A 109,095-nucleotide genomic window follows, 5' to 3' on the forward strand; every position below is an offset into this window, starting at 1 on the left:
ACACCACACTGGGTATCACATTGATCTAAGGGACCTTCCAGTATCACTATGAGAGAGAGAGTACTGTTTTTTCTTTCCTGCTCCCCACCTATTCTTTGAACACTGAATGCTGGAAAGCTTCTACAGTAGCACCAGATGGAGTCTGATTTTGTCTCTGTGAGAGTTGATGTGAACAGTGTTCTGAAGGTGTTTTCATCTTCCATGCCCCTACCGGGGCTCATTTAAACCCACAAACCCGCTCACTATTTATTTATTTCAAATATTTTTGTCCCATTGTTTGAAGCATATTCCCAGGATGGTTTAGAGATACGGTAGAACCGTTAAAAGGTAATCATAGACAAACCCCAAGAAAATAACTTAAAACCCACAAAATTATATGGCTCAACTGCTATTCTTCCTATCTGCTGCATGACCGCCTTTGTCTACTGCTAGTTAAATTCCCCCCTCCATATTCTTTCTGCATCCAAAAGGCCACGTCTCTGTACAAAAGATCCCTAAACGATTTTATTGATAATGTTTGTAAACTGAGAATCAATTGACAATTCAAAGTGGATAAACAATGTGAGATGTTGCAAAAATGGAGTTGCTCTGTCACAGAACCTTATAAGAGACTCTTCATAAAGCTCTGTCAAATATCTTTGGTGGAGCTCAGCTTTAGATCATGATGATGTGAACGCGGAGTGAGAAGAGTGGTGAGTTTCAGCTTACTTTGGGGAGGGCATCATTTTATATATTTTTTAAAAAAACAAACCTATCTCCACTGCTTTTAGGAAGAATATTGGCTAAACAGAGCACCATTGCCAATGTTTTAGAAATGCAAAATGAATGCAAATAAAATATTACACACAGTTTTAGTGAACTGTTGCTCTGCCCCACCCCCATCAGTTATTGTAGCCAGTGCAGTGTCTCCAACATAATGTAATTGCTTTACAAAAATGATAAGGATTGTTAGAACTTTTCCATACATACATAAGCCTCAGGTGGCAACCAGACAAATACAACACAATATCCAGTTTTGAAAATTAACAGGCACAAGAATGAGGGGAAGAGAGGCCACTACTACATTCCCTCATAAATCAGGACTGTGGGACTTGTACCCTCCAGATGTTCTCCAGCTGCAGTACCCGTTAACCTTAAACTGTATACCCAATGGTAGGGGATGATGGGAATTGTAGTTCATCAAAGCCTGTAAGCTTATGTGGTGTTTGTTCCTTTTTAGTATTTGCATATTTATTGTTTTAGCTTCAATATTGTCTTTTAATGATGTAAACCACTGTTGTATAATTCTTTTTAACTTTAAATATTGTCTTTCAAGGATGTAAGCTGCTTTGGGCCCTTTTCAAGGGAGAGAGAGAGAGAGAGAGAGAGAGAGATACTGAAAAGGTCCATTTGTGTCTTATGCTGAGTATACCATGTTTCCCCCAAAATAAGACAGGGTCTTATATTAATTTTTGCTACAAAAATGCATTAGAGCTTATTTTCAGGGGACTTTTTTTCATGTAGAACAATCTACATTTATTCAAATACAGTCATGTCATTTTCTTCTTGTTGCTGCACAATGGTGGAGGCTGGGGTGTCACTTAACTGAGGCTTATTTTTGGAATAGGGTAATACAGTATATTACGAGCATCCTGAAAACTCATACTAGAGTTTATTTTCAGGTTAGATCTTATTTTCAGGGAAACAGGGTAGGAGGCTCTGGGGTGCTGGGGGCCAAAATGCTTTGAAAATACATCATTTGTTTTAAGTTGGTGGGAATGAGCTGCTGGGAAGCAGAAGTGCTGGAGGGCCACATAAATTGCCCTCCAGGTGGGGAGGCCAACATGCTGCCCACCCCTGTGTTATTAGGAATGGAGCTGGGCTGAGGCAATAAATTTGGAAATGGGTGGGAAAAATTAGCGAATTTTTAATCCACGAGCAGTATAGCACAAGTACTAGTATAATGTGAAAATTCATTAAACTGTCCTGGTTAGGGTTCTTCTTCTGTTCTCCCCCCCCCCCATTCCAGTTTTCCTTTTTACAACTAAATAAGTATCCAGTTATGATCCAGAATATTTGAAATATCTTTAGATCTTTTAATTTTATATCACACTGATTTTTAGGTTCCAGAAGTCTTTCCCTTCAAGCTGTAATATGTTGCTTACATTCTGTCTTCTAATAAATGCTTTTTCTTCCTTTCCAGTTGGACAATGGATGTTATCATAGCCATTCTGACTTTGGAGCACCAGGAACATTGTGCTACACTCAAACAGGCCTCTAACAGTTTCTTGCCAAAAAGTTATTTTTCCTCCCTATATTTTCCCATTTATTTTATTTTGAATGACCAATTGTAACAATCTGTACTGTTTGCTTTTTGTTATGTGGCTGAAGTATCTGAGCGTCTTCATTTTATGTGGTTTATAATTTCTTAATCTCCATTCACGCTCCTTACTAATTCTTCTTTGATACCCACTTGATCGAAGAAACCTTTAACATCCTTCCCCAAAACCCACATTTCCGATGACTTTGTATTTTATGGTAACATGTGTTAAAGTCTACCCACAAGTTAATAATTATTTGTTAATTCAATAGATAATTATATCTCTTCTCACTGGGATTCTCTTGAAAAACTCCATTTTGTAATTTCTTGATGAGTATTTTAGCTTTCAAAAAGTGACATTTTGCTTAGGTCCATTTAACTTAGAATTTTCTTTCTATTATCATTTAACAAAGGGACATGGTGGCGCTGCGGGCTAAACCGCAGAAGCCTGTGCTGCAGGGTCAGAAGACCAAGCAGTCGTAAGATCGAATCCACGCGACGGAGTGAGCGCCCGTCGCTTGTCCCAGCTCCCGCCAACCTAACGGTTCGAAAGCATGCAAATGCAAGTAGATAAATAGGGACCACCTCGGTGGGAAGGTAACAGCGTTCTGTGTCTAAGTCGCACTGGCCATGTGACCACGGAAGATTGTCATTGGACAAAACGCTGGCTCTATGGCTTGGAAACGCGGATGAGCACCGCCCCCTAGAGTCGAACACGACTGGACAAAAATTGTCAAGGGGAACCTTTACCTTTACCTATCATTTAACAAAAGCAACCTGTGTTCATCTATTGTGCAGATTATAAGTAAATGGATGTGTGTGTGTCTGTCTGTCTGTGTGTGCACATGTACATGTGTTCGGTAGACCTTTGTTTCCTAGACAGAGACAGTCAATGGCAGTCTTTCTCAAATGAGTGCCCTTCGGGTATATGGGATGATAATACCCACTGTTATTTACTGTTTATAGTGTGGTATTGGTTTGATCTGATTTAGTATTTGTAAACTCATTGTTTAGTTTTAAATACTGTCTATTAATGATGCAAGCCACCTTGGGTCCTTGAGTCCTTTTAAAGGAGAAAGACAGGGTAAAATACTACAAACAAACATACAAATATCCTCTTGTTACATGGCCAGCGGGGACTATCAAGCTGGAGCAGGCTAGCATTTCAACAAACCCCACCCATGATGTAAATCAGTAATCTAGACACGATTCAAATGGAAGCAGCTCAGAAAGCAACTGAGAAGATTGCACTGCAAATAATTCTTAGGAAAACAAGTTGTATAAGGTCAAGCATAACTCGGAGACCATGGCTCTTTGCTTTTTCATTTCCAAGATGTGCCTTTGACTCTAACCCTAATTCATAGTACTGGGTTTATATTTACACATACAGACATATATACATGCACGTCCTACATGCCACCTTTCTCCACTTTATAGGCTAGTCAACTATAAAGAAACATACAGCTTTAATTTTATAGCTTTGCAAGACAATATTTTTTGCAAATTCTTGCAAGTAACAGACAAAATATGTTCTGGACATTCGTTCCTTTAAAAAAAAATAAAAGCAACGAGAAAGCGATTGCAAGGTCCCTTACATCTGGTGAGTCTTATCCTATTAGTTGAATGCCATAGGAGTCCTCACTGGAGAGAGAAAAACTTTGAACACCCTTTTGAGTCTGCAAATATACAGGGAGTACAAATGTCCCACCGTGTAATTTGTGCATGACTTTAACTGTAAAAATACAACCCTACAAGCCAAAGCATTAATTCAGGTGTTGAGTTTTTGTTGTATCCATGGTATGTTGCCAGGCTGGCAGCGGGTGTGTAGCTGCACCCACATCCCTCTACTGTGGTATATCTATTGTGTTCCCTCAAGCAAAATGCCCAAACCCATCAAGGGTGTGTCACCCATATATTTAGGGCTGTTATAAAGCTTTTATTTTGCAGCAGTGGGGATTAGAAACCCTGGCTTGTCCCTGTGTGATTGACAACAAAGTTGAGCACAGGATGTTTAAGGCTAAACTATTAAGGGTTGGATTTTTTAAAAAATATCTTCAGGTCATATTTTAAAAAGTAAATAAAAACACATTTTTCTTCTTTGTCGTAAAGCTCTCTAGAACCCAACCCCTTCAGAGCCCTAACAGGCCAACTGAAAACCTGCAACAACACGAAGGGTCCAGACAACAGCATTTACTCTCCTTACCTCAGCACGGGTTGTGCATTGGCAGCTTCAGTTGGAAAAACCAGACGTTTCGTGTCCAGACGGGCCGTCCCTCATCTTCCAGGAAAACTGCGCCCCAAAGAGGTAATATTAAAAAACCACTCCTTCTTCTCCAGGACCGAAACACTCTTTCATCTCAAAAGAACTGAGAAGTAGTGGCAGGCAGGTTGCGTTGCCAATGAAAATGACCGTTTTGTATTGATTCCCCCTCCCCCTGTTTACTTTGGGGATAGTCTTGTCATTATATTAATTATCAGGCTGAGAGGTTCATTAGCTTTAGAGAGCCCAGCCAATGGGAATCAGCCTCCTCCTTATGTACCTGCTGGGGTCATTTCATGTCAATAAGTCTTCTGCTGGCAGCACAGGATGGGCTGAGTGCAAAACCACAAGCTTTTGTGACTAATGTTTCGGTGGCTGGGATTTGACGAGCATGAAGGGCCCCAGAAATGGCCGTCCTCTAGCCAAACTGGATTTGCTGAAAGAAATCAATGCAAACTGTGACGCTTGAGTGGGACCAGGATGTTTGAAAGCCCAGGAGCCTTCCTCTGTTTTCTCAGGTGGAAGTGATTCAGCTTGAGCGGGCTGAGGAAGGTGCGGCCCTCAGGGTTTTCTTCTGTCCGTGGTGGCTGATAGTACTTGCTCATTAGGGCAAGGAGGACAGTTATGCCCACCTCCCCAGCTGGTGCCAAGAAAGAGTGGTAGAACCCATATTACTCACCCACCCTAGCCCAGCAGAGAAATACGGTGAGTGCAGTAAAAGTGGAAGTCTACAGGGGGAACTATCCTTCAATTCAGTTTTATTTTACATGTAAAGGGTTTGTTTCTTCAGGGCAGAAATACATTTAATACCTAGTTGGTAACTATAGCGGAAAGCTGAGTCCAGATGCCCGGAGTGTCTAAAATGCCTCACCTTTTAGACATTGGGCATTGTGTGCAACTGATTATTTATTTATTTATTTGATTTTTATCCCGCCCCTCTAGACCATGTCTACTCGGGGCGGTTCTTCTCCTTCCCCACCGTGTTGGGTTCTTTCAGAAGTCTCCTTCTTGGAGTTCTAGAGGGGGTTTAGATGTTGCCCTCTTCCTCTCATAACCCTAGTGAGTTTTCCCCACTGATTTGCCAGTCTTTCTGTCCACAAAAGCTCTGTTAAGGAGGAAAAGACTCAATATCTACCCTGCACAATGTCTTTGACATGGCTTCAAGTGGGCTGGGAGATCCTTCTCCCATTGTTGGTGCTGCTGAAGTCAGATTTAACTGGTGGTCCACTTTTTGTTCCAAATAATAAAGTGTGCACATGCTTCCAGGCTGTGGAACTCTCTTTCATGAGAGTTCAGGCTGGCACACTCCCCTATGTCCTTCTGCCAGCAGGCAATATATATAAACTGCTGCTGAGCAAGAGATAGCAAAGAGAACATTGTTCTTTCATCTTTAAAAAATTTCTTCTTAACTTATCTTATCAGTCTTTTAGTTTATGCTATTTAATAATTAATATGTTTATTTGTTTTTCAACAATGTGTCTTTTAACAATTACATTTGTTTTTATATTTGTATTCTTACATTTTATAGTTATTTTATTTTATTTATTGCACTTTTATCCTGCCCATCTATAGTGGCATTGCCCCTATTCCAGGCAGCTACATACATAAAACATAAAAATACCAAAAACAACAACAACAAACAAACAAACCATACACCAACCAAACCTCCTCAACAAAGAGAGAAATGACCCAAAAAGAAAAATACCCCAGTGAAGACAGGAGGTAGAAAACAAATTAAATGTAACAACATAATAGGGTACCATGTGGGTGAGGATATTTTGAAAAGCTACTTTGAAAAGCAGTTTTTGGGCAGATTTTCTAAACTGCTTTGCAAGCCACCTACAAGAAGGATGACTTGACTCATTTTAAATGGGTTGCTCTTGCCTGTATAACAACCACACTATATTATCTCTGTTGCTAGATGCCCACTGCCACCTAACAGTGCTAGCTTAGTTCACCTCCATGGATTGTATTGGAAAGCAAAAACAACCTCTGTGGCCCAAGCACAGCACATCGTTGCAGGCACTGTGGTTCAGAAGCACAGCTACTATTCTGATGAAATACAGGTGTTAGGGCTTCAAATCGGTTGTGTAACTCACATTACCCAGACTTTATGAAATAACAAAGGAAAAACAATCTTCTTTGCCAAGTCCTACAGTGCATGATGCTGCAATTCCTTTTTGAGGTCTACTTCCTTTCCAGGGCAAGGGTGCGGAGCGAGCATCACCAATCATTGTGTTCTCCTCTATTGACAGCCTTCTGCTAAATAGCTGTTGTTGGTGCCCTTGGTAAGAAGGCCACCAAAGTTTCTTGGCTTGTTATGGGTCAATAAGCAAAGTTTAAATATAACACCCCCTTCACAGATTGCTGCCTTGTCGTGGCGAAGGGGCTTGAGTAATTCAGAGTAGCTATGGGCTGTGCCGTGCAGGAACACCCAAGATGGACAGATCATAGAGGATAGTACTGACTAAACGCAGTCCATCTGAAGCAGGAACTGGCAAGCCACTTCAGTATCTTTGCCAAGAAAACTCCATGGACAGAAACAGAAGGCTAAAAGATATGACACTGGAAGATAAGCCCCTCAGGTCAGAAGGTGTCCAACATGCTACTGAGGAAGAGTGGAGGACACGTACAAGGAGCTCCAGAGCTAATGAAGTGGTTGGGCCAAAGCCGAAAGGACGCTCAGCTGTGGACGTGCCTGGAAGTGAAAGGAAAGTCGAATGCTGCAAAGAAAAATACTGCGTAGGAACCTGGAATGAACCTTGGGAAGCTGGATGTGGTCAAACAGGAGATGGCAAGAAGAAACATTGACATCCTGGGCGTCGGTGAACTAAAATGGATGGAAATGGGTGAATTCAATTCAGGCGATTATCATTTCTATTATTGTGGGCAAGAATCCCATAGAAGAAATGGAGTAGGCCTCATAGTCAACAAAAGAGTGGGAAAAGCTGTACTGGGATACAATCTCAAAAATGATAGAATGATTTCAATACGAATCCAAGGCAGACCTTTCAACATCACAGTAATCGAAGTTTATGCACCAACTATTGCTGGAGAGGCTGAAATGGACCAATTATATGAAGACTTACAACACCTTCTAGAACTGACACCAAAGAAAGATGTTCTTGTCATTATAGGGGACTGGAATGCTAAAGTAGGGAGTCGAGAGATAAAAGGAACAACAGGAAAGTTTGGCCTTGGAGTTCAAAATGAAGGTTAATACAGTTTTGTCAAGTGAACAAGCTGGTCATCACAAACACTCATTTCCAACAAGACAAGAGGCAACTCTACACATGGACATTACCAGATGGGTAAACCCAAAATCAGATTGATTATATTCACTGCAGCCACAGATGGAGAAGCTCTATACAGTGAGCAAAAACAAGACCTGGAGATGATTGTGGCTCTGATCAGCTTCTTATAGCAAAACTCAAACTGAAGAAAGTAGGAAAAACCACTGGGCTAGTCTGGTATAATCTAAACCAAAACCCTTATGAATACACATTGGAAGTGAAGAACAGATTTAAGGAACTAGATTTGGTGTACAGAGTGCCTGAAGAACTATGGATGGAGGCAGAAAAAAAACTTCCCAAAGAAAAGGTAATGCAAGAAAGCAAAGTGGCTGTTCAACAAGGCCTTACAAGTAGCAGAGAATAGAAGGGAAACAAAATGCAAGGGAGATAGGGAAAGTTACAGAAAATTGAATGCAGACTTCCAAAGAATAGCAAGGAAAGACAAGAGGGCCTTCTTAAATGAACAATGCAAAGATATAGAGGAAAATAATAGAAAGGGAAAAACTAGAGATCTGTTCAAGAAAATTGGAGATATTAAAGGAATCTTTTGTGCAAAGATGGACATGATAAAGGACAAAAATGGTAGGGACCTCACAGAAGCAGAAGACATCAAGAAGAGGTGGCAAGAATACACAGAGGAATTATACCAGAAAGATCCGGATGTCCCAGACAACCCAGATACTGTGGTTGCTGACCTTGAGCCAGACATCCTGGAGAGTGAAATAAAGTGGGCCTAAGAAAGCATGGCTAACAACAAGGCCAGTGGAAGTGATGGCATTCCAGTCGAACTATTTAAAATCTTAAAAAACGACACTGTTAAGTTGCTACACTCAATATGCCAGCAAGTTTGGAAAACTCAGCAGTGGCCAGAGGATTGGAAAAGATCAGTCTACATCCCAATCCCAAACATGGGCAGTGCCAAAGAATGCTCCAACTACCGTACAGTTGCAATCATTTCACACGTTAGCAAGGTTATGCTCAAAATCCTACAAGGTAGGCTTCAGCAGTATGCGGACCGAGAACTCCCAGAAATACAAGCTGGATTTCAAAGGGGCAGAGGAACTAGAGACCAAATTACTAACATGTGCTGGATTATGGAGAAAGCCAGAGAGTTCCAGAAAAACATGTACTTCTGCTTCATTGACTATGCAAAAGCCTTTGACTGTGTCGACCACAACAAACTATGGCAAGTTCTTAAAGAAATGGGACTGCCTGACCACCTTATCTATCTCCTGAGAAACTTATATTTGGGACAGGAAGCAACAGTTAGAACTAGATATGGAACAACTGATTGGTTAAAAATTGGGAAAGGAGTATGACAAGGCTGTGTATTCTCTCCCTGTTTATTTCACTTATATGCAGAATACATCATGCGAGAGGCAGGACTGGAGGAATCCCAAACCGGAATTAAGATTGCTGGAAGAAATATCAACAACCTCTCATATGCAGATGATACCACTTTGATGGCAGAAAGTGAGGAGGAATTAAAGAACCTCTTATGGAGGGTGAAAGAGGAGAAAGGGAAAGAGGAGAGTGTAAAAAATGGTCTGAAGTTCAACATCAAAAAAACTAAGATATTGGCCACTGGTCTCATCATCTCCTGGGAAATAGAAGGGGAAGATATGGAGGCAGTGACAAATTTTACTTTTTTAGGCTCCATGATCACTGCAGATGGAGACAGCAGCCACGAAATTAAAGACACCTGCTTCTTGGGAGGAAAGCAATGACAAACCTGGACAGCATCTTAAAAAGCAAAGACATCAACTTGCCAACAAAGGTACACATAGTCAAAGCTATGGTTTTCCCTGTAGTGATGTATGGAAGTGAGAGCTGGACCATAAAGAAGGTTGACTGCCGAAGAATTGATGCTTTTGAATTGTGGTGCTAGAGGAGACTCTTGAGAGTCCCCTGGACTGCAAAGAGAACAAATCTATCCATTCCAAAGGAAATCAACCCTTAGTGTTCACTGGAAGGACAGATCCTGAAGCTGAGGCTCCAGTACTTTGGCCATATCATGAGAAGAGAAGACTCCTTGGAAAAGACCCTGTTGTTGGGAAAGAGTGAAGGCAGGAGGAGAAGGGGATGACCGAGGACAGGATGGATGGACAGTGCCACCGAAGCGACCAACATGAATCTGACTCAACTCCGGGAGGCAGTGGAGGATAGGAGGGCCTGGCGTGCTCTGGTCCATGGGGTCATGAAGAGTCAGACACGACTTAACGACTAAACAGCAATAGAATAAAACACAAAATGGGAGGGGGGAATCTTAAGTAAAGCACCAATATTTGTCCAGGAATCCTCTACAGACCGGCCTCTACCTCAGACCCTTCAGCATGTACCTTCTCACACCCTTCCTGACCACAGATAAATGCTCCAGTGATGTCTTCTCCTCTCAACCACATTTAGAGCTGTGGGGTTTTTTTTCCTGTGAGGGGCTTGTTTGCAGAACAATAGACTGAAATGTTATGAAAAGCAAGCTTGCTACAAACAGCAGCAGCAGCAACAAAAGCCATAGGAAAATATCAGGCAGATACTTTTGGGCAAGTCCATTTGAGTGCTGAAATGCTTGACATGTTATATTTTCTTTTCTCCAGTATAGTTGGGACTGGACTGCATTTAACTCTCGTGAAAAGCTCAACATTTATTCCGTTGCCTTGTCAATCTTTGGGGTTTTTCACAAGCACTGCTTATGACTTCTGTAATCCTCCACTCCAGTATTTTGCACCTGGCTCTGATGAGCGGATTCCTATGTTGTAATAACATACAAACTCAAATAACTGAATTCCGTTCTAATGCATTCAAACTGCTATGATTCATAAGGAGCAGACTGCAGCTAAGGTTTAAATGAGATTTCTTATCTTTGGCTGTTTGCAAGATTAGAGGAATGTGTAATTAGACTGGTGAAAGGTCTTGGCTTCTGTGGAGGCTTCTGTGCAGCCCTTGGCTCAATCACAAGAGTTTAGTGGGGACGGCCAGCACCACTGCACCAGCTCCACTTATGAGGGTGAGTAGGTGGGTTTCTTGGGAAACCCACCCACTCACCCTCATAAGGGAAGGAATAGCCTTTTTCTTACTTTCTGTGCACCCTTCTGGAACTGTGCACTGGCAATGTTCCTTCCCTGGCCTTAAACCCATTTCTTACTTTGTATTCTAAACATCATTGTTTAACTGTTGGGTAAAATGTTCCTGTCCCTTAGCTCTACAACACTGAAATTTACTTTCCCAACTTGTAAATTACCTTATGAGTTATTGCCTGTGGAAAAAAAAAATTGGAGAAACTAGGGAACACGGAACCTGAAATCCATTTTAGAAACTTCGAGGCTTCTTTGTGAGCGCCTAGGAAAGCTGCCTGAGAAGGCAAGGGTCTGTATCAGTCAAAAACGAAGGGGAAAGTGAAAACTTCAGTTGATTTCCTGTCTAGGAGAACATCAAAGCAGTGCCAGAGAGACTAACACTGTTACTTCATCTCTTGGCATCAACAGCCAATCTGCTTCCTTCCCTGGGAGTCATGCAAATTACAGCTGTATGAATGGAGGAGGGGAAGAAAGTGCCTTTGTTTTGGTAAACTTAAAAGGGGATTCGGATGTTGATTAATACTGGTCTGGAACAGGCCTTTTAATGTAAAAATAGGATTTGAAAAACTGGTTAGTTGGAGTAGCCTAGCTGGCCTCTAACAAGAGGGAGCTTTGCTCTTGGCTCAGTCCATCTGCGATCCATGATGCTGGAAGGATACACTCTATGCAAGCCTAAGAATTACACACTGACTTCCCTTTAAGGTGTGAGTATCAGGTAAATAGGTTTAACTTTCGTCATTTTCTGTTGTGAACTCTGGAACTGCCGTAGAGACTCTGTGTATTTTACTCCAAGTACTATTTCTAAACAAAAAGGTTCTGTAACTTTTGCCTTTTGTCCTTTTCACTTCTTTTAATAAAACATAAACAGTTCTTCGAGCAATTGCAAGGATTTCTGGCTCATAGGTTTTGTGGTACTTAAACCAGGTCTTACTTTGACTAGCTACTGTAAAGTGTTAGTGCTTGTGTGGGCGTGGCAGCGGCTATCTTGCAAAGCTGCTGTGTGTTCTAAGTGTCTAGTTTTGTGACATTTTGGGTGGGGGTTGGACTCTCTGGAGGCACTTTCAGATCTGGTAGAATGCAGTGTTTGGGAGTGATAGTTTCAGGCAGGCTCCATAGTCTCCCGGTATCATGGCCCCTTAGCCCTGCCAAATCTCAGAATGGAAGCTCATTCGATTTTCTCTGCTCCTTTTGGCTCTAGCCTGAAGATGATGGTTGCAGGGTGGCCAATGGTGCTCATAGCTGGAGTCTCCTTCTGTGTTTGTACGCCTGAACTGGCCTGTTTTGTTTCTCCTTCTCTTATGCTCCCTTCTCTGCTTCATTTCTCAACCTTGTTATTTGTCTTAAATCCTGTTCAGTTCTGTCTAAACTGATCTGAATTTATAACTCTTCCCAGCCTTATTTCCTTTGGTCAGCTCTAGCTGTACTGCTGCCCGCCCCCCCCGCCCCCAGCTTGCTGTAAGACCATCTAAGACTGCTGCATTCAACCTCGTACAAGGGGATTTTTGTCCAATATCAGGATTGTGAATTGGTAATTTGAAAGCTCGATTATTGGAGGTGTGTGTGGAGTGGGGAGACAGGCCAGAACACAGGGTCATCAGTACATCAGATACCCGATTTCAAGTACCACCCTTGTGCTGGATTGCCGAGTTGAAACATCCACCCACAGATATCCTGTAAGGCCGACTTGGGCTACGTATGGGCAATCACTGACTTGACAGGTCATGGTTGGAAACTGAACCCTTGTTATGTACCACCTACGAGCTAGAGATTTCAAAGAGGAACGAGCGAGACACAGATATGCTTGTGGGACCAGCTTTGCCTTCAGGAAAGTGAGTAGTTAAGTTTCGGGTTTCATGAAAAGGCAGTAAATTCTTAATTATTTCATTTGTTGTTGTGAATCTTTAAATAGCAGGGACAGAAAGATGTACCTATGGGATTTCCTTTTCTTTGAGTCAGGTGCCAAGATGATGTGGCCAGCCTTGGGTGGCCAAGTACCTTGACATGAAGAGGTGTCAATTGTCGCCCTGCCTCAGGCAGCAAAGTGTGCTGGATTTGCCCTGAGTGTCTTTGCCAAACAACCGATAAATAATAATCTGTTGAGATTCTACTCTCAGTCTCTCTTTTCTTCACTCTGAGGATTCCACATGAAAGTACTACACTCTCAAACCCCTCTACCACAGTGGATCTAGTAAACTGACTGGATTATCAAATACTACAGTGAGTGACCCATTCCTTTTCCTCCCTAGCCACTTTTCTCTAGCAGCTTAGACTTCTGCCAGTGAATGCATCTTATAGAATCATCAGGCTAATAAAAAAGGGTAAGAAGAGAACAAAACACGCTAGATCAAATGACATGGTTTTCTTTTATTTTTTCATTTACAATTTTCAGATTTTTGTGGAAAAAAAAGTTTTGTAATTTACCATCCTTCTCCCCACCTCCCATGTCACTTTCCAAGCAGCAAAAGACCATTTCTTTCCATTGTCAAGTACAATTTCATAAGAAAGAAAAATCCTGCCAGTGAAGGTAGTTGGGGGAGGGGGGGGTGACATGATTTTCCAAGTCTCACTTCCCAAAATTCCTACTATAGAGTTTTGGCCAATCTTTCCTGTGAACAGCAGGCACTGCATAAGGAAGAATTACGAGCAAGTCCAGGAAAACTCTTCCAATGTATTACATATATTTAATCTTCACTCTGCTAGTGATGCTGAATTTTACTCCGGAAAGAATTTGATTGTTTTTTTAGACAGAGTAGCACCCTGGTGGAATATACTGGGAACATACAGAAATCTGGCAGCATGGGTTTGGAAGGCTTCACCCAAGACAGTAGTCCTCATGGTGTATGCAGTGTGCCAACATGACAAATTGTGGTCACCTTGCGATTCTTTGCAGAAGCCTAGTGGACTCATAAAGGCGCTAAACTGGCCCAAACCTTCCAGATTCTGTTAGGCTCATCACCAGAAATCTTCAAAACTCCTAACACAAATGTTGTGGATATTCTGTTACAAGATTTGGATCTGTGGAATTATGTTGTGCATAAGTTATGGGTGGAGATGGAGGTAAGCGATTCTGCCTACCTTTACTAATTTTGCAAGCGATGCTTCCAAAACTCACCCACAGAATGTTATTAAATCACGTGAGAGTTTTAAGGTGGCTGAATTTGAATCAGAGTTGCCCAAGGTTCTCTCTGGACCACCCCCAACCAAAGCTTGGGGTGGCCTGTCTGAACAATGGCCAACAAAATGGCATCCTAAAACAGCCTTCCCCAACTGGATGTCTTCCAAATACTGTATATCTGAGTACAACTTCCACCATCATCACCACAGCACTGACTCTTCTGTTGCAGGCTGACACGATTCGTAGTCCAATGTTGCAGAGTAAGAGTGTTGTAAAGGAATGAGCCCTAATCGCTTAATAGACAGTGACAGTGTTTATGAACAATCCGTGGCATGACAATCCCACCGCAGAAGAATATTTTCAGGAATTGCCCTTTATAGGTTAGAGTGTCACCCCAGGATGTACACTGGATTAGAAGTGGGGTTGTGGGAGAGAAGGCTTTGGGAAGAAGTGCTAACCAACTCCTGTTGTACATAGGACCTCAAAGGTTTTTACAGATACCTCACCACATCACCACAGAGCCCCTTCAACTGAGCTGGAAGGGTCAAGGGGGGAATGAGACGTTCTGCCCTCACAAGTGGCCAGGGGGCCCTGACCTCCTCAGGCAGGCCAGCAGTTGAAGCATGGCCAGCATGCGTGGAGTTCTGTGGTGTCTGCATTATAAATCCCTCTTAATCTTCTTTTGTCACAATGAAAATAAATATATGTATACATACAGTATTTATAAAAAACAAGATCATTAAAAAATCAACTACTCTTTAAAATTAGCATATCTTAATACCCTCTTGATAGCATAAGCACAGGTTCTAACAGTCTACAGGCCCTGATTCAGGACAACAAACAAGTTCCGCTGAAACCTGGGAGATTTCAGGATGATACTTATGAAGTGTGAGCTTTAACAGGGTCAAGCTCCTGAGGCCTTCATTAATCTGTGGGAAAAGGGCCAGAGGGGCAAAACAGGAAACAGTGCATTAAACTACAGCAAGGTACAAGAACACCAACATTTCTTTCATTCTTTCCCCCCCCCCCCCCAAATAGTGTTCCCTTATTTTTTTTTCTCCTGACATCAAATAGTCCTTGAATAAGCCAGGAATTTATCTGCACTTTTACAGAGTTCATGGCAGCAGTTCCTGGTAGAGGGAAAATATAATTGACAGTGATCAGCCTGTAGGAGAATGAAGAAAATGAAACGTGTATCTAGGGGAGGCACAAAAACAGCATATTGCCAGAGCTACTGAGCAGTGCCCACACTCAAGTAAAACAGAACCATCAGCCTGTTCAGGGCAGCTCTTGGAGTGTTCAGTTCCGGGAGGATTGAGAAATGTGGGTTTCTCTAACAAGTTCTTCATTTTCCATTAAGACATGATGTAGACCTCCAGCAGGCTAGCCACCGCATGCATCCTGTAGAAGATGCCAAAGGGCAGGCAGATGTCCACAATGGCTGCCCACATGGGATAGCCGTAGAAGCGAAGCTCTGTCGTGTTATCAAACTGCGGCCGGGCTCCAAATGCTGGCATGATCCAGAGCTGTTTAGGAAAGAGACAAAGAGAACAGTAATGTCAGCAAGAGGAAGAGGAAATGATGAGCAGCTGGTGCAAAGAGTAGTGGAAGCCTGAAAAAGTGGATAATAAATTCCCAAGGTTTTGCAAACAGAGGTCAAGGGGGAAAAATATATAACTTGAAGCTCCTTGAATGTTGAAGGTGGTGTCCTGGAACTGTAATCCAAACACCACTTCTCAAGCTCTGATAGTGTGATGATGACCTAGTAGCTACATGCATGTGGCAAATATGTCCAGAAATCTAGATGACTATATGATGATGCTAAGGTAGAGTCAAACATGGAAACAAAACAGGACTTGCCAAGTTGTCTTGTTCCAAAGACCACAACTCCAACACAATTCCCGCCCTTTCTTTGGAATGCAGTATCCAGACATACTGGACAGTAAGTTTCACACAAATCCCATCATTCTGACATCTCTCTCCACCAGTCTTTCAGGGGACTTGCCTGTTTTTAAAAATAAGCCACATATACATGGCGCTGCATTTGTACAATGGTTAAAATGTTGAAAAATTGCGTAAGGCGTGGGGTGGGATAGGGGGAAGGTAGGTTATTGACATCTGAGTGGAAGATTGTATACTTAATCAGAATGCAGTAAGGCTCATTCTACAGTGGTACAGCGCTGTTTACTTCGACAGGCAAAATTAATATATTTCCAGTCATGCACCATTTTGATGTTACAGGAGATAGAGCTGCTGATATTCTATGCCTTTTTCTGCCCATGATTTGCTAACATATGACACAGCTTTAATTAATCTGGGACTCTCTTGATGGGTTGACGTACAACTCTTGTAATCCCACAGCCAGCAGAAAATAGCTGTCCATGGAATTATGGGAGTTGTAGTTCAACACATCTAGACTTCCCTCTCTTGGAGAAAGTTGGACTAGCAGAAGAAAACAGGGGGCCTGACAACGTTATGCCATGCATTTTCCCCTCTCTCCCAACTGCTGACAACAGTCGCCAGTTGTGAAGCCAATGGAATACTCTACCTTTTGTTACCAGATAGAGGAAAGACAGAGATGGAAGACAAATAGCAACCTCATGTCTCTTATACTCGTTTTATTAAAGGCAACAAGAGGCATGGAATGGCTGTCAGCACTCCGTCTCTAGACTTGTTTCCAGTATATGAGTCCTTGGGATGCTAGGCTATTACATATTAGAAAAATAAAAGTTATAAATGTGTTGTCAACATGTCTTTAGACAAATGACCCAGTTAAGGCAGAAGCAAATAAAATAACATACTTACAATTACATTACAGAGGAGGAGGAATAATGAGCTGTCCTTTAAGAATGTTCTCCTCCAGTTCACTTTCTTGGTAATCTTTATACACTGTGTTACTTCAGGAGGGGTTTGAATAGATACATCCGGGGGTGTAACGGGTGGTGGAATGCTTCCACTCTCAGGGACACGGAGAGATACTGCATTCAGGTTGACAAAGGTGAGTCCATAGATATCCTTCTCCCGACTGTGGGCTTTGTCATCCTTATGAACAGGCTGTCGATGGAGGCCTTCAATGATAAAGATGTTCTGGAAAGTGTGTTGGGCGATCATCAGCAAAGAATAGCTCAAGTTGAGGGCATTTATAGTGTCTCGTGGTTTACTGGCTACTGTAGCTACAATAGAATAATAAGAAATGGCATATTGTCCCAAGGCTGCACCCATCAGTAAGGCCACATCCAAAGTCCTAGTTGGGTTCTTATGACGATCCATATCCCTCTTGTCAAATCTGTAAACAATTGAGCCTCCAATGGAGGCAAGGGACATGAGGCTCAAGCAAATGATGTTGAAGATGTAATACATACTGAGCACCTGATTCGTTTTTGCTTCAGATTTGTCTTTTGAATTTATCTGAACCTCATACACAATCAGGACTCCTATGCCAGTCATCAGTATCAAGAGGCCCACAATGATGCCCAAAAAATAAGTTCTTCTGAAGAGCTTGAACTTGAGATGGTGGACATAGTTGGCATGGTGATCTATAAGGCGGCCAACGTTCTTCCACATGACGTACACCATGGCAGAAGCAAATAGACTATATTCAATATTGAAGGGATATAACCAGAAATAGCCATTCTGGAAAATCTGGCAAAGATTATTGTCACAGGGACAACTGTCTGATGGGCTGCTCCTGAACCCAGCTGCATGACAAGAAGACAAAAAAAAACTTGAGTTAGTTACAGTCCAATGATAGTTTGGTTTTAATATAATATTAGGTTTGAGTAAGAAGACGACTAAGGACTTCAATATCCATGAAATGGATGTTGAATAGCATTGAAATAATAACTGATACTTCAGAATCAGTTCCATGATCCTTTTAGTGTTCCAAGGTTCAATGAACCCTTACTCGTTTACTATACCGACATGCCTATTTAACTCAAAATGGTGTGTGTGGTGTTTCCTCCTCCCACTTTGTTCTACATGATTACTTAGGACAGGGACGGATAATGTGACAGTCCTGTTGTTGTTAGACTACAACTCCCACCAGACTTAGCCAGAACAGGTAATGGTGAGTGTGGTGAGTGATGGTGGGAGATTTAGTTCAGCAGCATCTGGAAGGCCACAAGTTTGCCATCATAGATTTAGGGCTTCCTTAAATGTTAAGATCCTCTGGGAGAGACTGGGGCCTTGTCTACACACCTGTTTTGGAGCAGGCTAAACAGGGAAACCTAGGAGGCAATGCCCAAACAAGCTGGCTAAATGCCCATCTGATCACACTCTGGGGGTGGGCTTTTGACTCACATAAGCTCCTTCTCATACTCTCCCATACTCTCCTTGCAGGGATAACCTGGAGACATCCTATACTTTAAAAGAATTTGCTTGCACCCTCCCTCCTTCCCTGAGTTAGGAAAGTCTCATGTTCAAAAAATGATGGGGCCTCGTAACTCAGTGATTCCCTCTTTCTCCTTGTATAAAAAATCAGTGAAGCTCACAGCATATGTGAAGTTGTGATTTATTCTGGATCTCTTTCTAGGAACAATGATGTGCCCACATATGCATGTGTATGTGTTTTTTTTAAACATCAAAATTGACTGTTCTGGTTCTAAAAGGCTGCAATTAATCACTTAAAATACATTTGTATTCAATTGACTTTTTAAAAAGTCATAGTAAGAGGTTTCAGTTCCTGTATTTTTTCAGTTCCTGGGTTCTTTTCAGGGAGAAGGATGGGATAAAAATATTTTGAATAATTAATTAATAAATAAATAATTCTGAAGAAAGTAGTAGCTAAACCATCTCAAGTTTTCACCAAGTTTTCATCATGTTTTGGGTAAGCTAATTCTCACTATAAGAAGGTTTCCTAAGGAATTCTTGCCACATTGATTCAGAATTACATTGCTCAAAGCTCACTATGAGCCTACCCCAGCCCCCTTACCCATTCTGTGTGTATTGTTTGCATTGGGATTCTTCGACTGAGCCTTATGCACTGACTCATCCGTTACAGCTGACATCCACACTGCCAGGTTAGTGGTTAAGGTAAGCATCAAGCCACATCTGCAGAAAAGGAAAGGATAAATAAGCACAAACTCGGTTCATCCTTGGATTAAAAAACTGTTTCTGGGATAACAAACCAATAGAATCAGCCAACCTTTTAGATCTACTGTAAGGCTGAAAGTTCTGGTAAGTATGTTTTCGAATGCTAGGCTAAAAGCCAAAAGAAGTTGGCTAAGGACTAAACCAATTATCAGTTTCAATTAAAGAAAACTAATTGAATCAATGGGACTTATATAAGGGTTGACATAACAAGTCCCACTCGTTCAGCAGGTCTACTCTAGCTCGCACTAACAATTGGATTTAATTCTCCATGATTTCAATAATTTCTATGAGGCAGCTAAAGATTAACCAAATATGAAAGGCCAGAAAAAGTCAGGGTAAAGATGTGAATTGAGCAAATACTCTTCAAGGTACTTTTGTTCCACCCCCAAAGAGGCCGAATAATTCTGGTCCCTCACCCATTCCTGGACTTGGCACTCTCTCCTTTTGGAGTAGGATCCCTCTTCATTGGGATAAAGTGGGACCCCTTATTCCCAGTGCTAGGTCCCCTCCTGACCCACTCCCACAGCCTCCCTATAAAGCAGAGAGAAGCATCCTCTTCAGAATGATCAGCCAACTATGACTCTTGAGTCTTTTAGTTCTACTTAACATGGGCAGAGCAGGTTCTTCAGGAGAAGCTGGATACCAGCTCCAAAAAAGGTAAGTGTTTGGATGAAAAGCGCCAGACCCTCCACAACAGGGGAATTTGGGATGCTGTTGTCCAAAACAGTAGAATTCCCAAGTTCTCAAATATGTACCTTCCCCAAGCCCCCCAAAACACTGCAGGGCTGGTGTGCCATATTCCAAATCCCTCCTTGCCTATTATTGCTGCAACTATTCTCATGCATAGTTATGCTGAGGTCCGGAGACTCCCAGTCGCTGTTTCACATGTAAGCCTGCAATTCAACCAGTTAGCAGAGAGCACACAAGGACTCCACTTGCGGGTCTTGATACTCACCGGGTGAGATCCAGATGTACATGGACGCAGTCTTTGGCAGACACCCAGAGAAAGTAAGTCTGGAAAGGAACAAGTATGTGTAAGATGACTTTTCTACACAAGCCAGACATTCTGCATGATAAAGAAACATAGAAATGAGGCGAAGAATAAAAATAAATGGTTGAGGAGAAGCTTGTTTACGCTTCTTATTCTATTTAACTATTTCTGTTGTTTCAGGCAGTTCCATAAAGATGATCTTGATTCTGCCTGTGCTGAATCAAACTGGACCATTTTTAGTGGAAGTCAGCTTGAAAGCAGAAAGCATGTAGGTGGAATGGTTTTCGGCCAAGAGTGCACTCTCGGAAAGCAAGGTGTAGCAGAGGCTACAGGAAAACACTAGGAAGCACCATGTTGGCTGTGACTGAACCAATTGCTTCTGACTGTCAATCTGCACACCATTATGCTGAAGCTCTTGAGTTTCCTGGCCTGGATCTAAACAGTGGTAGATTTGCTTGTGCTCATTACACTGTTTTCTATTTTCCCAGGTTTGAATGCACCTTCTAACCACCACCGCTGCCACCTACAGGTTATTAGACTTCAAACATATTGCTCCCAGTCACCCACAGGCTACTGTTCTCCAGAACAATGAAACCATCAAGACTCACCTGGATGACCACAAACACAGCCTGTACAATTGGATACATGATTTTGATGACTGACAGGCAGTGGCTGAAGCTGGAATAATAGCCCGTCTTAAATACATCCATCACCAGCGTGAGGACTGCGAACAAGACCAAGCCTCCTGTTTTTGGAAAACAAATGACATTATACCTCATTACAAACAAGTACTCCAGCTGGCTAGCTTTCTATAATCTCTCATTTAGCACAGGTACAAATTGACTGATGTTTTATACTGGTCAGGAGCAAAAGACAGTGCTGGTGTCTTATACACAATGCACAGTTTTGCTAAAACTAGAACCTTTTCAGATTTTACTGCTGCATCGAGACTCATATAAGATGAAGTAAGACATATTATATATCTTTGTCTGAAGCAAATCTGAAAACCAAATCTTCCAGGGTGAGAATGCATATCTGTAAATGGAACATCCTTAAAACCACAGCTCTTCCCAGTCCCTCTTTGTATAAGCATACTGGGGGCACACAGACAGGTATTTGTTCAACTCTTGCACAAAAGACGTGTACCACACCATTTTCTCTGTGCAAAGAAAAGACACCTGGTCCTTCCCTAGCAACAGCATGATATTTCCTGACTGTTCTGATCCTTCATCGGCCCTTCGTGCAATATTGCAAAGCACAAGGAGATCAACATTGCACTGGACCCAAGACTTAATTTGATGGTTTCTTGACCAGCTGCTCCAGCTTCACTGAATACTGATCCTAACTATGACTGTTTCAAAGTGGGTATCACTTTTTGTGTTTTCTCTCCCCGGTGCTTGTAAGAGTTGCGTAACTTACAACTGCCAACTTTTTCCTCTTGTGAAATTTGGAAAACAATTGAGATGTTTAAAAACAAACAAACACAGGTAGGTCTTGCCACCTCAAAAGCTATGCATGGGACATCCTTTTCATATATTTGTCTTATGTGAATAGTCTCCACTTGGCTATATTCTGCTTTTTTTTTTTTTTGTGTTTCCACCAAGTCATTCCTGACCCCTTACCTCTGAGCCAGATAGGTCCTGCATGGTTGTCCTTGCAAGGGATGGCATTCTGCCGTCTTGAGGTATTGAAAATGTAGAAGAGCATCCAGGCAATGGTGATCAGCATCACAATGGTGAGCATGAAAAAGACATCATAGTCATGCAGGTTTATATCTTGGAATGCCCCACCACTGACCAGAGTGCAGGCCAGCAGCACCAAGTTGACAGCTAAGAGCACAGAGAAAACTCGCCCTCCTTTCTTCCAGACTTCTTTGGGGCTGTGGGACGAGGATGAGGGGAACTTGTGGTGGTGTCCGGTGGGAGATAGCGGATCGGGCCCAAAGCTACTCTTGTCCTCCTTGTGATCAGAGCCCATAATAGAATCTTCACGTCTGATCTCACTGTCTTTCCAGATAGACAATTCGGTCATGATTCAGAAGGCTGTGACAAATTTACTGTGGTGTAAAAGCGGGGAGAGAAAGAGGAGAGAGAGCAAATATACATTACTTAATGCTAGTGGTTCAGAGGCACCTAAACAGTGGAAGTTATTTAGGGTTTGATTGTAAATTGGACTTGATCAATGTTTTCCAATCAACTCTTTCAATGAAACAAACTAGAAATACTCTATTTAGTCTCTCTCTAACCTAATTTTGTTGCTGACAACAGCTGACCATGATGACCAAACCTGTAAGGCAATGTTTCCCAACTTTAGGTCCCCAGATGTTTTTGGACTGCAGCTCCCAGAAATCCTGGACAGCACAGCGAATAGCGAAGGCGTCTGGGAGTTTTAGTCCAGGTACATCTGAGGACCCAAGACTGGGAACCACTGCTTCAAGGGAAAAACACAGTTAGCTGGCTTTTCAGACCCACTTTTATGCTAACATTTTAGTAACAGAAATGTTATTTAATGTATGAATTCCATCTACCCTTTCCCCTTCTTTCTTTTTAATTCCTTGCAGTAATGTGTTTGCAAAATATCTGCTATTTGCCTGCATTCTTAAAGCTGTATCTCCCTCCTACACCATCCCAGATTTCTGATCTAAATCCCATCATTATTACTCAAAGATTAAATAGAACTGGCGTAGTCAAGGTATGGGTTGTTTATGAGCTGCCAAATCAAACATAGCCACATACCACAATTCAACAAGTGCTTAGCATGCTTCCTAGAAAAACAACCCCTTTGGAGATAAAACAATCCTTTCCAGTACCAAGATGCACTACACAAGCTTCTTAACTCATTCACTTCATCCTCTCAATATCTTAAAGTGCAACCCTATACATGCCTGTTCAAAGGTAAGCCCTACTGAACCCCACGAGACATATTTCCTGGTAAACATGTATACAATTACAGCCATACAATTCCATGCACACTTATCTGGAGATAAGCCCCACTGAATATCATTGTATATCATGGCATTTTCTTCAAACAAATGTGGCACTGCAGGGTTACAGTTGGACCTTTTTGCTAACTTTGGCAATTTAGGATCTTGACCACAGGATGCAGAGAGATGTGAAGAACGTAATCGTAGCCAAAAGCATTTCTACCCACCTGTTTTCTGCCTGCGGGTTGATGTCTCACTGCTGCCTTTGCACGAGACGCCTCTTTCTCCAGCTTACAATTGCCCAGGAATTTATATTTTTCTGGATGCGTTTGTGATTTACACAAAGACTGACAAGGTGGCTTCATAAATATCTCAGTAAGGATCATATGATCCATTTTGTGACCTGACCTGTATTTAGGGGAAGAAAGGGTGAAAGTCAGAGATGGGATCAAAGCTACTGCATGATGAGAATGGAGAAAAGATAGGGAACTGATCATAAATCATATGCAGATTTAAAGAGAAGTTCCAAAACATTTCCTTTTAATTATTAAAAGGAACCCAGAAGCAGTAATTGGCCTTGGGCTAGGAATCCACCCGTTGGCCCTGAATCGGTCAGCAAATTCTCCTTGCTGCCATGGCTCAGCCTTTAAGAGACAGATCTCAATGGGTACAACTTTAGACACCTATCCAAACCTTGCTAGTATTTGTATATTATACACATGCATCCACCTCAGACTTCCAATAAGATGAACAAGGGGGAGGTGTCCTAGAGCAAATAAAGCCTAAGTTATCTGTGGAGGCAAAAATGACAAAACTGAGGCTGTCCTAATCTGGGCACATCGTGAAAAGGCGAGATTCTCTGGAAAACACAATAATGCCAGGGAACAACAGTTGAAGGCAACAGGAAACGATAAAGATCAAATACGAGATGACCTGGCTCCCTACGGGAAGCCACAGGCTTGAATTTACAAGAGCTGAGCAGGGCTGTTGAGGACAGGAAATTTTGGAAGGCATTCACTCATAATGTTGCCATTCTGTGCACTTCTATATTGTTATTAGATGCCACCAAGAGGTGACTTGACAGCATAGAACCACAACATACAAGCGCACAGAGACTGTTTCTATAAAAACAGTGTGAAACGGGCATCCCCTTACAGGGCTGGCCTTACTAGAGCTGCTGCACGGAGGTGTGGTGAAATACTGTGTGCCTTCACCAGTGCTGGATCATTCAACTGTGCTTCTGTACATGGAAAGGGGTGGGGGAGAGAGAGCAAGATCTTGTCTTTTTGCCCTAGGCCTTCATCTGCCTGCCCGTCCTCCCAGCTGCAATGGCGACTGGGCCACTGCAGACACTAAGCGATCAGGCTTGGCAGCAATGGCTACAAAAATACAGACACACCTGTGAATTCATGTAACCTGTACAGCCCTCACAATCTGATGTCATCATGACTCCATCCTATAAAGTTTAGAGATTTGTAGTACGACACAGTACATAGAATTCTCTGCTAGAGCGCTCTAAAACACCCACCTGAAGAAGCAGACCATTTTAAGTCTCTTACCAAACTACAAAATCTAGGATTCCATAAAATATAGCAGAGCCCAAGCTCACATGGCTGAAGTGCCAGGATTGTTTAACTCCATCCCAGCTTCTCTCTTGTTTAGTATTAGCATATTGTTGCAATCTATCTCTTCCAAAGTATTTAAATGTGGTTCGTTTCTGAACGGGCGATTAAGAATTAACTCAGTAAAAGACCTGCTCTCGATTTCTTCATAGGACACAATCTGGCGGCAAACATTTTTGGACCCTCCTTTCTTTTTTTGGGGGGGGGGCGTTTGCTGGCTATGGAACTACCATGATGAGCACCTACCCATAGTACCAAATGCATCACAACACAACTGCAGCCATAGCAGGTGAAACGGTATCAAACTGCTATAACTATTTACCTTAAATACTGTTAACGAATGCAAAATCTTCCTTCACAGAAAGGCTAGGATGGAGGAGATCCACATTCAAATCCTCACCCAACCATGAACGTTCATTCAAGTCCAGCACACAAGCACATGATGACGAAAAGTTGGCAGCCAAACAAGAAAGAAAAAAAAGGGGGGGGCCTTGTTCCTGTCCTTTTAACAGCAACTTGACATGCAAACACCAGCAACTGAAGCTTTTTTATGGAATTAAGATAATTATCACCTGCTAATGCTAATTGCAAGGCCAGCCATGGTAAAAGCCACAACTTGCAGAGCAGGCTTTTAAAAGTGGAAAAAACGATTTCCATTTCTTTACAAAGAATACTTTTGGTGGGAAGCATTTGAAACACCACTGGTCGGGCAAACTATGTTCCTGTTAATTCCCAGAGCCTTTTCATCAACATTGCCGGGTTTTGAGTAACTGAGATACTGAGAAAGCCAACAAGATGTCCATTCCCTTCCATTACATTTCTGTTTCTTAAGGAAACTGCATAGGGGCTGGGCGAGGTGGAAATAACCAAGCAACTTTGATCTAGTATGCTATTGCTCCCCGCAACACCCCCCACACCACCTAAAACCCAGATCTTTAACATACACTATTGTTATGCAGAGCTGGCCAACATGACCCTAGGGTGGAACCTCTTCTATAGCGATCCCTAGTTCTTTATTTTCCGACAGGCTATTTCCATAAGCAGATCAATAAACGCTAGCTTTCCTGAGGCAATTCTTCTTAACACCTGACAAAGTCAATTCGGAGCCAGCCCCCTTCTGATGAACAGCTGAAGAAGGTAGTCTAAGAAGTAACAGATGGGGAGACCGCATTGTTTGCCACTATTAAACAGCGGGAGGGGCACTGAATCTTCCTAATTAAAAGGACAATCAGTCACTTTTGGAACAAAGTCTGAAAGGAAGCAGCTGATTTTTCTCTTCAGAGGAGAATTTATCGCGGGCTAACAGCCCGGGGAAAAAACCCCGAGACATTATTTGACCTTCATTATTTGAGCAACAGATGGCGCCAGAAGGCCACGTATTCTCATGAGATCTGGAAATACGGGACTGCTAGTCAGCTACGGTCTGAAATTCGATTTATATACTGTATGTTTACGTTTGTCCCTAATTTTTTAAAAAAGAACTTTTTATCAGAATTGTTACATGTGAGTTCAGCAAACAGATATTGGCAATTACAAAATAATCGGGCTAGAAAAAGCTTCCCAACGTTATTTTTGGAGACTGAAACTGGCTGGGGGAATTCTGGGAGTTGTAGTTCAAAATAGTACATTTTCAAGGTCTGTGCAGCACGGGATCTCAAAGGCTGGCATGCTTTCTATGGCATAGAGAAAAATAAGAATTGACTTGCAGTGAAATCACACTTGGGAATTCATGTTTCCATGGGTAAATCTGAGTTAACTGGCCACACAGAGAGGGGAGGAAATTGACTAAAATTCACTGAATGATGTTTGCAGCTTTTTAATGGAGCTCTCTTGATTTTCAGGAAGCACAGCCACAGGAGAACTACCTTAGTAAGCTGTAAACATGGGCTGAATCGCAATTTCCTCCTTTCACTTCTTAATTTTTCCTTCTTTTCTGCCTTCCTTGTCTAGGTGCCCTAGCACAACTGTGCTGGCACAAAGCTTTAAAAAAGAAAGAAAGAAAAGAAATGGCATTATTCTGCCCAGAGGGGATCACCAGAGAATGAAGTATGCACGTGATTCCATTCTTCTGCACCGGTTCAAGCAATCACACTGTCCAAACTGATGCAAACTGATGTGAAAAGAAATAGAAGCCCTAGTGCATGAAGGAAAAAACTATGGATTGGGAGAGAGTCCACGCTGATTTACACTTGCTTTTACATCATGCGGTAATGCAAATCAGAACATTCAAATCCTGTAACATTTCCCACATTCTATGTCAAAGTACTTGCACCCTTACCCTTGTGTCTCATTTTTTACTCTTCTCTCTGGGGTAATCTGCTAAAAGTCTAGGCTACTAATAGGGGCTATCCTTCTTCACAAAGTAATGCTCTTTAGCATCTTTGTAACTCTCATCCCCCCCCCCCAATTTAGATGTGCATCCAAGAGGGAGAGCCTTATACATCAGCGCTCATGCTCCTATTTTAATTTAAGCAAACATTCCCCGGCAAACAGTTTCTGAGTGGATACTGTGCGTACACTTTCCCCAGTGTAAGGACAGATCGGGCCAAAAGTGCAATTAGCTGAAACATGTCAAGGTGCTGTGGCCTCGATCCCCCCACCAGCTGAAGATGCACTGAATGCAGGGAGCTCATGTACTTAGATTTACATGTCCCTTCTCCATGCTGACAGCACATGCTGTCTTAGAAAGAGGTATGAAGCAGGCCTGGGAAACAGTGCCAATCTCACTCCCTAGTTCAGGGGTGGGTAAAATGCCCTACAGATGCTGTGGGACTTCAGCTGGTATCAGTTCTAGCTGACACAACCAATGGCGACACATCATGGGTGTGGCAGTGCAACATCTGGAGGGCTGCATGTAACTCATCCCTGTCCTAATATCTACTAGTGGCTTGAAGTCCAAGCGGGGGGGGGGGGGAAGGCTTCACCCAGTTGTTTCTGGGAGAGCACTCTCCAATACAGTCAGATCACATCTGTATCTTCAAAAAGTTCTCATGGAAAATTTTATCCAGAAAGGGGGTGTGTGGGAATCTCTTTCAAGAGCTGGTCAGCAAAAGGTTTACATTTTCCAGAAGAATATTTTGCTGTGAGATAACAGCTCAACCAAGTTCCTCATCGCTTTTCACTGCTAAGGAAGAGAGAATAGAGCTAGCAGATCCCTCTGCAAGGGGTTTGCTGAGGTAATATGCCAGGGGAAAAACAAGAACTCTTAGGACCCAGGGGAATCCACAGAAGATCCTCTCATGCATTCAATATGAGGAGTTCCTCCCCTCCCTGGTCAGGGATTCTCAAGTGTCCTAGTAACAAAGCTGCCTCCCTCTCTCTTTGGGGCAGCTGCTTTCCTAGGTCCCTCTCATTCTTCTTCGTTTTCTAGTCCTCTACTGTCCCCTCTCTTCCTTCCTAATGAAATGGCCAGGGACTAAGGCTGCAGCATGAATGACCACTACCACAGGGCGGCCAGGGATGGCTATCTGGATTTGCTAAAAGAAGCCACCAAGAAGGAACTGAACTCCCCCGATGAGGATGGCATGACCCCGACCCTATGGGCTGCCTACCATGGCAACCTGGACGCATTGAGGCTAATAGTTAGCCGAGGGTAAGTCCGCCTGAGTTTTCCCCCAAGTATGTTTTGCTTGAGTTCAGGCTTCAGTGAAGCTCCTCGCATTTCTTTCTGCTTGACAAGTCACTGACAAGCAGGGAAGGCACTAAAGATATATTATAGCCTTTATAAAGACAGAATTCAAAGCTGGGTGGACTAGTTTTCTCATACACGGGGGGGGGGACAATTGTGTTTGTTTTCTATAAACCTATGCATTTCTGAACTTACTGATGAAGGCTGCCTTTCACATGTTCAGAAACACAAAGCTTCAGTTTTGTGCAGGTCTCATATGGAAAGATAGTCAAGAGAGCATCCTACCTTTTATCAGCTTGTGTGTTTGTGTGTGGTAACCATGCCTGTGTGATCCTAGAATGGGAAACCCTGACACTGTGTCAGTCAAGTATTTGCTAAAATGAATGCTAATCTTCTATCTTTTGGTCTTTGTAGTTGTTAACCCTTTGTTGTTTATATATGGATAGAGTGTGGCAATAGTTTCAAAGGGGAAGGGTTCAGAGAGGTGTTGTATTGCCACAGGCAATATTTCCTTTGTCCCACTATTGTCTCCTGAAAAAAAAATGCAGCTTTCCCCCCAGCTTTGATGTTTGAAGAGGAATTTAGATGAATCCACTAAGCTAATATGCTGAAAAGGTCTGTCAAAAACGCTGCTTGAATTTATATGGTTATTATACCACAACCCCTGATAATGTTAATTACAGAAGGAGAAGATCTATGAGAGGAAGACAAGGTAACCAATAATTGGATTTGTTACCTGGATTCCTCTGCTTCGTGTACAGGGTCTCTGCCTCCCAAAGTCTGAATGTTACAAAAGGAAAAAACCAAGCATTTTGCAGGAGCATAACTGGCTGAGATTGAGGGTTTGTTTCTCTTGGGTTAAGACTTCCTTTCTTTATGATCATGGAAGTAGATCGACTGTGCACGAATAACTAGAAGTCTTCATTTCAGCCACTGCCAGAACAACTTTGTGAAACAGGACTGCTGTTATAACCCCTTTAAAGAGGATCCAAGATTGAGAGACAGAGACTTGTCTGACGATATATGCAGTCAGTCTGCAGAAATAGTTTGGGCTCTGCTGAAACCTATGAAGTTATATATTGAAGCCACTCTCCTTTCTGAAGTACAACAGCAACACAAGGTCTAGAGATTGTTAGTAAGGAAAGACAGGCATCTCTCAGAAGTTGTTTTAGAAAACTAGTTTCACTAATGCAGCAGACGTAGCTAAGTAAAGGACACATGATCTGGGAACCAATGCTTGGCCCTACATTGAAGCTTCTTGATATCTATGATTCAACCTACACACATTTTTACATGTTATGCTTCTCATTTTTAGTATCAAGTATGGATAGCTTCCTACTGTCATACAAACTATGCCCCCTTCTTGTTCAGCATGATTGCAAGCCATATTCAGCTCCAAGGAACTGCTCAGTGGTCTAGATATCTGGCTGCAGAGCCAGAGGTTGGGAGTTTGATTCCTCCGATGTGCTTCTTTGACAGGAGCTGGACTCAATGATCCATAGGGTCCCTTTCCAGCTCTGCAGTTCCAAGATGATGAAAAATTCGCTATCAAGTAAACTGCACATAACCTATCACAACATCGGTCATAACTCTCATCTGGGCAAATTGTTCCTATTCTTTTCTTTTTGGCTGTTTCATATCTTGCTTCTTATTCACAACTTCCCCTACTTACAAGCTACTTCCAAATAACCTTTCAGTTCAGGGGAAGCTCATCGGGTGTGGAAATAATTTTACCATAACAAATCCTTGCAGAAAATGCCCCTCTGATACTTTCAACTGGGAATAGATGGTCCCAGCAGAGAGTCTTCCTTGCCGCTCAGCAAGTGTTTAATGAACTGCAAAAAATATGTGCTTGCTGTCAGTTGGAGGGTATAGCACAGAGAAACGCTCATGCCCTTTTGGTGATGAATGTTATTAGCAAAAAGACAGATAGAGCTCAGGCTGTAAAAGGTGCCTTCATCCTTAGCGACAGTTTATTAGAGAGAAAAGGCATACACTCTGTTGTCTAATTAAAAGCAGAGCACATAATTAACAAGGAGGATGAAAGGATGAGGATTTGCTGTGTAAGAGATGGAAATTGACTGAAGCTCAGTGTTAGCGGGACACCTTATGTTATCTGTTTCCCTGCACCATTAATAGCAATAGAACTTATTAGCTGAAATCCTGTTGTATAGCTTTATGCCACATAAGGCATAAGAGCCTCGTGGCGCAGTGGTTAAAACGCCGTACTGCAGCTAAAACTGTGCTCACAACCTGGGGTTCAAATCCCAGGTAGCCGGCTCAAGGTTGACTCAGCCTTCCATCCTTCCGAGGTCGGTAAAATGAGTACCCAGCTTGCTGAGGGGGCAATGTGTAGCCTTTATAATTAAAATTGTAAACCGCCCGGAGAGTGCTTGTAGCGCTAAGGGGCGGTATATAAGTCCAATAAATAAATAAATAAATAAATAAGGCTTTTGACATCACCAGCTGCAGTTTTTTTTAATTATACATTTCCAATCCCACCACCCCAAAGGTTCTGAGGCTCCATTGGAATTCCTTTCATTGGGGACAAAAATCAATGCTGATGCCAGTAAAATCATTCAGCAGTGGCAATTTTCAGTCATTAAAGACTTTGTCCCTTGTCAATTTCCTGCTGATGAAAGAGATTTCATGGGAACCTTGGGACTTTTGGAGGAGGAATGGGAAATGTTTATTTCCAAAAACATTGCTGCAGCTGAAGAGACCATCAGCCTTACCTGGCGCAAGTGACACTGCTAGATTTCAGCCACTGTATTAGTACACAAGGCTTCTTCATACTGATGAAAGGGAAATGAGCACAGAGCCAACACTGTTGTAAATAAGGTGGCCATGTGCCCCATTTTATAGAGAACTACCCTCTGTTTGAAGGGTTTTCCAGTTCAAGTCCAGATTGAGGATGAAGAATAACAAGAAGGTCAGGCAGGATGCTTGGTGTTGATCATCAAGTAACACCTAAACAGGCACATAAGGGTGCCCAGTCAGAGACTCTCTTGAAATTTTTCAGAGAATGGTGTTCAGAGACCAACCCATACAGATCTCTGGCAGGGCACATCATCCTATAAAGGAAAATGACTGAGCGTGGAAATCCATTCCTAGTTCTTTCAAAAACCTGTTTTTGAGCCAAATAAGACTCAAAGTATCTTACTTTAAAGGAAGATTTTGTTTCCTGGTGTGATTCTCCTATTATTAGTTGTATTATCAATCAGTACTTGCATCTTGGTAGAGTTGGAGCTTCCTGTGTTCTCAGGGTCACAAACTTGGCTGTGGCCCACACCTCTCATCTACATCATAAATACAGTCTTTCCACTAGAACAAGAGTGATTATTTCTAAATCTGAAAATATAAATACATATATTATCATATGCTGCTTTGATGCTGATCAGTGTGTTCTCTCTCTCTATCTCTCTCTCTCTCTCTCTGGCAATGTATAAATGGCCACCTTTTATGTAGAGAACACTGGGCTGAGGTCATTTGGACTCCTTGCAGGACAACTACTTTTAGCATTTCTAAACAACTCCTGCAGGTTTTCTGTAGAATGAAAGGCTTCTTTCGTTCTTTTCCAGGATTAGGTAGCTGGATAGGCATTGCTGGTTGTGCCACCTGATCACAAATGGCAAGGGCGCAACTCTGGACTTCTCCAGACCCTTCTAAGAAGATGGCTTCTCTCACTGTCTATACTTTAGATATTGTGGCAAAATCCAGTCATAGAAAAGCTGCATACGGAAGAAAAAAAAACAGAAGTGTTTGGTGGGGTTTTTTTTTTTGCCTCTTCCAGACTTCTCTTCTCATAATGGGTTGTGTTGCCCATTTTGCAACCAGTATGAGACTGGGTGAGCGGGAGAAGGAGAGCCTGCCCAGAGGAGGGGAATACTTATGCAATGGCCCTTATGTGATTATGCAAGTGGATCAAATTCTGCTATGTGCCTTTGAACACAGGCCTCAATGTTCTCCCTTTGAAAGCTCAGTATCCACTGCCCACATTTAAATTTTCAACCTGCAGGTGGGCAATAATGTTGTGTGTCTATGTGTCCTTCAGCATAAATACCATGTGTGTCTCTCCTCCAGCCCAGGCAGTGGGTGAAGGCCCAGTTGCCAGGAAGAAAGAAGGATGTGGTGTCGATCTGCCCTGTTCATTACTCAGATAAAAGGGCTCTTTCATCCTTCTGGCTATGCTCTAATTAGGGAAAAGAACACAGTTAATGTGATGGCTGGGAGGCTAGCTGGCACTGGATGCCGCAGGCTCCAAGAGACAATCATTCCTCAGTGTACATTTTTGACATCCTCTTTGAGTGGAGGTGCCCACATTGGGAGGCAGGCCAGCTTACGATTAGTTGGGATCAACAACAAGCAGCTTCGTGAGAGCAGGTGGATGAGAAGTCACCTTCTGACAAAGTGGCCGGATGCTGTTTTGGAAACAGGAGTCTGATATAAAAGAGTGGTTTTACTATTCTTATTTTATTCCTGAGTAAGTGGAAGAGACTGCCTTATTTTAAAGGGTTGTGATTCCGTGGAGGTCTAAAGGAATGCAGCCAGAACAATGCAACATACTGGCTGGGGAATTCTAGGAGTTGTAGTCCAACACATCTGGAGGGCACCAGGATGGGGAACATGGAAACACGGGATTGGAGTTCAGGTTGCGGGATGGCTTAGGCCCTGGCTTTACTAATACTTCCAGCTTAGAACTTGAATTTCTGCAGCTGCCTGTTCTAGGAAGCCGCAGAACCCTGTGAGAAAAAGGGTACATACTAAATCTGTGCCCCAGGTAAAGATGAATCCGATCTAAGCAGCGTTTAAGGAGACTCTGTCATACCTAGAAAAGGGATGTATAAGGAAGATGTTGTATATCTGCAGTGAGCAAAGCTAAAGGCATGCACAAGACATGGCACTTATCCAACTTGCATATAGCTTTTGTGTTTACCTGAGTGTATCTTTCTACAGTGTCAAGTGAGAATCGCACAGGTGCATGTTGTTCTATAACACCAAGGGCCTGGAAACAGCAGCATGCAACAAAAATTGTTTCTGTTACCATAAGCGTTTTATATAAGGGTAGGACAAATGTGAAGTGTGATTTAGCAGCTATAGTGTTAACACAACCCACGAAGATCCGTTTTCAAGGAACTGACTCTACCAGGATATCACCTGGCAGCCTTGGAGAATTAAATCTCTCAGTCTCAGTTCCCGGTCTTTAAAATGGAAATCTCATGTCCGTAGAATGCAAGGGAAAAGAACACATACAGTACAGGATATGTGCCAGTTATGGCTCATTGATGAAACAGGGGAGGCAAATCACCACAACATTTCAAGGGAAGGGGACCCATCACCCTGCTCCCATTAAGAACTGCCTATGTATATACTTTTGCAATGTCTTTTGTATCCTTCATGTGAGGTGCCCTAGGCAACTACCACTGAGTACTAGCACTACCTACCTTAAATGGTTACAATATAGAAGTATGGCCTAGGGAAGGGTGAATATTTGCGCAATGGACAGATTTTGTCTAGCTTCGCTTGCATTCTGCTGCCCTTGGGCATGGTTGCTTGTGTTTCCTAAACTATACCCACTTCTGGAAGCCCACTAATTTCTCCCTTCTCCTTTTCTTGGAGGCCCAATCTAAGAGGCATCTCTTTTCCCACATCAGTTTTCTTTCCCTCTCACACCTTGCTTCCTCTATTTTTCCATACACATCTTGTTTGTGTGATCTTCCTTGTCTTCTCCACCATGGCCCTCACGTAACTACTGAATTTATATCCTTCATTGAAGGAAATGTATGCATATCCTTGAGCATTTAGGCTGTTAAGACTTACTTTAATGAGTTCTGTTCGTTTAATTCAGCCCAAACATATTAATATTTTACAAAAGCAGACAGTGGACCTGAAGATTTAGATCAGAGCCAGGCCTGTGATGATATTCCTGTCAGGCTACACTTGGTAATAATCTAGACTTTTCAGATTTAATGCATATGGTATGTAATAGTTATCACTTGTACAGATCCTCAGGAAGCACATCAGTCATTTGGTCTGAGGTAAGAGCATTAGTAGATTACTAGACAAAATGTGTGAATTGCTGTATCTTGATGATAGTGAGGGTTATAAATATGCTAAAAGGAAGGTGCTGATTAGATTACTGGTTAATAATGCCACAAAATTGCTGTAGGCTAGGATGTTGCTAAGTCTTCCTCTCCTAGCAATTTCTGAGTGGTACTTTCATCAGAGAAATAATCAGGTTTGCAAATACTAGCTGATTATGTTTCCTTCTGCTCTCTGATGATGAATGTCATTGTGCTGGGAAGGAAGTTCAGGAGGGGAAAAAAAGATAATCATGGAATGTTAGTCATTCATAGTTATCCAAAGAATGGATTAATATATGTTAAAGACAGACCACTGTCTTGCTAACACTATGATACTAATGTAGGATGATACCTTATGTAATGGGGAAACATTTGCCTGTTATTTATTTATTTAACTTATATGCCGCCCACACTACCCAAATGTCTCTGGGCAGATTTTCTTTGTAATGCTAAAACCCCTTGTCATTCAGCAGTGGGAAACCAAGTACAAAGTAAACCTTCATATAGTATATGGGCTCATGATGGAATTTGCAACCACAAGATATAATGATAGCTGCCAGCTTGGATGGCTTTGAAAAAAAGATTAGATAAATTCATGGAAGTCAAGACCATCAACAGCTTCTAGTCAGGATGGCTATGTCCTACTTCAACGTCATAGACCGTAATACTACCCAATACACCTTACAAAGGAACGTGAGTGGAAAGGTACATTTATACTTTTGTCTGGCTTGTGGGTGTCCCAGAGGTGGACTTCCAAGACCACTGGAAATAGAGGACAAAACATGTGGGACTTGATGGGTTATTGGTCTGATCTAACATGGCCTTTCCCCCGTTCTTTCAGATAACTTCCTAAAGATGGTGGTCTTAACCCATCTCCTAAAAAAAGCATTGCAAGGGACCACCTTTGGATAGCTTAGTGGCCCTGTTCCTGTAAGAGCAACACAACACAACAGAACTTCAAAAGGTTCCCTTATCTCCTCCTCATGACGGTACCACTAACTTGGGAAAAGCCTCATCTGTTACCGTACATTTTTATCTGTTACGTATTATTAAAACTTGGGAACCCAGCCAAATAAAGAGGGAGGCAATCTTAAATAACTGTGATGATTCAAATACTATGTATGGAAACAATCAGGGCCTAATTTATAGTTTTACAGCACTATCCATGGTAACAAACAGAAGGGGTGAGTATCGCTGTGATATGATAATGTGTGATTCATAGGCAGCTTGCAGGTTTATCTACAGTATAAAACATTTTAAGAAAAGCAACAGTAACACTTAAAAGCACTAATACTGATGACTCAGCAACATAAAGTGCTTTGAAGTGAGGAAACACCACAATACCTAAAAGCATTGGGCAAGCATTAGGGCCCATTAACATTATTATTGCATGTTAGTGGACCTGGTATTCTTGTTGACTGGAAACTGCTATAACTCTACCTTCCCCAGAGTCCTACCTGTTGCAAAGGGATTTTCCCCATTGTTTCCTGCTGTTTGCTGACTACCTTCTTCAGTTTGTTTTGCAATTTAATAATTGCATATAATTGTGCTTTTTGTGTAACCCATGTTATTATATGGGTTGACCAGATCTTTGCTAGAAATAAGTTTCTGGTATCGATCAAGAGAGAGGGACATTTCCTGACAAGTCTCATTTTCTTCCACTCTCTCTCACACAGGGCTACCTTGGGCTGTTTTTGGCCTCTCAAAGCAGTTGTGCTCAGCACGGCATGCATTATACCACCAGCTAGTGTAGGGGGGCAGAGGAGGCAGGATATAGGAATCATATACTATGAGACCAAATGAAAAGTACCCTGATCTGTTTCTTGGCAACAAAACAGCCCCAGACATGATGTCTTTTTGCAGTGACAAGGAACACCCAAATTAAATATGTTGTGTACAATTGAGTGTCTGTCCCATTTTTTAAACTTATAATCATGCATGTGGGGCCCCCATCTTGACTGGGACCACCACAGATGGGTAGAGGAGTTTGTTTCCCATCGATTCATGCAGATTTCCTCGGAGCAGCCCAGGTTGGAGAAGAAACAAACAGACACCCTCTAAAAGAAGAGTCCAGCAGTGATGACTGTAGTAGCAACCCACTGAATTCACATTGAACCTGATGTAACATAAGAAGAGTCCACAGGAAGAAGTTGCCTAGTGGAAGAACAATATTTTTCTCAATTTCCCCGCTAGAGACACGAATCTTTGCTTATTTCATTTTCACAGTACAAACCAAAACATTCATGAGTTTTCTCCCCACTGGATAGGATAGAAAGGATTTTTGTGCATTTTTCACATTTTGGGATTTTGTTGTCAAAAGTTTGGAAAAGCATTTTTGCTCCAAAACAAATTTTGCTCAAAAGACTCGTTTTGTCTTGGAATTTTGCTCAAAATGCAAGGTTTTAATATAAGATGCAAAGGTTTCCGTGCAGAGTTCAATGGTTTTCTACAAAATACAGCCCTTTTTTCTAATGCTGCTGATAGGGAAATGAGTCTAGTCTTTTTACTGTGCTCATGCAGGAGCACAGGGTGTCTCAAAGGTGTCAAGATACCCTTCTTTGGCAGGGAGGAAACAATTTGTGGACATTTCTGACTTCCTTATTCCCTGGGTCTTGCTTAAGCACGAATTCCACACAATGAGGCTCTGAGGCTGCTTTGTGGTGTAAAATAACAATGGCTTGCTGTGAGAGAGGGGAGACGGAAGGTAGTATCCTTTGATTTTGTCCTCCCTTTTCACATAGGTAAAGGTAAAGGTTCCCCTTGACAATTTTTGTCCAGTCGTGTCCGACTCTAGGGGGCGGTGCTCCTCCCCGTTTCCAAGCCATAGAGCTAGCGTTTTGTCCGAAGACAATCTTCTGTGGTCACATGGCCAGTGCGACTTAGACACGGAACGCCGTTACTTTCCCACCGAGGTGGTCCCTATTTATCTACTTGCATTTGCATGCTTTCGAACTGCTAGGTTGGCGGGAGCTGGAACAAGCGATGGGCGCACACTCTGTCACGTGGATTCGATCTTACGACTGCTTGGTCTTCTGACCCTGCAGCACAGGCTTCTGCGGTTTAGCCCATAGCGCCACCATGTCCCTTTTCACATAGGCCTCCGCAACCAATTCGAATGCACATGGGTTCATTCAGTAAGACATAAACAAGACCTCACATACGCTCTGCTCCCAGAGCAAGCACCGGTGCTCTGCGCACAGCTTCCCTGGCTCTTTAACCAAAGGCCATCAATAATTTATTCCCCTCTTGCAATTCATGAAATATTGATATTTCCCCTGAACTCCCCACTACTGATAGGCCAATATCAAGGTGAAGGGATGAGGATGGGTGAACCTGAGAGTCCAAAGGAGTCTGCGGCCAGCTAACTCACCTAAGGCACAAAGCAAGCAGGAACCTGCTCTGATGCTTTGCTGCCAGACAATTTCACGTTGTCCCTCGTCCCCTGTCACTTTTTTGCCCACTTCATTTTTTCTTCTTCTTCTGGATGTGGAAAATGTCACTGAGTTTTATGAGCCATCAAGGCTAGCTGCCAAACGGTGAGAAGTCATGGCTCAGCTCTCCGAGAACCTTACTAAGATTGGGAAACGCCTGAGAAGTCATGAGGTTTTCAATGTTATTATTTAAAAGGCCGTCTCCTGCCTCAGCCCATGAAATTCAAAGCAGCTGACAACTTTTCCTCCCAGGGAGAATATAAGCAAGATGAGGGGAGAAATAGGTACGCTTCCTTGAGCATGAAAGACATGATATAAAATAATTAAAAACTGTATGTTGAGTCTCATTTTTGCAGAGGTAAGTCAGATAATTCACTTATTAGGCTAGATTTGATTATAAGCACCAGCCCGAGTGACCAGACCTTTGAAAAAGTTACTCTTTTGTACCATAGCTTTCAGTATATTCTGCTGGCTTTTCCAGGCTGTGATAGCATCTAGGAAAGCACCAAGTATCATTCCACTGTTTGCGCCCTACCAGAGAAAAACTGGACTGTTGAGGCAGTGACATTGGTGGAAACAGCTGTAGGAAGTGGGATGAGACGGAGTGTGGAAGAAGGAGGCATAATTTTCACTCCCATTCCCAAGTAAAACTAGAGTCTTCTTAATATGAGTTATTAGGTAACAAAATTAGGTATTACATCTCCCCCTTCTAAATCTTAAATCTGATGAAATCTGAGAATGGTGGTGAATAGGATGTTCATACTTGTTTCTGCAATGTGTTACGTGCATTCAAGTCACTTCTGAGGTGATCAAGTTATAGTTCACTACTGCCACCCCTCCCAGTAAATTTCCATAATCCAGCAGAGATTTGAGTTATACAGTCTGTCACTCTATATCCACTACGCCACACTGGCTTTCATCGTTTGTGCAGTGTCTCCAGTGAATCTGAGAAGCAAGGATTCACTCTGTTCACCTAAGTGTCTTTACAAAAAAAGTTCAAGAAGGCCAAACAGAGCATGCATCAAATATCTGTGCTTCAGAAAGAGATTCACACTGTGCAGTTGCTGTATCTCAAAAAGGATATTTTACCAGAGTTACAGACAATGTGGCTTTCCATTCCTAAGCTGCCTCTGTTCTCCCACCACTTCTTCAGCCTTTTTTGTTTCCAAAATAATCTATTAAGGAGGAAAGAAGGATTAATTCCAATATGTCCTTTGGTTGGTAGTGTTAGAAGCCCTCTCTCTTGCAACATCCCTACCTGTAACGAATATCTTCTTTTTGACATTCTCAAGAAGCTTTCCCATAATTGTTTCTTTATTGCAGTTTATGTCATGGAGGAAGCAGTCTTGAAATAGTTACGGTTAAATGATAAAACATGTGAACAAAGGCAAAAGGTGGCAATCAGATTATTGGGAGATGAATCAGATTATTGGGCAATCAGATTATTGGGATATGTCTAAGGAAAAGGGAAGCCCACAATAGCAAGTTTTGCATAAACAGAAAATCTCACAGGGCTAAAGATAACTAAATGCTTTGTAACTGGATAAGGATATAGACGGATACGAAGTATTTTTTTGTGTGTAAGGTTTACAGTTATGATTTTGTGGGCTCATCTGTCTTCCTTCCCAAGATAATTGACAAGTAATAGCAGACACATGAGTAAAATAAGAGAATAAAAACATACAATTTGATTGTTTATGCTTTTCTGCAAGTCCTTATGAACAGCTATGTACATGTCTCCTTGAGAACTAATTGCTGTCTCCTATATTATTTTAGGGGTGACCCAGACAAATGTGATATCTGGGGGAACACGCCTCTCCATCTGGCAGCAGCCAATGGCCATCTGAATTGTTTGTCCTTCCTGGTGTCTTTTGGGGCCAATATTTGGTGTCTGGATAATGACTACCATACACCACTGGACATGGCAGCCATGAAGGGCCACATGGAGTGTGTGCGTTACTTGGATTCCATAGCTGCCAAGCAGAGCAGCCTCAACCCCAAATTGGTGGGCAAGTTGAAGGATAAGGCCTTCAAAGATGCAGAAAAGCGCATTAAGGACTGTGTGAAGATGCAGAAGAAGCACCATGAAAGGATGGAGAAGAGGTACAAGAAGGAGATGTCTGACTACTCGGACACCATGAGCTTCTCCAGCTACTCCAGCAGCACTTTGAGCAGGAGGTTCCAAAACATGTCTATGATGACTTCCTTGCCATATTCTCAGGCCACCATTCATGGCACCGCCAAGGGCAAGACCAAGATTCAGAAAAAGCTGGAAAAGAAGAAGCAAGTGGATGGGACTTTCAAAATCTATGAGGATGGGAGGAAAAGTGTGAGGTCCCTGTCTGGCTTACAGCTGGGCAACGATGTTATGTTTGTGAAACAAGGCACGTATGCTAGTCCAAAAGAGTGGACCCGGCGCAACATTCGCGATATGTTTCTGACTGATGAAGACACCGTCTCCCGTGCCATAAGTGATCCAGGTTTGCACATGGACTCAGCCCATTCTGAAGTCAGCACTGATTCTGGTCATGATTCTTTATTCAATCGCCCTGGGCTTGGCACCATGGTTTTCCGTAGGAACTATGTCAGCGGTGGACTTTTTGGGATCGGTCAGGATGATCCCATGCTGGGGGAGGGTAACATGGATAGAATGGGTATTAAACTTCACAGCCACCTGCAGCGCTCGCCAAGTCTCAACGACAGCATCGGCAGTGCCAACAGCCTGCAGGAGAGGAATGTGGAGGAGCTGCCATGGGATGAGATGGAACTGGGCCTGGATGATGATATTGAACCTGAAACCAGCCCCTTGGAGACCTTCCTGGCATCCTTGCATATGTTTGAGTTCATCTCTATCCTTAAGAAGGAGAAGATCGATCTGGAAGCTCTTATGTTGTGTTCGGACAATGATCTGAAAAGCATCAACATTCCACTGGGGCCCAGGAAAAAGATCCTGGATGCCTGCCAGAGGAGGAAACAGACTTTGGAGAACCCCAATATCATAGAAGACAGTGACTTGTAAGCAACAGAGCCCTAGCTTCATACTCATGGATACACATGGGTCTTCAACACGTGATGAGCCTAACTTAGAAGGGCCCTTCTTATGTATACATCACGTTATGTATTTGAAGAATAAGCACTTGTACCTCAGTAGATCAAGATGTTAGAAGAGCCTCTGCGTTATGTATGACAGGAACTTGCCAGCTGAGCCGACAACACTTGATTGACAAAAAGGAATTTATACAAATGTTTCAGTAGTACTGCAAGCGGGGTGCATAACAGTGGAGATGCTCACTATCCTGAGGTAATGTTCTGGAACAATCTTGGATCTGGATTCTTATTATTACCTGGGTAAGGGTATTTTTGGTGTCGTCCTAATTTATATTCACCAACATGGGCCTTAGGGCATGTCTATACTGGCCCTTTTTCGGTAGACTGGTGCAGTCTAAATAGAGTCATTTGAGGACACGTGGAGGTATAACATGCCACTTAGTTTGATCCTCACATCCAAACAGCATATGGACCTCAGTCTACCCTATTTATTCCAGCTTCTTCCACTGTCAATTTCAGGTAGCGTGAAGTAGCTTAGTAAGTGAGCCACTTCTGGATACTGGCAAACTGAATGCTTCCCTTAAGTGAATTTATTAAGTTTTGTCTGTGGTGGACCATCACTTATGCTCTGCATAACTTAGATTAATTTTCTTTAAAAATCTTTGCCTTATGTGTAGTGATGATCAAGAAACTTCCCGCATCTGTGGTTTTGACTGGCACTTCACACAAGGCAAAGAAAAATAAATTTATTCTAGTTAAATTAATCGGTAGTGGTCTACCAGAGGGAAAAATAAATCACTTCCCCTACCCCACTCCCAAAGTATTCAATTTGCCGATATCCAGAAGTGGCTCATTTATTCAGCTGCTTCATGATGCCGGAAATTGACAGTGGAAGGAGTCTTGGCAGCTTTGATGGTTGCAAACCTCAATTTTGGTCTGTTCCCAGATGTGCCAGAAACAGTACAAACTACAGCGAAGCTACCCACACTAAAGCCCCTGACCAGGGCTCAAAAACGTTTGGTTATGGGCATCCTGAGGGTGGATTGGTTTGCTCTAGTGATTAGGTTGCCTGATTGCTGTTTAAAAAATTGAGCAAACCAAACCATCCCTGCAGCCCATCGAACAGAGGGTCAAATGCCGGTCTGATTGAGCCCTTTGTCATGCCCAGACAAAGAACAACAACAGACTTCAGAAGGCAGACCCTCTATTAGACTCCCCTGCCTTTCCCACCCCCCTCTTCTCTGTTCTTGCTCCCATTGTAGCCCTTTTCTTTCTTGATTCATTACACAAAGGGAGTCATAATAAAGCCACTGTCTGGGCTCTATTGCTTCAGTTTGCAAATGGAGGCTGAGAGGATTGACTTTCGTCTCTCACAGAAATATAGTGTCAGTCCAGGTGTATAAGAACTGAGGTGATCAGCAAGACGTGTTATAGTCAGACTTTCTGTCTGATGCACTAAGTTTCCAATTTGGTTTTATTTCTTTTGGTGGGGAAGAATATTCGATCCTACCTGTCTCCTTTTTATTTTTGAAACAACTGCCACGTGGACATTGTTTTTGTCTGGAGACAAGGACAGTGAGATGTGGGAGGCATTAAGAAGCCTCATTGGTGAGTAACTCTGAGAGAAATGGCAGGAGTGGCTGCTGACTGGACAGCTGTGCTTAAGGTACTAACATTGGCAAGCATTTTGCAGTGCGAGCACATCTTCACACAGCTGCACAGGGTTGACAGAACCTCCCTCTGTTACAGATATGCCCTTTTCCCTTTAGCTGTTGCTTAGAGCACTGGTTCTTAACCTTGGGTTATTCAGGAGTTTTGGACTGCAACTCCCAGAAGCCTTCACCATCAGCTGTCCTGACTGGGGTTTCTGGGAGTTGCAGTTCAAAAGCATCCGAGTAACAAAGGTTAAGAACCACTGAGGTACTGGTCCTTTTCTACTCCATTTACCCAACACTTCCCTGATTCTGTTGGCTGTTTTAAAACAGAAATGGGGGAACCTGTGGCCATCCAGATGCTGAAGGACTTTCATCCCCCCAACCCCTGGACAACCTTGCCAGGAGCGACAGAAATTGGAGCCAAATGGTGACTCAAGGGCCGCAGCTCCTTTACTTTAAAATAATCACCAGGTTACCAACATGGAGGACATTTCCATGTGGGCTTTTCAATGCGCTCCCATTCATCCACCCAAGCAGTTAGATCTGTGGCAAGACCACCACGGTGAGGGAGCTTTCAAAATGTTGAAATTATGTTTGCAAACCAAGTGCCACATCTTCATATCTCCCAGCCTGAAATGGTTATTTGTAAAGTTATTTGTGAAGGGTTAAATACCTATATATTAAAAGCAAGAGAGGCAAAGACCGTAATCTTATACGTAGAGAACTTTGACAGCTTTTGTCCTTTTTTGCTTTGGTTAGTGATTTCTCTGTCGCCCTTCTCTGTGCCTACTCAGCACCTGAATTCATTTTATGTTAACAATTTTTTTCCCATTGCAGATAGCCATTTTTAAGGAGCAAGAAACAACCAGTGCTAAGTTGCCAGAAAATATCTTCCAGAGATCTTTGCAGTAGAAAACCTCAACGCCACACAAAATAAGGGGGCTTCATTCTAGCCGTCTCTCTTCTGTTTTCTGCTTTCCCACCTGTACACATCTGCTGGATTGCAGCCTGGTGCTAAAGAGAACCCTAACCCTTCAGCCTAACTCTAAGAGAATTAGGGGGAGGGGAGATGAACGTTACATAAAACATCTAATTTAAGTAACTAATCTGAATTGTCTGTCTGGGAATATTAGATGCAAATTCAAGACAACATTGTAAAGATTATTTTACTTTTTAAGAGGTGCTGACCACCTGGGAAAATATGGAAACTACCCACCCTTTTATTGGGTGCAGTGTGGGCTACAATCCTCACTTGTGGTCCCTCCAGCTCACCCCAGTCCCCCTCAAAAAATGTTGCTCAGAAAGTCCAATTGTGCCTTCTAGGGAGAACAGGGAACCACTGTGCCATGTTTTGCCCAGCACCACCCATGTCCTTCTACTTCAAGCTTTAATTATTTTTAATGACACTAGAGAGCATAAGGTGGTTTTTCCAGTTTAAAAACATCCTGTTAAAGAAAAACATGTTGGGGATGGGGTGGGGGTGAGTAGGAGTTGGGGTGGCCCTCCAAAGCGCAATGGTGGATGTGTGTGCAGTCCCTATGGCATTTGCTCACTTCTGCATAAGATTTGTGGATGCTGACCAAGGGCTACATTCATGAAGACTAAATCCAAATCAAAGCTTTAGTTTAATTGATTCCATAGCTCCATTCTGGTTGGAGCTAACTGTTTTTATTAGGTCTCCTAATTTATTGCACTTTCATTTCATTCTGTTACTGTTGCATATGTAAATACATGAATTCATTTCCAATCTACTAAAAGTCCATATTCCTTTAGTACTCATTTTAAATATATTGAATCTCTATCCAGCTTGATTTCTCATGGAATGGACCTGAATCAGTCAAAACAGTTAATTCCATTATTGAAGTTCATCAGGAGTGTTGGACTTAAACTCAATCCCGTACAAGACTGAAAAATTGTGAGCACAACTTATAACAAAAACAAAACAAAACAACTGTATCTGGAAAGCCAATGTATATTGAACTACATATAGTTTTTCAGTAGGTGTAATGGGCGCTGACATACAGGTATCCACTGGTTCAGTCATGTAAATGATTATATTGATCTGACCTCTTATATCAAACAACGGCATGGCTTCATCAGTCCACACTTCTTATAACCTACTTCTAAGTTATTCATATTTATCACTATCCAAGCTGTTCTGAGTGTAGAATTAGACAGCTTGGTGACAGGCCCATGTCTTCAGTGCAGGTTGCCACCCAACATCTGTATGCCATGGCAGGAAAATGTCTGCAATTTTCAAATTGAGAAATGGATGTGTATGTATAGAGATGGGGATATTCATAAACGAATAGGAATATCCACCATCCCAGCTGGACCTAACGAGGGTCCGGCCCTTGGGACAGGCCTGTCCATTCATGGATCCCAGCGTTGTGAAGGTCCCGCTCTTCCTGCCAATGGCACCAAGAGCACTGCTGTCTCCCTGCTTGGCTGGCCACTCTAGGCAGGGGGCAGGAGGACGAGTCTCCCCACACAGCTGCTGAGTGGCCAGCCGAGCAGGGAGACAGTGGGGCTCCTGGCTGCATGGGCGAGAAGAGCCGGATCTTCACAGCGCTGGGATGCATGAATGGACGGGATGATACCAGGGGTCAGACCCTCATTAGGTCCAGCTGGGATGGCAATATTCGTATTTGTTTACAAATACAAATATCCCCATCTCTAGTATGTGCTGATTAGAGCCATGGTTCCAAAACTTGGGTCCCCAGACGTTCTTGGACTAAAACCCCCAGAAGCCTTCACCACTAGCTGTGCTGGCCAGGATTTCTGGGAATGCTAGTCCAAGAACATTTGGGGACCCAAGGTACGGAACCACTGGGTTAGAGTGTGGGACGGAGGCTTGGAAGATACAGGTTCAAGCCTCCGCTCGGTCATGAAACTCTTTCAGTGACTCCAGACCAATCAGTCTTCTTCCCACTGGACTACTTCACAGGGTCACTCTGTAGGGAGGAAGAAGCGAGCCACATAACTTTCCTGATCTCACTGGGGGAAAGGGTCACGTGAAGACAACGACTGTAATAAATATGCTGCCTTGCCCAATGGTCCCTCTCGTTGTTTTTCTCCTAATCAGGAGAAATTGTTTCTGATCTTGTTGCTCACCAAGGACAGAAGTGGCTAGATGGAAAAGATGCTGCAAGACAACACCTATGGCTACCAGGCAAAAGACACAGTGCAGCTGTTCTGTTCTTCCTCCTTTAGTGGACTGTCTGCGATAAGGGAAAGGTGGGAAATGGTGCCTAAAGAGAAGAGAGTTACATCCAAAAGACTATTGCTCCGAATGTGGCAAAATACAGTGCAACCAAGCTCTTTACTTATATTACCCATTAAAGTAACATCATGATCTTAGCAGCCGTCGTCCTGCTTTTATTTAGTGGGCTGTTTCTAGAGTAGGCGTTCTGCGATCACTCCTTGTCTTGCACCAAGCCACTTCTCCAATGCGTCCCCTATCTTATACACACAGATACTTGGCAAGAAGCCCAGCTGCAGGGAGTGAGACTTTCTGAGTAAAAAACATGTAGAATTGGGCTTCCGTTTATTAAAAGTACATGCATTTAAAATCTCTACCTTCTGCCGATGCTTGCTATGCATTTACTGTATGCATGTTTGTATGTATGTGTAAGAGGACATTGTTTGTTTGCTGCTTATGTATTAGAGCCCTTGCACTCCATTGCTCACCATTGTCCTGATTATAACATTTTAAAGGAAAATCCTCACTGTATCCTGTCTCTCTTGACTCTGCCTTTGATGTAGACTTATAACTTGGAAGCAGAAATTGCATTGGGGGGGCAGGCTAGAAGAAGGGCCTTATTGCACTAAAGCAGGATTTGTCTGTGGCCAAATTAATGTCCACTGACCAGATCTTGGGAAAATTCCATTCTTGGACCATAGCTCCCAGAATCTCCCAGCCTGCACTGGATATGTAGTCCAAGATTCTGCCACTAAGTTTTACATTACTCGGCTGCCAAGACAGAAGTCCACTGTCTTGCTTGCTCCTGCAGCTTGGACATTTTTTTCTGTGCTCCCAATACCAGGCTTCATCTGCTGTATTTAGATGGTAGCTCTGCTATAACGTTCAGTAAATGTGCTGAGATGCTTGCACTTGACTGAGCAAAGGCCAGCTCACTGGGCAGAGCAAGAGGCTCTCGTATCCCTACTGACCGTTTTTCTGGACAGCAGCAGGAGTGGGCAACGTGTGGCCTTATGAATGCTGCTAGACGGCAACATCCCTTAACGAACGTTTGGGGATGTCTTCCCACCTATACTCAACTGAGTCAGTTTAAGATGTAGGAGATCCACGTGGGAGTGCTTTTGACTCCTCCTGTGCCACCATTGCTAAGATAATGTGACACAACCAAGACTTTTTAAAATCTGCATTTGAGTAAGAATTGGATTTTTTACAGCATTCCTACTTATTTGGAGACCTTCCAGGTGAACAAAACCTTTTCTTCAGACTTTTTGGCTAACATGTGATCTAGACAATGGAGAGGCAGGGCAAGCACATTCCCTCCACCTGCGTTCAGCTCTCCTATAACAATAACACTAAACAGAGCAAGGGGGAGTTTGTTGAACAGCCACACTCCACAGAAAACAATAACAGCAGTAAGGAGTTTCCATGGGGAAGTGAGAGCCCAGTTTCAAATCCTTGCTCTGGGACTCCATTTCTCAGGTTAGCCTGCGGCAGGCTGAGTGTGTGCTCAGCAGCCAAGGAAGGAGATGGACTAGATGACCCCCAGGGTCTTCTCCCTCTGCCATTCAATGATCCAAATAACCTTTCAAGATGGGAGCTAGGCGAGGTGATGAATCTTGCCATTTATAGGTGCAGCCAAAGAGATCAGTTAATGCCTCTCCAAAATTCTGATGACTATCTCAAACCCAAATTTAGACAGGGTCCAGAGATTTAAAAGGATGCAGAGGCAGCTGCTGGGTCCTCCTCCTCCTCCTTGCTTGTCCTTTCCAGTGCTTAGCCAGCCATTTGACACAGAGTTCCTGTTTTAACCAAACTCCCATGACTTTCCAAAACTTTTTTTTAAATTACAAGATTCCTACAAAATTGCACATAATGATTCGTTCGTTTAGTCTTTTAGTCGTGTCCGACTCTTCGTGACCCCATGGATCAGAGCACCCCAGGCCCTCCTATCTTCCACTGCCTCCCAGAGTAGGGTCAGATTCATGTTGATTGCTTCGGTGACACTGTCCAACCATCTCATCCTCTGTTGTCCCCTTCACACCTCTTGCCTTCACACTTTCCCAACATTAAGGTCTTTTCCAGGAAGTCCTCTCTTCTCATGAGATGGCCAAAGTATTGGAGCCTCAGCTTCAGGATCTGTCCTTCCAGTGAGCACTCAGGGTTGATTTCCTTTAGAATTGATACGTTTGTTCTCCTTGCAGTCCAGGGGACTCTCAAGAGCCTCCTCAGCACCACAATTCAAAGGCATCAATTCTTTGGTGGTCTGCTTTCTTTATGGTCCAGCTCTCACTTCCATACATCACTACAGGAAAAACCATAGCTTTGACTATTCAGACTTTTGTTGGCAAGATGATATCTTTGCTTTTCAAGATGCTGTCAAGGCTTGTCATCGCTTTCCTCCCAAGAAGCAGGCGTCTTTTAATTTCGCACATAATGATGCCTGTCTGCATTTTGCACTGGCTTAACAGATGTAGCCTCGTGGATTTCCATTCAAATTACATGTGTTCAAGAAGCAACCAACACGCGACATGCAGAACAACTCCCACACAACGGCTGAATAAGACTGACTGTATTGATAGATTATTATAACTAGTCTGATGTCAGAGGGGAGTTGCAGAAGAGAAGCCTGAAATCCAGAAGATAAGACGGTTTTTGCAGAAATAATTTCATCCAGTATGGGGTAGGGGGAAAAGAAAGTCAACGCACTAAATTAAAGGCTAACAGATTTATTGCAGCATGGCTTTTATGGGCTGTAGCCTAGTTCATCTGCGCTGTTTGCTTTTCCTGACCCAATGCCAATATGCCTACTATCCCTTTAGAAACCATTCACCCCAAGGGAAGCTTGCTGTATTCTTTCTTCCTTGAAAAAAAAGAGGCAAACGCTCTTGTTGCTCCTTAAATAGTAACAGACTGGTTACAACATATGTTCCATGGATTGCACTCACAATGAAACATGTTAGATCAACGCAGCCTTTTCTGAAACACCCTTTGGTATTAAGAGACCCTCCTTTCCTCTCCATAGGAAAGGGACCGGAATAAATAATGCAACTGCTCCCTCTGGTGGGGAAAAAGGTCAGTAATATAAAAATACATCCTGTTCAATGAGTTTACTAATAATAAGTGTGTGCTGTCAAGTTAGTTCCGACTTATGGTGCCCCTTTTCAGTTTTTTTTTAAGGTAGAGACTATTGAGAAGTGGTTTCTTGGGTCCCCTTATTGGGAGAAAGGCAGCCTATGAAAACAAATACAAATGAAATAAAAACAAAATATCGTTCCCTTCTTCTGGGGGCGTTCTGGGATTATACAGAGTGCTCAAGACCACACAGGCTGGCTCTTCTCTTGGAGAACACGGTATTTGCATAATACATGAGTCATTAGCTTTGTTTAGGGTACAGTTATAAAGATAATTCCCCCACCCCCAAGATTCTAATCTAAAGCTGAAATTTCAATGCATTCTAACATTTTCTGCATGTCTGCTCTGACATATATATATATATGTCAGAGCAGACATGCAGAAAATGTTAGAATGCATTGAAATTTCAGCTTTAGATTAGAATCTTGGGGGTGGGGGAATTATCTTTATATATGTCGGAGCAGACATGCAGAAAATGTGAGAATATATATATAATGTGAGAATATATATAATAGCGTTCAGTGGGGCTCACTCTTGAGGTAAGTGTGAATGGGACTGAAGTCTTCACTATTTCGGCACTGTTGCCTGCTGTTTTACACAATCTGGTCATCACGACAGATACGGAATTTCTTTCACACTTAAGTGTTTACATTAGTGGTGGGGAACTTGCAGCCTTCTTGATGATGATGCACTTCCCATCAGCCATAGACAAAGATGAGGGATTATGGGAGCAACAGTCCAACAACCTGTGAAGAACTACAATTCCCTCCACTGTTTTAGCAGCTGCATAAACTATTCTACTGCATGCCTACCTGCACATTAACTTCCTTAGCTCTCCTGGTCAGTGGTTGTCAACCTTGAGTAAGGACGTGTTCTTGGACTGCAATTCTCAGAAACCCCAGCCAGTGCGGTTTGTGGTGAAGTCTTCTGGGAACTGCAGTCCAAGAACACCCCTGGGGGTGCCCAAGGTTGAGAATCACTGCCCTAGGCAGTCTTTCGTTGGAAAAGTCAAAGCTAGTTTTGGAGAGAGAGAGAGAGAGAGAGAAGCTTTTAAAAAAATCTTTAATATCCCTGTGGAATTTCATCAAGAGCCTTTTTGTTCCATTATATGCTTGGCATTTGTTCTTCCCCCTCCCTCCCTTCTAAGTTCACGCCACACCAAATGAGGTGATACCAAAACTTAGCAGTTACTTCCACCCAACTGGAGCCATCCGCAATTGAGGAAGCATTTTAGATCCTTAACTGACAGGTTAGGATAATAAGCGGCATAATAAGCTGGTGTGAGACAAAAGGAAACTGCACCCATTTTGCATAGCATTTGAGAAACTCTCTGGAGGTGTGTGTGTGTGTGTGTGTCTTCATTCATCATGAGTCAATTCCTGCTACTATGCGGGAAATGGACATGCCTGCTAAATTCAGCGCAGTCCTGGGAAAGGAGAATTTCTGCTGTTTGGTGCATAATCAGTGATGGTCCATTGATGCTTTTATATTTCCCCAAGATTTGGGGCACAGATCAACTATATATTTTAAGATTATATATGTGCAGATTTAGCCCACTAGGGGTGAGAAACACCTATTTTACAATCTACTTGCATAAGTGTTACATATTACTTCCTTAGCACTTCAGGAACGGAACATTTGTCCTGCCAGATGCTTTGGGTTACAATTCTTACGCTCCCCCATTATGGGTCCTGCTGGCTGGAACATTTAAGAGGCAAAGTCTAAAACATTAGTCCACCCAATTATTCTTGGAAAATCTTTACTTCCTTGCAATTGGATTGGGATTCAAGTCTCCAGGAAACCACAAAGCTCTTGATTATGGTCTTATTTTAAAAAGATATAGTGTTAAGCCCTTAGTTCCAAAATATTTGGGGAGACTCTTCTTCTCCCCTCTGTCCTTCAAAAGCAACTTGGCTTCCAAGTGGACAGCTCCCAGTGCTAGCAATCAGCCAGTGCTGATTTCTCCTACTTGCATTTTCTGGAGCAAGGGGAAAACAACATGAGGCAGTGGGGAAAGGAAGTAGGGTTACAAGTGGAAGACACCAACACATAGAATCCCTAGTTCTGTAAATTAGGCTGGGCAATTTTGCAATAAAAGCGTTGAGTGTTCCCTTCCTGGGACACAGTTTTTAAATAATGAACAATAAAACATTTAATCCAATGCCATTTGAAAAGAAAAGGATTTAATGAAAGTGAAGAGGTCTACCTGCTCTCTCTGTATATATATATACTTCTAGTTGTTTAGACCAGTGGTTCTGAAACTTGGGTCCCCAGATGTTCTTGGACTACAAATCCAAGAAATCCTGGTCAGCACAGGAAGTGTTGAAGGCTTCTGGAAACTCCAGTCCAAGAACATCTGGGGACCTCAGTTAGAGAACCACTGGTTTAGTCCGCAGACAGTGGAATCACAATATATGGAAGTAAAATCCTATTCGACCTGTCACAAGCCTAATCACTACTGCGGAATACAGAGAGCCTTCTCTGTTGCTGCTCCCAGACTTTGGAACTCCCTCCCACAGGAGGCCAGACAGGCCCCATCTGTGCTGCCCTTCTGCAAGCAAGCAAAGACCTTTCTCTTCAGGTAAGCTTTCCCTCAGTAACTAGTTACCTGTGTGTGATTTTTAGAGGGATTGTTATTGCATTGTTCCTGGCTTTAATATTGCCTTTTAATGATGTAAGATGCCTCTTTATACTCACTGTTCTTAGCTTTAAATATTTTTCTTTTAATGATGTTAACCGTTGTTGTCTATTCGTTGTTTTAAACTTTAAGTATTATCTTTCAGTGCTGTAAACCACCTGGGGTCCTCCTTTTTGGGGAGAAAGGCAGAGTAAAAATATTTAAAATAAATAAATAAGAAGTGTTTTCCGAAAAACAAACAGTTGGAATGCTACTGGCCAGACTGGTGTGGAATTCTGGGAGTCTAATCCGAAAAGGTAGTCCTTCCAACCTTTGGGGGCAATCCTGAGGAGCTATCGCCACCATAACTTCCTTGTAAATTTCCTGGAGGGGCCAGGCATGGCACAAAGCTCTCCCAGTTGTTGGCAAAATAACGGCCAGAACAGCTGAACCTGAGGTTTGAATTTGCTAAGCGGTTCTAATGTTTGGCATTTCTGTGGTCCCACCCGCGTGTTAAAAGAGGCTCTTTTGTTACGCTTGAAAGCAAATAGTTTCTATGGTCCAGGCAAGCAAGAGGTCATCCATGTGTACTTAATTGCATGCACAAAGTTTATGGCAAGAGCAAATTCGTTCTGGCCTGTGAAACCAGCATACAGGCCAGCACAGGCTGCACCTCTTCGAACCGTCAAGTATTCTGCCTCCAAGGCAGAAACTGCTTCATGCTGCTTGAGTGTCCTTTGACTGGCTCTCTTCCCAACAACCGGGGGGGGGGGGGGAGGGGCAGGATCTGTTTTCCATCATCCCAGAGTGCAGGTCATGTAGTAATCAGCTCAAGTTACAGAAAGCCAGATTTCAGGAAAAATGTCCTAGGACCAGATGCCAGAGCAGTACGACAATGGAACTACTGTAGTTACCTCAGGAGGTAGTGGGTGTTCCAATGCTGGAGAAGTCAAACAACCCTGTTTGAGATAAACTCTGATTTGGATTCCTGCACTGAGCAGGAGGCTGGATTGGTTGGCTTCATAGGTCCCTTCCAACTCCATTATTCTATAATTTCTATAGGGCACATATTAACTGTGATTCTTAAGGAGTGGACTTAATTTCATTGAAGGCTTTCAATGAAAGTCTTCAATTGAATTTCATCCAATACATATACCTAAGATTACAGTTATTGTGATTTACCATCCTCCTCATCTTTACTACCATTTCCATCGTACATGTGAGAAACTGAAGCTTATCCAAGATTACCACTGAGTCTTCTATTAAGGTGGGATGCGCATCCAAGCTCATCTCTCCATCTGCCATTCTACAGCACCTCTAAGGCTATGGAAATTAAAAGGGGGAGGAGGAGGGCATGGCATAAAAGCATAGGACACACAGCTGATTTCGCAACACATTCTTTCTCATGAAAACTACTTGACATTTAGACTGATAAAACAATATTCTATTTGATTTTGTTATCCTTCAGTTCACTCCAGAGGGCTGCTTCTGAAGCTATACACTATTGTAAAAAAGCATCCCATTTCTGTTTCCTGGTTCTAAAGACGGAACTCCAACCTCCTATTAGCATGTACATGTTTTGGATAGCATTACAAGGACTTTGCCACCTGAAGTGGAGCAGGAAATGTATAGTTTGTAAAGTCAGCGTGCGAACTGAGGCAGAAAATCCTTCAAGCACTTCAACCCTTTGCTTTCAGTAAATATATGTCACAAATAAATTAACACTGAAATATTCGCAAGATCAAAATCTGCTGCCCGAGACAGCTGCCCTCATTCTTTCTCACAAAATGTTCTTAAAATAGGTTTTCACTCTGAAATAAGCTGGGAAAAATTGAACTCAGCAGGAAAACTCATTTAAAAATGGACTAATTTTCCCAGTGTTCAAAATGCAGTCGAGAATTTTAGAATCATCTTGACAATAACACATGGTAGCTCCTGAAACACTTCATCATTTTAATTGCTATAGAATGTTTAATCACTTCACTTTGTGGGATTTCCTAAAGTATGAAGAGCTCTACACTCAGCAGCAAGATCAGGGAGAAATCAAGCATAGTCTATAGAAGACATTCTGTGTAATTTCAGATCCAGACAATTTAGACTTGTTCTATTAAGTGAGCTGACATTTTTTGTTCTCTCAGTAATGGGATTTGGGTTGAAATGAATGCTAATTGAAATTTGACATTGAAGTTAATTTTCTAGAGTTATCTCTCTTTACTGAAGCAATTCTAGAGGAAATTGGATTTCAGTGAATAAAAATTAATTCAGGTTTTAGCAAAGTTTGTGCTAATTAATATGACCATAATGCCTCATGAATTGCATTTGTATATTACAAATCCTTGGTGACCCAAAGTGACTGTGTAGAATATATTTAAAAAGCAGCTGTAATGTTTGTGATCCACTTCATGTTATCTGGAAGGAGAAGCTATAAAGAAAATGGAGGGAAGGTCTCCACTCCCACACAGGTCAATTTCAGTTCATCCTTGCTCAGGCAAGATGCCAAAAGAGATTGGAAGAAAGCCTGCAGAACCCCAAAGCCAAGTATAGGTTTCGGCTTCTATATGAGCAAGCAACAGAAATGAAATAAAAATTTGTCAACTGATTTTCTGCCCAGACTTACACTTATATAACTCTAAAGCACTTCTAAGTCCTATATGGCATTCCACAAGAACCTGTGAGGAGGGGAAGTTATTAGTCTTTATAGATGGGTGGCAACAGTTTGAAGAAAAAAGTCAACACATGGAGACTCTCCATGTGATTTGGAACTCCAGATTAAGAAGCTAATAGTTAATTGTTTCAAATAACACAGACATAGCCTTCTCATACATAGATACTGTATGGAAGAAAATGGGTTAAACTTGTGCCTCATGATCTCTAATAAGCACAGTGGTGTGTGTGTATGTGTTTGCAGTTTTATTCTCATTTTTGTAGGCTTGGTGCAATGAAAACAAAACATGTATGACCATAATAATTCATAGCCGGTGAGTATATAAATTTCAGCTGGTTTCATTAGCCACATGAACCTAAACGGGCCTTTACAAAGGAATTTGGTTCATTTGTTGAAATGCCATGCTATCCTTCCCTTAACAGATGTGCCCTACAGTTGTGCTGGAGGATAACTTTGACCATCTCTGCTGCTCACTGCTTCATGCAAGTCCTCTCAGCTTGGGTTCCCCTCTCTAAGAAAAAATGCAGGTCTTGATCACTGGGAGTCCTCAGTTACTCAAGGCGTTTCAGGATTCCTCCCAAATGGAGCCACTCCAGCCTGTACGCTGAACCTCCTGAAGTTTCAGCATAAAGTTTGCTTCCTTCCTCAAACATTGTGTAATACTGTGGTATGTTCATCAAGATTTTAAGTACAGTATTCTATGAATTAAGTGGCTTAACTACACAAGACATGAAGAGAGACTGAAGGGACATAAATTTGGCAAAGCTTAAGGACTACATACAAATTTAAGGTGATACAATAACTGTTTTCAAATGCCATGGCAACAGCCACAATGACTGTAAATCAGAATTGCACTCCCTTCTTACAAGAGGCAGTGGTTTTAACGTTCAGCTGCATGGTGAAGAGGTATCTGGGTAGGTTTATGGTGCAGAAATGGTCTCAGCTGCAGCTTGACTTTGGGCTGTCTATGCCTGAAGCTTAGATATGTGCTAAAATACACTCAAGCTAGCAGTTGTTTTGTTACATCATCAGCATACCCCCCAAGTTTAAAAAAAAGCTACAAGTTAAAAATAAATGTACTGTAGTATTATAATACCAACAAGGAGCACCCTGGTCCAGTTCCCTTCCTACCATGCTAATTTATAGCAGCACAGAGTTCCTACACAATAGGCATTGAAAATATGACTCCAGCTTACAATAATAATAAGTGGTGCAATGCTTTCTACCATGTTTGCATTTTACCATTTTATCTAAACTCCATAGACTTGGACTACTGAAACAGAAGGTGTAAAATCTTATCAATAACAGTTTTCAAAGAAATGGGGGAGAGAGAGTTTCTGCAGATATTTACTACATTTTTATCTTGCTTCCCCTTGCTCAGAGCTCAGTGTGATTAGTATATATTATCTCTCTTGAGCTCTTTTAAGAAAGGTAGCCTTCTTTTAGAAACGAAGCTTCATGGTTACGTGAACCTGGATCTTGCCAGTTCTACTGCTGACACTGTAATCACTGCAGCATACCGGCTCTACAGGGAGTACCCTAGTTTATTTATTTATTTATTTATTCAATTTATATGCCGCCCACACTACCCAGAGTTGTAGAATATATTTAGAAAAGGAACTTTACACCAGTAGTTTTTAAAATTATGTTTTACAATGCTGTTCCCCAGTAGTCTCCCAAAGTCTCCTGAATGGGAACATCAATACCAGCAGGAAGGCTCCAAAGACAACTTGCTCATTGTAACCATTCAGTTTTGCTCAGTCAGTTGCTGTACTCTTTATCCCCATTCAAGCCACTCGCAGAATGGTTGCTGCTCCCTGCTGAGTATTTATGGCAATGTCAGTGTTATTGGCTCATCTCTTATGGAAGTCTGATTACATGGAGCACCTTGCTCAGGAAGCTTGATTAGATGTTACCTGGCTTATTTCAGTCTCATCAACCTTTTGATTCTGTGGTCCTTGTGAAGAAGCAGACCTATTTATTTGGCATGCATCTAAGGACAAAGTGAAGGAAATCAGGACTGTGATTTCGCTGGCTCCCTAGTTTAATAACAACATTCACCTCCTGGTTACTAATGATTGGAAAGTGGCCAAACTTTTACAAAGCCAGCAATATCACAAACATAGTAGACTTGGGATCTACTGGACAGTAAGATAACATGTTCCAGGAATAATATCCCTTTGAAGTAATGTGAGCGAGAGGATGATGGAAAAAAATTCCTATAAGTGAAAAAACAAGGTGAGATACGGCTGAAGTCATTAAAATATTCTGGAGCAAGGATGCTCAATCTTTTCAAAGCAAGGGGGTGGGGAAGTCAGCCTATGTTGTGAGCAAAAAATAAAAGCTGTTAGAAGTTTGCAAATTAGTTTCATTCATTTTGAGAACAGTTTTTTGATTTAATAAGGTAGTCAGCCAACCAGCATTTTAAATCCCAAGTGACCTGCATGTCTGAATGCAAGAATGGAAGTGCAAGCTGATTTTCAAACTGAGAGAAGTATGAAACATATTTCACTACCTACAGCTTCCCTTCCAGTGATGTATATCTGTACTGCACAGTTAATGTACAGTACAGTAAGCTGAGATATTCATTTCAGTTGATGCTTCCAGAGTTGAACAAGCCCTGGAGAAGATGCCCTGGGAGTGAGGGAGGGAGAGAGGGAGGGACCTATTTTTTTGTCCTCCACGTGCTTCCTTGATGCTGAAGCCAGAATATACAGCAACCACTCTAAAAGGCAATGGGGGAAAAAAAGGACGTCCTGCTTGTTTTCCTCCCACTGCTGGTCAGGTTTCCCATCCCTTCCCTTCCTTTTTCTGGAGAATTTTTCTCCTCTGCTCTTTCACATCCTTTCAGTGAGGACTGGGGAGACTGCTAAGGGGTCAACTTCCAGACTGTTGTACTTGCCATCTCAGTTTCTCAGAGCATTTCTGAGGGCTCAAAATCTGAACCCTCAGGTATCCCCCCCCCAAAAGCTTGGGGGATTCTTGGAGCTGTAGTCCTCTCATTCTTCTCTTCTACTCCTCACCTCATTTGCAAGGGCTGCGAGGCAGGCATACTCTGCAGAATGAGGATAACAGGCCAGATTGTTGAGAATTTCACTCTGCAGCAGCATGACATTCTCTAAAAAGAAGGAAGGGGAAGGGGAAGGAAAGGAAGTGCCTTGTACTGCATTGCACTGCACCGGGCGAAGCTTAAGTGAATGCTGCTAAAGCAATGCTGTTGTTTGCTGGGCATAACCCTAGATCCCAGGGTTCAATTGTGGTGGCACCATTCTGTCATCTTTATTGGGATGAAAGATGGACATGCCCAGAAAAGAGCAGGAGGAAGGAAGAAGTCAAAGATAACCCACAGAGCGATCATTCATAAACAGCACAAGATCCCTGAGTGAACAACTCAGCTTAATTTTTCTCATTCCCAAACTGGAGAAACCTGTTTGGGGAGGACGATGGGAATGTCAGAATTGGCCTCGACTTAGCATGCCTCACCTTGCTCTGATACTGAGAGGGGCGGAGGAAGAACAACTCTTGGAAAGACTCCTTGGCAATCAGCATCTCATCACCCCGGCATCCAATCCTGCCCGCTCCCCCGTCCACCAGTGTCTCTACAAGCAGCAGCAGCAGAAGCACGGTGCAGGCAAGGGGCAACAATGAAAGCAGAGAGACTTAAGAAAGATTTTGCTAAGCATTATAAGAGATATACTGCGGTAAACATATGCTTATTAAATCACACCCAGATTATCCCTTCATTTCACAGTCACGTAAAACAGTTTAAACTCTACAGGACAAAGTCGGACGCCCGGGCATCAAAATATCTTTGGGGCATATCTCAGGCTCACTCTTCTCATCTTAAAAGCTACCAGTTATATTTTTTAAACATTTAAAAAATGTATTTAGCTATAGTCTTCTATACTCTGTATTTTTCTGTAACTTCACAAATTGATATGCATTTTTTTTGCTTATTATCCGCTGTCATGTCATTTCTAATTTATAACAACCCTAATATATACCTTTTCAAGGTATGTGAGATGTTTAAGGAGCAGTTTTACCTTTGCCACCCCTTAGTAAGTTTCCACCACCAAGCAGACATTTGAATCCAGGTCTCTTGGGTCCTAGTGTGTCATTCTATTTGCTACAACACACCAGCTCCACTATGGATATTAACTACCATTTTTGAATGGTTCACAATTGTTTGGGTGACTTGGTTTCTTTTTTATGATATCATTGGTCTACAAATGTGGGCTTATATCCAACTAGTGCAAGACCTTCACCTGTTCATCAGAAGGGCTCTTGCTGCAGGGAACAAATTAATAAATGTTCTACAATCAGCGAATGTGTTTGGTATTTCATCTCCTTCTATCTTTTATTCAAGGTTAAGTCCCTCAAGCACAAATGATTTCAGTGCAACTCCCTTTCGTTGTATGAGAGTCTCGCTTGGGAAGATGGACACTTTCTTTCTAAGACTGTGCTTTTCTTTCTTTTATAAACCTGAGAGAAAAATAAAATCCTCCAGGGAAACACCAGATACAGGCAAAAAATAAGTTAAAGTTTCAAGTTATTTGCAGATATTTACTATATATTACAGTGGCCCTTATGCTCAATTCCCTGGTTCAATTTATGAGAAATGAACTGATTCAACAGAATTAAAATAGGAAGAGTTTTCTGTGGTCTTTGTTTATTGAGTACCCACGCCCTTTCCCTCATAAGAACATAAGAAGAGCCCTGCTGGATCAGGCCAAGGGCCCATCTAGTCCAGCTTCCTGTGTCTCACAGTGGCCCCACCAGATGCCTCTGGGAGCACACAAGACAACTAGAGACTCCTCTCCTGAAACCCCTCCCCTGCATTTGGAGGTCCCTTCCTTTTAAGCCTGGAGATGATACATCCCCCATCATGGCTTGTAACCTGTGATGGACTTTTCCTCCAGGAATCTGTCCAATCCCCTTTGAAAGGCATCTAGGCCAGATGCTGTCACCACCTCCTGTGGCAAGGAGTTCCACAGACTAACAACATGCTGAGTCAAGAAATATTTTCTTTTCTCTCTTCTCACTTTCCCAACACTCAATTTGAGTGGAAGTCCCCATTGTTCTGGTATTGTGTGAGAGGGAAAAGAGCTTCCCTCTATCCACTTTACCTACCCCCTGCATAATTTCCCTCACTCCTGAACAGACTAGGCTTGTCTGCTTAGCCTGAGGCCCTGAGAGCCAAAACCAAAAGGGGCGCTTGGTCTCCACTGCTCATTTCTTCATCAGTTTCCATATCCAGATACTATTAGGATAGCTGGTGCGCTGCCAGAGGCTTGGGAAAATAATTCTTTGGAAGAACCCAGCTGCCAATCTCTGTAATTCTCACAATCCTTCAGCCACTGGCTATGTTGCCTGAGGGATTCTGGAAGTTGTAGTAAAAAAAAAAACCTTTTCTAAGCTTTGCACTATAAATCTGTGTTATAAACAACTAGGCCTGCCACTTCACCTATGCAAAAACTTTTGTGACTTTCTATTTTTACATGCCTTTTCTTTGTCTTCCCTGCAATGATTAGTGGAAATAGCTCCAAGTGTTACAAAAAGAGTGTGTTTTTGTATGCATGTTAGTTTGACAAGGCCAGCCCCAAACATTTTGCTACCTGAGGCAAAGATGCAGTTCCTCCCCATTCCATGCACAGAGTTTGACTGGAGTAAATCTTACTTCAGCACTGTCTAAAGGACAGCATTCTGTTGAACTTGAGGGCAGGACTTCAGCTTGAGAAATCAGTTGGCAAGGGGAGAGATGAGGTTGTGCTCAAGCTGTGTAACATTTTACTGCTCAAACATTTTACTGCTGCTGCCTGCCTCCTGTCAGCATGTGTTCCTCAGGCAGTCACATCGCTCTGCCTTGGAAGCTGAACGGAATTCCAGCTATTATCCCGCTTTGTCCCACTGTTCAAAGCAAATGTGAAATTCTATCCTCCTTCTCTATAAAGTTTGTCATACAAGTTAAATTGCTTTATGATTGATGTTGTAACAGCAGTTTTGTTGTGTTTTAACTTGTCATCTGACAAAACAAAGGGCTCTGTGCAGCTTTGAGAGTCAGAAGACAAAAAGGCACCTAATACCATGGGATTATATTCTTTAGCACAGTGGTCCCCAACCTTGGGCCTCCAGATGTTCTTGGACTACAACTCCCAGAAGCCTTCACCACCACTTTTTGCTAGCCAGGATTTCTGGGATTTGAAGTCCAAGAACATCTGGAGGCCCAAGGTTGGGGACCACTGCTTTAGCAGACATGAAAATGTAGCACTGAAGCAGATCACATTGGTCTTTATTGTACTATTTTATAGTCTAGCCCCTCCCCTCAGAACTAGTACTGTCACAGGCCAGCAGTGTGGAAAAACGTGGAGTGAAAGTCAATTAAAATTCTAATATACTGTACTTAGAATTTGGCTGCAATCTATTCATGCGAGAGGGTTTTGGACTGGGATGTTTATTTCAACATTTAGCGGCCAGCGTCTAATCCAACATCACTGGTTATCTGTGTGTACCCAGGCCCAATTTAAGGAGCTGATTTTAATCTCTTAAATCCTTAACTGGTTTGGAGTCAGGATGTCTGCAGTTCTACCTCCTCACACTCATCAATGTCCATGTTCCTTCGCTAGAGAAGGACAACATGTCTGCTTGAGAAACAGGGTTTTTAAAAATTATTATTATTCTTTGCACTATGGTTGCAGAATACATTCAGGACTCAGCCTGTCTTTACTTTTCATGCACAGTTAAAATCTGGCTGTTGAAACATTTGGAGGCTGATTTTTGTCTGGGGACTGTGCATTGTTTTTTATTTGATTCCCCCCTTTTTTAAAAAAAGAAAATCTGTTTTACTGTTCCGCCTCTATTTACAATTTGCCTTTTAAACTGCCTTGGGGGAAGACAAAATGGGGAATGAGCAGCTTTGAATAATTCTGTTTTCACCAATTTCCTCAATATAAGGAGTGAAAGAACCTGATGTATACCTCACAATAAAGACACCAAGAATGATAAGAAAACAAGACCATGTGACCTTGGCATAGACCATCAAGGCTACATGAACCCTTTTCCTGGCTTGGTTCAAGCCAAGAGAGGCAGAAAACACCAGAAGTCACATACAAAGTAAAGTCACTTCTTCGGAATTTCACCTGCAGTCATCTGACTCGTGTGTGGTTCAAGACAACACTGAAGGGGCGCTCGGGAACTCTGGCTGCCTATCCCAATCTGTTCACTGCATTTCCTGTGTGACTTTGGGCATAGGATTGGATTGGGCTCTGGCTCAGTTTCCTTACTTATAAATGAAGAATTTCGCACACACACACAGAAAGAGAGAGACTGACATTGACTTGGGGCATCTATCAGCAGTTTAGATGTTACACTCATGGAATTTATGTTGTTACGATAAGTCAGCTTCTGTGGTTTACCCAAGGTGACTTCATTGCAGCAAAGAAGTGCCCCAACTATAAAACTAAAATGCCAAGAGGAAGAACCAAGTCATAGCTGTTGATGCTATATTGCTTTGGATTCACAATGCTGGAAAGCCTAATCATCTTTGTTCTACATTGATTTGACTCTTAGCACCACCTTTATTTATTCCTAGTCAGTGATGGAATACAGTTATGCCACTTTGTTTCCTTGCAGAGCTATCCAAGCCAATGCTTGGCATTTTGCAAAATGGTACAGTATAAAGTTGGTGTTTAGTGTATAGTGTTGATCATTTTGAGAACATGCAAGCTTAGCACAGGTAGATCCAGTTAGATCAGGGAAAGGAGTTATATGTGCCATTTAAGAATTGTTAAAGTGGTCAGCAGATACTACTGCGTCCATGATTTCAGTGGATATATTTTTTCATAGTTTATTCATTTGCTTGTTCGTTCATTCCTGCCTGCCTTCAGTTAAGACTAAGATGAAGCTGATTAATTTTGGCCTCTATACGAATACCTAATTCCGAAGTTATTTAGTGCAAGATGTGGAATTTATGCAATATACAAATTTGGAACACAACATGTGTTGTACATGTTTTTTTTCTTATTTTGTAAAATAACATTATTTCATAAACATGGGATCAATTTTGCTGCTATCTTACCATCACTGACTAAAAGCCACCATCCAGAATGACGATATTGTGAAACGCATCAACTTAGGCATCTCTAAACACCTTGTGGCTGCCCATCATTTGAAAAAAAGAAGAAGGAGGTGCTCTCGGCATTGGAGCATTAGTCTGGAACCTGGTTGATGGGATCTCCAGTTCATAGTATAAGTATCTGTGTAACTTTTGGACTTGAAGGAGGGGGGAACCCCAATATTTGATAATCCGATATAACTGCAAAGATTTCAAAACCTTGCTTTATCCACATTTTTGTGACGTCTACTGCATGTCTGAGACAGGGAGAAGGGATTATGACAACACGAGCCACATTGGCACCTCTGATACCTCTGACAGGTATGCATGGTATGACCACTGCAGGAACTGAACTGACAAACACTGCTAGGCCCAACCCAGAATGCTGGTAGCCAACTCCCTTTTTCAAAGACAGATACTACAGGAAACCAATGGGCAAAACCTGAATGGATTGTCAGGTCCATAATACATAATAGGACTCTGGGGACCAGTTTAAGTCAGGGTAGGTAATACTGGACAAGAAAGGTGGGGAGGGAGTGCCAGAGCTTGGAACAGTTGCTTAACTGAACCCACCAGCCACCTTAGTTAGAGGACTCCGAGAACACTAGTCCAGACACAACTCAAATATGGGGGAGAAATACAGTATCAGGAGAGGGTTCCGGCACTCTACCTCCCTTGTCCTCCCTGAGCTGATGAGAGGCTAGAGGGAAACTATGCAGTACCGTCCTGCACATTTCTATTTATAGATAAATCTCGATGAATTCAGTGGCACTTACTCTTAGGTAAATGCATGCAGGGTTGCAGCTTCAAGCTCCTGAGATTGCCAAAGGAGTTGTGAGCAGACAACATGACAACTAATGAATGCAGAAACCAGCCAGCAAACCAAACAATATTGTAGATGATGGGGTGGAGAGGTGCTAGCTTTGCCCCCAGGAGCCCTTCCAAAAAAGCCACACAAACCCCCAATTGATTCTTAGCATCCCAGGTAGTGTTGCTACATGTGCTCACCAGAGTCATTTTCAGTGTCATCTCCCTCTGACTCAGCTCTCACTGATATCGAGCAACAGAGAGTGCTGACGAGTTGATTGCACACAGTATAATTGGAGGTACCAGCAGCACGCCACGGGCTCTGTTAGAGCTCTTTCGGTAAGGTAGAAATACTTGCATTACACCCAGCCACTCCCTTCCTCTTTCATGTTTGGGCCTCGCTTCATGTAGCAATAGGGGCTTGGGAGCTCATACACAGACTCTTCAAAACCAAACAACAGAACTCCTCAACTCACAATTGACTTCAGTCCCCACTTACAAATGAGTTGGATAAGGGAATCTGTTACGGTTAGAGCAGCTGCTAAATGAAATAAATTTACGGCTTAATATGATTCACGAGAGCTGACCTTTAGTATTCATGAACTCAGTCCTTGAGCGCCATGCTCTGACCTGAGAGGTAATACTTAAAAAGTGAGTGCTCCTGAGCATATGCAGGGCGCATCTTAGTTACGTCTCCATTTAATAAGGGCCTCCCCCTCCCATGTATATATATTTATCTATTTACAGAGAAAGACACACACACAAACACACACACACACACGTATATGCTGCAAATGTGCCTTCTGTTTAAGCAATATTGATCTGCTTCTGAGAAATGTAACTGAAAAATACAGCAAGTGGAAACATCTACTCAGGCTGAACGGTGTGAGATCCGGGACTGACAAAAAGGAAATACTCTTCACACAGTGTTTAATTAAATGGAGTTCATTACCACAAGACATAGTGAGAGCCACCAGATTTCAAAGGGGATTGGACGAATTTCTGGAAGTTGGGGCCATCAAGGGCTTCTAGTCAGTCTGACTGTACAGTAATTAACCTAACAGTATGCTTCTGTTATAGGGAAGACATGTGAGATGGCTCTATTGCAAAAAGAAAGGAAATAGTAATAGGAACACAGACAAATGACTTCAAAAGAGACATTCTCCATACCTTCAGACAACCACTTGGATTTTCTATATTTTTCCCATACTTGGTTATTTAACATAAACCTGTATATTATATAATGGGAGGGACGTGGTGGCGCTGCGGGCTAAACTGCAGAAGCCTGTGCTGCAGGGTCAGAAGACCAAGCAGTCGTAAGATCAAATCCACGCGACGGAGTGAGCTCCCGTTGCTTTGTCCCAGCTCCCGCCAACCTAGCAGTTCGAAAGCATGTAAAAATGTGAGTAGATAAATAGGGACCACCTCGGTGGGAAGGTAACAGCGTTCCGTGTCTAAGTTGCACTGGCCATGTGACCACGGAAGATTGTCTTTGGACAAAACGCTGGCTCTATGGCTTGGAAACGGGGATGAGCACCGCCCCCTAGAGTCGAACACGACTGGACAAGAAAATGTCAAGGGGAACCTTTACCTTTTATATATATAATATATTTGATTTTAATCCACCCTGGGTTCAGCCCTTCTTTTCAGACTTTGAGACCACACCTGCATGCTGGCATGGCAATGTGGCACCACAAGTAAATTAAGAATCCAGCCACACATTTTTAGCCCTCATGTTCAACACCCCTTCACCCCACTTCGTGGATGACAAATCAACAATGCTGTTTCCCCTTGGGAAAAGGGATATTTGGCAATTTGCCTCATCTTTAACTGCAAAGTAAAACCACCTATTGTTTTTCTATGGGGCATACATGTAATATTCATATTCTTAATATTCTTGATGCACAGTGGCAGAACCATCCATCATATGGGAAAGCAAAGAGGGTGCACTTGGAAGAGATGATAACTCACTGGCCACTGGAACTCCAATAAGGATCCAGTAAGGAATAAGGAAAGAACAGAGAAAAGGTGGGAAAGGGAGAAAAGTAGGGGAACATCTATTACTATACAGTATATATTGTCATATCACGTGTCAATATGACTCTGGGGATGACATGCCCACTTATGCAGAGAAACAAACTGAATCAAAACACCACTAGGTAAAGGTAAAGGTTCCCCTTGACAATTTTTTTTGTCTAGTCGTGTCCGACTCTAGGGGGCGGCGCTCATCCCGCTCTTCAAGCCATAGAGCCAGCGTTTGTCCGAAGACAATCTTTCCGTGGTCACATGGCCAGTGTGATTTAGACACGGAATGCTGTTTACCTTCCCACCGAGATGGTACCTATTTATCTACTTGCATTTGCATGCTTTCGAACCGCTAGGTTGGCGGGACCTGGGACAAGCAACGGGCGCTTACTCCGTGGCGTGGATTCGATCTTACGACTGCTTGGTCTTCTGACCCTGCAGCACAGGCTTCTGCAGTTTAGCCCACAGCCCCAAAATGTTGAGAAGTGCCTTTCTGTGTGTGTGTGTGATTTGAGAAAAGTCCAGGGACCATGGGAAAAAAGCCATACAAGTTGTGCATTGTTGCCCAAAAATGAAATACACCTTAATCTGAAAGCACCCAGTTTATTAACAGTATTGCACAACACCAGTTCAACAGCCATCTGGTTTCTCCCATGGGAACTGGGTCTCTGGGCAAAATAGAGCTCACAAGGAAATTTAAGGGACAATCCGGGCTGTGAGACAGTCTTATTTGAAGGGTGCTGCTCCAAGGGTTTTTCGAAGTTTACTTTATCTGTAATCCTCAAGCCATTTACTTAGAGCTCAAGAATTGCATCACTAGCTAATATCTGAATGCATCAAAAATACTTCAAATGCCTCTATGTTTTTCTTCCCTTGGAAGTAAATTTGGTCACTTCACTTTCCTCCTTCAAACATCTATGTATTACTGACATCCTGGTAATATACATACATACGCAGTCCATAGTTACATATATCCTATGTAACTTTCCTGCCTCTTGGCTATCTGCTTTGTAAGACCAACTAGGAAAGGAAGGAGAAGTTTTGAAGAGAACTATACGGGCTGCAGTCCAGGAGGTGACGAAATACCCTGAATTTCCATGAGCAGACACAAACACACAAAGTAAACCTGAGAAGTCAATTTGCTGGACAGTAGACGTAAAAGTGTCAGCTCACAGAATTCCCCAGGAAGATACCGGAGCTCTTTGCATTGCGATCCAAAAACACACACCTGCACACCTCTAAAATCAGACCCCATCTGCTCATGTGTTTCCCTGCTTGTAACAGAAGAACAAAACAAATGAGTGTGTAAACCAGGGCTGTACAGATGGCTTATTCTGTTTCTGCCATGGTTGCTGTTATATGGCTTCACGTTGGAAGCAACTTATAGCAACCCTAAAAGTCCTTCAAGGTAAATGAGATACTTTAGACTTTAGCAGTGGTTTTTACCAGTTCTAAACCCCCTAGTGAGTTTCCATGGCCAAGTGGAGATTCAAACCCAGGCCTCTGAGTCCACTACTCTATCCACTACACCACACTGGGCATCCTATTCTAGTTCTAGTTACAGTCAATTACTCATGTGTTCTCTTCTGTTCCATCTCGTATCCGCTTGAATGTCTGATTATTTTTTTTAAGGAGGAACATTTATATACAAATACTTACAGAAACATGTATTTTGAATGTATTTTCTCACTAACTATGCATGTGTGATCTTTTATCTAGACTGACATTTCCAAAAAAATTTCTGCTCCAAATGCACATAACTGTATTTGACTAATTTGTTTTAAGCCAAGAACTGCTTTATATTGCATTGCAAAATTCAGAGAAGTGTGAAATCCAAAGCTTAACTATGGGTCAACCCATACAACCTTAGTCTGACAGCTGTGGAGCAGGTCAGTCCATATCAGCCCTGACAAACAGCAACCTCTTCCAGCATCCCTATGTACACCAAAGGCAACACGCCACACAACACCTTGGTGCCTGTACCGCCTCAGACACATGTCTGCCTGGCGGATTCATTTCATCCTTCCTGAGAGGAAACCAAGGAGCTATCCCACAAGCGTTAGCCTGGATTCACCCCGCTGCTCTGTCATTTTTCTCAGATCATGTCGCCGCCTGTGCAAAGCGAAGCAAGCCTACCCATTTGTGGCAGGCTGAAACCTGATTTGTCCGTGTGATAGATCACCTGGCTTCCTCTCTGGCTGCACGGTCAACATGATCATTGCACCGTGATCTCATGCAGCCAGGCCAGGGCCAAGTTTTAGTTTCATGAATCATCCCTGTAGTTCGAACACGAGCAAGGCAAAAAAAAAAATCACAGACGGGAATTACTGGAAAGGACACCTGCAACCCCATCCATCAAGCAGACCAAGCACCTGTAGTTTCAAACATTGTGCCTTCTGTTTTATTAAAGCCCACATAACCAATCTGCCTTTGCCAGGATGTGAAAGCAGGACAAGCTCCTTAAAACACAAGCCTCCAAGAAACCATTTCACTGAGGCGCACTCCCTTCAAGCCTGTGTGCACACATTCCCAGTTCTGAATATTCCACACTCCTTCTCAAAGAGGCAGAGAAAAAGCAGCATCCCATTTCACTGACCTTGCTCCATCCCTTGTTCCTCTAGTCACCAGACAGAAGTGTCTCGCAGGGAGCTCTATTGCATACGGCTGGTGCTCCCAGGTAGGCAGTGGGGTAAGAAGGCAGCAGGAGAGGTGTTTGTCTTCATTCCAGGCCGACTAGAAAATCCAGGAAACTGCTTGGTGATGAAGTAGCAGGTAGGCACCGACACTCAGCACATAATGACTCCGGCAGGTCCTTCTATAAAGGGCTCTTGGTCCATCATGCTCTTCCTGCCTCCTTTTTAGCCACAAGCCCCGCCTTCTTCCAAGAGGCCTGGGAGGCTTTTGACTCCTCAGGCTCTGCCAGCTGATAGATCAGGTTGATGACTGTTGGGCAAGATATGCTGTAAACTCTTTGATCGTCATCCTTCTCTGGAAATGGCAGTAAAACTTACCTCTTGTTTTGGAAAAAGGGGCCATTGTAAAACAAGCTAGCGTGCTTATCACTTTCCTTTTCTTTTTCTTTTTTTGCACAGGAACCAGATCAGGACCTTGCCTACATATTAAACAAGTGAAGTGGGATTTCACTTCTACTGGCATTATGATTATAAATAAAAATATAAATGTAGCCTTTTGGAAAAAAGAGAGACTGTAGCAGTGGTTAGTGAGCACTTTGAGTTCACTGGTGGAAATGCAGAATAGTTATCATTTCTTTATTTCCCACTTTTCTTCCAGTGACTATACGGTAAATATCGTAACTAATAAATAACAATGGAGAGCTCAGTGGTTTAGGTCTCTGGCTGTGGAGCCAGAGGTTTGGAGTTCAATTCCTTGCCGTGCCTCCTTGTGAGTAGGACCAGTCTTGCGTGGCCTTGGGGGCAAGCGGCACAGTCCCAGGACGCCCCCCCCCCAAAAAAAGGGAAGGGGAAACTGTTCTGAGTATTCTCTGCCTAGAAAATCCTGAAAAGGGTCCTCTTAAGTCCGACTTGATTTGATGACACGTGATTGTTATTAGTAATAAATAAAAAACAGTGAAACGATCAAGAGTTTATTCCTGGAAAAAAATTCAGATGTATTATAGACAATAATACGAAGACATATTTGTTCAGCTGAACACATTACTATACCTTGCACTCTTATTAATCTGAAATGGGTGTTTTTACACATAAGTAATTAAACACCAGGTTAATGTCTTGGATTTTTGTGTTACGAATTTTCTTGTATACCAATTCGAATGTTGTCTCTGTAGGAAAATGCCGCAAAAATCTATTAAATAAAATTATAATAATGATTACTGAATATCTTCAAAATCCAAAATAATTCAAGCTATACTGAGTTTTTCATCAGGGGAAAAATAACCAGGTAAATAACAATACTGAAGAAGCACACATGCTGCAGATGTCACATAAATGACAGTATTTTAAAGAAGTGAGGCCGATTTGCGGCTTATACGTAACGTAGACTGTTGATCGGGAGCCTGAACACCAGGCCGGTGGTTTCGCAATGTTGTTGTATCAGTCTGAAGCAAAATCTGTACATGAATCTGAATATCACCTACTGATAATATCAAGGGTTTCTCTGGTACTGTATGCATTTCGGGTAAGGCGGAGCCACAGCCCTCAAAACCAGCTCTTCTTATTTTTTTTTTCCTACCAGGCATGCATTTTCTTTTAGCAGCAAGTGAAAAACGACACGCCTAAACGATTCTTTGCTAAAATCCGAACCGCAGGCCTGCCTGGCCTCGTCCTCTGTTCTGCTTGCCCTGTAAGGCTCCGGGGAGCCAGAGACACACACGGCCGCGCTTCTCTCAAACCTCATGGTCGCGTTTGGTGGCCGGCTTCTTGGGCGCCCTTAATCCTTGTTGCGGCTTTCCGCCACTAGAGGTCAGTGTTTGAGCAGGCCCTTGGGCTCCAGGACCGCGCGCTTCAAGATAGCAAGGTTGCAGCGCGGATTTTATGTAGTTATAAATAACGAGGGTGTTTATTTCTTTCTTTTTTAAACTTTTTCAAACTAGTATCCCTCAACCAGTGTGGCACATGAGTGTGTGCAGTGGCTGGGGGCAGTTGCACCTCGGGAGTGCGCTCGGTGGATAGATTCTCAAAGGGATTTTTCTAAGCTGTGCTCCCCCGCCCCCCCCCCCAGAGATAGGGTCTCCAATCTGAGATTTCTGTCAAACGTCATCATCTTGCATACTCTTTGCAAAGTGGAAATGGCAGCACTGCTGGGCCTCAGGGCCTTGGAGAAGGCCCTGAGGTACCACTCTCTGTAGGCAACCTTTTGGTGTGGCCAACACACCCTTTCCCCGAACCACCCCTCACCCACCTGGCTTCACTTTCCTCCTTTTAAAAGCCTATGTAAATGGATCGGGTCCGTGAGGTAGGGGAGGAGGCAGTGCCAGGGCAATATATTTTGCTGCCTGAGGTGAGGAGGATAGTGCTCCCTCTCCTTTTCCTCCTATAGAACTTGGCATGAGAGTTAACTCTTTCTTCAGGGCTGGCAAGGGGACCACGACTCCTGAGGCCGCACACCGGCTTAGAGAGGATGGGTGGCCTTGACAGCACTGGCCAACACAGGAGAAGGACCTGGGGAGCCACTGGAACACATGCTTTTTTGGACTAAGACACAGACAGCTGGGGAGAGCTGAACCCCCATGTACCCCCCCATAACATATACCCTACATTGTAGGGTTTCTTGTTTTAGTTTTTGCAGGAGAAGAAGGCAAATTTAAACGGGGCAGTGACTAGAGGAGCAGAAAGTTTAAGCCTCTGCCTGTACACAGTGATCCCAAATCATAGTTTTGGCACATTTTATCTATCTATCTATCTATCTATCTATCTATCTATCTATCTATCTATCTATCTATCTATCTATCTATCTATCTATCTATCTATCTATCTATCTATCTATCTATCTATCTATCTATCTATCTTATTAGATTTCTAATCTGTCCATCTAGACCAAAGGTCTACTCAATTCACAGACTGAAGGAAGGAAATTAAGCTACACACCACTTATTTAATACAGCAGATAGCTTAACACTCTGACACTTAAGCCCTTACCTGCAATTTGAAGTGGGGCTGACCTCTGGTTGACCTTAAGCAACTTGACAGCCAGCATTCCATTTGGTTATTGGCCATACCTTTTCACATAATAGTCAAAAAGGCTGCTGCTACTCTCCTAAATTTGTTTCTTAGAAAATAACAGTTTTCCAGAGCAGTAGCTGCATTGGAGTTTACCTGCACAGCTGGAAACATGTGAATGGATCCACCATGAAGTCACACCTAGGATGCTGGATTTCCCTAGGTTAATTCACTTCAGCCAGCCACACAGAAGTCAGCAGGGGGAGATGAGGAAATCACCTTTGTATACAGCTTGTTAATATTTGAAGAAGGAAATAGAGAGAAGGAGAAAAAGCAAGGAATGGGCAGACAGACTGGAGGAAGTTTTTCACTTCAGCCTTGTTTCCAGTTTCTTAAGGTGGCTCTGCTATGCTCTGGCTGTCCAGATTTGCAGTAGCTACATTTAGAGCATAGCTACCTTAAAACTTCCTCCCCTGTTTTTAGTTTGGTCACCCAGGTGCCCCAGTGCTACATTAGCAAGCCTTTGAAAGAAGGAAGGAAGGAAGAGCAAGGAAAGGCAAGGTGGACTGAGGCACTACATGTGGGGAGGAGGGGATTTAAATAGCAGCCAATTTCTACATTGCTCTGCCTTTCTTGCTGCTGCTGGAGCCAGCCAGAAAGGTTTCAAATAAAATGGTTTCAAACCTGTCTACATTGGCTCAAGGGATCACATCTACTGAACATTTGATGAAAAAGAAAAAAAATTAGAAGCCCTAGTGGCAGTGGAGAAAAACACTGATTTGTGATGGAAATGCCAGGCTGATTTGCATTTACTCTTAAGTGATGTAATCAGTGGAAAATAATGTGAATCAGACTGTCCCAATCTTGGAGCATTTCTTGCATTATTTGTAATAGCATCCTTGGTCTGTTGCAGGAAAAAAAGTAAAGAGCCTTTTGGTACTTTAAAAAGTAGCAAGTGTATTATATCAGTAACGGTAAGTCATGTAAGTGTTAGAAGACGCCGCTTTGTTTTTCCCAGAGATTAAATTCTATTTAACATAGGTAGGATTGTGAATTAATTTGCCAAGACTAGCACTGCAGGCCTGATAAAACAGCTGAAAGTTTTCAAGTCAATCAGTGCTATCAGCAAACAGGAGCTAAGAAAAAGTCAGAGGGCAACTACATTACCAGGATTTTGTTGCGCTGTCAGTACAGTCATATACAATCCGCTTTGCAACGACTACACAATGGAAAGCATCACATTAAGCAGGCCAACTATTTTCTGTGCCAATCCATACCTTTTTGGTTCTGTGTCAGAGCTAATCCTTTTTTGGAGCTGAGCTGGAGTGGTGGGGTCTGGATCAGATGTGCACAAAAGGATCACTTCAAAATGAGATCACACCCAGCGAAGTGACCCTTTCTGGTGTAATCTTGTTTACCTGTTTAGTCACATGGTCCCTTTTAGGCAAGGCTGTTTGATCACTGAAGTAAACTTACTGGGCTTGATGAATGATGTGAAGGGTACATATAAAGTTTCAGAGTAATTCAGAAGAAGCCAAATACGTATAACTACTGTCTTTACTTGTTCTAAGTTTCCATGCAGAACACTGTGACCTGGAACATGAAATTTCTTTAAAAATAAAAAAGGCAACATAGCTGTGAAATCTGTACTCCTTTTAAAGTTAGCATATTTTGAGGACATTGGAGCAAGTCTCAAATACAGATCCTAAATGTTGTATTTTATTTCATATCAACGTTCAAGCTTGTTCTACTTCAAGATGTCTTCTGTTTGAAGGCTTATTCAGTTTAAAGATGAAGCATTGTGAAAAGGGAGTCCAGGACCCTTGAAGATGGAGCAGGCGTGTAGCTCATCTGGTCAGAGTCTTCCTTGGTGTGATATGATATATCATGTTTCTATTTAAGTTATAGAAATTTCCAAATTTGCACCTATAAATTTGAATTAATATATTCTATGCAGGTTTGTGTCTTCCTTTCTCCTCCTATTTTGCTGATCTGTTTTCACGTCTTTGGAAACATGTAAGTGGCTGCTGTAGATGAGGCAGTGTCCTAAATGAGTAGGGTTGACTGTACCAATAAGTGGATGAGTGAGGGCTTGTCTACACAGGCTCAATTGGAGATGGCTGGATTGCGCTAAGGATTGCTTAAGGTTGCATAGAAATCTTGCATGCCATTTGGTGCAGTCCTTGCATCCACACACCATATGCACCTCAAAGGATCCTATCTGGCCCTACTCCCTTAAGAAAAGAAAGAAAAGAAAGGGGAGGAACACAAAACCCTTCCTTGCCCTTTCCTATCTCCTCCTCCTTCTGGAAGGAAGGTTTTCATTATTTTTATCTCCCTTCCCCCCCCCCCCAGTACTATCCTAGAAGTCTTTTAAAAACTATTTTGTTTCCTCCTTCTGCCCCTCCATGGATCAGAAGACATTTCTAATTTCCCAATATCATTAAGTGGCTAAGCTTTACAATATTGGGAAATTGAACCCAAATGGGAAATTGAAAGCAGCAGGCTCTGCTTTGGTTTGATCCTAGTGATCACACATGGTGGAAATGAACAAAAATTGAGAGGTCCTACCCACACGGAAGAAAAAGAATGGTCTCTGGCAGGAAGCTCATGTAGTCACTGCCTGAATACTTGTAACTGAAAAATTATCTCAGCGGGAATTGGGCTGACCTACAACCTCTATTTTTTTAAAAAAAAAATTTTTAAATTTGCCAGAAGTATTTTACACAGTGGTACTTTTATTTTTTATTTTTTTAAAAAAAACCAATCCACACCACAATCTACTATACTTCTTCACAGTTCTATCATCACTTCATTGTGCTGTACATCTAAATCTTGCCCTGGCTTCTGGTAATTTTAAAAAAATTACAGCACTCATTGGGATGGGAAACAAGTATTCTTGGGAATCAGCTGTGAAAGCAGTTAAATTTAAAGAGATCCTACCTAAGGATGCAACAGCAGTAGCAGCAAGAGCAATAGAGGGTGTGGGTACGCTGCTGAAAGTGTTGTGGGAGCTCAAAAACATTGATTTGTCGGGTGTGAGAGTTAGAAAACGACCAGAGGAATGAGGAAAGTTGCCTAAACAGAGTGAAGGGGATTTTTCTCTAGTATACATGAGAAGAGTTGTGCAAATAGAGAAAGTGGCATGCAGGAAAAAAGAGGAGATGATTGGCTAAGTGACAAATCAGGAGCTGGAATTACTTCCTCAGTCAGCTTCATGTCCTGGACACGCCATCCATACAGGATATTTATTTATTTATTTATTTTCTTTCTATCCCGCCTATCTGGTCTTATTAGACCAGGATAAGACAGTATCCAGATTTATTAAAATATCTTAAAGTGTGACTACCATTGTCTATGCATATTTATTCTTTTCCTCCCCTCCTCAAATAATAACTCCTGGCAGGGAGCCAGAAAGGTGCCAGTAGGAACACCCTGGGGACAAGCTGATTTGCACTGGCACTGACATTGTTCACCAGCAAAAGGAGTGCATTTTCAAGCCCCCTTCAGAAGACCATGAGCACTTTTGCTTGAGATTTCTACAATTTGCACAACAGTTCTTTGTGTCGTATGCAGACATCCCTATTTTATACAATGTAATTTATACTGAAGTATACTGGAAGGACAGATCCGGAAGCTGAGGCTCCAATACTCTGGCCATCTCATGAGAAGAGAAGACTCCTTGGAAAAGACGCTGATGTTAGGAAAGTGTGAGGGCAAGCGGAGAAGGGAACGACAGAGGACAAGATGGTTGGACAGTGTCATCAAAGCAACCAACATGAATTTGACACAACTCCGGGAGGCAGTGGAAGATAGGAGGGCCTGGCGTGCTCTGGTCCATGGGGTCACGAAGAGTCGGACATGACTAAACGAATAAACAACAACAATTTGCCATACAAATAAATGAGGGCCAACTCTTCTCAAGTGGATTTGGAGGTAGCCTGAATCAATTTATTTATTTATTTGTTTGTTTATTTATTTAACTTATATGCCGCCCACACTACCCGAAGGTCTCTGGGCGGCTTACAGCATTTAAAATACAATGAAAAGGCAAAATAAAAGGTCAAAATAATTAAAATGCAATTAAAATTTGTTCTTGGGTTTCTGCAGATATTTGGAGTATATTTGTATGTATCTGGAACAAAATGAGAGGGGGGGGGGACCTGAAGATATAGAAAATAAGGGGTCCTCCTGACCTACTGTAGGTTGTGGGGTGCAGTTAGCTGTGCAGCAGCATCAACTTTGGGAATGTTGTGGATCAGGTTATAGACAAAACCTCTACCAGATTCCTTCATTTTGCCCTGTTTGCCATGTAATGAACTCAGAGAAAATGTGTATTGATTGGGGTGTGGAATATGTCCCCTTAGATAGAGAACACAATCAGTAGCATGGCTTGCCCACCTATGCACTGTATATGTGGCACCCATCCACTGTGGAGGATAAACAGACACCCACAACAAAGAAGAGAAAGGGCCCTTCGTAATGTCAGTAGTGCAGGATAGACTATTCGCGAAGGCTTTCACAGCAGGGATCTAACAGTTGTTGTGGGTTTTTTGGGCTCTTTGGCCGTGTTCTGAAAGTTGTTTTTCCTAACGTTTTGCAGTCTCTGTGGCCGGCAGCTTCAGAGGACAACACTCTGTGCTTCAGAGGACAGCACTCAGAGACTGCCTGTACGAATATCATAGGGGAAAAAATTACAGGCAGCTCAGATGGGGAACTGGCAAGGACAGAACTCTCTCTGTGTTTGCTCCAGTGAATATACAAGTGGTGCCTTGCTTAACGATTGCCTTGTTTAGCGATGTTTTTGCTTAACAATGGTTTTTTTTAAAAAGAATTCTATGCATCATTTAACGATGTTTCCTATGGGCGATTTTCGCTTAGCGATTTCGGGACCATGCTTCACATAGCGAATGCATTTTTAGGTCCCCTGTTTCGCTTAACGATGTCCGTTTTTTCAATTTTAAAAGTGTCTTAAAATGTTCAAAAATGTTTTAAATTCTTGGAATCATTAGTGCACCTTCTAAACCATGTGCAAACTTAATTTGGCTTTGATCTGACTTTTCGTTAATTTTTGCTGAATTTTTTTCTCCCCCATAGGAAAGCACTGAAACCAACTTTTGACAGCTGTTAAAAGTTGTGCTCCATTGTTTCCTATGGGGGAGAAATAAATTCACAAAAAATTAACGAAGACTCAGAACAAAGCCAAACTAAGTTTGCACACGATTCAGAAGGTGCTCTAACAAACCCAAGTTGCTGACTTTTCTTTAATTTTTTGTGAATCTTTTCCTCCCCCATAGGAAACAATGGAGCCCAACTTTTGACAGCTCCATTGTTTCCTATGGGGGAGAAATAAATTCACAATAAATTAACGAAGACTCAGAAACTGTTTTAAATGCTTGGATTCATTAGAGCACCTTGCAAAACCTGTGCAAACTTAGTTTGGATTCGTTCTGAGTCTTTGTTAATTTTTTGTTAAATTTTTTCTCCCCCATAGGAGAAAGTTGGTGGGGGAAAAAATTCAGCAAAAATTAACGAAAAGTCAGATCAAAGCCAAATTAAGTTTGCACCTGTTTTAGAAGGTGCACTAACGATTCCAACCATTTAAAACAGTTTTTGAACTTTTTAAGACACACTTAAATTTGCAAAAATGGACATCGCAAAACCATTGAAATGCATTGAATAGGCTTCAAAGCATTCCAATGGAGGAAACATTGTATCGCTTAATGATGTTTCCTATGGGTTTTTTCGCTTAAGGACAGCAATCCATGCCTATTGGAACGGATTAACCGTTTTTCAGTGTATCTCTATGGGAAAACGCGTTTCGCTTAACGATGTTTTCCCATAGTGATGTTTTTTTGGAACCAATTAACATCGTTAAGCGAGGCACCACTTGTACATACTGTACCATATATTATATTCATATGAACAACGTATCTATACAAACATGTGTGTGTGTTTGAGGAATGATGTTACATCAGCCAGGTTGTCCTACAACTATCTGTGCACATTCATAATCTAATGATAATGTTGTAATGGCCAAGAGTGTATTCACGTGAGATTGTTCCCTTCCTTCTTGAGCAGGGGAATGGCGAACTAGTAGTAGGCATCCTTCAGTCTCGAGAGACTATGGTAACGTGCTCTGTATGGAGGTCTTGGAACAGTGTCTTGCGTGACTGAGAAGGCCAATTCGAGAGTGACAATCTCTTCCACATTGAAGACAAATACAGTCTGTCCCCTGTCCAGCTCCCTGATTTTGCTGGTTTCGGGACTGCCTCTTTGCCTTGGCCTGCTGTACAAGGGTTTCTTCAAACTGGGAGAGGCCATGATGCACCGCCTGCCTCCAGGCTGAATGCTCAGATGTCAAGGTTTCCCATCTGTTGAGGTCCATTCCTAAGGCCTTCAGATCCCACTTGCAGATGTCATTGTATCGCAGCTGTGGTCTCCCTCGGGGGTGTCTTCCCTGCACTAATTCTCCATACAGGAGATCTTTTGGAATCTGACCATGAACCATTCTCACTACATGCCCAAGCCAACTTAGACGGCGCTGTTTCAATAATGTATACATGCTGAAAATTCCAGCTCGTTCTAGGACTACTCTATTTGGAACTTTGTCCTGCCAGGTGTTACCAAAAATGCATCGGAGACAACGCATATGGAAGGTGTTCAACTTCCTCTCCTGCCGTGCACAAAGGGTTCAGGACTCGCTGCAGTATATGAGTGTGCTCAGGACACAGGCTCTATAGACCTAGATTTTGGTGTATGCCGTCAGCTTCTTATTAAGCCATACTCTCTTTGTGAGTCTAGAGAACATGGTAGCTGCTTTCCCAATGCGTTTATCCAGCTCGACATCTAGAGAGAGTGTCAGAGATTGTTGAGCCAAGGTACAGAAATTCACAAACAACCTGCAATTCTTGAATGGATATAGTAATAGAGGGAGGTGAGTCCACGCCCTGGCACATGACTTGTGTTTTCTTCAGGCTGATAGTTAGTCCAAAGTCTTGGTAGGCTTTACTAAAATGATTTATGAGTTGTTGGAGGTCTTCAGCAGAGTGGGCAACAATGACTGCATCATCGGCAAAGAGGAAGTCCCACATGCATTTCAGTTGGACTTTGGTCTTCGCTCTCAATCTAGTGAGATTAAAGAGCTTTCCATCTGATCTAGTCCGGAGATAGACACCTTCTGTTGCAGTTCCAAACGCCTGCTTCAGCATGACAGCAAAGAAGATCCCAAACAGTGTCGGTGCAAGGACACAGCCCTCTTTCACTCTGCTTCGTATGTCAAAGGGATCTGATGTTGAGCCATCAAAAACTACAATGCCCTTCATATCCTCATGAAAGGACCTGATGATATTAAGGAGCCGAGGTGGACATCCAATCTTGGGTAGTATTTTACAAAGTCCGTCCCTGCTAACCAAATCAAAGGCCTTTGTGAGATCTATGAAGGGCACAAAGAGTGGCTGTTGTTGTTCCCTGCATTTCTTCTGCAACTGTCTGAGGGAAAACACCATGTCGGTGGTGGATCTATTAGCTCGAAATCCACACTGTAATTCTGGATAGACTCTGCAAGCACCTGGAGTCTCTTCAGCACAACACAGGCCAGCAGCTTCCCTACAACGCTGAGAAGAAAGATACCACGGTAGTTATTGCAGTCACCCCTGTCGCCTTTGTTCTTATACAATGTGACGATGTTTGTGTCCTTCATGTCCTGTGGTACTCCACCTTCTCTCCAGCAAAGACAAAAGACTTCATACAGCTCGGTGGTGATGATCTCTTTACAGCACTTCAAAACGTCAATGGGGATGTTGTCCTTTCCAGGTGCCTTGCCAGAGGCAAGGGAATCCAAGGCCACTTTTATTTCTCCTAAAGTTGGTTCACTGTCCAGCTCTTCCAAGACAGGGAGGCACTCGATTTTATTTAATGCCTCTTCGGTTACTACATTCTCTTTGGAATATAGCTCAAAGTAGTGCTGCACCAAGCGTTCCAACTGCTGTGCTCGGTCCTGGATGATCACACCTGTAGCAGACTTCAAGGGAGCAGATTTCTTCTGTATTGGACCTAAAGCCTGCTTGATACCATTATACATTCCCTTGATGTTACCTGTGTCCGCTGCTATCTGTATCTGAGAGCAGAGCTGAAACCAATAATCATTGGAACATCTCCTGGCAGTCTGTTGGACTTGGCTACGAGCAGCTCGGAGAACCTGCAAGTTGTACTCAATAGGACAGGCTTTGTATGCTGCTAGAGCTCTCCTCTTATCCTCGATGGCTGGAATCAACTCCTCCGAATGGGCTTCGAACCAGTCGGCCGTCTTTTTGGTCTTCTTGCCAAATGTGGACAAGGCAGTGTTATAAACAGCGTTCTTGAAATGCTCCCATCATTCAGGTGCATTTGCATCAGCTGGGCCTGGAAGTGTTTCCTGAAGCGCTTGGGCAAATTCCTCCACTTTTCTTTGATTGCGAATCTTGTTGATGTCAATACGTGGTCTTCCTTCCTTTTTTGTGCGATGCAATCACTTTGTTCGCAGTTTTATTCTGCTACACACCAGGGAATGATCAGTATCACAATCAGCACTCTGGTAACTGCGTGTGATCGTAATACTAGGAAGGCTAGGACGTCTAGTGAGGATCAAATCAAGCTGATGCCAATGCTTCGATCTTGGATGTCTCCAGGAAACTCTGTGTTGAGGCTTTGTATTAAAGAACGTGTTGCTGACACATAATAACAGCAAAGCTCCAGCAAGCGTTGGCCATTTTCAGTCATCTTCCCAATGCCAAAATGGCCTAGACAGGTGGGCCAAGAGTTGTGATCAGCACCAACTCTAGCGTTAAAGTCTCCAAGAACGAACAGCAGCTCTCTCTCTGGGACTTTTTTGATAGTAGCCGCCAGATCGTCATAGAATTTGTCTTTGACTTCTGTTCTGGATGACAGTGTTGGTGCATATGCACTGATGAGGGTGACTGGTCCTGCTGATGAGTGGAGCTGCAGAGACAGGATTCTTTCACTCCCCACAGTAGGTGGAACAATGGATCTCAGCAGAGTATTTCTGACCGCAAAGCCAACACCATATTCCCTGGTCTGGTTCAATGGTTTTCCCTGCCAGAAGAATGAGAAGTTTTTTTCTTTGACAGATCCTGAGTCTGGCAATCTCGTCTCTTGCAGGGCAACAATGTCCATCCGTAGTCTACTCAGTTCGATGTCGATTACAGCTGTCTTGCACATGTCATCTATTTCCTGCAGGTTGTCAGAGAAGCCAGGGGTCATTGTCCGAACATTCCAGGTGCCCAACTTTAGGGCAGATGTTTTCTTCTGATTGTTGCATGGTGCAGGGTTATTGATCTGCTTTTCAGCTCTCCCACCATCAGAAGTAGCCCCTGGCATCATGCTCTATGCAAACGAGCAAGACTTATAACCAGTAACTGCTAGTTCCTGTGCTATTTGGTTCCAGCAACATCGCAGGAGTTGGCAGAACAACACGAACTGTCTACGGGACTCCGGCTCTGGATTTTGCCTCAAGGTTAACTCCTGAAGCCTTTTCCATCAGTGGATATGGCCACAAGGCGGTGGAGGTTTGAAATCAGAGTTTTCCTTCTCCTAGATGAGCTGCCTTACATGGCTGACGAGTCCCACCTACCCGCCCTGCTTTCTAATAGTGCGGAAGTATGATCCTACTCCTGAAACATTCCTGCCCCCAGGCGTATGAAATGCTATTTGGCTATCCTATTTAGCAGATTAGAGTCAAAAATAGCACGAGAGAATTTCGCCCCGCCCCCTCAGACCATGCGGTCAGGGAGTACAAAGGTCAGCCTACCTTAAAAGATCTCACCAATTAAAATGTCCCCCAAGCACAGCTCCTCCTGCCTCTGCTTCCTCTTCAGGAAATGGCAAACTGCCATATGACTATGCACACCAGAGTGTCTGCATTCTCTTGCACGAGTCTGTGCTTCTGATATTTGCTACCCTGTTTCCCCGAAAATAAGACAGGGTATTATATTAATTTTTGCTCCAACAAAACGCATTAGGGCTTATTTTCAGGGGATTTTTTTTTCATGGACAACAATCTATGTTTATTCAAATACAGTCATGTCAACATCTTCTGGTTGCTGCACGAGGGTGGAGAGCAGGGTTCCACTTAACTGGAGCTTATTTTGGGGATAGGGCTTATATTGCGAGCATCCTGAAAAATACTAGGGCTTATTTTCGGGTTAGGTTTTATTTTAGGGGAAACAGGGTATTTAGTGGGGCCCTTGTCAGAGCAGTCCCATGCAGGGCAGTTAGTTGATGGCCATGATGTCTGGACCAGCACTATGACCATCTGGTCTGCAGCTTGTTTATTCAGAACAGTTACCCCAACATTGGACTACGCTGGAAATCTGACAGAGTGTGCTGAAGCTGTGGCCGCAGAGGTCGTGAACGTGTAGTTCTTGTGGGTCATGAAACTGAAGTTCAGGATGTAAGTAATCCAGGAAGTAAATAATTGCAAAATAATAAGTTATGCAACAGGTGTCTTCCTTTGGCTGAAGACAGCTAGATGTACTTAAAAGCAAATAGCTCATGGAGTTTTCCATTTTCAGCATTAACATGGCCTCTAGTAACATATTGGTGAATTAGACATGGATGCCACCTGATTCACTTGCCTACCCAACTGGGAAACCGCAAGGATCGCTTTTCTTAACTGAGTGTAAAAGAAGAGTTACCAACTCCCAGATGGTGGAATTAGGCTACTTAGAGAGGCAGGCCCTAAAAGGTTAGGAGGGAAGTCCTTCATGCAGACATGTAGGCATCCTTCAGTCTCAAGAGATTATGGTAACGCGCTCTGAATAGAGGTCTTGGAACAGCGTCTGGTGTGGCTGAGAAAACCAATTCAAGAGTGACAATGCCTTCAGCACAGAAGACAAATACAATCTGTCCCCTGTCCAGCTCCCTGATTTTGCTGGTTTCTGGACTGCCTCTTTGCCTCGGCCTGCTGGATGAGTGTCTTTTCAAACTGGGAGAGGCTGTGCTGCACCACCTGCCTCCAGGCTGAATGCTCAGAGGTCAAGGTTTCACATCTGTTGAGGTCCATTCCTAAGGCCTTCAGATCCTGCTTGCAGATGTCATTGTATCGCAGCTGTGGTCTCCCTTGGGGGTGATTTCCCTGCACTAATTCTCCATACAGGATATCTTTTGAAATCCGACCATCAGCCATTCCCACGACATGCCTGAGCCAATGTAGACGTCACTGTTTCGGTAACATATACATGCTGACAATTCCAGCTTGTTCCAGGACTATACTATTTGGAACTTTGTCCTGCCAGGTGATGCTAAAAATGCATTGGAGACAATGCATATGGAACATGTTCAACTTCCTCACCTGCCGTGCACAAAGGGTCCAGGACTCGCTGCAGTATAGGAGTGTGCTCAGGACACAGGCTCTATAGACCTGGATTTTGGTGTATGCTGTCAACTTCTTATTAAGCCATACTCTCTTTGTGAGTCTAGAGAACATGGTAGCTGCTTTGCCAATGAGTTTATTCAGCTCGACATCTAGAGGGAGTCAGAGATTTTTTGAGCCAAGGTACACGAAATCTTGCAGGAAGTCTTGCATGCATTTCAGCTGGACTTTGATCTTTGCTCTCAATCTAAAGAGATTAAAGAGCTTTCCATCTGACGTAGTGCAGAGTTAGACACCTTCTGCTGCAGTTCCAAAGGCATGCTTCAGCATGACAGCAAAAAAGATGCCAAACAGAGTCAGCGCAAGGACACAGCCCTGTTTCACTCTGCTTCATATGTCAAAGGGATCTGATGTTGAGCCATCAAAAACTACACTGTCCTTCATTTCCTCATGAAAGGACCTGATGATGTTAAGGAGCGGAGGTAGACATCCAATCTTGGGACGTATTTTAAAAAGGTAGTCCCTGCTAACCAGGGAGTGGCTGTCGTTGTTTCCTACATTTCTCCTGCAACTGTCTGAGGGAAAATACCATGTTGATTGTGGATCTATTAGCTCGAAATCCACACTGTGATTCTGGATAGATTCTGTCTGCAAGTGCTTGGAGCCTCTTCAGCACGACATGGGCAAGAAGCTTCGCTACAACACTGAGAAGAGAGATGCCACACTAGTTATTGCAGTTGGCCCTGTTGCCTTTGTTATACAATGTGATGATGTTTGCATCCTCCATGTCCTGTGGTACTCCACCTTCTCTCCAGCAAAGACAAAAGATTTCATACAGCTCGGTGGTGATGATCTCTTTACAGCACTTCAACAGGGATATTATCCTTCCCAGGTGCCTTGCCAGACGTGAAGGAATCCAAGGCCGCTTTTATTTCTGTTAAAGTTGGTCCAGGTCTTCCAAGACAGGCAGGCACTCAATGTTATTTAATGCCTCTTCGGTTACTACATTCTCTCTGGAATATAGCTCAGGGTAGTGCTGCACCAAGTGTTCCATCTGCTGTACTTGGTCCTGGATGATCACACCTGTAGCAGGCTTCAAAGGAGCAGATTTCTTCTGTATTGGACCCCCTTGATGTTACCTGTGTCCGCTGCTGTCTGTATCTGAGAGCAGAGCTGAAGCCAATAATCATTAGAACATCTCCTGGCAGTCTGTTGGACTTTACTATGAACAAGTTGTACTCACTACGACAGCTTTGTATGCTGCTAGAGCTTTCTTCTTTTCCTTGATGGCTGGCATCAACTCCTCCGAATGGGCTTCGAACCAGTCGGCCGTCTTTCTGGTCTTCTTGCCAAATGTGGACAAGTCGGTGTTATAAATAGCATTCTTAAAATGTTCCCATCGTTGAGGTGCATTTGCATCAGCCGGGCCTGGAAGAGTTTTCTCAAGTGCTTGAGCAAATTCCTTCACTTTTCTCTGATCACGAGTCTTGCTGATGTCAATACATGGTCTTCGTTTCTTTTTCGTGTGATACAATATCTTTATTTGCAACTTTACTACACACCAGAGAGTGATTAGTATCACAATCAGCACCCTGATAACTGTGAGTGCTTGTAATACTAGGAAGGCTAGAGCATCTAGTGACGATCAAATCGAGCTTGATGCCAATGCTTCAATCTTGGATGTCTCCAAGAGACTCTGTGTTGAAGCTTCATATGAAAGAACAAGTTGCTGACACAAAGACTATAATACAGCAAAACTCCAGCAAGCGTTGGCCATTTTCAGTCATCTTCCCAAACCAGCCTAGACAAGTGGGCCAAGAATTGTGATCAGCACCAACTCTTGCATTAAAATCTCCGAGAATGAACAGCGGCTCTCTCTCAGGGATTTTCTTGATAGTAGCTGCCAGATCGTCATAGAATTTATCTTTGACTTCTGTTCTGGATGACAGTGTTGGTGCATATGCACTGATGAGGGTGACCGGTCCTGCTGATGAGTGGAGCTGCAGAGACAGGATTCTCTCGCTCCCCACAGTAGGTGGAACAATGGATCTCAGCAGAATATTCCTGGCTGCAAAGCCAACAACATGTTCCCTGGTCTCATTCAGTGGTTTTCCCTGCCAGAAGATTGAGATTTTTTTCCTCTGGCAGATCCCGAGTCTGGCAATCTCGTCTCTTGCAGGGCTACAATGTCCATCTGAAGCCTACTCAATTCCATGTCGATGCAGAGAAGAGCCTTGGCATCATTCTGGCAGAATGTTAGTCAGCTGGCGATTGTGAGGAAGAGGCAACAGATAGGTGGGCAAGGAGGGAAGGGCAGGAGTGATAGACTGGCACTTAAGTTCTCAGTATGCGAGAGGTTGCCATTGCTACAAAATAAGAAAGGGCAACTCATGTGGTCCCCATGTCAATATTTTGTTGCTCCCACTGGCTCTTATTGCTCTAGAATTGGTGGTGGCAAGTGCTGTCATGCTCACTCCCAAAATCACAGTGGGAATCACAGCAGCTTTTTCTCTGCTATTTCCTCCTAGTTGCTTCAGGAAGAGAAGAGAAAATTCCACCCTGTCTTCCCAAATGGTCTTGTGGTATAACCAGTGGTATAATGGTAAATATGATAGTGATGGTGCAATAGTGACACATACACCCCGAGAATCCAAAAATACAGGCAGATGGTTTAGTCTATATCAGCAAATGAGAAGCAGGTCTTTTGTAAAGCTGATGGCTCTTAATTGACCATTTAAGACCTAACCACCCTTGTATAACTTGCACTCCTACTGCTGCAAGAATAGTTTGTAGCAGTATACTTACTATTTCCAGAAAAAAAGTTTCTTTGCTTGTTTCTCTGTTCCCTTCCCATTTTGTTTCTTTTTTTTTTTAAAGGCTTGCTGCCCCAGCACTGGGACAGCTCTCTGACCAGAGAGATAACACCCCTCCCCACAAGGAACTGGCTGTGAGAGAATAGGTCAGCCTTTTTTCCACCTTGGCGTTTCATGTCACCAATATGCAGATGCCACCCAACTCTATCTCTCTTTCCACCCTTTTGCAATGGAATTGTGCCCCATCCCTTGTGCGCTGTCTGGCTGCCATCCTGGTGTGGGTGGGGGAATAACAGACTGAAGCTGAACACAAACAAGACGAAGGTCATCTAGGTGGGTGCTCGTGCTGTCTGCGGATTGGGTGCCTCCCTTTCTTTTGGAGGGGCTACTCTCTCTGCTAAGGATGAGGTGAGTAGCTTGAGTGTCGTACCTGACCCAGCTCTGCCAATGGACATCCAGATAGTGTCTGTGGTCCAGCCTGCCTAGTCCCATCATAGGCAGATGGCTCGCCTGCACCCCTACCTTGAGATCCGATCCCTCACCACTTTAGTCCATGTACTGGTAGTCTCAAGAATATACTACTGTAATGCCCTTTATGTGGGGCTACCTATGACATGGATGTGGAAATTTCAGCAGGTCCAGAACATGCCAGCCACACTACTGAGTAGAGCGAAGAAATAACAACATATCTCCCCAATTCTGACCTCCTTACACTGGTTACCTGCCCCGGTTGCATTTTGTGATGTCTGTTTGTTCCTATTTTGTGTTGTAAACTAACCAGAGTGGCTGTCGGCCTGATGGCTGGTAAATGAATGAATGAATGAATGAATGAATGAATGAATGAATGAATGAATGAATATCTCTGCTCTGACTGCCCAGGTTTGCAGGAGGATCAGAGTTACCTCAAAACCTCCTCCTCTTCTCTTCCAGTTCCTCCCTCCCCACTCCCCTTTGGTCATTCAGCTGCCCTAGCACTGGATTATCAAGACTTTAAAAGTAAAAGAAAGGGGGGAAAGGAACTAGGAAGGGAATCTGAAAGCAGACCCATGCACCACTGGCACGGAAGAAAGAATTCAAACCACAGCCCTGCCTCTCTCACAGCTGGTACAACCAGCTGCAATGGCTTCAAAATATAATCACACTGTCTGAACTGATGCAAAAACATTCCAATTCCCTAAAAGTAAAAATTCCTGTAGTGGAGGAAAAAACCTAGAGCTTAAAGGGGGTGGGGGACTCTGGGCTGATTTACACTGACTTTTATGTTATGCAGCCAAAGAAAAATAATGCAAATCAGACCATCTTGCTCCTGGAGCATTTCCAGTATTATTTGTCAGTGGATTTACACCTTCCATCTACAGTCATGAAGTAGGGTCTTCATTAAACAAACAAACAAACAAACAAACAAACAAACAAACAAACAAACAAACAAACCATAAATTGTTTACAGGAGAGTATTATGCAGAGTTTCAGACTTCCTCTGATCATGTCAAAACCAGCAGTGCACAATTACAGATTGCAGCAGCGATTTGCCACTTTCTTCCTGCAAGAGATATTTCCCACAGTGAGCTTTTTGCTGCACAATAATGCCACACGCTACATACAGAGAACTTGGCAGGTGCATGGGTTGCGTCAGTGCAGTGAAGCCTTGAGAGTAGGAAGGTGTGGCACTTGCTACCTCAAACAGAAACTGTGAGGCATAATTAATATCTTGCCTATAATCAAAGACGTTTGGAGCACTGAACTACCTGTTTTCTTTGCAAGCAGAACTGCAATGCAATTCCATGCATATTTCTGTTGTTGTTACACATTGACCAGTTGCTTCTGACTTATGGTGACCTTAATAGGGTATCCAAGATATGTGAGATATTTAAAGTTATTTTACCAGCCCCACATCCCAACAAGTTTCCCATGGCTAAGTGGGGGTTTCATCTCAGTCTTCTGAGACCTAGTCCAACATCCTCTCTGTTGCCCCACACTAGGCCTTTTTCACTGAGTTTGATCAGCTTGACTCCCAAGTAGAATTGTATAGAAGGGTAGAGATAATGTAGTTTTCCAAATGCTGTTGGATAGAACTCCCTTCATACATTGTCAATGGTAATGCAGGCTGGAGCTGATGGTGTGTGTGTGTGTAGTCTTACCGTGCAGTCCTACCCAGATGAGTTGTCAGCATATTCTCTGATTAGGTGATGAAGGTAACATGTGAACCTCCAATTGGTCAAAGGCAAAATTCTGTACAATATGAAACAAGTCAGCATTTTGTTTCAGGAAGAAAAATTTATAGTGTGGAATTGGTTGTCATCATCGTCATCATTATCATCATCATCAACAACAGGAACATCAGGTAGAGGTGTCAGAAAATGACAAAGTCAAGATCTTGTGGGATTTCCTGATCCAAACAGATAGACACCTTGAACATAACACTCCAGACATAGTAGTAATACAGTATAATGGAGAACAGTCTGGATCATTGACATTGCAATTGCAGGAGATGCCAGAGTTGGAAATAAAGAATTGGAAAAATTAACAAAGTACAGAGATCTGGCAATCAAAACATCTTGCTTGTGGATGAAACTTACCTCAGTACCTCAGGATTTGGGGAACAATATTAAGAAATTTCATGGAGTATTATAAGCAGTTGCAGATTAACAAAGCTACAAAAATGGCAATATTAGGAACAGCATAAATACTATATCAATATTTAACAGATACTAAGATTTTTGTTTAAAATCTATATCTGTTATGTAATACCAATGTTTTTATAATTTTGATTGACTGTTCCTAGTGGTGGTGGTGGTGGTGGTGATGATGATGACGACGACAATAATAATAATAATAATAATAATAATAATAATAATAATAATAATAATAATAATAATAATAATAATAATAATAATAATAATAATAATAATAATAATAATAATAATAATAATAATAATAATAATAATAATAATAATAATAATAATAGGTGTGCACCTGATCCAGTTGAGCTGCATGGATTTTGGTTAAAGGATCTAACAAGTCTGCATCAATGTGTCCCACTTCATCTGTGAATGTCCAAAGATTGCAAAAACAGATTACAATGGTAGACATGATAGAGTGGCAAAGTTAGTGCACTGGTCATGATGCAAAAAATATAACTTTCTGGCCTCCCAAAACCCATGGGAACATCAGATAGAGAAAAGGTGGATGTCAAGGTCCTGTGGGATTTCTGTATACAAACGGATAGACACCTTGAGCAAAACACACCAGACATAGTAGTAATAGAATGAAGAAATGTCCAGATCATTGACATTGCAATTCCAGGGTATGCCAGAGTTGAAAATAAAGAATTGGATAAATTAACAAAATACAGTGATCTGGCAATTGAAATCTCGCCTCTGGAAGAAACACACTTCATTGGTTACCATAGACATCAGGGCTTTGGAAAAAATATTAAGAAATTTCACACAGTACTACAAGCAGTTGCAGATCTCAGAAATCGCACCATCAGAGCTACCAGAAACAGCAATATTAGGAATAGCATACATAGTGCGTCGATATTTAACAGACACTTAGGTTTTTGGTTAAAACTTATATTTTTATAATTTTGACTATGCCTAGTGTTTTACAACAACAACAACAGCAACAACAACAACAAACTCCTCGATGGGCACAGGCCTTGTTGAGGCAGAGGGGCTTGTGCACTTCAGTAAGGTTGAGCTGAATGGGCTCCCAAGCCAGACAGGTCTCAGCTGAGAGGCCAGACCATCTGTGTCCACCCACCATGGGGTTTTTGGAATATGAAAATAATTGGTCTGTAATGTAATTAAGTAACATGGCACACATATCAAATTAGCTTTTAAGAGTTCGAGGTGCAGAAAGTACAGGGGGGAAACAGGGAAAAATGGCATGAGCATTTTACCGTCCATCAGCATCCATTAGGATTAGAAATCACACATTGTAAATGTGCACTTGATCTTTGCTTGCACCCTGCACCTTGTTTGCACTGAACAACACACGTGGTGGGAAAATCAAATCCTATTTTTTTTCAGTTTTTGCATGAAAACATTTCCTGTGAATGGTGAGTAACACAACATGTGTTCATATTTTGCTAACACTGCTATCTTAGTGGCTTTCAACATTTTAGAAAACACAAAACACTAAAACGCTTCTGCTCAATACTTGACCATCATACTTGTGGCCACAAAAGACCTGCTCATGTTTTAAGTTCTTTGTTCTCGTACTATAGTGAGTGGCTGGACTGTCCATAATCTGCCAGGTTTCGATGAGCTGATTCTACCTGCACACATCAAGGAGGGAGCTTTTACCATTTTGCAGCAGGCAGTTGTCAAAATCCATGGCGCAACAGCTTTTCTGACGTTTCTTAAATACTGTATAAAGGTAACAGTGGCTATTCTGTGTTTGTTTCAGGCCGGGATGCTGAATTTTGATGCATGTCTCCATCATGGCTGCTGTGTCAGGGCGGGGCAACTGCAGATCTCAGGGCCAACGCCATGCAGGAGAGGGTGAGCAGCACCACCAGTACATGTACTCCACTTCTACACAGTGGGAGGGAACTCTTGAAAACAAAGACCCTTTTCTTCTGATGACTTCCCTGCAAAGGCCCAGCAACTTGCAAGCCAATGTTGATCTGAACATTGTTTGCCTAATATTTCACCTGTTTAAGCCGTTCATTATCACTCTGCTTGCTGGCATGTGCTAATATATTTACTTTGTGGTTTTCTACCACAACGTTTGGCATGTCCCTTCCACAGTAGACTTACTCTTCCCCAAACCTCCCTTCCATCTTTCTTGTTTGGCTTCATGATGTACTGTGTGTTGTCGCGTCATCTGCCACTCCCATGTGGGCATGTGAAGAGACACAGCAAGTGACGTCGTGCCTCAGGCTGCCACGGCCTCCCCGCCCTGTTTATGTCACATGTCACGCTCACTTCTGCTGTTTGAATGGCAGGGGAAAGGATTGGGATACGTCCTGATAATATCGTGTTCCTTTCCCCTCACATCCTCACAGCATCTGGAGAGGCACACTGTGAGTCAAACATCTTGTGAGGTCAGAGTCTGGCACTGGGGTCTTGAGTCTTGAGCTCAGGGATAGGTTGTGTTTTTTATGCCATTTGTCCCCCTAACTTGATGACAGGCACAGTCAATGTCAAGGAGAAATAATAAGAATAGACCTGTAGTGCAGATATATGGTTGTGAACAAATTAAACAGGAAATACTAAGACTTAGTTGCAGTGCAATAAAGGCAAGGCTCTGATGGCAGAATGGTGGAGATAACTGGGCTGAGGTACAAAGAGGACCTGGTTGGGAACAGGCTTTCCCCCTTTTCTTGAAACTCTAAACTGGTTAAATAAGACAGATCAAGGAACTGTTCATTATACAAAACACAAGTTATTGGTGAAAACCCAGGACTTAACAGTGATTAATTGCACACCCTTCGATCTGCAGTACAGGCCTACCCTTATTGTTTCTCCTTAACTTCATGGCATTCTGATAATACTGAGCCCATTGCTTACACTGTCTTTCTTGAATCTACTTCTGTGCAGTCAGATCAGCTCTCTCTTAAACTTTCAGTATAGTTAAAGGCCACATACACCTAGAGTTTTTTTTTTGACTGTGTATACCATCATAACAGTGTGTTGAAAAATGGCATGGAAACCACAGCCGATGGAGCAACCTCACTCCTCCTTGTTTTATGTATATATATGAATTATGAGAGAGAATCTTTTGTTTCCAAGTACAAAAGGCTACACAGGGTGGGGGCTGGGGGCTGAGAGATGGTCATACCTTCCCACATGCTGGCTGGCATCTCCTGTGGGAACCTTTTCTCACCTTCACATATAATAAGCAACCTTTGCATCCCTGCACCTACTAATTGTGAGAGATGTCTGACCTGAGAGGAATCCAGGTTAACCCTCAGTTTCTCGATCAATGGAATGGATGTTCCAAAACGTGATTCTCCATTGAGAGCCATAATAAATGCTTGCCCAACCCTCTTAGACACTAGAGGAGGTACACTGTCCCTGTTATGAAAGGTTATTATAGGATGCCATAAAACACAGGCCTGGCTTCTCATTTCATTAGAGATACCAGCCTGTGTTGGTCATGCTAAATATGGTTGAAGTCACCCTTGGGCAAGTACACATGTTCCATAGGTGTACTTTTCTGAACAATAAATATTCATGCACATACATTTTGTAACAATAATTATGTGTTGTCAAGTTGATAGTTACTTAAGATAACCATCCCAGGGTTTTTCAGATATAATTTTTTTCAGGTCTGGTTTACCAGTCCCTCCGTCTTGTGGTGCTCCAGGATGGTGCAGTTTGGCCAAGGCTACACAGGTGGCAGGACACATAACTCCATCATCCACACATACACCAGATGAACATGGCTGATCCTTCTCCTGGAAGGCACTCCTGGCTTCTGGCTCTGCAGCCAGGTACTCCAACTCACTGAGGTAGACCAAGTTCTTTCCAATTTCATAAACACAAGGAAACTTGCCGCCTCTCTCCTTCTAAGTAGCAGCCTTGAAATGTTTGGTTCTTTTATTGGCTCCTTTTTAAAAGGCTTATCAATAAAGGAAAATCTTGTTCCTTGTAGCACCATATGAACTAACGCGCAGTGGTATCCTCTGCGTGTTTATTCAGAAGGAGGGCCCTTCTCTTTCAAGGAGTTCATAGAGGTATAATAGGCTCACTGTAGCAGTGGCCAGCATGGTAGGGCAAAGCCTGTCCGCCACTGCTGCTGTCCTGCCATTGGAGCTGCTATCTCAGATTGTGTGGTAGTGCCATGTGTTTTTGTGGCCAGTGTTCCCCTCCTGGCAAGGCTGGTGTAGACCTGATGTGTGCTTGTCAGAGTGAGACAAAAATATCATTAATGTCACTGGCTACTAGGGTTGCAGCAAGGCAAGTGTTAACTCCAGATGGGCTCATTCTCTTTGCAAGGATAGGGGGCAACCTTGCCCAAAGCCTTCCAAAACAGGTCAGATCAGGAGACTAGTGTCTAGTGAGTTGGTTTAGGATTAAAGAGTCCATAATCCACTTTGTCCCAATGACACTCTGCTTCATCAGATAGCTTTATAATACAGTGAAACAGAGCTTTTATGTTTGATCTTAATAAATTCTTCTTCTTCTTCTTCCTCTTCCTCCTCCTCCCCCCCCCCCAATAGGGAACACACATAAGCTGAGTTTTGAACTGGCATTTCTCCCCACTGTTACGGAACAGTAAACTGCCTTCTTTTCTTTCTAGTATTTTAACTATGGTATGCTATGCTGCTAGAAGATTTTTGATGGTGCCTGTTTTCCTTTCGAATGGTGACAGTTGCCTACTTAACCATGATTCATGTAAGATTTAAGATAGACTGAGGGGCAGGGGGAAGAAAGAATTAGTTCATAGAAATTTCTATGGATGGATAAATTGAGGAGCATAAACATCTACAAGTATTGTGTTGGGTAATAAGAAAAGAGCTGGCTGGATAGCTCAGTGAGTTGGAATACCAGGTTGTGGTCTGGCATTTGATTCCTCACGATACCTCCTTGGAGAAGAGCCAAGCTTTGGAGCCTTAGGCAAGCTGCACAGTCTTAGAATGCCACCAGAAGAAGGGAATGGCAGGATGCTTCAGACTATTCTATACCTAGAAAACCTGGCAAGTATTGTTATAAGTTGTAATTGACTTGATGACACATCATTATTAATGGTAGCAGGAAAAGAGGTAAGAATTTGGCAGTCTTTCCATACACAATGGACATGAAGACACCATCATTTATTGCTGCAGAAAATTTCTGGAATGAACTTTGCCTCCTGCCAGCCACTGTTGCAATGAAATTACAGGAACACAAGAGGTCCAAATAAGCACAAACATTGAAGCATAACATATCTTGGTACCTCTCACAAAATCAGTGGCAGATTTATTGGACCTCAATAAATCTGTCAGTGTGTAGATGTCACAATATTTCTTCCCTCTGTCTTATGTTCCCATGTGTTCATAGTGACAGACCAACACGATTCCCTCCAACCACTAGGTAATACTATGCAGTTAGTTCTCAGGTGACTTTTTGGCCTAGTGCACTGGCCAAAGTTAATCTCTGGCTTTGTTAATATAAAGATGGTCATGTTTCTCTTTACTTCTTCCCCGTGTTGTTTTCACAAAACCTCTGAGCAAGCCATTTCCTGGCTTTTTCATCTGCCAGGTTGAAATATATTTACTTATTTCCAATGAAACAGGATCTTAGCAGCAGTCAGTGAATATGCCACATGACCTTTGCTCCCCTATTCAGATTATGCTCAGAGTGGATACCCTTATTCCCACATACTCAAGTTACGTCACTGTGTGACAGAGGAATGGCTACGTTCCCTCTGGCTTTTTCCGAACAGCATCAGAGATGCCTTCTTGTTGGACCTGTAATGACCAGCATGAGCTGAAGGTGGTGGCGTATTGCGTTGTAGGGCAGATAACAGTGCTTTCTAGCTCCAATTGACCACCTTGCAATTATAAGGGGAATGACTAGCGATTTCATCTCAACAGGATGTGATAAGAGTGGCTTGTTCATGGCCAACTGAGGTAAGAAAGATTGCCAGGATGCATTCCCATCTTACATTTGGCAATAGAGTATCTTAATGAATGTTCACACTTGGTTGGTCCTCATCATGGCAATCCCATATGCCAAAATCCTGCACTCAAGGTAGCATTGCAATTTTGCACCTTTTCCCTGGTGAAAATCTGCTCCTGAGGGTTTTCTGGAACAGGATTGGGCCTTTAAAAAAAGTTCATGAGGGGACTTGTTGAGGGAAGATTGTTACTTTTCATCTTGGAAAGAACTTCATTAAGAACCTACTCTAGATACTGGTCCATACCTGCATCTTCTTCATATCCATTAATTTATTTTTCTCTCTTCATTTGTTGGCTCTAATGGAAGTATCATATTTTAAGCTCCACTGTTCTCACACTGATGGAAAGATCGATGAAAGATATACATACTGTTCTCTCAAAGAAAGCCTGTGGTCTGTGTTCCATCTGACAAGTGTTTGGGAGGGGCCAGATGTAAATATAGCAATTGTTAAATATTTTGATTATACATAATACTCACTGATTTCAGTGGAACTAACATCCAAGTTATTGATTCTAGAAGTACTAGCTAAAAGTCAAAATATTTTTATAGATATAAAACCTCAGTCCTCCTTTAAAGGATATCTGGATCGGTAAAACGGGATAGAAAAATGTCAAGAAAATGAGAAAATATTAATTTGCCTTGTTGCCTAAGCAATGTTCCTGATCCAGATTTGGCCTTCTGTCACTACATCTTTTAAACAGAGGAATGACTGTTCTAGACATAGATTTGAGTCATATACTCAAAGTCATACCTATTTGATCCTGAGTGCATTTAACCTAGCTGGCCTTTTGCACATCTTTATAAAGGTTGGCTTGTTATCAATTTCAAATGGTCTCTGGATTAAGCCTGGAAGAAGGAAATCTAAATTTTAATGTAACCGACCTTTGTCAAATATTTAGCAAAGATTACTTTCCAAATCTATTTAATGTGACTCAGTGACCAGGTTAAGCACTCAACTCTTGTCCATTACCTCAACTCAGCTAGAGTCCTAGTGAATGCCTTTTTGTTCTTTTTGCTTATGCTGGTGCTTTTTCTTGAGGATTCTGTACAGTTAAGGTTACCTTATGGAATTCAATCATACTGGGTGACATAACTATAATAATTTGGGGGTGTCTGAGGACAACAGGTGCCACGTCTGTCACCACACTAGACCTGGGAACTGTACACAACCTATTTCTGGATTTAGCCTAAATCTATGTTGGCTAGACCAAGAGAGAGCCAATCATCATTCAAACATTTATTTCACAGATCTGTTGATGCTTCTATTAGAAACAATAAGGTAGGACTCCTAATTGCCATTAAGAGCTGTAGCCAGGTTATATAATTTGGTTATATAAGTGGCAAAGGAAGCGGGAAGAATCCACTGTATATAGTTTCCTGAGTTTGGTTTCACCCTCTGGCTTGACAAAACATTAATAAGAAATGAAAGAGCCAGAGCAGGCAGGTGGCATGTAGTGTCAACTACTAATTCATAGGCCTTGTTTTTAGAGTTTACTGGTGGAGCCCTAGTCTGAGGTTAAGCACCTGGTGGTGTAAGAACTTCCTCGTGGTGCACCACGTTCCAGGCTCTGCGGGCCTGGCCGGGAGACGGTAAAGAAGAGAAAGGGGAGAGGAGAGATTCTCAGTGAGGAACCCCTCACCTGGAGAATGAGAGATGCCAAGCTCTGATGCTGTCTTCAGAATCATGTTTCTTAGGAAGCAAACAGATTTATACTGGTTGAGAAGTACCTATTTCTATCCAGTCCTGTGTCATATCACCTATGGTATATGGTAACTGTAGTGTTTCAGCAAAAGGAAGTATTGTAGTATTTCCCAACATCATGAAGCTGGCAGCATTTTCCCGTCTTATAACAGACAGTGAAAAGACACCACGAGAAAGTACTGCTAAAGCTGTTTTAAAACTGTTTAGAATTTAGATTATTTGGTCCCAAGAGGTAAGCTGGTATGGTTTCTAAAACATATTTCTGTACACACACACACACACACACACACACACACACACACACACAGAGAGAGAGAGAGAGAGAGAGAGAGAGATAGAGAGAGAGAGAGAGAGAGAGAGAGAGATTGGAATTTTTATTTCTGTATCTTTTCTTTGCCATGACTTACGGGTGAGTACTGTACAATGTACAGAACTGTAGAAAATGCATATCAGCAATAGACTTCAAAAGTAATATGCTGTATTAAAAGTTATAGCATTTTGGGCACCAGAATGGTCCTTTCCCCTCAAAAGTAACAACTGGTGATGCTATTGCTTCTTCATGTTATGAAAGGGGAGACTAGAACACTTTATCCGGGCATTTTAAAGAGTTTCTAAAAATTAAGCCTTTTTTATTGATTTCCTTATTAGAAAAAAGAAACAGAAAGAAATGAGTAACAAAACAAATCACTTACTTTTTTTTCATTCCTTCCTGTAATATAAATTTCTTAAAAATCCAGGAGACACATTGCTTGTTATTGCCATGTTATCCTGTCAGGGAACTGAAGAGCTCGGGGGCAATTTATTGAGTACTGTCCATCTCTTGTGTTTTATCTGGAACCTAATTTTACGGATGTAATCAAACTATCTTCACAGACAATAAAACAGTACGCTTGGGTCAACATTAAACCACACAGTAAGACATCCGGTCTTTGTGAGAGTGTGCCAGAATTAAGTTATATAAGATATGATAATATCAGTGAGGCCTAGCTGAGAGATATATTTGTGGCCTAGACTGAGGGCACATCCAGACAAGCAGATAGCTGACTATTTGGATTGTTTTTGGTGCTGTTTGGTTTGAATCAATTTATAATATCCACATGTATTTTGACTTAGAGGGCTCCATCCTGCCCCCCTTTTAGAGCTTTTTTTAGGGCTACAGTGTTTCTGTGCAATTTGTAGTGCTCCTAATTAGCCTTTTCTGTAGCCCTTGTTGTGGGCTAAACCGCAGAAGCCTGTGCTGCAGGGTCAGAAGACCAGCAGTCGTAAGATCGAATCCACGCGCCGGAATGAGCTCCCGTCACTTTGTCCCAGCTCCTTGCCAACCTAGCAGTTCGAAAGCATGTAAATGTGAGTAGATAAATAGGTACCACCTCGGTGGGAAGGTAAAATGGCGCTCCCTAGTTGCGCTGGCCACGTGACAACGGAAACTGTCTTCGGACAAGCGCTGGCTCTACGGCTTAAAAAAACGGGATGAGCACCGCCCCCTAGAGTCAGACACGACTGTACTAAAAATGTCAAGGGGAACCTTTACCTTTACCTTTAGAAGTCTTACGATTTTGGACTGCTGCTGGCAGAACCTCCAGTGAACATGGCTGTGCCATGCTGGATCAGAGATTTTCAGCTTTACAATGTAGCCCTTGTGAATGGTCCGTCTGCACCAAAACAGATTTGTTGGGGTTATCTGGGGTGACAGCCCTGTGACAACCCCTATTTAGTGGGTTGTGACTTTAAAAGGGACAATGGAGACCCCCCTTCATTTGCATTTATTTTACCATGTTAACTGTTTAAACATATTTGCCTGTTGATGCAGCACTATTTTAGATAAATGAGATATATTGGCAGTATTTTGTGTACAGTACCTTACTAGATAGCTGCATTGCTCTTGCGCTATGTCACTTATTTTATTTAACAAAAAAAAGAAAGTTGCCTTGGTGGGGAAGGGGTGAGAGAAACAGAGGAATCATTGCTGCTTTTGCAAGTCCCTGTAAGGACAGGATGACTGAGTAAATGGTCATGGTAAAATAATCAGTTCATACTCTTTGTTAATTATTTAGCCAACACAAGGAATTTAAAGAAGTCAGGAGAATTTATAAGATGAAAGTACAAATAAGGGAGGTACCCTATTGTACTGACAAGAAGATTGAGTGAGTAGGCCTAGGTAAGAATGAAGGAACTTAATGGGTCAGTTAGAATGACCGCAGGGAGGTTAGGAAAATGAACATGTACCAAATAAGGATAGAAATAAATAAGATTCTGGGGTCTAGGTAAAGTGAGGAGTGGGAGATGTAAACAAAGGTGGGACTTCCTGTGATCAGTTTAGGTGCATTGGATAGGCTGTACACCTTGGAGTACCCAGACCAATGGGGGAACAAGGGAGGGACCCTGCGGCCAGGAGTAGGGGATAAATATCATGCTACCTGTAATGATAGGTGTGCCCACTTTTGCAAAAGTGCTTTTAAGAAAAGAGTGCTGCTTGTATTCATGGTTTTCTGGTTAGTGCATTTAAGTAACAAGGTATGAGCATTTCTCAGAGGGGCCACGAAGCAGAGTGTCATTAATCAAAAGGGAAACAAATTGGAGCAGTCCAAAAACCTGTCTGGACCTTTCTCACATGAGGCAAAAATAGACTTTCTGAGCCTATTTTCCCACAGGGGGTTGCTACATTTGGACCATAGAATGTTGCATGCACCCTACAAGCCACACACTGCTACCCCTACTCTAGAGTTTCAAAGGCCAGAATCCAACCGGCAATTTATGTATGCATAGGTGAAATCACCACTAGTTACTGGACACATAGCTAAGAATGCAACCAGCATTTTGTTCATCAATGGCCTGTGATTTATGTGATTGCATTTGTGCACACATGAACCCATCAACAGGACTGTGACCAATATTATCAGAAGACATATCCACATACGTACAAAGGCAACCTGTAGTATAGACCTGGGCAAAGTGTGGCCCGAGGGCCACATACAGCCCACGAGCCGCTCCTGTCTGGTCCACCGGTCATCGCTTCAGTCTGGTGTTCAAGCACTTGTTCAAGCCCAAGACAGACTGGATTTCTTTCACTGAACACCTTGAACATCAAAACCATTTATAGCTTTTTGTCTATAGTTGATCACTTGCTTATCTTTAACATACCGCAAAAAACCTCTTTAGTAGTTGTGAAGATTAACAAGTTTAAAATAAAAACAATCATAACATCACTGTTTCATTTTATTTTTAAGTAAAGTTGGTTCGGCCCCCGAACACAGTTCAGATTTTTCATGTGGCCCCTCTATAGAAATTAATTGCCCACCCCTGCTGTAGTATAAGGCAGCTAGGATTGTTCTTTGTGACTAAAGGAGCTTGCACTTCAAATATCATAGAATGTTTCCTGGAGAACAGCTTTGCAAGTGCAGAACTGTCTGTTCAAATGATACTCCATGGGGGAAACATACATGAAACTGTCACACAACAACAACAACAACAACAACAACAACAACAACAACAACAACAACAACAACAACAACAACAACAACAACAACAACAACAACAAAAAGATGCTGGTTTTCTCTGAAACAATTTGTTGCTTTTACAGCTGAAAGAAGGTTTGAACGGAGATATCGTGGGTGCCAGGTCAGCAGAGCTGGCCAAAGACATTTTGCTGCCTGAAGCAAAGGAAAAATGATGCCAAAAGCTGACTAGTTGTTGATTCAGCACCATCTTGCAAAACAACTGAGGCAGAAGGCTGATTTTGGAGCTAAGGACAAGTCAGGTGACCTGCATCGCTTCCCCCTCCAATAGAAGGAAATACAGAGAGGTCTCCAGAGGAACATCTCAGAGTCTGTCCCCATTGCCTCTCAGTAGCTGCCAGTGGAGGCAGCTGCTTCAGCCTCCCCAACAGTAGGACCGGACCTCCAGTTTATACTGTTAGCCTTGTTTTTGCTGCCATGGTATAAAGAAAAGAGGCACTGATATCAGCATGCAGAACAGTTACGTGTTACCACACACATTTTGGCAAAAGTAGTCTTAGGATGAGTCATGAAGCCGGGAAACTGATGCTGTCTGTTTAGGTATAATGTTAAAAACTCTTGACAGACTAACATGGTTCAGGAAAAGATTCAGGGACATTCCATAATTTGACAAGATGGTGGTGCATTGCATCAGGGTAATTTAAGTTTAATTAGTATCTCAAAGGGGTTTCTTCAGTTAAGGGTGGTGACATTCAGGAAGAGGGTGGGAGAAAGCTGTTGGTTTCATTATGACAAGAATAGATACATAAGTATGTATATTGTGGCCCTCAGGTAAGTAGAGAGAGAGAGGACATGGATTTAAAAGTGGGCGAGTGATACTTTGATTCATGAGCTATATAATAGGCACCAGCAGTTGTGCAAGTGAAAACATAGAGTCAGGTAGGCCTCCATGAAGCCACGCTCCCAAAACATTTATGTTGTAATACATCGCCAATTATGTCATTGTCGACTTCTATAGTCTTCAGCAATGGCTTGCTGCATGTACTTCCCACAGGGGAAAATGTGAATTTCTTTCATTTTGTCAGAAAAAAATGAAAGATTTTCTGAGCAAAACCAGTGTTGAGAGAAGTAACTTTCTAAATGAGGGTTTGGAGGCAAATCTCAGTAATCTGTTGGAAAATGTGAGAGGAACTTTTAAAAGCCCTAAGTGAGGCAAACTAAACACACACATACACGCACACTTTAGCTCCTTGTGTTTTCAGGTACTATTGCCCACAAGGTTGTTCACTGCTGGTTACAGGACTGGATGGGGAAAGTGCCCCAAACAATGCCTGTTAGAGAAAAGCATCAGGAGTGATGGAGCACATGGGGGCAGGGCCAGGGGAGATGATGAAGACTGAAATATTTACACAGCTTTTCATTTCATTTAAAACCCTAAAAGCTGTTTACAGCGAAACAAAGGGATGAATAAAACCAATGGAAAAATGATAGAATAATTATAAACAAAAACAAAAGAAAATATTCATTGTAACAGACAATATTAACAGTCAAGGAAATGGTCAGAGAAATACCTGGGCAAATACATGAGGGTGAAAATATTCCATGCTAGAAGCTTGTCTCATCCTCCTTTGTACAATGAACAAAGGCGTCTTACTCAGACATGATGCAGTGAAGACTGGAATCATTTAAAATCGTAGGTTTGTAAAGCTAGAGGTTACTATTTTGTTTTCTGTACAAATTTTCAAAACAGACACATTGTATGCAATTTTGGAGTGAAGCCCCAGCATCAAAAATTTGGCCAAAAGAATGATCCTAAGGAAGTGTATGAGCCCCATCCATCGTGGGCATTTGTTCAGCTTTTTGTTGTTGTTGTTCAGCTTTGCTCCAGTGCAGAACCTGCTCATGTGGCCCCTAGGGCTGTATTTTTCTGTGCATGTGCTGTGGGCATGTGATGTTGGATAAGGTTGCCTTCTTGGTCAGTCTCCACAGGAAAAACAAAGAAGGAAGGGAGGAGAGAATGAAGCAGGTAGTAGAAGTCAGGGAAGAGAGGCCCCAGGGGAGGAGGGCAATCTGTGTTGGCAGTGTGATGTCAGGGAACTGTTCCCAGATGTGTGAAGACAAGCAGGACCAGGGCAAGCCAGGGCACCCCAATACATCCAGCAATAAGTACCATTTGCATCTGCTCAAATCTGCAACAACAAGAACAAAAATGCCAGAGCAACCCAGAACAAGCCAGGAATGACCTGAGAAAACACCATGGAATCATCATCATCTTGGAACTGCAATGATGGAAGGGACCCTCTGAATCAAGTCCAGTGCCTGTCCAGGAGGGCACAGAGGGGAAATCGAACTCCCAGCTTCTGGCTCCTCAACCAGAGGCCTAAACCACTGAGTTATGGATGAGCCCTGTGTACTGATCCACATATTAGTTGGGGAAGATCAAATTGGACTGGGTCACTTAAAAATGCAGACCAAACCCTAATCCTCACCTAGCCCTCGTCCCAGGAAGGTGTATAGGGAAGGGAAGTTTTCATTGAAACACAGGCATAATTTCTTTGTGCTCAGCCTCCCACCTTCCTGAAACCTCAGCCACACCTCCTAGTGGCCTGCATATCATTCTTTCCCAAAATATGGCCCAGTGTTACAACAAATAATAATTTATTCCTGAAAAGCTAAGAAACTGAGAGTCTTTCATTTTGTTCTCTCTCTCTCTCTCTCTCTCTCTCTCCTTCCCATTGTGATACAAGATTAAGCATAAGCAAATGAATGTGGCCATTGACTTCACAGCTTTCTGAAAGGGGAAGTTGTCAAAGAGATGTGGAGACGCAGCTGGAGGAGGCTACGCACCACTGATGCAACTCTACTGGTTTCAACACCCAGTTGGAATGGTTTTAAGTGAGAGGAAGAACTGGCCCAGGGACACACCCTTCCGTTTTAAATATGGGAGAGCCCTGGAGAGATCTGGGGCCTTCACTGGGTCAGGTCAAGCTCTAACCTATTTTAATTCAAATCAGCTGGGTACATAGAACGTCTCTTTGCTGTGCCAAACTCGTTTCTCCAATGTACTCGCCTTGAGCGAGAAAAGTTCGGGATGAGCATGTAATTGAGAAGAGATGGAGAAGCATGTGTGGGAAATGTCACACATAGTTTCAGATTTGACACCCACAAGCCGCTGCTTTGCTTGCCAAGGAAAACAAGATGTAAGATTTGCCATGGAAGAACAAACATGATTTCCACTAAGCAGGCCTCCTTCGATACTCTGTGCAACTTGATGAATGCCAATCGGGAGAGGTGAGGCTCCCCCACCCCCACCCCCAAGGCCTGATATTTTCATCCGTGGTTATCTTAGCAGTTCCAAGGCAGGCATGGGCACTCGCCATGGGGCAAAGGCTGAACAGGGTGAGCTCCTTCAGCTATAGGGCAATCCTGCCAAGCTTTTTCGCTACTTACCTGATTGCTCATACTTAGTATTTTGGTTGTACTCAAACTCCAGGGTCACGTCTCACCAAAGGAAGCCAGACAGGATCAGCAGTTCATTCATGCATATATCCCCAAAGAGAGGGACGAATGGGGTTGAAAGTTTTGGAGATGTTAATGTAGCACTGCCGTCACTCTTAAAACCAGTCAGTTGAACAAATGCATTTTAAGAGGCACCAGAACATGGTCAGGGTGTTGTTAATTCTATGACCAAAAAAAGGTGCTTCCTGAGGTGAGGTGCCATCATTAAAAAGAAACCCTTTGTTTGCCATCAGTGACTCATGTAGAAGAAATGGACCTGTTGTAAGTCGTCAGGCTGATTGGAGAGAAAGGATTCTTTCACGCAATCTAGTCCCAACTTGTTTATGGCCTTAAATGTCAATTTTATTTGTTTATTGATTACTTTTTATTATGTTTGCACACCACTTGAAATAATAAAACACCTCTGCTGTTTACATTACAGCCCACTACAGTATCTTAAATATGGCCTGACTCCTGTGTTGCATGCTACACTGTAGCACCTCATACTGTTACGGGCCAAAACCCGTTTCTGAATTCGGTCTCTGGCAAGGGATCAGGCAAGGCAAAACCAGCTGAACCAAAGTCCAGTTTTATTGAAAGTAAGCAATACAGAATCAGCTGGGGAATTTTCTTAAAAGCAGAGAAGACCCCCAAAATACAGTGTACAGATATTTCATAACACAACAAACAGAGAGCCATAAAGTAGATGTACATTTGGAAATAATGGCTGTAATTTCAATAGAAAGTCAGTACCTCTCACCACAACGGAGAGAACCAAGACCCTCCAGTGTGAGTACAATCTGTTGATGGACAACCCCCTCTTTTTAACAGTGCTTTGTCTTTGAACCAGGTTTGGGTAGGAAAGCCTTTCAAACAGAGGACACCCTCAGACAGAGAACTGTTCTGTGGCAGCTCTTCAAATAGGGATCTATCCTTTGTATAACAGTGCGCACAGTCACCCTACGGTCCTGTTGCAGTGTTCTAGTTTGGGCATCCCATAGTTTGGGGCTAGCAGCAGGGCCACCACTGAATATTTGCATTCATTTTTTGTACCAGTGTAATAAATTCAGCAGCACAGCAAAATGTTGCCCTAATTTGGCCTGACACTATCTTTGTAGCCTTTCCTTCCTGGCAGTTTTCACATAGCATGGGGAGGATTCAAGTGCATCAAAAACAATGCAGTGCTGTTGAAAACTATTGTTCCACGTGTATCAAGTGCCCAACACTCAGATTCATATCACACAGTATACCAGCATTTGGCAATTCTTATTGAACATGCTTGGCAGGAAAAAAAACCTTGGATGTTGGTGTAATACACTTTCTGAGTAAACTCGCAGCCTGCAATACAAAACTAATTTGATTTTCCTCCGAGGATTTTGTAGCTCTGAAGTAACAAATGCTATGAGTTTCAGAAGGAAAAGTCTTCCATTTGTGTAAATCACAACCCACAGAGGTCTTCAGTGGGTGGAGTCACTGAAGCCGAACTGAAAGACATTTTGCAAACAAGGACGTTTGGGGGTTTATACAAATGAGGGGGTTTTCAGAGGAGCTTGGAACTTGCTCATTTGGGGGAAAAATTATAAATTATATTTGACAATTATCCTTCATGAGCTTGTCAGAGTAATAATTTGATTTATAGATGGCCAGACCTGTCAATTATGTGAGGTTGGTGGTAATTCAGCATGACAAGCACGCTTGAATTCAGAAGGCCCTTTTAAGGGCTAAGCACCCAAAGCTTTCTGAGTGGAGAGATGAATCTGTTCGTGACCTTTTCTCCCACATTTGAACTGAAGTTCTTTCCATCCAACTCGAAATACATGTGCAGAATTTGCAAATGCTTATCAAAAAACCAATTTTAAAAAAATAAACCAATAAAAAAAAGCCTTCATATGACTTGGTATAAAACAGCTGTCTGGGTCACAGTGACATCAGGGGAAGGGGGGGGGAGAGAAATAGAAGGAGGAGAGCTGAACCCAAGAGATGATTGGTACTGAGTGACCGTTTTGCTCATAGCTTATGTCTTTGTTGCCCAAAGCTTTGCAGTTGCAAAAACCACTTGAGACCCCAGTCCTAGCAAAGAGAGGAACAAAGGTGCCCCCTGTCTTTCAGTGTTAACACCCATACGTATACATTTATTAAAGGTACATTGGTTTATAGATAAAATGTTAACTACCAGTTAACTTGCCACCAGGTGGTTAAACCACAGAAGCCTCTGTGCTGCAAGGTCAGAAGACCTGCCGTCGTAAGATCGAATCCACGGGACAGAGTGAGCCCCCGTCGTTTGTCCCAGCTCCCACCAACCTAGTGGTTCAAAAGCATGCAAAATGCAAAATGCGAGTAGATAAATAGGTACCACCTCGGTGGGAAGGTAAATGTCATTCCGTGTCTAGTCACGCTGGCCATGTGACCATGGAGGATTGTCTTCGAACAAACACTAGCTCTATGGGTTGGAAACGAAGATGAGCACCGCCGCCTAGAGTCAGACACGAGTGGACAAATTGTCAGGGGGAACCTTTACCTTTAACTCGCCACCAGAACCAGTGTGGTGTAATGGGAAGAGTATCATTATTGGACTCAGGAGACCAGGGTTCACCTCCTGGCTTGGCCATGGAAACTCACTGGGGGCAGGAGAGAAGGAAAGGCAGGGGGAAACTAATATTTCGCATGCCTTAGGAACTTTACTAGGGTCAGCATAAGCTGGAACTGTTGAACGTGACAGCTTATAAGATGCAATGTGTTGATATTAATAACACACAAGGTGAATCTTGTGGTGGAGGAGCACACCTGCTTTACCAGCAAGCTCCCATATTGCCAAGAGTCACAGTGGAAGCTTTTTATTGACCAGCAAGGAAAGGTCAGAAACTTACAACTTTCCTTAGGTTACGGGGCAGGACTGCAGCCAACATAAACAGAAACAACTAACAAAATAATGAATACAATACAGTGTTTGTGAAGCTATATTTTAGCTGTAAAATATCTGCAGTTTCCCTTTTTTGCTTCCTTAGTTAAAAATGAATGGGTAATCTGAGCCAGTATTCAAATTTAATATGAGAATCATATCACAAGCAAAGAGTCTGTCCAGATAGAGTGTTTGTTTTCCTTAAAATACGGTACTAGGGCTTGCACTTATGGTAATGCTATTTCCCCCCCCCACATTATTAACATGATGGTTCCTTTATCTTAATTCATCCATTCCCTTATCTTAATTCATTTAGAATAATGCCTATGGTTTGTTTTTCAAAGCAAATTAATTTTTCAAAGCAAGTTAATTTTTAGTAATCTGCTCAACGCCAGCGGCGAACTGCTTACTCACTCTTTCGCTACCATGCTGTGATCTCTAGATTTCATCATCAATCTCCTTGAAACAAAGTAGAAAATCTACTCCAGGCACATAAGACCAGTATGAACAAAAAACACATCAAAATGAATGTGGTTTTGGAAGTGGTCACGAGGATAGTCTGGAGAAGCTGCATGACTATGAAGACAGGAGCACAAGCCAAGCCAACCCAATACAAATAGGAGATAGTTTTAGTGTAATGAAGCAATATGACCTCACGGCAATATTTAAGCAAGAAATCTACCTAAAGCAGATTCCAGTAGCAGAGCACAAAAAACAAGTTTTTACACAGCAGAATTTAACATATCTGGGAGAGCACTCTTGAGCAATTAATTTCTTATTCAATTGCTTCTGTGGAGTTGGAGCCCGACTTACATTATTTTTGATACATGTGGCTAAAATTTTGTTGTGCAGCTATGTTAAGAAATCTCTCTAGACAACATTATCTGTTGCGTACTCTGCTGTGTGGCTCGGCAAGCAACAGATAATGCTTATGGAGATTTCTTAACTTACAGCATTCTAAAAGTTACACCCTCTGCGGAACTGTGCAACAGGATTTCAGCCAATGTGACTTAAGTTAGTCATCAACAATTAAAATCCCATGTACTGTATTTCAATTCTGTATTCTTAAGTATGATTAATTATTTGGATCTAATGTATTATAAGTTAAATCCAGTTCCAGCTAGAGTAAACTCATTAAATCAATGGGACTTACCATTGACTTAACAGATTCCATTTATTCACTTATTAAGTGTACTCTAGTTGGGGGATAACTATTTATTTTATTTATTATATGTATGCTGCCTTTTTCCCTGGCAAGGTGGCTTACGTATCATTAAAACAATCACAAAATTAAAAGAAGACACATGGATCATTGAAAAGTCATTAAACTCTGAATTTTTAAAAATAATCATCTAAAAAACAGATTTAAAAGTATAAAAGCATTGGGGGAAAACCAACGCAAAAAGAATACAGTGGCAGCTGGCACAGGGCATCTAGCTATGTTAAAGAGAAATTTTAAAAGTCTACCAGAACAACAACAATAAAAGTCAATTCTTTCTGAAAGGAGAAGAAAGAGGTCAGCCTAGCCTCATGGGGAATGGCATTTCATAACCTGGAGGCAGCTACCAAGAAGGCCCTGCCCTGGGTCCCTGTCGGACAGACTTGTACAGGATTCAGTGGTATGTTTTTAGTTGTTCTGTGGTTTACATTTTTCTTTGATGGTTCTAATGCTGTGTTTTAAAATATGTTCTAAGCTACATACCTTGGAAGGGCACCCAGTAAACAAATAAATGCTGAAAGGCAATCTGTAAACAAATAAATACAATGGATTAATTTTTGTCCCTTGTTGTCCCAGCAATCATCTTTGTGTACTGCCAGCTCCACTTTCAGGCCATGGCAGGTCTGCATATTTTTTTTTAAAAAAATTCAGAATGACTGCATTTGTGTAATTGCATCTGTTCACCCCTACAAGAGATCAACGAATCAAATGTAGTGTACTAGCAGGAGGACACGCACCCAGTGTGGTATGTGTAGTGGAGAGTGTGACAGGCTCAGGAGCCTTGGGTTCGAATCCTTGTTCAGCCCTTGAAATTCACTGGGGGCGTGGAACTAGTTAAGCCATTCATTAAATATCTCACCTCCCTTGAAAGCCCTCTTAGGGTCGCTATAAGTCAGTTCCAACCTGACAGTACATGACAGCAACAACGAGGAGGAGAGGAAGAGCTAGCATGGCCTGGGGAGAGCCCCTTGAGATGATATTGGGAAACAACTGGCTTAGCTGCTTCTGTGAGAAATGGCCAGGCAACATCACAAACTGTGGGTGTAAAGATATACAAAGGCAATGACACAGACCCACCATATAGCTTCTGCCAGGATTTCCCTGAGCATTACGTTTTTGATATCTCAGCTTCCATTTTATCATCCTTTTTGCCATCCTTTCACCATCCTTTTCACCAGCTGTCTGTTTTAATTTATCCTACTCATTACTGTGTCTGTCGAATGTATGTATTATTTTATTTTTACTGTGTTTTGATATTGTGCTGTTTGTCTTGTTGTTAGCCGCCCAGAGTGGCCTGGTTGTCAGATGGCGCAGGGTATACATCCAATAAATAAATAAAATAAATAATAAATGATAGAGAATAATAAATATAGAGAACTAAGAGAAGGGCGAGAGCAGCTGAAGAAGGACAAGAGATGCGGAGAAGAAAAGCATGAGACTTCTATTTGAGCCAATAAGAGGAAGGCTTGTGAGATTTTAGTGCGATATAATTTCACCCTGTAAGCCTTCATAATAATGCTGAATGGTACTATATCACCGATATTTACAGTAAATGGATGCCTACTGGTCAATATGTTAGTTGGGTCACCATTTGAAGGGATGTAAAACACTATGGAAGACAGAAGTGAAGGTCTGTAGAGGAGATTCTTTCCGTTGAGTGATTCTCCAGGCATGTATTCTCATTTATGACAAAAGCAAAACATGCTGCTACTCTGCTATGAGAGAAATGTGCAATTTCTAATGCTGTCTAAAAATGATGTCTTTATGAGTCTAAAGCAGGAGAAGGCAAAATGTACCTTTATTGATCTCGTTAGACTGCAGCTCCCATCAGCCCTAGCAAAATAGCCTATGATGAAGCCTGCTGGGAGGTGTAGCCTAGTAATATCTAGGTGACCGCCTTTTGTCTATTCCTGATCTTAAGAATTTGGTCTCCTGGAACAGCTGTAAGGGAGATATATGGCCTATACTGAATGGAGCATGGAAGGCAAAATTGATCCTGTACTGTATTCTCTTTCTCACTAAAACCTTAGGGAGTCTCCAAAACATTGCTAAGGCCAGGGTAGTATTAGTTAAACCTTCAGGTATCATATGCAAAAATCAGCAGTGAGTTGCTGCACGTTAAGAGGTCAGTGTAGGCATTGGCTGTTGCATGCCAGGTCACATCTTAAATGCAAGTCTAATAAAGAAAACCTTGGCTTGATTGGATTTTGCTACTGGTGTCTCTTAAGCAGAACAAGTATTTTCCAAAGTACAGTAATAAATTGTTGATAATATTTGTGCAAATGTCTCCCTCTAGTGGTTAGTCTTCTATAAGCCGATGTACCAGGTTGACTTCCAGTAAGTGTCACTTGCTTTCTCACCTTTGCAGTTGTATGTACTGTACCTTTGAGGGTTCCTGCTGCCAGTCCCCGTCAGTAGCACAAACATGCATATGTAGCATTAATTTCCTCAAACTGAAAATTACAGATGATGCACACCTTAGGGCAACGGTTCACACAAGTGGTGACAGGCAGCGAATAGCTGGCTGATAAATTGGTTATGGCTCATTTCTATTTTATTGCAAGAGCCTCACATGAACAAGCAGGATGTGTACTTGTCACAAATCATTATATCACAAGTATTTTCAGGAATCACAGATGGGAAGGGAAGTGGCTCATGGATTTATACGCCTAATGTGGCATTGTGGCTAATAGATCAGGAAGTCCTTTGCTCGAGTCTTACCGCAGCCTTGAATTCACCAGATGGCCTAAGGGCCAGAACTGAAGGAGTGAACACACGCTTTACAGGCAGTCGGCCCACGCTCCATCATTGGCACCTCC

General features: G+C 42.5%; 2 protein-coding genes across 6 annotated transcripts; one reads left to right on the top strand and one right to left on the bottom strand.

Annotated features, from left to right (window-relative positions):
- Positions 1-13,275: 13,275 nt before the first annotated feature.
- On the bottom strand, positions 13,276-70,949 carry OTOP2 (otopetrin 2). 4 transcript variants are annotated; one of them, XM_072990575.2, is made up of 8 exons: positions 70,864-70,949; positions 23,274-23,454; positions 21,746-22,179; positions 20,732-20,868; positions 20,088-20,146; positions 18,972-19,090; positions 16,847-17,739; positions 13,276-15,567 (listed from the first exon to the last, which is right to left on the bottom strand). In XM_072990575.2, the coding sequence occupies exons 3-8, from the start codon at positions 22,152-22,154 to the stop codon at positions 15,397-15,399; spliced, it is 1,788 nt and encodes a 595-aa protein (XP_072846676.1). In that variant the 5' UTR covers positions 22,155-22,179; positions 23,274-23,454; positions 70,864-70,949; the 3' UTR covers positions 13,276-15,396. The 4 variants fall into 4 exon arrangements, with proteins under 4 accessions (XP_072846676.1, XP_020661963.1, XP_020661961.1 ...); XM_020806304.3 differs by lacking the exon at positions 70,864-70,949 and adding an exon at positions 67,668-69,454; XM_020806302.3 differs by lacking the exon at positions 70,864-70,949 and adding an exon at positions 24,991-27,171.
- Positions 27,493-45,873, top strand: USH1G (USH1 protein network component sans). Of its 2 annotated transcripts, none has more exons than XM_072990576.2 (3): positions 27,493-28,260; positions 39,587-41,158; positions 43,351-45,873. In XM_072990576.2, exons 1-2 carry the CDS (start codon positions 28,097-28,099, stop codon positions 40,827-40,829), a joined length of 1,407 nt encoding a protein of 468 aa, XP_072846677.2. In that variant the 5' UTR covers positions 27,493-28,096; the 3' UTR covers positions 40,830-41,158; positions 43,351-45,873. The 2 variants fall into 2 exon arrangements, with proteins under 2 accessions (XP_072846677.2, XP_020661967.3); XM_020806308.3 differs by having other exon boundaries at positions 39,587-41,111.
- Positions 70,950-109,095: the final 38,146 nt, after the last annotated feature.

Source organism: Pogona vitticeps, chromosome 2 (genome assembly GCF_051106095.1).
Source record: "Pogona vitticeps strain Pit_001003342236 chromosome 2, PviZW2.1, whole genome shotgun sequence".
Taxonomy (NCBI): domain Eukaryota; kingdom Metazoa; phylum Chordata; class Lepidosauria; order Squamata; family Agamidae; genus Pogona; species Pogona vitticeps.

Coding starts and splice junctions, on each gene's coding strand:
- OTOP2 (XM_072990575.2), bottom strand. CDS start 22,154: ATGACCGAATTGTCTATCTGGAAAGACAGTGAGATCAGACGTGAAGAT. Junction 19,091..20,087: donor GTACATCTGGATCTCACCCG/GTGAGTATCAAG, acceptor CCTTTTCTGCAG/ATGTGGCTTGATGCTTACCT. Junction 15,568..16,846: donor TCCTCCTCTGTAATGTAATT/GTAAGTATGTTA, acceptor TTTCCTAAACAG/CTCTGGATCATGCCAGCATT.
- USH1G (XM_072990576.2), top strand. CDS start 28,097: ATGAATGACCACTACCACAGGGCGGCCAGGGATGGCTATCTGGATTTG. Junction 28,261..39,586: donor AGGCTAATAGTTAGCCGAGG/GTAAGTCCGCCT, acceptor ATATTATTTTAG/GGGTGACCCAGACAAATGTG.